This window comes from Centropristis striata, chromosome 5 (genome assembly GCF_030273125.1).
Source record: "Centropristis striata isolate RG_2023a ecotype Rhode Island chromosome 5, C.striata_1.0, whole genome shotgun sequence".
Classification (NCBI taxonomy): Eukaryota; Metazoa; Chordata; class Actinopteri; order Perciformes; family Serranidae; genus Centropristis; species Centropristis striata.
This window is the reverse complement of record NC_081521.1, coordinates 11,183,007-11,327,185: the sequence shown is the minus strand read 5'-3', so window position 1 is coordinate 11,327,185 and position 144,179 is coordinate 11,183,007. Positions and strand designations below refer to the sequence as shown.

Genomic DNA, 144,179 nt, shown 5'->3' with positions numbered 1-144,179 from the left:
GCAAAAGTTCGTAAACCAGAAGGCAGGCAGTCCAGGCGAACAATCCGAAGGGGGGCAGGCAGAGCTCGTAGTCAGGAACAAAGGGTAGAGGTAATTTACCAGGCGGCAGGCAGAACAGGCAGGTTGAAGTCAGGCAGGGTCGGAACCGGGAAGACAGGCAGATGAACGCTGGAAAGTCTCGCATGGCAAAGAACAATCTGGCACTGAGTGAGTGTGAGGCTGGAGAATATATACTGAGCAGGCAGGAGGGGCTGATTGGTGAGTGAGGGCAGGTGTGTGATTAGTGAGTGTGAGCAGGTGTGTGTGATCAGTGAGTGGAAGCAGGTGTGTGATCAGTCAATGGGTGTGGTGAGAGTAGAGCAGTGGAAAATTACTGAGTCCATGGGGAAAGGCTGGAGCAGACTATGACAGATAACAACAAAAATGTGGACTTGGTATTGAAGCCTAAAGTTTGGCATTTTGGCCATCTCCATCTTGGTTTTTTTGCCATGCTGTATTGAGACGGAGGTCATAAACCCAATAGGAAAATGTTTCCTGAGTTAATAAATCATGTGAGAAGCAGGGTCATTTACCTATATACCATCAGATCTCTTCTTGCAACCAGTGTAGCAGCCCCCTCCTGGCCAATAGAAAGAATGCAGGTTCCAATCACATTACGTTACATGTCATTTAGCTGACACTTTTGTCCAAAGCGACTTACAATATGTGCATTCAACCTGATGGTACTAGCCTTGGACCACAGGAATCAAGTAAGTACATAACTTTAAGAGCCAACTGTGATCGCTACAGGAGTGCTATATGTTAAAGAAATAAAGAAGAGAAGAAGAGAAAAGAAGAAGAGCATCACTATTGCATTGGCTTCACTTTTCAGGCTTGGGGACTACAGTTTGGGCCCCATTTTGTTTGGGGGAGGCAGTAAGGCAGTTAAAAGATACTGCAGTCCAAATGCTGGACGCATGGTTTTGAAGCCTAAAGTTTGGCATTTTGGCCATCTCCATTTTGTTTCTTTTTGCCATGCTGTATTGAGACGGAGGTCATAAACCCAATACGAAAATGTTTCCTAAGTTAATAAATCATATGAGAAGTAGGGTCATTTTCCTATTTACCTACATACCATCAGATCTCTTCTTGCAACCGGTGTAGCAGCCCCCTGCTGGCCAATAGAAAGAATGCAGGTTCCAATCACATTACATTACATTACATTACATGTCATTTAGCTGACACTTTTGTCCAAAGCGACTTACAATATGAGCATTCAACCTGATGGTACTAGACTTAGACCACAGGAATCAAGTAAGTACAGAACTTTAAGAGCTAACTGTCATCGCTAAAGGAGTGCTATATGTTAAAGAAGAAAAGAAGAGAAGAAGAGAATCACTATTGGAAACTACAGCTTGGGCCCCATTTTGGTTGAGGGCAGTTAAAAGATACTGCAGTCCAAATGCTGTGGTCTGTGACTGACAAGAGATCATTCCTCAAGTCATAAATCATATTATTCCGCATGTGGGGGCAAATGATATATGCAGCGGAAGCAGAATATCTGTTTGAACGCCTGGAGAAACTGGTAGCCCAGTTTTCTGATAATTAAACCGATGCTAACATCAACAGGTTGAGCGGTGTCTTATCACTGAATACATGGACCAGCAAAACCTCTGGGGATGGAGGCATCTTTTGAGGGCAGGGGGCCTCCATCCAAGCAGAGCTGGAGTTAAGGGCCCTCCTTGGTTCAGCCTGCAGCGCCTATCTACAGACTATGATGCTGCAAGCTGACATATCAACAAACACCACAGCCTCAGCGTTATCATATTGATAACCAGCTCTTGAATCAGTCTTCTTATGCCTCTTCCCTTCACTCTCTACTGCCTCACCCCTTTTTGGATTCACTGATTTAAAAAAAAATGGAAGATATGGAATATATATGGAATATATGGAATAGATATGGAAGTCAATGCTGCTATTAAAGCCATCCCCAGGTCACTGCCTCATCCTCTGCCTCCATCCCAAACACACACAGTCTGCAACACCAACCTTGCTGATAATAAAGACAGAAAAAGAGAAACAGCCCTCTCCTGCCAAGCAATATCCCTCACAAACGAAGATAAAAAGGAAGTGGATGTGACTTCAGTGGATGCTTCTTTTGAATATGTTTCCCTTCAGTAAAGTTTGTCATGTGGATGTCTGCCAAAGAAGAACACGTGCTTCAAATCCTCTCCATTCTTTAATTGCCCTCCATCTTTATTCTAAAAAGTATTAAATTAACACTCTGGGGTGTGGACCCATATAGACACTTTAAAAGTGTTAAGATCAACTCTTACAGTGTTAACTTGCTGATGTTACTGTGTAAATGAAAGTTGATAGAGCTGATAAATATAATTATTCGATTAAACACATTATAATTAACTAGGACATAAATGTATATCATGAATTCATTTCTAAATATTCCTTTCCTTTATTCTTCCTTTTATCTATATTTACAGTAAAATAGTCCACTTTTCATGTCAGAAAAACAGAAACCCTTTTTCAGCTTTGTGAGGGGCATTTTGTGGTGTCTTCTTCTCTTTTTGTTGTTTTTGTTTTTGTTGTTTTCCCAACACAAACCACTGCACACACCAGAGCAGCTGGAGCCAAAAGCTGCTTCTCCTCCATTCTGTAAGTTTTTACTAAGAGCATGATGGGAAAAAATTACATGGTAGGAAAAAATGCTTCTTAAGTGTCCTTGTTCTATTCTGTGTTTTTTTCTTTTATTGTTTTTAATTTATTCTACCTCGGTATTTTTATTCTATTGTATTTAATTGTACTTGGATACCGGACTGCTATGACAACCGAATTTCCCCTCAGGGATCTATCTATCTATCAAAAATATCAAACTCACCACTAACATAAAGCAATTCAAAATATGAATAAAACAGTATTTATCAAAATAAGAAAACATGGTATATTTATATGTATGTAGTATATTTCTATAGATATATGATATGTGTTATTATAATGTATATGCTGTAGAACGAATGTGTATATACAACATATGTATTATGTGTTAGTAGATTTTGTAATGATGTATACATATATGATATGTAGACATTTGTGTAATATGGATTAATATGTGAATAATTTTTGTTTTGTTTTGTTTCTATTTTCATTATGTTTTGTGTTTTCAACTGTATATTTGATACTGTTGGACCCCAGGAAGAATAGCTGTGGCTTTGCTGCAGCTAATGGGGATCTTAATAATAAACTAAACTAAACATCTATCTATCTATCTATCTATCTATCTATCTATCTATCCATCCATCCATCCATCCATCCATCCATCCATCCATCCATCCATCCATCCATCCATCCATCCATCCATCCATCCATCCATCCATCCATCCATCCATCCATCCATCCATCCATCCATCCATCCATCCATCCATCCATCCATCCATCTATCGAAAATAATCCAGTTGTAGTCTTGTAAATAGTGACCCTGCAAGATTCTCAGTTGTGTAAAATCTCAGTGTGGGACTAAAAACTCTAAACACTTGTCTGTACATGTGGGCAGATGTGAGCTGATAGTTTTCCGGGAGTCTTTTCCAAATCTTTTCAAAATATTCTGCACTGTAAAAAAGGTTTGTAGAAATTACGGTAAAACACTGTCAAATTAAATCAGAAATAGGGTGTAAAATTAAAAATTGTATATCACCGTAGTAGACATTTTTTCAAAGTAAATCAAAGAATAGCACAAAACTTTAACTTTTACTGTCATGAACTGTAGGAAACACACAGTTTTGCTGTAAAATATAACATTTTCATGTAAAGTTAATGGAGAAGTACCATGATGTCACAATGACACAATTACCCTAAAAATAACGGGAATATTCAAATTACAGTTTTTGCTTATATTTAAATGTACATTTACAGTAGGAAACCCACTGACTGTATTTTTTACGGTGAAGTTCTGGCAACCACAGCTGCCGGTATTTTACCGTAAATTAAACCGATTATTTTTTACAGTGTTAGGTATAGGTAGCATTAAAAAGGCACAACTATCTTGGGATACTCTTTGACTATTTTTCTTTTTTTTGCTGTTGTTGTTCTTGTGCTAAAAAAAACGGTTCAAATAAACTAATGTACCGCAGCGTTTCACACCTGTTCAGTATAAATGCAATGTGCTCTGACAACATAGAGGATTTTTTATTCTCCACTACATCACATTCACACACGGCCCCTCCCTCTCTCTCTCTCTCTGTAAACATTGACTGAGGAGGACACATTGCATGCACAGAGAAAGGGGTCAGTCAATATCAACTATATTTATTGGAACGACACACCAGCATCTCACAGGCCATTTGGATGCTTGCACAGTGCAGTGAACTTGCCCTTATTCTTTTTTGGTACTTGTTTGTATTACATAGTCAATCATTTTCTTTTGACCAATTTAGTCTGTTGCCAGCAGAGACTTCCATCTGGAAAGTTGACACTGCAAACACGATGAGAGGTGGTGTCTTTTAGCAGCTTGACCGCAGATAATAAACAAATTATGATCTGCTTTTTAGAGTTTTAGAGCTGAAATCCATTTTCTTCCAGCCCCCTTTTTGAACAAACAAGCACTGATGAAAATCACACAGATAAATGACAGTGGTGTTTATTTAGCTGCTTTAATTGGCAGCTTGTTTGCCTTCTGTTAGACTCACCAAAGCTCCTCTGGTATTATAAACCTGCATCCCACTGATAAGTTGTAATTGCTCACATTATTGCTGACATAATGTTGTGGTCGGGCTCTCAATTAGTTTGAATAGATGAAAGTGAAGTCAATTCTGTTGAATCAGTGTTCCAATCAAACACTTGCAGCCTGAAGTCATTCAGCTTAATGCAGTTAATGAAGAAAATAAATGTTGCAAAGTAACTACTAGAAAGTACATTTACTCAAGTACTGTACTTAAGTACATTTTAGGTACTTGTAACTTTACTTTTACTCCACTACCGGCAACCTCCGGGTCTGAGCAGGGAGGGTGTCTTAAGCGGCATTCTACTGAAAATTCCAGCTTTCCAACCAAGTTTGGCTACAAAAACATTTCTGTCCATTCATTTCAATGCACAATGCAAAACTTCCCACTTGATTTATTACCTCAGAAATTTTTTTAGGACAACACTATTGTCTCAATCGCTAGTAAAAGTTCGTCTTCAAGACAATTTGATGTTAATAGTTCAAATAATGGCCCCATTTAGAAGAAAATAGAAGGTAAAGAATCATATGATTTGGGGCGTGGCTACCTTTGATTGACAGATCACTAACAAGGCGAGCCGTCATCAGGAGAAAAGCAGAACAATGTGTATCCATTATATAGATATAAAAAAAGGATGTTTAGCGGTTTAGTCTCATAACTTTGAACCTTTCACTGTATTTTCACTTAATGACAGTTTATTTGAATATTTATTTGAGTTTTGTTCAGTAAAAATGTCTTGTTCAGTGTTTGGTTGGACTAACAGGCACTCCAAGGAGTCGCTGTTCATTTTTTTTGTTTTGTTTTGTTTTTTGCTAGCCAAAACTAACATCCCAGTTATTGTCCAGTTAATGCTAACATGAATTAGCAGCAGCTTCTCAAACACAAGATTCACTTCTGGGCGTCCTGGGTTAGGGTCTGAGGTCTCCTTGAAGCATGTCTTCTCCTCTGTCTCCCTCTTTCTATCTCTCACTATCTAATAAAGCATGAAAAATGCCCCAAAAAAAAAAGATTCACTCCTGGTTTCTGTGACAGGACAAATACTTTTAAACTACTGTTTAAAACCCCCAAAAATCTGCAGAATAAACCAAGCTTTGTCATGGTGGAAATGTCACGCTATGCCATTTGTTTGGAGGGCAAAACAATGGACCTCCAATTCTCATGCTTCTGCATTAAAAAGCCCTGTTGTCTAACCACACAAATCTGATCACTTGAAAATCACAGTGCAGACTGTCAGCCTTAGATCTGATATGAGAAACAAACCAGATTTGCCTTCAGTCTGTGACCATTAAGTGACCATTAATCCATCTTGGTGACCATTAATCCATCTTCATTGGTGTTTTAATAATTTGTGCCCCTGTACAGATCCTCCAGACCCCAAAGTAACACCAGCAGCTGGTTTGTGATAAACTTACAGAACAGAAGACCATCCTATCACATGACCTCAACATTTCTGTTTGCTCTAGACTGGTCTTACCAGGCTAGTGAACAGACATCCTGAAACATTCAGGACAATCCCGACTCCTGAGCAGTCCAGAATCTCAAATTCTGCCCCGAAAATTAACCATTAGCTATAGTAATGGATTACACGAATGAGGTTAAATGACAGCTGTGTGTCCGCTGTGAGACTCGACTTAAGAATTAACCAGGCGGCAATCTCCGTGCCTGAGCATGGAAGCCACCAGGAAGTGCATAAAGCCTGCAATTCACCGACAATTCTAGTAGGGGGCGCTAAGTTTGGCTGCAAAAAAAATCTGCCCATTCATTTCAGTGCTAAATTTGAAAACTTCTCACTTGATTTATTACCTCAGAAACATTTTTCAGGGACAACATTATGGTCTCAATCGCTAGTAAAAAATCTTCTTCAAGACAATTTGATGTCAATAGTTCTAATAATGGCCCCATTTAGAAGAAAATAGAAGATAAAGAATCGTATGATTTGGGGCGTTTCTAGCTTTGATTGACAGGTCACTGACAAGGTGAGCCGTCACCAGGAGAGAAGCAGAGCGTAACGGCAATAAACGTGTCAATAAAGTTATATATAACGTTATATAGATAGAAAAGAGGACGTTTAGCGGTTTGGTCTCATAACTTTGACCCTTTCACACTATATTTTCACTTAATGACAGTTTATTTGAACGTTTTGTTCAATAAAATGTCTTGTTCAGCGTTTGGTTGGACTAACAGACACTCCAAGGAGTCGCTGCTCAGTTTTCTGAGGTAAGAAAGATACATTTTGTTTGTGTTTTTTTGCTAGCCAAAACTAACATCCCAGTTAATGCTCCAGTTAATGCTAACATGAATTAGCAGCGGCTTCTCTCAGTCGGGTTGCCGGTGTAGAGATGCGTGTAGTCAGTGTCGTCAGATCCCTCGCGCTCCGCCACAGTCCAATTATGGTCTGCTCTGCGTATCGGAAACATGATGGCGACGCAAGATGGCGACGAGTGTAACGCTGAACTCGAGGCTTCCAACGGGCCACAAACCAATGGGTGACGTCACGGTGACTACGTCCATTATTTATATACAGTCTATGGAATTAACGTCAGAAATGTGACACAGTAATGTGCCTATATTAAATATGAGCGACAAGCCGAATAAAGACAACTCTAACTTTAAAGAGAGAACCCTTTTAATAATTCATCAGTGACTCTACTACTTTTTTACTCTAATTTTGTGGAAATTCTAATTCTAAATTAGAATAAATTCTAAATAAATTCACTTACAGGTGCATCTCAATACACACCTATGGCCAATGCCCTGCCTAGTCTGCTGCCTCCGCGACCCGGCCCCGGATAATCGGAGGAATGGATGGATAGAAAAGTTTATTTATGTCAGTAATTAAATTCAAAGAGTGGAAATAACACATGACAGATCCATTACACACAGAATGAAACATTTCATGTCTTAATTTATTTAATTTCTTCTAATTATAATGATTATGGCTTACATTTAATGAAGACCTAAAATTCAGTATCTCAAAAAATTGAACATTACAAAAAAAAAAACAATTTTAAAAAGTATGTTTAATATGGAAACGTTGGCTTCTGAAAAGTATGTCCATCTATATGCATCAATACTTGGGGCTATTTGACTTGAACTACTGGAAATCTTTTCCATGATATTCTAATTTATTGAGATGCACCTGTAAGTAAGCTAAAATCCCTGTTTTTAGTTGTTTTAGACACTGACTGGTGTGTTTTCACCAGTTGGATTTTTTCTAAACCTGATGATGGAGATTGCAACCTGCACTGCAGGAGGACTCTGTGGTAAAATTGGGGGCTCTGACCATTCTGCTGTGTTGATTTAAATGGAAATGTCCCTTCTATCCATAATCCCAATTCTATGTGAGCACATTTCCACATGAAAGGCTCAGAATTGGCCTGATATAATTTCTTCAATAAATGCCTAAAGCTTTTGTTATGAAGATATTGGAGTTCCTATAGATCTCTGAATCCTTGCAAGCCTATGCCATATTGTTCCTGTGTAGATCAGGGTTCTTTTGATCCCTCTAAATGAATTTCATATAACAGAATAAGTAACTGATTGGTATTCTGACAGTATTTCAGCAACAATAAAGCCAGTGAGAACAGCAAAAAATAAAAAAATAAGAAAATGTTTTAAAGAAGTGAAACTCGTCATTGTTGTTGCTTTCATGCTGCCACAGCTCAATTCCCTTAGCGAGCCCCTTAAGGCCCCTTAGGACTACCAAGGAAGCTGATTGAGGAAGTGGATAGACACTCCATGTAGGAGATCCTGTTTCTATCTGCTGTAATGGTTTCACAGTTTCCATCAGGCCTTTGATTGCCCCTTTAACCCCCATACACAGTGGTATGTTCACAGAATTGTTCCTTGGACTCTTACCCAACACACATCAACCATGAAATTGAATCCTGCCATCGCATGGTGTGCAGCGATGAAAAGAAACCGCAGGTGATGTTGTGGGACCCGCCAGTTGAATGGGACCACCCACACACTGATGCACTGACATCTTATCAAACCCAAAAAAGATTCAAGGAGATGGTGCTGCGATAACGACATGTCAGGAACACTGACCCTGGATGGAAAGCTAGGTTGTTTGTGGCTTTTTCCTCTCATGGAACTGACATTTTATTTGACATCTTCTCAAAAAAACGGACCTCCTGTGGTGGGGAGCAAACATGTTACTGTTGAGATAGCTAGCTTGCCTCATTTTTGGTCAGACAAAAGAAGAGGGTAAGGGTGTGAATCAATGTTCCGCTGCAGCTCTACAATTAAACAGGATTTTACCCATTTTAAATATCACACTGTTCTTGTTGACAGAAAGGTGTGGGTATCAAAATCATTAAATCATCATAATGTGGTTAATATGACTTTACACAACACAAAAAGATATCCATAAAGATATAAAGATATATAAAGATATCTACAGGTGTATCCCAATAAATTAGAATATGATGTAAAAGTCAATTTCCAGTAGTTGAAGTCAAGTTCTTTTCTTTTCTTTTCCTTCTTTTCTCTTCTTTTCCTCTTTAACATATAGCACTCCTTTAGCGATGACAGTTAGCTCTTAAAGTTATGTACTTACTTCATTCCTGTGGTCTAAGTCTAGTACCATCAGGTTGAATGCACTTATTGTAAGTCGCTTTGGACAAAAGCGTCAGCTAAATGACATGTAATGTAATGTAAAAATAGCCCCAAAAAAGCATTGAGTCATATAGATGACATACTTTTCAGAGGCCAACATTTACATATTAAACATACTTTTTAAAGTTGTTTTTTTTGTAACATAACATTTTTTTGAGACACTGAATTTTAGGTCTTGATTAAATGTAAGCCATAATCATTATGATTCGAAGAAATTAAATAAATTAAGACATAAAATGTTTCATTCTGTGTGTAATGGATCTATAGAATGTGTTATTTCCACTTTTCCAGTTGAATTACTGACATAAATAAACTTTTCTATGATATTCTAATTTATTGAGATGCACCTGTACATTTTTGTTGACAGTGAAATACTTTTGGACCATGGTGGCCAGTGGCTCCCAGTAACGTAACACAGTCATTGGGACAGCCATCAAGAGAAATGTGGGGTTCAGGATCTTAGAACAAGAAAAACAATCTAAATCAGTTCATAGACAGGTGCTTAGGACAGGGATGAGTTGATGAAAAACGTGAAGCATGCTACAGCTGTGTCAGAGCCTCGCATGGGGCGGCTATTGCTCAGTTGGTAGAGTGGTCACACACTGAGCGGAGGGTTGGTGGTTCTATCGCCGACCATGGCAGTCTACATGTCAAAGTTAAACATACACACATACATACATACATACACACACTGACAGTAGCCCCCTGTGGCCCTTTCAGAATTTCCCCAGAGGATTTTTTTTTACTTATCTTTAAGGCCCTTTAACAGTCAAACTTTGGATGGGCATATCTCATGGAATATTTGGCGTAGAAACATTATGGCAAGTCCCCTCTTTACAGACACATCAAAATCTCAAAAGATATTTCTGGGTCAATGTGACTCAAAATGATGAGCAGATGAAATATTGTGAGAGAACAGGTTGTCTATAAAGTCAATCCAGAGACAGGAGGTCACCACATTCACACCCTACACCAAAACCTGCTGCTTCAACTGACGACTTACCGTAGAGCCGCCTAGGAGCCCAGTAGCTAACACTTCAAAGTCACTGAAGAGAGCTAAGAAGCTCCCAGAACCCCAGAGAACTGCAGAACATACACAGGGCCCAGCTACAAGTGACTCTGAAGAAGAAGAAGAAGAAGAAGAAGAAGAAGAAGAAGAAGAAGAAGAAGATGAAGGTAAGGAAAGGTAACAAAAGGAAAGGAAAGGAGAGGAAAGGAAAAAAAACAAGGAAAGGAAAGGAAAGGCAAGGAAAAGAGGAAATGAAACAAGGTGAGGTAAGGAAAGGAAAGGAAACAAGGTAAAGAAATGAAAGAAAAGGAAAGAAGGTAAGTAGATTAAATGAGAGGAAAGAAAACGAAACAATGTAAGGTAAGGAAAGGAAACAAGGTAAAGAAAGGAAAGAAGGAAAGTAGATTAAATGAAAGGAAAGGAAACAAGGTAAGGTAAGGAAAGGAAACAAGGTAAAGAAAGAAAAGGAGAGGTAAGGGAAGGAAAAAGGGAAAGGAAAGGAAAGGAAACAAGGTAAGAAAAGGAAAGGAAGATAGAACAATGAAAGAAGTGAAGAAGTTGTTGTTACTTGTTACTGGCTACGGATACCTGTGGGAAACTGAGGAGGAAATCCTCCCATATCAAAATGATTTTGCACAAAGTGATTTGCCCAACACACCTAAACAGTGTGAGTGAGACTCACCTGAGAGGGGAAATCAACCCGGACCTGAACAAGAAAGAGAAAATGTTATCAATGAGGAACAGGAAATAGACAGTGACAATGAGCACAACATGGATCAGCCTCAATCCTACAACAAGTATTTCAAGTTGTTTACCAGGAGGAAGCTGTTCCAGGACTTGATCCTAGGCATCAAATCCACTGAGACAATCTACCAGAGACAGATGACCTCACTATGTTTTCACTTCCCCTTCCCTGGGTCATCCTGCTCATCAGCTCTGTCACTGTGACTGTGGTTGATATCCAGCTGATACAGTCGACTCTGTGCTTCTCTCATCCCTTCAACCCCATCCACCACACCATTCATTGTTTCTGAACTAATGAGTAAGACTAAGAAACATACACACACACACACACACACACACACGTCATACTTACCTTGAAAAAAAAGGAAACACACACACACACACACACACACACACACACACACACACACACACAAACACGAGTAAGACTAAGAAACACACACACACATGTCATACTTACCTTGAAAGTGGCTTGGGAACACACACACACACACACACACACACACACACAAGTAAAACTAAGAAACATACACACACACACATATCATACTTACCTTGAAAGTGGCTTGGGGAAAAAAAGGGAACATACACACACACACACACACACACACACACAGACACACACACACACTTACCTTTAAGATACTTTATAAGTAACACAGTTCAGTGTGAAATAGTTTACAATGAAAGTTTAACTGCTGTGATTTTTGAGTTATTAAGGTCAAGTGTCAGTGCGTTTACATGCACAGTTTAACAGAGCTATGCTTAAAAATCGATTTTGGTGTCTAATCAGACTTCTGTCCTTGTCCCAGTTTAACTACAACTGAGAAAATCGAATAACTGACAGAACGTGTGTCGTTTCACCGGGTTAATACGGCCCCCTTTCCGGTTGACCTATTACATCATAATAAACAAGTAGAGAAAGGCGGGAAACCGGCAGTTTCGAACAACAAGAACAACAAGGGGGATGGTGATTTTAAGGGGCAGACAAGAACTTCGGATGCGGTTGGAGGGCTAAAACAGTAGCCTGTCTTCAGTTCGACACTTTGTGCCGTTGCTACTGACGATCGGCTACTGCGGCCGGCTTTGTTGGATGTTTTTGTTCCGGGGTCATATGCCAGTGCGGGGGTGAAGCATGCGCAAATGCTTTGTGTTGTCATACATGCCGGCAAAAATCCTATTCCAATCACATTATCTGGGTGTCTTAATCTGAGTTGAAGAACACGTTTACATGCACTTCAGTTGTCCAGTTTATTTATAAAATGTATCATTTATAAATGATGGTTATTGTAAAGTGTTACCTTATTGTTTTATGTCTTTTCTTATCCTGCTGTATCTTATTTTATCTTATTTCTATTTTTATTTCTATTTCCCTGTTTTAATTGACTGTTTTACTGTTTTATGGCTATAACTGTTTTTAATGTTTATGTAAAGCACTTTGAATCACCTTGTGTTGAATTGTGCTATACAAATAAACTGGCATTGCCTTCACTTCCAGCTTGTTCATATTATCTATTATCTATTTTATCTAACAACTGCCTATAATACAGCCCTGATACCAACATAACTATTTGAAATTCTTGCAAGACTGTTGGACAGGTCAGTACTTGATGGGTCAAGGACTGAAGCCCCCCAATGACTCGCAGAAATGTGCTGCCCACCGTCCCCATTGTGGGACTAATAAAGGAATCCTGATCTTTATCTCTAAGAGTGTCCAGCTGACCATTTGTTCAGATTTCATTACTACATACACTACTTCAGCCAAAAGGGCAAATTGCTCCACGCACATTTATTATGTCGGATATGAACAACAACTGGAGTTGCTATCTTGCTAGCAATAACCTCGTAAGCGGCCCGTTAATGATGAGTCATCAAGTTTTCTTTGGGCTGAATCTGCTGCTCAGATGGAGATAAGACATCTGGTTTCGTCTGCACACCGACCACATACACCACCGTCCTCCACCAAAACAACCATTCTTTATGAAACACACTCTAAATGAACCTCATCTCCTGAAGTATATTGGTTCTATGATTAAACTGTCTTAGGTGTCACTTATCAACGCTGTTTTACATCTAATTTTAAATGTATTGTCATGGCTATCCATCTTCTGTCTGGCAAGTCACTTAAAGGAAAGTGTGCTCATAAGCATCTATTTTCAAACACAGTAAACACATCTCCTGCATTGGATAGCTCATAATTGGCATTAATACATTCAAATGGAGTCATTAACAACTCTGTTGCATAACTATTTTTATTTTCAATAAAGATAATGAGGTGGTCCTTATAGCCTGACAGGCTTCTGCACTCTTTGATACTTTGATACTTACTGTTGTGTTCTTATTGTACAGCGATGGCGTCTCTGCTTTTATGGATCACTTTACTCAATATTGTGTCTTTAGGACTCTTTTTGGGGGGTTTATTGTGCTCCCCAGTGCATGAACTGTCCCTTGGATGATTGAGGAGCGACCTGAGGAAAACAAGCCCATTGCACCAAATAAAAGCATGTGAGTGTTACGAGTCCCACAGCAGAAGTTCCCCAGAAACAAAAAGAGTGTGATGAATCTTAAAAACCTGTAAAAACACAGAGGAAATGTCAGCAGGAATGAAGACTCGGACTTCTTAATTCTCTTCCTGAATTTCCTCTGAAGAGTAGCGGAACCCTTTTTTTTTTTTTTAACCCTTTTCATGTCCTTTTTCATTTGAGTCTTTTGAGTAAGTCATTTTGTATCTTTTTTGGTCATTTGAGTCTTTTTTGGTCATTTTGTGTCTGTTGTGTCTTTTTCTAGTTATTTTGTGTCTTTTTTGGTCATTTTGTGTCTGTTGTTGTGTCTTTTTCTAGTTATTTTGGGTCTTTTTTGTCATTTTGTGTCTTTTTTGGTCATTTTGTGTCTGTTGTTGTGTCTTTTTCTAGTTATTTTGTGTCTTTTTTGTCATTTTGTGTCTTTTTTGGTCATTTTGTGTCTGTTGTTGTGTCTTTTTCTAGTTATTTTGTGTCTTTTTTGTCGTTTTGTGTCTTTTTTGGTCATTTTGTGTCTGTTGTTGTGTCTTTTTCTATGTATTTTGTGTCTTTTTTGTCGTTTTGTGTCTTTTTTGGTCATTTTGTGTCTGTTGTTGTGTCTTTTTCTAGTTATTTTGTGTCTTTTTTGTCATTTTGTGTCTTTTTTGTCACTTTGTGTCTTTTTTGGTCATTTTGTGTCTGTTGTTGTGTCTTTTTTAATTATTTTGTGTCTAAATAAAACAGTAAATCTGAGGGAAATGATCTTGCTGCATGGAGAGATAATTTCACTTGACAAGATTTCTTAAATTAAGATTATTAAATCTAGAAATAAGCATGTTGAACACTTAAAATAAGAAATTAACTCTTAAAACAAGATCAATTATCTAACACTTCTAAATATAAGGTTTTTTTTTTTTATCTTGGTAAGAAACAAGCACTGGCGTATCACTCCGGAACAAAAACATCCATATATATTATTATCATATTTATATATTATTAATATATTACTCTCCTCTCATCTGTTCTGCAAAAAACAGACCGTAACAATTGTGTCTTATGATTGAGACAACTGCAAACGGTTGGCACTGCTTCTCACTCATGCATGAGGCAATTATGTCAAGGCCATCGATTAGTCCTCTGGTCCTGATGGCCTCATGCACACCTTCACATCATCCTTCATCCAACTCAGCCTCTTGTTTGCCAAGGCCCCTGAAATCTGCTGTGAGGAAGTAATCCCACCTCCTCCCCCTCCTCCTCCTCCTCCTCAAGACACTTCATCCCCACAGCATCAAGTGAAAAGTCACAGAGATCCTTTGGTGGAGGCAATGTTAAAAGAAGGCGAGAGAGATGAGCCACCTGGAGGCACAAACTGATATATAAAACAATAAATAAATAATTAAGAAGTTGAGCATGATAAATATTTATATATATATATATATATATATATATATATATATAGTAGCAAATAAATAAAAGAGAAGATGTTATAACACTAAGATGCATGAGCAGAAAAATATCTAAAAATGGTTCAGGTAAAAGCCAAATTAAAAAGAAAAATTAAAAAGTCTTAAGTTTGCTCTTAAAAATCGGAAACGTCTCTGAGAGCCTCAGGTCTTCAGGAGGCTGGTCACAAACGTAGACCACAGAGAGAAAACGACGGCTCACGGTGGGTTTTAGTTCTAATTATTAAAAGGCTCCCAGAAGACCTGAGGGTCCTCGAAGTAAATCAGATAAATAGGCTGGACTAAGACCATTAAAAGATTTATAAACCAGTAGAAGAATCTTAAAATTGATTCTGATATGATGCCTGGTGTGCTGCCTTTGGCATGCATTTGTATACAAAATAAAAAGCCCTGGGGTGGGAAATAGCCATCAAGCTTTATTTTCAAACATAATTTTTCACCTCATAACTATTATATATGGAACAACAAGGACGTTCTGCTTAAACACAAAGCCCTCTTTATAGATTACTGGTATCATAATAAAATATATGTAGCTAAATTATTCAACAGGGATGGCCTTCTCTACTCTTATAATACATTTTTATCTGAATAGAATATATATATCCTTTATTTAATGAGGTAAAAAGTCTCGTTGAAATTTAAAAAATCTCTTTTCTAAGAGAGAACTGACCAAGAAAGCAGCATAAAAAGAGACAAGTTACAACATTTAAACACAGTTAACATAAACACTGAAATACAAATATAGCCATCACAACAACAGTGAAGGAGCCTCAGTAGAGACTTATAAGGTTTGTAAGGAGTTTTAAACTGAAACTGAGAGAAGCAGTGTTTCGTCATAATCTTATGTTGCAATAGTCTTCTATGAAAATATGAAATCATGTTAAGTTGAACTCAAGTATGTTAAAACATCTGCATTGAACATCATGGTAAAATGTATGCTTACCTCGTATACTCTTCTATAATCATGTAACTCTTTTTATAATCATGCCTGGTACTACTTAATATATAGTATAATCATGTTAATATACATTATAATCATGTTAGGATGAATGACTTCATGTTATTCTCTGTATAAATACTGTAATGATGTAATTGTGTAATAATTGTTTGATTTAATGTGGACCCCAGGAAGAATAGTCTTCATCTCTATGAAGACTAATGGGGACCCAAAGGATACAATAAACAATAAACAATAAGGAGCAGACCAAGGTTATAATAGTTTTGGATTTTTCATTAGTTTTAGTTTTAATTTTGTTGTGAATTTTTGTTTTCAAATTCAGTTAGTTTTAGTTCGTTTTTAGAGTGAGTTTTCTAGTTTTAGTTTAGTTTTTATTTTTTGAAAATGCTTAGTTTTAGTTTAGTTTTTATTAGTTTTAGTGTTAGTTTTAGTTTTTTTGTAATGGGGTATTTGTTGGGTGCGAGATTCAAAGAGGTCATAATAAATGTTTCCTTTATTTCCTTTGGTTTATCATCTCAGCCTCAATAAGGTTATTAACTCCTACAGTTCTGGGTGTTTTGAATTTTGGTTCTAGTGTAGACATCCCAGTCTCAGTAAACATATTCACCATGTTCAAATAAATACACTGAATTATGAATGAAAAAAGTTGACAAAAACGAAAACTAAGGACATTTTCACTATAATTTTAGTTAGTTTTAGTTAGTTTTGTAACCACAAAATACAGTTTCAGTTAGTTATCGTTTTTTAAAAACTCTAGTTTTTATTTTTATTTCAGTTAACGAAAATGTTTTTTCAATTCTAGTTTTCGTTATTTCGTTAGTTTTCGTTAACTATAATAACCTTGGAGCAGTCACACTGACCAAGGGAAGAGATTTCTTTGTCCTTTAGAATCAATTTGAATTTACCAATTGTGATCAGTTCAGACAGTTTAAAGTCCTTTTGTAAATTGTTCCATGATAAAGGGGCGTAACTAAAAGCTTTCTGACCAACTCAGTTCTCACTCTTGGCTCCAGCATCTGTACAATATTTTGCAAGCGTAGACCATGTTGAGTTTTGTTTTGACACATGTATGTACACAGGTAAGAGGGAAGCAGCCCAAGAATACATTTATAGATAAAAACTAACCAATGAGAGAGCCTGCCAACATATAAAGATGACATTTCAGCCGTGGCATACAGAGTTTTTTTTATTTTTTTATTTAACCTTTATTTAACCAGTAAAGTCTTATTGAAATTAAAAATCTCTTTTACAAAAGAGTCCTGGCCAAGACAGGCAGCAGCACAGTTAGTAACAGACAATCATTTAAAAACAACAGAGAACAGGGTGGTCCGTGGCGTAGTGGGTTACACAGGCGCCCCATGTGCAGAGGCTACAGTCCTCGCTGAGCCGCATGTCCTCCCCTCTGTCACCCCCTTTCTATCTGTCTCACTATCAATAAAGCCTTGAAAAATGGCCCAAAAAATATCTAAAAAAAAAAACAACAACAGAGAACATAAAAATAGAGTCACAGTCAGAACATCATCAAACAAAGCATGTACAGACAGGAGCGCCAGCTTCAACATCATGAAGTAAGGACTTAAACATGTTTAAAGAAACCAGCTCCTTAAGTTTTAGCACATTTTGCAGCTGGTTCCATGAAAAAGGAGCATAACTAAATGCCTTTTTCCCCAGTTCAGTACGGACTCTAGGCACAGTCAGCAAAAACAAGGGTAACTCTTTACTTGAAGGTATCGTCATAATAGTGACATGATACTGTCATAACTGTGACATGACACAGTCATGAACGTGTCATAAACATTATGTCAGTGTCATAAACGTTTATGACTGCTGTCATTAAGTGGCATTCGGTTTTTGTCATGACAACTTGACATTAAATTTGTTTGGGATGTCCTTATTATGACAACTTGAAATTACTCAAAATTACATTACCAGAAAATGCCTTTGTCATGGCAACTTGACATTAACAAAATATGCATCTATTTTTGTGTTTATGTCAAGTTGCCATGACAAAGACATTTTCTGGTAATGTCACTTTGATTAATGTGAAGTTGTCATAATCAAGACAACCCAAAGAATGTCAACTTGTCATGACAAAAACCAAATGACACTTAATGACAGCAGTCATAAACGTTTATGACATTGACATAATGTTTATGACACGTTCATGACTGTGTCATGTCACAGTTATGACAGTATCATGTCACTATTATGACGATACCTTCAAGTAAAGTGTTACCAAAACAAGTCCTCAGAGCGGAGCTGATACTTTCCTGAGTGAATAAACACAGTCCAACTTCTTTAGGCTCTGAATTGGTTTATGCATGAAAAGCAATGTGAATATCCCCGTTTCTCCCGTAGATTTTGCCAAAGTTTTTGGAGCGATCCCATCTGGTGTTTGCATGTTGTTTAGATCTCAACCAAGAGTGGAAACCCAACATTTGTCCCTGCTGTCCCTGTCAGACACCCCAGTGGGTAAAACCTGTTAAACTGGTATTCATGGTAACAACACATGAATCAGAAACCTGTTTAAAAATGATGTCACCACAGCTCCATATGTGCTCTCATACTGGAATAAATACATAGAACACACTAATTGGAAGATCTGGCTATTAGCCAACCCATATTTACCAGCCAATAAAGTGAGAGAAATTTCATTTCAAATAATTCATAAATTTTATCCATCCAATCAACATATTGTTAGAAGATTCACTTGTATATAAAATAAATAGCCCTGGGGGGAACCAGGGGAGGAGAAAAAGACAATTATGGATAAAATGTGATTAATTTTATTTTCTCATCCGTTGAGACCTGTTAGTTAAAAAGTTCCTCAAGAAGCAGATGAGACCAGGATCAATGTTAGTGTACTCTTTAAAATCCTTGCTGAAATGTGTGGTTGGATGCATCACACAGTAGAAAGACAGCGGAGTACCTTCTCTCACAGGCTGCTCCAGCTCCGCTGTCAAAGGGACAGATACAAAAAATCTTTCCTGCCACATGCCATCACACTGTACAATAACAAATAGCCCGCTTCATTACATACCGTCGTTATGCACTTTATGTGTTCTTTATGCACACTGTTCATTGCACCTTATTTGTTTCATAGCACCAACATTTTTATACTGTATATTCATATTTATTCTGCACTGGAATTCTATTCTACTCCTTAATACATACTCCTTCTTTAGACACTTTATTTTTATTTTTACATTACATTTTATTGTATTTTATTGTATTTTTATATTTTATTGCTTGAAGTATGCCTAGGTTGTTATTTTTATTTAATTGTGTTGTTATTGTCTGTGTGTAATGCTGCTGCTACACTGTAATTTCCCAGCTTGGGATAAATAAAGCATATCCATCTATCAATCAATCAATCAATCAATCAATCAATCAATCAATCTATCTATCTATCTATCTATCTATCTATCTATCTATCTATCTATCTATCTATCTATCTATCTATCTATCTATCTATCTATCTATCTATCTAATTAAAAGCAGAAAAGTCAATAAAAAGCAGCCGCACAACGCTCTTTGCACTCTGGAGGTGGATCAAGTTATAAAGAGTACATTTGACTGATCAGCTCTGGACTTTTTAGTGAATTATTTATGAATGATACCTTTTGATTACGTAAAAACATCTCTGAGTTGATAAAGTGGACATGGTGCACACCTTCAGGAGAAAGTAATGTTTGAGTGACATCTGCTGGTGAAGGGTTAGTATTACAGCCAATGGCATTGAAGAGTCTGTTCTACAGTAATTATCTCCACACAGTACTGCCTAGAAAGTCTAACTGCAGTAACGGAAGGGGTCAATTTATCGTTTAACATTCAAAATGAAATACTCACACATATTCATTAAATATGTTAAATCTGGAGCACAGAATTACAGTCTTTACAGCTTTTTGGAAGATAAAAACAGTAAATCTGAGGGAAATGATCTTGCTGCATGGACAGATAATTTCACTTGGCAAGATTTCTTAAATTAAGATTGTTAAATCTAGAAATAAGCATGTTGAACGCTTAAAATCAGAAATTTACTATTCAAATAAGATCAATCATCTAACACTAACACGTTTTTTTTTATCTCGGTAAGAAACAAATAATTTGCAGTGCACTCTGCTCGGGCCAGTTCATCGCTTGCAGCTTTAATTTTCTGATTTTAAGTGTTCAACATGCTTATTTCTAGATTTAATAATCTAAATTTAAGAAATCTTGTCAAGTGTAATTATCTGTCCGTGCAGCAAGATCATTTCCCTCAGATTTAGTGTTTTTATCTTGTTTTTAAACACACCTTTTTTGCAGGTTGGGTTTTTAGAACCTTGCATTCATGAATATAAAACAGTAAGCTAACAGTAACAGTATAATGAGTTTCTTAGATAATATTCATTTTCAAGTCTTTTTTCATACATTGCAAATCCAAATAGTACATTTTTAGGCAAAGCATAAATTTGTCATAAATATTGTCCAAAATGAAATGACAGATGCCCTGCCATAGGCTTCCAGTGCTTCCACAAGTCCAAAACAGGTTAACAGTCTCTGGATTAAAAAAGTGACAGGTCACATCAATGTCCTTCTTAGAGTGCTTTCGTAACATTTCCACTAGAGAGCAGCAGTATGACATCACACAGTAACTGCACTGTAAATGCATCATTCTCAGTGCATTTGGGGAGACATTGCAGACGAATAAAAAAATAAAAAAATAAAAATGTAACTAATAGACATCACCATGAAACAGCCACAGGTGATAACTTACACTGGGACAATTATTTTCAGAAATGTTATGTTTAAATATTTAAATGAGGCTATAACTCATTAAATATGTACATATTTACATTTGGTAAAGGCATTGTTGTTCATTTTGCTGACATAATATAGTGTTTTTAATCACTTTATAAATGCCAACAGCTATAAGAAAATGTTTTTAGTAATAAAAAGCACTTTCATATATGCACAAAGCATTCTTAAAATATACTTAGACAGAACAAATTTATATTGTGAAGGTTTTAAAAGTAAGGATTTCCGGCTCCAAAAAAAGGTAATTGCCTATTTGAATATGCAAATGGGGTATTATTTAATGCTCGCTTCTTGTGAGTTCAGGATAAATCTACATATGCAAATAGAAAAAATATAGTACAGTAAACACCTAAATGTGTACTCAGGAAGTTGTCTTCCCACTACTCTGAAAGAAGACATGTTATTGAGGCAAAATAGCCTCAAATCTCAAAATTAAACAGTATATAAAAAACAATGTATTCACTTTTCATTACTGTTGTGCATTTAATTATGTCCAGCCCACATGGCCTTACAAGACATCAAACCAGCCAGGACCAGTGTGAGGAAGCATCAACTCCCTCACTAGCTGTTGCTGAAACCCTTTTTTTTCCTTTAACAAAAGTACACAGACTTTGGCTACGTTTACACGAGGACGGTCTGAACAGAAGACGCAAAAGTAGCGTTGTGTCTTCACTTTTTATTCCTCATTTAGACGAGCATTTTCGGGAGGAAATCTGCGTGCATACGGTGACGCAAAAGTGTGTGAAATTCGATTGTATGCAGCCAGGCGGCATCACTTAAAGCGATAAGAGCATCTTTGGGCATGCGGAAGTTTTCACGCCACACATTTTCATCAGCTACTCCTTCCACAAAGTTCTCCACCATCACTAGATCTCCCAGGTCTTGTTCACAGACGTCTGGCTCGCCTCCGACGAATTGCTGCATCCAAAATGTGATAGAGGTAATTCCAGATCCTTCTCTGTTCAGTAATACTATCTCTACATATCCTGTACATTTGGTGGAAAGACTCCTGTAAGTTTGTTTGAGCTGCCAGAGCAGCTTGAAGGTCCGACGCATGGAAATAATCCCATGTTTGTTTATTTTCCTGTACTGGAGCATGTATGTGACGTAAACACATACGTGACGTGAGCAGATCAGATCAGAGTTTTGCGTCTTGTCAGTGTAGACGACACGGATTTAACTTTTCCACTTTGGAAGGTGGTTTTCGATTTTTGCGTCTTTAAGCCCCAAAAACGCTGTCACCGTCTAAACGAAAGGCACTTCCGATAAAATATTTTGTCGTTTTTACCCGCGAGCGTCCTCGTGTAAACGGGGCCTCATACACAGTTTTCTTTGTTTCCTTTATTTGGTATAAAACGGTTAGATGATAAATTTAGGAGATACAAATTGTTTATTTTGCATAAAGCTCAGTTTTTGTTAAAGTCATAATCTGTCCTTTGAGTCCTTTGTGGAGGCCATCTTGTGCTGGTACTTAAAGAGGAAGCAGCCTCAGTTTCAGCCCTTTTATGTTGTTTGTGAGTAGGTGGGTACCTGCATCTGATTGGTCAAAGGGTGTGTAATAAAAATGACAATTAATTAAGATGAATATTGAATGATAAAGAAATGTTTCACTTAATTTGAAGGTATGACATTAATGATCATATAATGAAGAAATGAAATGGGGTTTGTTGTTATGAGCAAACTAAGAATAAGTATGTATATTTGTGTTTAACCTGGTCACCTCTGATGTTATAGTGCTGATCTGATAGGCCAGTTTGAACTGGCAAGGCGGGCCCTCATACTACATATATGAGTGACATGACAGAGGCTGATAGAGGGAGAGCGCCGTCTGAATTGTTTGAGCTATGACCAGTTTTTTTTTTTACTCCTATTTTATTTTGTCTTGTTCTAATTTTTTTTTTATACTGAAAATAAAAGTCTGAGTTATTTTTCATCATAACTCCTGGCTATTGTGATGGGGTTTTTTTTTATCCTCCCCAAGTCTCACTATGTTTCCCTGCACCTCACATTGCAACAACCAGAATGCAACATACACAGTTTTAAACACAAAAGAAGACCACAGTATGTCAGGTTGGGGAACTGTGTTTCTGGGACATTAATGAGCAGCTCAGGGGCTCCACAAGGCACTGTTCTGGCTCCACTCCTGTTCACACTGTACACAGCGGACTTCAAATACAACTCTGAGTCCTGCCACATCCAGAAGTACTCGGACGAAACTGCTATTGTGGCGTGTATCAGGAATGGACAGGAATCTGAATATAGGGATCTGATAAAAGTCTTCAGTGACCGGAGTCACAAGAACTATCTCCTACTGAACACCTCAAAGACTAAGGAAATGATCAGAGATGTCTGCAGGTTCTAGCCCCGCTTCAGCCAGTGAATGCCTGTGGGGTGGACATGGAGGTGGTGCCAAGTTCTAAGTATCTACGTAGGTGTTTACCTGGATAATAAGTTGGACTGGTCCCTAAACACAGACGCTCTCTACAAAAAGGGGCAGAGCCGCCTCTTTTTCTTCTTGAAGCTCAGATCTCTGGACATGTGTAGTGCGATGCTGCAGATGTTTTATCAGTCTGTGGTGGTAGTGTGTTGTTTTATGCTGCAGTCTGCTGGGGAGGCAGCGTCACACACAGAGATGAAGGCGGTTGGACAGACTGGTCTAGAGAGCTGGTTCTGTGGTTGGAGCAAGGTTGGACACACTGGAGGAGGTGGTGGAGAGATGACCTGTCAACATGTTCCAGGACATCCTGAAATACCAGATCATCTGCTACACAAAACCTTTATGGAGCAAAAAAACAGCAGTGGACGGCTCCTCTCTCTCTGTTACAGGGCGGAGAGATACAAAAGATCCTTCTCTCCTACAGCCATCAAGTCGAATTCTTATTTATCCCTTGGAGATGAATAAAGTAATTTTGAATCGAATTTGTATTGAAATTGGATAGAAAAAAAGAATTGAAGCATAATCAATAATTAAGATATCACTGAGCAGAACGTAAACTATCTTCATGATTACTATTCTTACTCCACAGTTGGACGAGCCTGCATAGAAACTAAATCCAGAAACATCAGATGAATGCAGTCTGCTGCCTTGGATGGAGCCAGCTCTTTCAAGTGCCCTGATGTCAGCACGGACCCTGGATGTTTCTTGTTCTGCCTCTTGAAAGAAGGAGGGACACAAATAAGCCATTATAGTCCTGAATGAGCCATCCAATTTTGGAGTGAGAAAATATGTTAATTAAAACCTCTTGTTTTGTGTTTGTGGGTGTACTTATGTCATGGCCACCATGATCCCTGAGGCCAGTGGGGAACTGCAACCTGTAAGCCTGTAACATGGTTTTCAAAACCTATGCATCTTGGGAATGGGCTGCTCAGTAGTCCCGGTGCTGCTGTAAAAATCTACCCACTGCTGCTGCCCGCAAGGGTCGGCAAGGTAGCATCTCTGCCGTGGTGAGCTACTGCCCTCGGGTCGGCCTAGCAGCACTTACACTCTTCCAGAAAGGCAAGTGGAGGTAGAACCTCAAAAGGCAGGATTCCAGGTTTACGCTGCAAAAAACAGGTTCCCAACCGTGTGAGCAGTTGGTGCGTCATCCAACCCAACCTTAGCCAGGGCTGTACACAGTGTTTCCCACAGTGGACCTCTCCCAAGGGAAGTTTGATCCATTAATCCCTGAACGGAGTCGTACAAAAGTATGTGTGTAGATATGAAGTTTGTGATTTGATCAATGGTTAAAACCATGATTTCTCAGTCTATACAAACAAAACCAAGACTCTTTTTCCAAACTGATTGGGTTTATGTTTCTTGTACCATCCCATTCCAATTCAAGCTTTTGTAGCAACCATTCACCCATCAATAAAACATTATGCATGTGTGTGTGTCTATATATATATATATATATATATATAAGAAATATAAGATATAGATAGATAGATAGATAGATAGATAGATAGATAGATAGATATACTGTATATAGGCTATATATATTCTGAGGTAATAAAGCAAGATTTCAAGAGAAGTTTTCAAATTTTGCATTGAAATGAATGGACAGATTTTTTTGCCGCCAAACTTAGCGCCCCCTGCTGGAATTGTCAGTAGAATGCAGCTTAAAGCACTTCCTGGTTTGCCTCCCTGCTCAGACCAGGAGGTTGCCACCTGGTTTCAATATGGCCTCCTGGAGGTCTTGTGACAAATTAAAGCATTGCTATTGGTTCTCTATGGTCTTCCCTCTTTTTTTAAGTATTGTCTCACTCAAAAATATGCATTGTAGAAATTTCACAGGCCAAAAATGGGTATGTTGCCTGAGGGCAACAAGGTACCATAAAGGGTTAAGCATTTCTGCAAAAAACAACAACAAAAAAACAAAACTGCACATTGCACCTACACAACTGGACACTGCAATGGTTTGTTAAAGTCCAATACAAATCTTTATTTATTAAAAAAAAAAAAAAAAAAAAAACTTCACTGCGGTGTGTTCCCCTTTAAAATATCCGACGTAACGTGACGCAGATGCTTCCATCCATATACCCTTGCGCCCATCCTCGCGCGGCAGCCATCCAGCGCACCTCCTGCATCCCCCCTGGTCCAGCCCCCCTCTCCTCTCCTCCCCTTCTCCCCGGGTGTGTGAGCCAGGATCACCGCTCCATCCTGCGGAGCTGTTGGCGAAGAACCGCGGGGAAACAATGCAATGGAGCCGTAAGGAATAACAGCGCAGCGGGATCGGGGGCACAGGTAAGAGGCCTGGGCTTGTCATTGAAATCATCAGAGTGGTTGGCCGCGCCAGAGATGTTTTGCGGAGGATGCAACTGGGGAGTAGAGAGTGTGTGCATCATGGCAACACAATAGAAATATGAATGGAGAAGCCGTAGAGGAAATGTGTGATGCTGTGCAGGACTCGAGCTGTTTTCAGCTCTGTGTTTATTTGCTGCAGCTGGTGCGGGATGCTGCGCACTGCGCTCGGGCAGATGTTTGCGCGTCTTGTTATCCTGTGCGCCCATGTTTGCGCGTGGTACTCCCCAGGGCCTTTGGGCGTCAGATCCATGTTGTCCACCGGTGTCAACCTCAAAACACTAGATGTGAAATGGCACTTTTCTCACTGAATAGACTCGTCCCCGCCTGCCCCTCCGGCTCTGCACCGAGAAACAGCTCACTGTGTCCCAAAGTAAGTGACATCCATGTTTTCAGGGAAGTCGTGACAGGTTGGATGGCGCTGCAGTTTGACCTTGCAGCATTTCTGTTTTTCAGGAACGCAGGTCCCACCTGACAGATATCAGAGGCACAGCTCTTTAGTGCATCTCTTTCAAATGTCCCTTCTGAAAAACAATTAGCAACGCTTTATGCAATTTCCAGGAGGCTAAATGGGCACCATTTCTCTTCTGCATCTTCACTATAAAAGCCTGTTCCTTACTGTAACAACACTGCAAGCACTAACAAATGACTAACTATAGTGTTGAGATGAGTTTAGCTGGAGCTTCTGTCACATCATCTGAAATAACCTTGGCACAAAAACACATTCTTTATTCGAAAAGTTACCCAAAAATGCTCAAATAATGTCAGAATTGATGCACTAAGGTGCAGCACATACAAGCAGGCAGTCTTAAATTAATCCATATTAATGCGATTATGAGATTCCAACATGAAAGAGACTCTTTGTGGTTGTGTTATGTTTCTTTTTAGTTGTTTTGTTACTCTTTTTTTAGTTGTTTTGAGTTTTTTCTGGTCATTTTTAGTCTCTTTGTTGGTGTTGGAGTCACTTTGTAGTCATTTTGACCCCTTAGGTCTGTTCAGTAATCCTTCCATACATATGACAATTTTATGTTTTGGGTTTTTTATTTATTTATAAGCCCACATACTGTCTGTACAGTGTCAGGAAGAGCAGAAACACAAAGCTCTGTGTTGTCTCCGTCCTTTGGTACAGGTCATTTTTGTCCTTTGCAGCATGGCCATCTTGTCAACAGCAGGCTCCTCCATCCTGTTCCTCAGCAGTCTCAGCCAATGGCAGCTCTCCCCCTGCTCACGTTACACACAAGTCGCGGACTGACCGTCGCCATGGTGACTTGGCAATCGTTTCCACAGCATGGTGTTTGTAGATGCATTCATGGTCTCTAATTCTGCCTTCTTTTGTCCTGCACTGCAAATTATTTGTTTCTTACCAAGATAAAAGAACTTAGATTCTGAAGTGTTAGATAATTTATCTTGTTTTAAGAGTTCTTATTTTAAGTGATCAAACTTGCATATTTCTAGATTTAACAATCTTAATTTAAGAAATCTTGTCAAGTGAATTATCTGTCTACACAGCAAGATAATTTTCCTCAGATTTAGTGTTTTTATCTTGTTTTTAGACACACCTTTTTGCAGTGTGTGATAATTGTAACCACAAACAGAATTATTGATCTTGAAAAGGAGTTACGCCACAGCAGAGGACTAAAACCTGCAAAAAGTTGTGTCTAAAAAACAAGATAAACACACTAAATCTGAGGGAAATGATCTTGCTGCATGGACAGATAATTTCACTTGACAAGATTTCTTAAATTAAGATTATTAAATCTAGAAATAAGCATGTTGAACGCTTAAAATAAGACATTAACTCTTAAAAAAAGACAAATTATCTAACACTTCTAAATCTATGTTTGTTTTTTTTATCTTGGTAAGAAACAAATATTGTGCAGTGTAATATGTACAGTTCATTTCAGTTCTTTATTTGTGCAAAATCTCCAAAGGCCTCTGCTTGTTGTTCTCTTTGCTTTTGTGTGAAGTGCATGCAGCTCTCCGTCTCCTCTGATATCAGTTGTAGTGCTAATCACCATTTAACTCCATGGCAGCTCTTACTGCAGGGGAGGAAACAGCATCAACATCTAAGTGGTTTTGGCTGGCTGGAGCCTTTCTGTGTGGAGTTTACATTAGAGTTCCAAACCACAGAGAGAGAGACATTCTTTGGTATTACGTTAGAAGACGTGGACACGTTGCAGTTAGACAACAATAAACATAACGGAGCCGCAAGGGTCTAACGAGCTGAGGTTGAGAACTCCCACCTCGACAGATCAATAGAGGAGGAAGGGGGGAGATGAGACTTTTTTTTTTTTTAACTGTGCCAATATGGAAATGTTTTGGATGAAAGAGTTAAGCCTCAAATGCTGCTACTTATTATTCTATTTATTGGTGGTTTGCAAACCAGCTTACAGGTGCATTAATTCTCCCAAAAGGGCTGAAGTCATCTCAGTCTCATTATGTTTCACTTGGAAACGGCTGCGTGTGACACCTTGTGGTACAATTCTTGGCTTGACATCCAACTAGGGCTGGGCGATATGGACCAAGAGTCACATCCCGATATATTTAGGCTGAATATCGATATATGATATATATCCGGATATTTTTATCGCAAAGTGAGAGCAAATGTTCAGTCAAAGTCAAATATTACATGTCACAAGTAGTTTTATTGAAACTCATTTATGTGAGTACCTTTTTTTATTTATTTTTTTAAATCAAAGCTCCATAAAGTGCACATTTAGATTAAAAATATCTTAAATAAAAATAGCCCTTAAAATAAAATAGGCCAAATCTAGCTGTGAGATGGTCGATGGGTGTACCAGACATTTTCAAATGACAATCATATTAATGAGAGAGATTTGCTATCTATCATGGTTCTCAAACTTTTTGGCTAGTTATTCTTTAAAGAAAAGCAGCATGTACTTGTTGTCCCTTGGTTGAATATGTCTGATTTGTGAGTGATGTTCCATTGTTGTACTTTTTTATTTGAAAAGTTTGTCGAGGCCTGAGCAGGTCAAACTATAAAGTATTTTTCAGTTAAAGGAGCTGTGCGTAGGATTTAACAGCATCTCGTGGTGAGTTTGCAGATTGAATACCCCTCCCTTTCCAAGCATGTCACAGAGCTACAGTGGCCCTCAGGTAACATAAAAATGAGATGAGCCCTATCTAGAGCCAGGTGTTTGGTTTGTCTGTTCTAGGCTACTGTACAAACATACCGCTAAAACTACAGAGCAAGCCTTTCCATATGGAGATATGAAGGGCTGTGTCAAGTCTGAAGTTAAAAAGTATTATTTAATCCATTAATTAAAACTGTGGAAGTGTATAAGTGCTTTGAATATTATGACTGAAATCTATAAAGGCCATTCCCATGCTCAATTATGTAACATAAGTTGCTACAGTAATTTTTGTGTTGAAATCATTTGTAACAAAGATTTTGGTGTGAAATTTGACCAGTTTTGACCAAAAAACCATTGATACAGATGGTTAAAAATATGGCATCAAAATGTTGACATTTTAAAGATTTTTTTTGCAAGACTATACAATTCCAAGGCATGAGGAAACTGAATGGGATTAGCATAAAGTAGCCATGTAAAGGGGAGACCTGTGGGTACCCATAGAACCCATATTGGCCTTGCTAAAATGTTGCCCAACTTTGTCAGTGTGTTGTTTTGCCCCGTTCTTGACAAGCTAGCATGACCTGGTTAGTACCAATTCATTGTTTCAGATGATACCACTATGTGAACTAGGCCTTAAAGCTGCAAGCTGAAATATTTTTATATTAATGTTAAAATAAGGGTCACCTGTGACCCTTATTTTGGTTCAGTGTAGGGCTGGGCGATATGGACCAAAAGTCATATCCCGATATATTTAGGCTGAATATCGATATATACAATATATATCCTGATATTTTTTTCACAAAGTGAGAGCAAATGTTCAGTCGAAGTCACAAGTAGTTTTATTAAAACGGTTTATTTAAGTGAACATAAATACTGTATAACAACAGGAGTTCCTTTTTTTAAATCAAAGCTCCATAAAGTGCGTATTTAAATAAAAAATATCTTAAATTAAAATAGCCTATGAAATAAAATAGGCCAATCTTTTTCTGAAATAATATATTTATTATACATGAGAAAGAATAATGAACATTACAAAAGAACTAAATATGACAAACCCTAGTAAGGGCAGCATTTATATATAAAGAAAGAAAAATAAGTTGAAATATATTGATATATGCGATATGGTCTAATTCCATATCACATTTAAATATATATCGATATATGCTTTATATCGATATATCGCCCAGCCTTAGCTCAGTGTTTTGGCTTTAGAGTCTGCAACCTAACTGTTTGTTTCAGACCTACATTGTTTTATCGAGCCCATTTCTGAATGTTGTCAAAAAAGCATGGATAAACACACTGTATACCTTACCAGAACCAAACATTAGACATTAATGCCTAACTGATGAACATAGAAGAGCGTTTAGCAGTTTTTCTCAGGAGTTGCAGGAGACCAAAACAGAGCTTAAAGAGAGTAAATAAATGTTCATGCTGTTCCGTGCCTCCCAAATGTGTAAATGGGAAACTGTTGGCTAACATGTTCACCATATCGTTAGCCTCATAGCATAATTGCCCAAGTCATTTTTTGGCAAAATTGAGATTTCTGACTAACTTTACTCTACTACCACTGCTGCATCTTTCTGCCTCATTGCCTATGTTCTCAGCCTATCAGAACACTTTTAATTTCTGCAACAAGGTATGATGAAGTGATGTAAACGCTAGCAAAACCCTTTTTAGTTTTTAGTGTAAAGAGATTTGTTTTGACTAGAAATACGACATTTTGATAAGATATAAGATAAGTATTCTTGGTAAGATTTTGAGTTTTTGCAGTGAACCTGTTCATATTTTCAGGAAAAGCGTTCAGTGAGCAGAAGTACTCTGTGTTCATTCCAAAAAAAGACCAGTGTGATGTATGCATCGTTTTTTTTCTTGTTTTCCGAAAATGCTCAAATATGACTTAGGCAAATATGCTATGAGGCTAACGATATCATAAGAAGGATATAGTAGGGCTGGGCGATATATCTATATAAAAGATATATCGATATATTTTTAAATGTGATATGGAATTAGACTATATTGCATATATCGATATAGTTAATTTTTTTTCTTTCTTTAAATATAATTGCTGCCCTTACTAGGGTTTGTCATATTTAGTTCTTTTGTAATGTTCATTATTCTTTTCTCATATAAATATATTTCAGAAAAAGATTGGCCTTTTTAATTAAGATATTTTTTTTATTTAAATGTGCACTTTATGGAGCTTTGATTTAAAATTTAAAAAAATTCTCCTGTTGTTATACAGTATTTATGTTCACTTAAATAGAAAAAGTGTCAATAAAACTACTTGTGACATGTCATATTTGGCTTTGACTGAACATTTGCTCTCACTTTGCGATAAAAATATCGGGATATATATCGTATATCGATATTCAGCCTAAATATATCAGAATATGACTTTTGGTCCATATCGCCCAGCCCTAGGATATAGTACTATTTTTAACATAAAGAAAATTATCAAATATTAACTGCTTTCATAGTCTATCATTGCATCTTCATCCTGAATATACAATGAAGAGAGAGTGAAAGGGATTAATGTGTGTAGTCTTCAGTCTCCTCCCACATGGCATTAATGTGATTGTGAATATTGATTTCCTGTTTTTCTCGATGCTCTTTGCTCGTCTTGCCTCTGAAATAGTTCACATAAGCTATTAGCTTGATCACTTAGGCTGCAGTGCTTTGGCATCACTTTAAACGCTGCTGCTTGGCTCACTAATGACAAACCCTTAGTGTAAGATATTCTGAGCATTTGACCTGATTAAAGTAATGCAGGGTGCTTTTTACCCAGAACTCGCAGCCAAATGAGGGCTAAATCTTGTTCCAATCTTGTAAGACCGGCGGGTAAGAAATCTGTGAAAGAAACCCTTTGCTTGGCTTAATGTAAAAAATAAACATGAAAAAGACTAAATCACTGGTTAAAAGTTGACGTTTTAGAAGGATTTGCTGTATCACATTCTCCTTTTCAGCCTGTGTGTTAGGTGTTGTGTTGATTGATGGTCCAGTAAGAGCTGCACTGTATTTTTATTGCTGTGCTCTGCGAGATCTTAGCTAAGCTAGTCTGCATCTGCTGCAGTAGCAGGGTGACTCTGCAGGATTGGCCCGATCTGTGTACACAGTGAAAACCAAAAGTCACTGTTTGTGCCCATTCCTGAGCATCCATCCTGTTTTACTGAGGACAGATTTGAAGAATGTGTGAGTATATCCTTGACTCTTCTCCATCTTTTCACACTATCATTCTTGAAGTACATGCATTTCCACGAAGCAAAAGAGGCGTGAAGGAAACCGTAGACGCTAATTGTGTTTTGCTCCAGTCTGCTCTTGTGGTTTGTTTCCCATAAGACGTGTAGCCACTTTGGTGACTTTAACCTCTGTTAGTTAGATTGATTGTGGTGAAGGCTGTCTGAATGTCAGGGACTCCAAATACCAGCATGCACTGCACATGATCTGCTCTAAAGCAAGCAGTCACAGTTAGTGTGAGGAGTGAGGATGTTTACATGCTTTATGATGCTAAATGTAAGTCAGTGTTTTTGCTTTACAAATGTGCAAACACAACATGCATATTCACTCCTAAACAAAATCTTGCAAAAAGAATAAACAGGTGCAAGAGACATAAAATAGAGTGGGCAATTTATTGAGAACTGAGGTCTGTTTTGGTAAATTTCCCTTGCCATCCATCCCCAATTATCAATGGGTTTATCAAGGGGAACACGCAGGATGGTCCAAAAGAGCGACGTCATTCTCCTGGAGGGAGTCTTTCGTCATCAGCGTTGTGATCTGCAGCGTTGTCCTGTTGAAAGACCCAGTCATCGAGGGCCCTCTGTCAAAAGGGATGCCCACTGCAACATCTTCACATAGCTGGTTTGATGCCCCAGCACAACCTGAAGCTCCATTGTTCCATTGAAAAGAAGCACCCCAGATCATGATGGGGCCTCCTCCACTGTGCTACATAGAGAACACCTCCAGTGGGATCTCCTTGTCATGCCACTAACGTTTGACACCATCAGGACCATCCAGGTTTAAAAAAATTCCCATAACCCTCAGGATCCTATAAGTTATAACGACTGTCTTACTTACTAGCTCCCAAACTTAAGACACATCTGTTTAGACAGGCATTTAGTTGACTTTATGTATCTGGTCAACTAGACGTCCAGGTTTTAACTATGTTTTCCTGTTGTTTTGTGTTTTTCTGTGTTTTCTGTGTTACTTACTGCATCCCACCTTGGCGTGTTGCGAGACATGATTACATGAAAGCCAGATTTTGACTTTTTAAGGCTATGGTCTTAAACTTTTGATCAGATGATGAACAGCCTGTTTGAGTTTAAATGCAATTTTCAATAAATTGCCTACTCTGTTGTTTTTTTTTGTCTCTTGCACCTGTTTATTCTTTTTGCATTTCGAAACACTACGTACAAATTGGTTATGTTCCACCAGCGCAAAATGTGAACACTTGTAATTTTCCCCCCGATCTTAAGATTTTGTTCAGGAGTGAGGAGTGTACGCCAACAGTAAAAATCTCCAAAACATTATGACTGAGTGGGGTACTCAAGCTCCAATCCTACCAGTTGGCTCGTCCTGGCAGTTGTTCCTGTCTTCCTGGCAGGAGACAGTCCTATTCTGAATTATTCTGCTGCTGCTTTGTTTTGAGCATGGGCTCACTAGTTGCTACTTGTGGCTGATGGTTTTTCATGTGTTTAATATGAAACAAAGGAGTCCCTTGTGTCTAGATGTGGACTTCAGGGACCAAACCTGGCACCAGCTAACAAACAAACATGGCCACTAACACAGGCTCCAAAGCTTTTTCATGCATTTGAATGATGTATAGAGACCCCCAAATCCCAAATCAAACACCATTCTTTACTGTATCCCACATCGGACACATCTACAATGACTCACTTTCAGATGTTTTCACTGTCATTTTGAATAAGATCGCCACCACCAGTGTAGGTATAATTGATTTGTACATATTTAACAATCTACATGTGAAATTTAATTTATGTACATAGAGATTTACATGTCTAATTACAAGACAAAAGTTACTCTGATGAGAGAAAGCAGTAAGAACGCCTGGGCGACGATCTTAAAAGTACATCTTTATTTTTACTGTTCTGTATTTTATCGTGAAGGACAGTAGTACGGTCCGGGTGTGTTGATAACGGTGATATTTATCTGGCTTGCCCAGAAAACATCCAGTTTCCCCCGAAAAACTCAGCAGCCTCCATTGTTTTATTGTTTTACAGCGAGGAGATCCAAGTGTCCGATTTGGGAAACAGTTAGCGCACGGCTAATTCACTGGCGTTAGCGTCCTTTAGCCAACTATGGTAAACCCGAGGCTAACGTACAAGGTTAAAACAATATACGGTTTGAAAGATAAGCAGTTAGACACCATTTCATAGAAGTTTCACACCATTTAATTAATCAGGAGCATAACATGGTCATTTATATTAGTAGTTAATGTGAAATTTTGATAGAATCTCAGCCGAACGGTGTCCAATTTGGGATACAGTTATGCTAATTGGTGGGAATGATTGAAGCATCATCTCCAACCACGCTACTTCTAATTCTTGTTTTTACCAGAGGTGGGACCAAGTCATTGTTTTGCATTGTTTTCTCAAGTCTTTGCCCTAAAGTCTCGTGTCTAGACCCAAGTCAAGACCAACAAGTCTCAAGTCAAGTCCCAAGTCGTACAGTTTGAGTTTCGAGTTTTGGATACTGCAATTTGTTTTTTGTTGACCTCTTCGTAGTTTTTATACCTGAACAAAACTATCTTTGGTATCATTTTTGCCAACTGGCGCCGTTTTTTTACAGTTCTTTTTCGTTAGTTGTCCTGCAATTTGCTTTGATGGATGCTGTCTAATCAAAATAACGTGGATGGAATTTGATTGGATGTTGTGCTGACAGACGCATGTCAGACACACACAGCGAGAGACACACACATTTACACAAAGAGAGATAGAACACTCCTTAGTAACAGACTTTCTAATCTCTGGGTTTTGGGGAAAGTATTTTCAAGTCAAAAGGCTCAAGTCCAAGTCGAGTTGCAAGTCTCTTTACATTTTGTCAAGTTGAGTCAAAAGTCATCAAATTCATGACTCAAGTCCAAGTCATGTGACTCATGTCCACACTTCTGGTTTTTACTATTTCAACTTCTTCTGTCACATTCAAACCACCAATGCAGTATAGTGTCAGCTCTTCAATGAACTTAGAATATTCCACATTTTTTTATACATTCACCCCTGTCATCCTTTGACTTTTTTAATTACATTCATATTTATTGCACCCAATCCCACTATCGGTCTCTACTTCAACTTCTTCTGACACATTCCAGCCAGCAGCTGTTCAGCATTCCCACTGCAATTTCCTCGCACACACACACACACACACCATGACCAAAGTAAACAAGATGAAAGAAAATTTCAGTTTTCAATAATTAATCCTTCAACCTCATCTCATTCTTTCACAATTGTCAGTATTTATAGTGCCCACATTAGCATGAATGGTGGCTCATACAGAAGCTGCTGACTGAGCAGTATATCCTGATAAGAGAATGAGTCATCATCATCTCGTCAGACAGAAACACTTTGCCTTGGAGGGATGCAGCACTGCACACAGCATACAGATGTATAATTTAAATCGGATGGAAGCTTCTCAGCTTATGGTCTTTAGAACATTGTGTACAGGAATAGAATACTACCAGTTTACAGTACCATGACCGTTCTCTGACCAGGGGATATCTCTACTACTACTACTAGTTACAGCTTGTTCTCCTGTCAAAAATGTTAATATAAGTTGCATGTACAGGCAGTGAAAAACTAGCTATATCTCAGTATTTCACCATCCGCTTTAATGTGGCGGCCGTCGTCTTGCTGACATAGTAGTGATTGACAGCCAAGTTAAGTTTAAAAGGGCGGATTCCCGCATTCGGTTGGAGGCTAGGTGGATGGGTCGAACAAGCACTTTTTTTTTGGACTTTCACCCAGGAGTGCCGGGTTCAGGTCCTGTGTGAAGGCAAAATTAAAACATTTTTAACTTAAGTTACGTGAATCACGTGTTTTACGTAACTTGCGGCAATCACGTAACCCTTGTAATAGGGCTGGGCGATATAGCATTTTATTTTTGTAAAGACAGGGCTCATTTTAATTACCTAACCTGTTATGAGATATCATTTAAAAACAAATTTCTAATAACCTTAAATTTCTTATGTTTTTCATGTTAAATCTTGACCCAAAAAGTAACTAATAACTAGGGCCGGGACTTTAACGCATTAATTAAGATTAATTAATTACACAAAAATTAATGCGTTAATAAAATTGACGCATTTAATCGCACTTATTTTTGCACCGAGGAATGTTTCTCTGCATTTTTTTTTCTGAAAAAAATTACTTCTCACTGTTCTCAGGTCAAATATTTATATGCGATTAATTTCGATTGATTAAATACAAAGCCCCTAATTAATTAGATTATTTTTTTAAATCGAGTCCTGGCCCTACTAATAACTAAAGCTGTCAGCTAAATGTAGTGGAGTAAAAAGTATTTATTTGCCTCAAAATGTAGTGAAGTACAAGAATAAAGTTACAAAAAAATCGTATACTACTCAATACTCAAGAAAAGTACAAGTGCCTCGAAATTGTACTTAGGTACAGTACTTGAGTAAATGTACTTAGTTACATTCCAACACTGGTATTTGAGCCTACTTCTGATTCCATCTGCAGACGACGTGCGTGGGCAATCGTGTGTGACGTAAGAGTGACGTATTCTGAAAGGGCTCTATAAAAAGTAACATTAAGCACCACATTACTTTGCAGGCCTGCTGATTATTGAAACCACATAACAGCATTCTGAGTGCCATGTTTGAAATTTCTCCTGGCATTTCTGTTTCCATAAAAATGAACAACAATGAATAGTGACAGCAAATGGTCAGCAAGGACAGGTCGCTGATGGACAACTCACCACAGCACCCTGACTCAGCAGAATGTAGATCTCTGCAGGACACAACACTAACACTGAGGCACAGATAGTACACACAGTAGGTAAAGAAAATGATTAAGTGCCTCTCACTGATCAGTGTGCAGAAATGTTGGAAAGCACCGGCAGGGCTTTGGATGAACAACACTCAGAACACAAACACACACATATACACACTCAGAGTTGAACGGGTCGCTTGGATTAACAGCAGTGACTCAGTGTTGAGGCCCCCAGGCTGTCTCACAGTCTGTAAGCCTCTCTTTGCCAGCATTAAGCTGTTAAGACTGGTCTCCCCTATAAAAATGTCAATATAAGTTTGTACACGGAGCAAAATATGACTCATATTTACGCTTTACACTGTCCTCCGCAGCATCTTGCAGACGCAGTAGAAGTGATTGACGGGGAAGAAGGGGAGGTGGATGGGTGGAATAAACGGCAGACTTTCACCCAGGAGAACAGAGTTCATGTCCTGTATGAAAAGAAAAGTAAAAAACTGTCTACGTACCCAGTGTTGCCAACTCCTCAGTAGGGAAAATAGCTATTGGCTGTCCTAAAAGTCACTAAATGATGTCATAACCTAATTTGCATAATTAACCATGTGCATGTATTTGTTATGGACGCTGTAGGAGAGAGGAATAATGTTGTGGGCAAAAACACCCTAAGTACACTGTCATCTGTCACAATTCCAACTCTCTTCCTTAATCCGGCCTCAGGACCGGCTAAAGTGACCCAAAAGAGACACTGACTGTAAACCAGCCAGAGGCAACTTCACACATGTGCAATTTACGTAAACATCCCCTCCGGCTCTGTGACTGCAGCTGGGAGAGACTCCTGCAGGAGGACTGGACCACTTGTGAGTGCTTAGGGATGAGGGAGGGGCTGCCGACAGCACCCGCTGCTCGTTAACAAGAGTAAGAACGAGTCTCCCAAGGTCTCCAATAACACCAGAAAAGTTGCTAGATTTGTCGATCGTCGCTTTTTTGAAAAATAGTCGCTAGGGGGCTCTGAAAAGTCGCTAAATCTAGCGACAAAGTCGCTGAGTTGGCAAACCTGTACGTATCTTACGTGGTCATCCTCGTTACTACTTCACTTCCAGCATTTACGTAGATTTATTTGTTACTTACTGTTTAAACTGTCTTTTATAACCAGGAAGTTTTTTACCCTAAACCTAAGTCAGTGGTTTTGTAGCCTAAATTCCCCCAAACTGCAGCTTTTTTTACAACCGCAAACCGTTCGGGTATGTATAATGTGCTAAATATAGTACACACGTGTATGCCACCGTGATTCGCGAACAATCATGTGTTGTTATGGGTGGTAGTGACAAACGGTCTATTCTGTCATTTAGGTTGGAGATCTTGTTGGCCTGTTAGTCAGTTGGGACTACAAAAAGTATTCATGTCTGGTTTGAGTGAGTCACACTTTCCACACATGCAGTTACACCCCCCTCCCTTCCCCACTCTCTCCCTGCAGTGTGCTCTGTCCGGACGCGGAGAAGAGCTTTAATACCCTTTTGTGTGTCTGCATCAAAGTCTTTTCTCGCATTATGTGTTGTTCAGCCAGAATTTATATCTTCAGTGAACTCTGTCACAGTTTTCTCCTTTTTGTACACAGTATTTGGGTGTACATGCAAAAACACACATGTTCACTTCAACTGTGCAGAACAGTTGTTTTAGATGTGCAGGATTAGTCAAGGTTATATCTTTATACAAAGCAAGGACACACTGTCTTTCATAAGAGAAACTGCAGTGTCTCCTCTGCTGCAGACGCACAGAGGGAGATGAATGTGTGTAGAATCTTGTCTCTGCAGTTCAGTGTGTGTCCAGATTAAATGCTGTCAAGCATCTCTTCCCCATCTACTCCTCGTCCTCCTGTCCGTCTCCACTTTCTCACCTTGACACATGCCACTTCCTCCTTTCAATTCATTGGCTGTCCTCTCCTCTCCTCTCCTCTCCTCCCCTATCTCTGTTCTCTACCTCTGTGTTTCCTCCTCGTCAGCTCAGAAGCTGCTTGCGTGTCTACCTCACTCAGGCCGTCTGTGGTTGGTGCTGGTGTTACATAACAGGCCTAACTTAATAAATCCTGTATGATGTGCTGTGATGTGGTTTCATCTGTAGTGACAGCAGCCAGATCTAGAGAGCATGTGACCTCCCAGGCCTATGTCACACTGCGTAGTGGAGTTTCTATCTATAAATCCAGCCAGGAAGCTGTGTGTGTGTGTGTGTGTGTGTGTTTGTTACTAGACAACCATTCATCTGATCGACGTCACACATAGTGGGTGTGCCATCAACAAAAGTCAGATAAAATAATTCTGTCAATGTTATGTAACACAACTAAGTCAAGTTTGCTTTGTTACATTTAAAATATATGTTTATTTTTCTATTGAATCATATATATATATATATATATATATAATATTATATTATATATATATATATATATATATATATATATATAATAACTTTATTGACACAGTACCGTGGATACACATTGCTTTCTTTCTCTCCTGATGACGGCTCGCCTTGTTAGCGACCTGTCAATCAAAGGTAGCCACGCCCAAAACATGGGATTCTTTATCTTCTATTTTCTTCTAAATGGGGCCAATATTTGAACTATTAACATCAAATTGTCTTGAAGAAGATTTTTTACTAGCGATTGAGACCATAGTGTTGTCCTGAAAAAATTCTGAGGTAATAAATCAAGTGAGACGTTTTCTCATTTTTTATTGAAATGAATGGATCCAAATGCTTTTGCAGCCACCGTCAGCACCCCCTGTTGGAATTTTCGATAGAATGCAGCTTAAGGCACTTCCTGGTTTGCCTCCCTGCTCAGACCAGGAGGTTGCCGCCTGGTGATGTTGTGAGGTAGTGTGGGATCATGGGAGTAGTTGTCTTCACCACCAATGCTGTCATAGCAGTCAGCTTCTCCGCATTAGGATTCTTTCATTATTCAGGAGGTTTTCACCAGAAGCTGAATTAATCACCAGTCTCTTCCTCTTCAAAACAAACTGACAATGTGATTAAAAAAAAAAATTGAAACATAAATTACTGGATAAAGCAGGTCCATGTTCATTAATAACATTTGCTCAGCTTGTTTTTCTGATAACTTAAGATCCAGTCCTATGATGACGCAAATTCACCACCAACCAGACAGCCACAAAGCTGACTCATGTTTAAAGGGGATATAGAAATATAAAATATAACAAAGGTTCACTGTTTAGATTATTGAGGTTGTTATATCACCTTTTTACAGACTGACTAAGCAGATTGATAATTGATCGAAATCAGAAGACATGAAGTAAACAGGATTTGGGGGCATTAGGCCACTTAAATCTGGATTTAACGAAACACACACAAGCTGAAAAAAATGTGTAGCACTCAACCTATCTGACATCTGTGTGTTCATGTGCACATTGATGCATGTGTACGTTTGCCCACGCATATTATGCAGGAGGCCTGAACTTGGGGGTTTGGGAACACAGTGAGCAGGTGGTGCTGTGACCCAGTGTGACATCTGCACTAACAGCACATCACCACCACAGATTCTTGCATTTAAAGTGTTGTCAGCATGGAAAGCACAGTGAGAGTCTGCTGTCTACGTCAGCTGTGATGGATTTGAGCTAGCATTCACTCAGTGACTTATCAGTTCGAGAGTGCAACACACAGCACAGGGACCCTGATCGTCAGGGGGGATTTTGCACATTGGATCCTTCACTTCCCACAACCCAATTGCTCCACTTGCCCAGTTTTTAAAACAGAAAACGTGTTGAAATTTATCAAAGCTCAATATGAGATCACTCAAATGGCTTCATTCAAATAATTCTCTAGTTCTAATTAGTATTATTATTATTATCTAATTACTCTAATTATTCAAGAGCTAACAGACTGAACTAACTGAATTTCCCCTTGGGGATAAATAAAGTTATTTTGAATTTGAATTTTTAATTTTTTTTATTTGAATTTATGCTTTTACATAGCCTTGAAAACAACGTACAATTTTTTCCACAAGATGTAGCTCACACACACATTCCTGTACTTGCTGCTTAGTAAGGACCAAGTGAAATTACTCACAAACTGAGGACCAGCATTTCTAGGCAAATGAAGCTTTTCTGAACAGCAGGTGGCACCATGAAACTATACATTCCTTCAAATTTTGAGAAAAACAAAGTTTCAAGTAAAAGTTTTTAACCATCAGAGTGGGGACCGGTTTGTGTTTTCATTAATCCAAAGTATATTACTGCTACTGTTGATGTTTAAGGTTAATTTTTTATTGTATCACCTAGAATACCTCATATATACCCCTGAGTTTCAAACAAGCGTTGACACTTCTGTTGAATTTCCAGAAAAACTTATTTTAAAATCTCCCAGAGGTTTTACAGACGTTTTAGGCCTCAATGGGTTAAAGAAGTGAGGACCAGCTGAAATGTCCTCACTCTGTTGGTTAAAATCGTGTTCTGGTCCTCACTATGAAGGAAGTACAAGAACACACACGCACACACACATTCACAGACACAAGCAAACTTAGCCCACACACACATTGTTAACCCAGGGTCAAAGTAAGCTTAGGGCGATACAATTCACACTCTTCTTCTCCTGGCAGACAGAGGAGTAGAGTGTGAGCAAGTGACTAATGTTACTTTCTATATTAATTTTTTCATTTTTAGCCCAAGCCAAGTGTTAAGTCAAAACTATGCTAACTCAAGGCTAACCGTGCTCCGGTGAAGGGCCAGTAAGCCCTGGTCTAAAGCTGGTAAGTCTACTCAGGAAGGTGCCAGGATGGAGCCGGTGTGGAAATTTTTTTAACCCCAGGGTAAGAGAGCTGTTAGCCTGCACAGTACACAGTGAACATGACAACACTTCTCATAATCTAAGTCTGTTTTCAGCCAGCAGACTCTAGAATCCACTGAAAGCAGTGATGCTATAAATACTTGAAATAACAGACAGCAGAGGAACTATGCTAGATACATTAAATTAGAACTTATTATTATATTATTATTATTATTACTTGTTATTCCTACAGTCTGACAGTCCAAAAAAATTAGGAACATTAACAAATTAACAAATTAGGACGTCTGTAACTGTCTGTAACTCCTTCACAGATAATGAATTGTAAAATATGTTATAGTTACATTTAGGGCACCCAGTGGAGTATATGGGTACATTTTCTGTTTTAGAACTGACTGTGTGTCAGTGTGTGTTAGAAGTGTGCCATATCGTATTCACGATTATACTGTTTTTGTTTTTTATCAGTAAAAAAAATGCATATCATGATATTGGCAACATTCGTACTTGACGTAGTGGCGTAAGGGTTTCCCATTAATAACCTAGACCGTAGCGGCCCACTAGAGTCTCATGTGCTGCACTAACGTCACATTTCAAGCTACTGAAAGTAAATTTACTCTATTCATAATATAAAGTTATTTTGTGTTGTGTTGCCGTTACTCAGCAGAGTGTCTGTCATCCGTCAGTCAGTCTAAACCCCGCCCCACCTCTCCATCCTCCTCCGAGACCAGGCGGCAATCTCCGTGCCTGAGCATGGAGGCCAACCAGGAAGTTGGTCTCAATCACTAGTAAAAAATGATCTTCAAGACAATTTGATGTCAATAGTTCTAATAATGGCCCCATTTAGAAGAAAATAGAAGATAAAGAATCTTATGATTTGGGGCGGGGCTACAGGTCACTGACAAGGCGAGCTGTCACCAGGAGAGAAGCAGAGCAATGCGTATCCACGGCAACGTGTCAATAAAGTTATATATAACTTAATATAGATAGAAAAGAGGACGTTTACCGATTTTGTCTCATAACTTTGACCCTTTCACTGTATTTTCACTTAATGACAGTTTATTTGAACATTTTGTTCGTTAAATGTCTTGTTCAGTGTTTGGTTGGACTAACAGACACTCCAAGGAGTCGCTGCTCAGTTTTCTGAGGTAAGAAAGATACATTTTGTTTTTGTTTTTTGCCAAAATTAACATCCCAGTTAATGCTCCAGTTAATGCTAACATGAATTAGCAGCGGCTTCTCTCAGTCGGGTTGCCGGTGTAGAGAGGCTGTAGTCAGTGTCGTCAGATCCCTCGCGCTCCGCCACAGTCCAATTATGGTCTGCTCCCCGTATCAGAAACAAGATGGCGACGCAAGATGGCGACGAGTATAATGCTGAACTCGAGGCTTCCAACGGGCCACAAACCAATGGGTGACGTCACGGTGACTACGTCCATTATTTATATACAGTCTATGTCCGAGACATGTGCACGCATTCACACACGCACTGAATATGCAGAGCTGCCATCCCCACTTCTCCGCTTCAAAACAATTCAAGCATGCAGGAGAACGTGGTTACTTGTCTGTATCAGTCCTGTGCATCTGTGTGTCTGAGCACGGCGAACGAAATACTATCAACCTGTCCGGGCCGGTCAGAGGTCCACACGGTCCCGCAAGCTAACATTAGCGAACAATTAAAGTTGTGTTAATCACAGAAAGCTGCTATTACTTCCTATTGCTAAACACATGCAGCTTTCAAAATAAGAGCACAGCGTGTTAACAGAATCCACCACAGAATTTACAAGAAGATAACCTTGAATAAAACATATAAGAACCTTTATTCTCCTTTACAATAATTAATTAAAATAGGCAATGATTAAGATGAAGGGTTCATTTTTATTATTTGCTAATACTCAAGAGACAGAAGTATTTTTTTTTTTTTTGGAAACTGTTGAGATTTGCAATTTACGCTACATTTTAGATTTTTGATTGATTTTTATTTTGTTATACTTTTTTATTTAGTGATAAAGACAAAAAAAATCATGTTCTTTATATTTTTCAGTATTTTGTAATATCGTCAAGAATATCGTTATGGCAAAAATACCCTGAAATATCATGATAATCTTTTATGGCCATATCGCCCACCCCTAGAGTGTGTATATATAGTATAATATAATAGTATAATATATATAAAAATCAGACCCAAGATTTTAAACTTGACTAAAATTGTCTATGGAGCAGCTCCAGACTTTTATATTTTTTTAACAGGATTTGAATGAACATCCTGAAATTTAAGTGCCGCAGCAGTAAGATGAGACTTTATTTCCGTGTCGTGTTACCTGTCCTCTTTCTGACTGTAGTGTCGTAGAATTAATTTGAAGATGTATTAAAATATCTGACATATATCAGTTTAAATATGCATCAAATATGTTTTGATAAACACACAGAAATCTGACCAACAGTCACAGTCTCTTTACAGGAAACTTCTGCTTGATTGAGATATAAACAGCTCGGATTTGGGCAATCCCAAGTGTGCTCTTATATCAAGTGTTTTTCATAACAGGAAATTACAGGACGTTGAACCTTAGTTACTTACTGGGGATTTCCACCGGACGCGTTACAGCAGCAGCACGTCTCCACAGCGTTTTTGCTGCGTCTGTAGATTCACACCGGGCGCGTTACAGCAGCAGCACGTCAGCTTAGCGAGCCGGCCGTATACATGCGAGATAACGAGATCACGCGATAATCCTGACCATACGGGAGACCGCAAGATCCCGTGATAAACTCTAAACTCTATTTATACAGTCTATGGATAAACTGTGTGTATAAAGTAAACAACAACAACAAAAACCAACTTACTTTGCTTCTCTGACGTGAAAGATCTGACCATCTATCCTTATAAAAACAATATGTTATGTCATAAATGATTGTATGATGTTCCACTTCAACAATCAGTCTCTTGTCGTCCGTGTCGCCGATCCTCTGAGACCCTTTGATTGATTGATTGCTGATCTGGTGCCTCAGTCATAACATAATGTTGATGTGAAGTAGTTTTAGGCTGCATGAACTGCGTATTGTGTTTTATTTTGAAAGGGGCGGAAGTGTTTTACGCTGATTCTGAGTCGGACTTCCTGTCTGGTGCGATCTGCTCTGTTGAGATTCACGCGATTTGGCAGCGTCACGCGGAGAAATAGAAGTCCTACCTAATGCTCGCGTAGAGACGCTGACGCGACGCTGCAGTAACGTTACGCTACGCGCCTGGTGGAAATGCTCTCATTGATTAGAATGTTACCTATTTGCAACGTCATACGCGACGCTGACGTGACGCTGCAGTAACGCGCCCGGTGGAAATCAGCCTACAGAAACAATGACACACCAACCTGCAAAGTAAAAAGAGAGAAACTGGGTGTTGTCTCTCAGTGTTGTTCTGACTTTTGGATTCGTCTGACACCTTTGGCATCTGAATCTGTTTTTTGATACTTGCTAAATAAATCCCGCACAAGGCTGCTATTCCAATCGACCTGGTCGTCAGTTGTTTTTCTTTAAAGATTTTCTACATCAGAGAGGACAGAGGAAGTTTTATGGTTGGCACTGAGACGACACAGCATGTCGAGGTGTTAGAGCAGGAAGGTGACTTACAGCGGGGGCCTTGCACTTACACACATACACAAACAGACACTGAAGAGCCCGCTAAGTGTGTGTGTTTGATGTATTATTGATGAATAATCCTCCTCTCTTCCCCTCCATGTGCTTTCCCTTCTATCTCTGTGTGTCAATCTAACGGGCCTCTCTGTTGCCAGGATTTCATTACATCCACCATCATTACCAGGCTGCAGCAGAAACATGTTTGCATTTGGCCTTTCCAGCAACATAATGCCAAATAAGGTCACTGACGGGGATAATGATTAAATGCCACGTGAGAGACAAATGGGAACTCACACACACAGATATCTGTCCTCAGACACACATGCAGATGTAAATGTCAGTTCCCTTTGCTCACTTTCTGCCACTCTCACTGCTGTTTGTGCAGAGATGAGACAGATGAGTGATGATTGGTTGAGTCCCCCACATGGCTCGAAGGCGATTGGCTGCTGAACCCTGATGTCCTGTCTTCGCCAGCTAAGTGTCAGCTTGAGTCAGCAGCACCATGCTGCATGATGAGGCAGTGAGCAAAACTCATCTCTAGTGTGTGTGTGTGTGTGTGTGTGTGTGTGGTTGCCATGTTTACAGGGGGCTCTACATATGTAGACATGACAGAATTGTGGATGTGATATCAGCAGATATCTGATCTATTTTCAGGTCCTCCATCATTCTGTTTAATCATTCTACTGTAAAGCCGAGCATGTTCAGCCTGTTTAATAATGTCTCATTGTTCTCTAATGTTACAGCTAACAGCCCTGATGTTGTTGTTGTTGTTAATGTAAATCACAGAGAGGAGTTCATTCTGCAGGCCGGCTGTACCTTTGATCACAGCCTTGAAGAGGCCTTCCTAACCAAAGTGCTGAAATATCAGCAGCTGAAGCAGACTATCTCTCAGCTAGGCTACAAATGTAAACTTTTAGTTTTTTATATTTGGTAGTATTTTGGTAGCATGTGCACAAGTTGGTTGTGAGGGGCCTTCAGATGGTCAGCCTCTCTGAAAGAAGAGCTAAACAGTTAGTGAAGTACTGCTCAGTATCAACTATTATTGGAAGCTGCTCAGTCTGGAGGAGACAATGGGCCTCATTCACGAACCGTTCTTAAGAACAAATTTGTTCTTAAGTCCTACTTACGAAGTTTTCACGAAGATTGTGGCATTCATCAATTTAAGAACACGGCTGCGAACAATTCAGCGGCTTAAGAACACGCTGATGAATCTGACGTAGGGTCTTCTTAGAAATCTTCTTAAGAAGGACTTAAGAAAGAATCTAAGAAGATTCTTAAGAAGATATTGGTGAATGAGGCCCAATGTTTCTGTATCCTTGAATGATGTCTGCTTTTTATCTAACCCGTAGGTCATCATAGCTGTAACTGTATTCAGCCGCCCAGGCACCAAGAACCCTTATACCTTTTTTTATGTGGGCATGAATAAATATTTCAAACGTGCGTGTGCGTGTGTGTGTGTGTGTGTGTGTGTGTGTGTGTGTGTGTGTGTGTGTGTGTGTGCGTGCGTGCGTGCACGTGGCAGTGGTGGAATGTAACTAAGTACATTTACTCAAGTACTGTACTTAAGTACAATTTTGAGGTACTTGTACTTTACTTGAGTATTTCCATTTTATGTAACTTTATACTTCTACTTCACTTCATTTTTAGGCAAATATTGTACTTTTTACTCCACTACATTTAGCTGCCAGCTTTAGTTACTTTTTAGTTAGAAATGTAACAAATTAATCAATTTGGAGTGATTAGATTTTTTTTTATAACAGTATCTTCAGCAATTAAATGAGCCCTGTCTTTACAAAATAAAACACTGCTTACATAAAAGCATCAATACAAATAATGTAATAATATATTTAAAATATATTAAACAGTCTGAGGTCGTCCATTCTGCATTACGAGTACTTTTACTTTTAATACTTTTAAGCTTTTTTTTTTTTTTCTAATTAAACCTTATAACAGTATATTAAGTAGTTAAAATGAGCCCTATCTTGAGGAAACAAAACACTGCTTACATAAATGCATCAATACAAATAATCTAATAATATATTTTGAATATATAAAACGATCTGAGTGGGTCCATTCTGCATAACGAGTACTTTTACTTTTGATACTCTAAGTACATTTTGATGCTGATACTTTTGTACTTTTACTACATTAAGTTTTGAGTGTAGGACTTTTACTAGTTTTTTTAAACTAACTTTTAATAGTACTTTTACTTAAGTAAAGGATCTGAATACTTCTTACTGGTGTGTGGTCACTCACTGCTCATGTCTGTGTTTCCCTCCAGGCTCTCAGAGTTGAGCTGCAGGACAGAGAGACACAGTGAGGACAGAAGAAGCTAAAGGTTGCGCAAGAGGCTGTCTGGCCCCATGTCTGCCCCTGCTCCAGCCAATCGGAGGTCTGCTTTGGGTTCTCGCCGGTAGGTAGCCAATGAGCACCTGTTACCTGTTTCTTTAATGTCAGTAAGACATCCACAGTTGTAAAGACCAGATCCTGTGTTTATCAAGTGTCTCAGAGTCGGAAAATCTTTCAGGGGGAGATAGCAGGTCAACTATAATTGGAGTTTCAGCTCAGCATGTGTGTCAAGATGTTCCAGTCGTAATTCTGTAATAAAATTTGTAATGAATCAACTCAGTATTTGTAATGAATACTCATGTATTCATTTGATTTGTTAAAGTGTATGAGGGTTTAGAGTTGCTACAGCAACTTTTGGGTTGATTCTGTTTTTTTCACAGATTTGGTGCAATGTTTGACTGTTTGACCACTTGAGAACTGATTAAAAAAAAATATTACACCAAGACTAAGACTAAGACACCGCTGAAAAATTGCATTTTTGGTGATTATGTGGCCAAAGAAATCTGTACTGAAAACTGCTCAGAAACCCCCTTATTTTTCAGTAAATGTAGGAAAGCCATCCATCCTCTGAATGCTCTAGTTTATAGTTGTAAAGTTCCATAAGTCTGTGATTATCCTTTTCCTCCTATTTGTGTGTGTGTGTGTGTGTGTGATTTCTTCATGCACTCTGAACACAAGGTACACATTTGCAGATAAGCAATGCTACATAATATGCTAACACACAATATATGTATGTACCTTGTGTTCAGAGTGCATTGAGAAATTACTCACCTGAAAGAAAAAAATAAAACTTTTAGACCCATTTAGAACGTGTGTGTGTGTGTGTGTGTGTGTGTGTGTGTGTTGTCTGAAAGTTCAGATCCCATTTAAATAAAAGTTGTGATGTAATCAGGTTTACACACCTGTAACTTTGCCCCATTTCACCATTCATTCTTGACCAAATATTCGATGCTAAAAATATGAATAAAACATCCAAAATTAATTGAAAGTAGTGATCATAAAAAGCATGGTAAGGAAGCATCCATGTTATTTTGAAATTAGAATGACAGAACCCCCTATTTCTGATATTAAAAAACATTAGAAAACAGGTCTAATAACTGCTCTCACTGCAAGAACGTCATCACACATGAGTAAAAGTGGGCTCATTGAATCCGCAAGGGTCTCATCTTTCCAGGCTAGAAATAACCTGTGGTGTGTGTGTGTGTGTGTGTGTGTGTGTGTGTGTGTGTGTGTGTGTTGTTCAAAGAGAGGGTTCCATGTTCTCCACAGAGAAATGTGCCACAGTCCACAGAGGCTTTGCAACATCGTTGCTGCACATACAATACTGCACAATAAACAGTACAGTGCTCAAGATGAAGAACTGATACAGGTCTTATAAAACATGCAGCTAAGTGAAGCTTCCTGTTATTCATAATTGTATACACTTTTATCTTCAACCACATTAACGGGTTGCTAGCATTTACTAAAAGCTTGTCATGCAATTGTCTTTTTGGTAAATGACTATTTCCTGTGGACATAAAGCCTCAACATTCGTCATTTTTACTTTGCAGCAGAGTGTTTCATAAAACAGCAACTGAAAGTCTGTGGAAGAAATATCCTATCTTTATTCAGGAGCGTAGATTTTCACTTTGAGAGCATGATTTTATTCCTTTTCAGTGACACAGTTCCTTCTCCTGCTCAGATTTATTCTCCTCATGCTCACATTTTGTGCTCACACTCACACTCTGCTTGAACTCAAAAATCACATGCTTGTGCTCACATTTCTTCTTCTTGGACACAAACATTTCGCTCGCACTCGTGGCTGTGGCTGTTCAGTTGGTAGAGTGGTCACCCACTGACCGGATGGTCGGTGGTTCGATCCCCGACCATGGCAGCCTACATGTCGAAGTATTCTTGAGCAAGATACTGAACCCCAAATTGCTCCCAATGTTGCGTTCATCGCTGTGTGAATGAATTCCCAATGATGGCAGGTTTGATTTGATTTGATAAATCTTTATTGTCCCCGAGGGGCAATTTGTTCTGCATTCAGTAGTTAAAAATGTCACGCAACAAACAAATAATCATAATAAATACAAAACACAGAACATAAAAACATTAAAGCATAAAAGCATATGGCAAAGACAGAGCTAAAGACAAAGCTACTACCCTAGTTTGTTTAGGAAGCCAACAGCTGAGGAACAAATGATTTTAGATATGTTTGTTTTGGCCCTCTTCCTGTAAGAATATCTCCTTCCTAGTGGCAGGAGTCGAAACTCTGCATGTAGAGGATGTAGGAGGTTTGACAGTATGGCCTTTGCCTTCCTAGTGGCTCTGACTTGGTAAATATTGCCAATGTGTTCCAGGTCAAGGCCAATGATCTTTTGACATAACATAATAATTTTTCCAAGCCTTTTCTTATTGATCAGACTGAGGTTACCGAACCAACAGATCATTCCAAATGTTAAAATTGACTCGATAAAATCGATCTGTCGACATGGCACCATTTAGGGTAGCCTCTGCCACCAGTATGAATGTGTGTGTGAACGGGTGAATGAGATCAGTCTGTAGTGTGAAGTGCTTTGAGAGGTCGTAAAGTGACTAGAAAAGCGCTATATAAGTGCAGGTCCATTTACCAATTACCAAATATGTCCATATATATATATATATATATATATATATATATAAGTCCACGCGCTCAAATCTAAAGTCTGCGCTCTCAAAACTTTTGTGCTCCACTCAGAACCAGCTCGTCCTCTCAGGTTGAGGTAACTGCTCAGACTGAAGATGTCCCTCCCTGAGCTTATAGTGTGTTTCACCGGCCAATAGGGAGACAGCTAGAGTGTGAACCAATCAAATGATGGATGCCATGTCTTGGGAGCGTTCCTTCGCCCATTTTGAGCTCTGTAGGGGCGGGAAGTATATCATCTGCTTGTAAAACTGCTACTCTCTTAAAATGCACCAATTTACCATAATAGCCAGCAATGTGAGCAGGAGGAGAATAAATCTGGACACAAGGCGGAGCTGTTTCACTGAAAAGGAATAAAATCATGCCCTCATACTGATAATCTACGCTCTTGGATAAATATAGGATATTTCTTCCATAAAAGTCAATGTAAGAAGCTTCATAAATGACTCTCACTCTCAGTAGAAGTGTTTACAGCCGTAGGTTAACTTTGACTATGATTCTGATTCTGAGACGCTTGATAAAAACAAGACCCAGATGTTTCCTCCAGCACCACAGGCCCAGGTGGAGCTGCACTGTTGCTGAAAGTGTGTTCCCACATCCTACTTATTCATGTTTTCTCTTTCTTTCATCAGCCTTTGTTGAGTGTCTGTTATGTTGCTTCTCCTCTGATTAACAAACTAAACCACTGTGTCTAAAGTATACTGCGTGTGCTCAGAATATGTGTGTGTTGCATAATTATTTCTAAACTAAACACCTTGTCAGCACAGATTTCCTCCAAATAAAAACTCTTTTAAGAACCCGTAACCAACTCAGTACCACTTTTTAAAAATGGGATTTTTTAAAGGGTTTATTTGTTGTAGCCAATTTACCCTTCACTAGGATATTACAGAACTGTTATTTCAAAAATTTGCTGTAATTTCATTTGGAATATCTCTGACGAACAAAATCAGAAACGCCATATTAATCGTGTACAATTGACAGAGCAACAGTTACAGAATGATGCGGGACTTAGCTTAGGGTCAATTGCTTGATTAATACTTACATAATTTACTCAAGCTTCGTAGATCAACATTCGTAGAACAAATGTTGGGTTGTGAGGTTGTGAAAAATCTCTCTGGCTGGTGTTTATCCCTCCTAGCAGGAAACTTGCTGTGTTTTTAACTTTTTAGTTCATCAGGTAGACTGCTCCAATGGACAGTCTGACCTTTTGGCTTATTAGAACATGAGAGCCTCCTAACCCTTAATTAAAAACTTGACTAATTGTTCCACTCTTAAACATGCAATTTGCAAGGTTTGGCCAGACTTTAGTTTAAAACTTTATTGCTATATAAGTGCAGTCCATTTACGTCTATGTATTGTGTTGCAGAGATATCTACTAAAATTAGCATGCTAACAGCTAGCACTGGCCCGTCCTGTCTTATAGTACCACTTGTGCCTCAAGAGGCAGTAGTGAGTCCCTGTTGTGTCTAGTCTGCCCTCAGAGAGGAGGAAGAAGTAGACGCAGCTACTGTTAGCTTTAAACAGTTAGCAGCTTTAGTTTGCAAAACACTACTTGACTTAGACCAGGGATGGGCAACTTAAATGCTGGAGGGGGCCACAATTTTTCATCGACACTACCACAGGGCCACATATAGGAGCATGCACTTAACCAGATATGATGAAACTGCAATTTTAAATATGTTTACAGTGCAGTAACTTAACATATTTCATGCTCAAATGCATGTATAACAGTATAGGAATACAAAAGGTTTGAAGCAAATAAAAAATAACCACTTACTGTGATTTCTTTTTTTTTTCAGTGCAAGAACAGCAGACCAACATTAATGCAAGAAGTAATTTTGTGCATTTTTATACAGCACTTTTAAGATTTCATGCTCAAATACATGTTGTACTGAGGGCCACTTCAAGTCAGGGATGGGCCTCCAGTTGCCCATCCCTGACCTAGACCAACGGCAGGCAGAGAGGTGTCACAGGCAGCTGTGCTACATGAAGCTAAAGCAAAGCAGGCGAGCCAGGATCCAGACTAAGTTAAGAGCAGCTTGCATAGACCTGATTCAGCATCTTTCTTGCCAACATCCACTCCCTTATTAACAAGCTGGATAACATGAGACTACAGATTTCTAGCTGCCATATGGATAGCAGTGATACTGTGATGTGAGAGACCAGGCATAGCGTAGTGACTTGGCTTCGCCATGGAGCTAGCAAGTCCCCACACCCAACTCTGCGTTGCATCTGCCTGTGACTCCTCTCTGCCAGGCTGTTGCTTTTTGGGACTCAATTCGGATGCAGGTCTTAATCTTAGTTTGGAAAGTTTGCTATAAAGATTTTAGGACATTGCAGGCTTAATGTGTCTAACTGTACACATTGACGTGTGTCATCGCTGCATTTAGTAAATCATGCATTATTTGCACAAGGTGAAAAACTGCTCTCTACTGACTCAGCTAGAGTGATATTCCACCACCTGACAAGCCAAAAGTTCTTTTATTCACATTCTTTTTTTGAATTTCAACATAAAAGCCCTCTATAAAAAGGTGCCATATTAGAACGTGGTACCCTCAACTCTAACTCAATTCTCTCCTTTTTCCTCCCGCTCTGTTTTTGTCATGGATGTGTCACCGTTTTACCCATATTTGTTTTTGTACTTTTTCATTTAGCTCTAATGATCCCGATGGAGGAGCTGTGGTAATGTTGACACAAAGATGGACTAGATGCAGTCATCCAACTCCTACATACTGACCAGTGAAACAGCTAGTTTACTGCAACCTGTACACACTTTATTGAGTATATTGACCTGGTTTCTCTTACAGTTACTGGAATTCAATGGCCTGTTTACTGGACACAGGTTAAAGGATGAGACATGTTATTGAGATTCCATCGTCTACAGGGGCCTTTGATGACTTTTCCTACATCCATTAAGCCTCACACTAACTGTTTCCACTTTGCAGTTCAAATGCTGAATGTATGTCTTACACCTTCTATATACAATATGATTATTACGCATTGATTTACTCCTGTGGGGCAGGATCACCACCTAAGTATGGGTCAATCATACTGCAGATTGCCAGAAGTCAACTTCAAGTAACTGTGTCAAGTGATTTTAACATTTTCTATTCAGTATTCTCATCCATATGTTGCAACCTATATATTAATGTGTGGCTCACAGAGAGACAAAGGCCCTCCGAAGTGGCCGCCAAGACATCTGCTCATGTTTGCAGTGGTTTTATAGGTATAATATGTAGCTACGGACGGTTCAATCTGTAGCTGTGGTCTCCTCCTCTCTCGTCTCTTCTCCTCAGATTCAACCCTCTGAAGGCGTTGCAGCCCAAACGCCGCTTGCAGCAAATACTGGCGTCCTCGCCCGTCCCGGTGCCCAAGGCGGCGTCAGGGTCAGGGACGGGGACAGCTGCACCAGTGGCTACGGCGCCGGTGGCCATTCCTGTGCCCGCGCCTCCTGCGTGAGACTCACTTCAGTTACAGTCTCAGAGAGCATGCTCCGTAGCTGTAGCTGTAGCTCCGGCATGCATTGTAGCCACTAAAACAAGCACACAGGCAACACCTAAGCTTCCTGTCTCACTTTGGCACAGTTTTAATGAACATGAAAACACTGAGATCACAACTGGAGCTCTCAGTGTTTATATTTAGCATGGAAGAGGCAATCAACAACAGAACAGACTTCATCATCTCTGATTCTATTGAGTCCTGGCAGGAATTAAAAAAAACAAGGGAGACCCTGATGTAAAGGTGTGCACTTCCACACACCACCTACGTGTAGATTTATAGAGTTTCTCGATACAACCCTGATTCCAAAGAGTTGGGAAGCTGTCTAAAATGTAAATAAAACAGAGTGACATCATTTACTAATTCTGTTTTACATACAGTCATGAAAAAATTATGAGTCCACCCTTGTTTTCTTCAATTTCTTGTTCATTTTAATGCTTGGTGCAACTAAAGGTACACATATAATGATAACAACAAAAATAGCTGATAAGAGTTTAATTTAAGAGCTGAGCATTTTCCATGGTAATGATTTTGGTTTTTATCAAGAAAACCATGGAAAATGGCTAGATATCAGTTGTACCAGTCATTAAAATGAACAAGAAATTGAAGAAAACAATGGTCTAATAATGTTTTCCATGACTGTAAATTAAATTGAAAAATGTACAAAGGCAATATATTTAATGTTCAAATTGATATACTTTATTGTTTATTGACAATATACACTCAACCTGAATTTGACACCTGCAACACAATTTTTAAAAACTGGGACGGCGGCATGTTTACCACTGTGTTACACCACCTTTTCTCTTTATAACACTCAGTAAGTGCTTAAGAACTGAGGACACTAAAATTTAAAAGTAAAATTCTTCTGTAGGGTGTCCAATGTTTTATTTTTTCTTTATTATGCGCCACATATACTACTGGTCAAAAGTTTTAGAACACCCCAATTTTTCAGTTTTTTATTGAAATTCAAGCAGTTCAAGTCAAATGAACAGCTTGAAAGGGTACAAAGGTAAGTGGTGAACTGCCAGAGGTAAATAAAAAAAGGTAAGCTTAACCAAAACTGAAAAATAATGTACATTTCAGAATTATACAAGTAGGCCTTTTTCAGGGAACAAGAAATGGGTTAACAACTTAACTCTATGGAGTCTTGGGCTATTTTGTCCATTTTTGAATTCTTTTCATGTCTTTGTAAGTCATTTTGTGTCTTTTTTTAGTCATTTTGTGTCTTTTGGTGTCTTTTTTTGGTCATTTTGTGTCTTTTTTTGGTCATTTTGTGTCTTTTTTTAGTCCTTTAGTCCAACATAAAATGTGATTTTGAATCTTTTTTTTACTTTCAAAACACTATCATGCTCAATCAAGAATTTTAAATGTTGCAAATGTGCATTAATTTCAGAGTACACTGAGACATTAAACTGCATAATTTTCAATTAAACTCTGGAAAAGTTGGTGTGTTCTAAAACTTTTGACCAGTAGTGTATTTAGGGGAGGACAGGCCTGGACTGCTGTTGTAACACTTGCAGCATGTGGCTTGAGATTACCTTGCCATTGTCTACATATATGTTGCTCCAAAACCTGTGAGTACCTTTCAGCATTAATTGTGCCTTCACAGATGTGATGTCATGGGCACTAACACACCCCCATACAATCACAGATGATGGCTTTTCAACTTTGCACTGGTAAAAATCTGGATGGTCCTTTTCCTCTTTAGCCCAGAGGACACGATGTCCATGAATTCCCTAAAACAATTTAAAATGTAGACTCGTCAGACCACAGCGCACTTTTTCACTTTGGCTCAGTCCATCTCAGATGAGCTCAGGCTCAGAGAAGTTGGCAGCGTTTCTGGTCATTGTTGATTTCTGGCTTTCACTTTGCATGGTAGAGTCTAAACTTGCATATGTAGACACAGAGATGAGCTGTGAGCTGTGATGAGCTGTACTGATTATGTTTTTTTAAAGTGTTCCTGAGCTCATGTAGTAATGTCCTTCATACAATCATGCCAGTTTTTAATGCAGTGTTGCCTCAGGGAAATCAAGGACATCCAATGTTGTTTTTTAGCCTTGCAGAGATTTCTATTCATTTTTTAATGATGTTATGGATTTTAGATGGTGAAATCGTTACAGCCTTTAACCCATAAGAACCCAGACCCGGTAATCCTTAAATGAAATTTATGGGGGATATACAACAGACCAAGTGAACCACATAGAACACCTTTATGTTGTTTTAAAAAAAAAATACTACCCCTAAATGTCAAAGATCTGTAATGTGACATAAATGTTACATTGGGCGTTTATGGAATCTATGTTTATGATATTTCTTATTTTTGAATGAAAAAACTAGACACATTTTCTGCTTACAAAAACACAAATTTGCCTTTTTCTTTGCATCTCCACAACATATATGACACTTGTGACATTAATAGTTATTAGATTTGTTTTAAGTAACAAAATAATAATAAATCAATAATAAATAAATATAAATAACACTGCCTCATTTGATGGCTTCTCAACAGGCTACTGTAGCTGTAGAACACTTAAAAACACACTTATGTACTTGAGAAAACATACATGAACATTACTAAAACTAGAACATTTAAAATGTTTGTGACACCCGTGTCACCGTGGGTTCTTATGGGTTTTTTACCATGGTAATAATACCATCCTACTTGTGCACAACTAAGACTTTAATACCCAATCATGATACTATCACCTGTTACCAATTAACCTATTTACCTGTGGAATGTTCCAGTTTTTTTTATTGTTCCACAATGTTCCCAGTTTTTCGTGGCCCTGTCCCAACTTTTCTGATATGCGTTGCTGGCATCAAATTCAGAAAAAGCATATATTTGTAAAAAACAAACAAACAATGAAGTTCAAAAGGTAAAATACTAGATATATTGTCCTTGTAAAGTTTTCAATTTAATACATGTCAAAAAGGATTAGCAAGAGATTGCATCATCGTCATAGAATTGTAGAATTTGTGAAACTGTTTAGCCGATGTTTCATGTGATTTTTCGTAGCATAAAGTTGTGTTTAGGTGCTACATGCGACTTATAACACTTGTCATTGTGTTGCGGAAGCACACAAGTGATCACTGCTTACACAGCCACTAAATCAGCAGCACTATATTTGTTATGAACTATGAACACTATGATTAGTGTTCATAACTGACGTTCAACAGCACTGCCTGGAATGACAATGTGGGTCTCTGTCTCTACCGGTAACAAATCACAACCTAAAGGATTATTACTGTACTCCACCCACTGACACCAACACTCTTCACACTCCTACAGTCTAAACCACAACTGCCTCCACCAGACTGGCACCTGGTCCAGGTTCCATCCCAACAGATGGACTGGATAGACTGTCAGAAACTCTTCCAGTCCAGGCTCACTGCTTCAGCTGCTTCCCTCCGCCTGTTTCTGTTCTGTCTTGGCTTTTGTCATATATTGATCTTCAAAGAACTTATGAGCAGTCAATATCTGGCCTCCTCCCTAATTGTATCACACAGGACACGTTTACTCAGCACAAGTCTTGCCAGAAGCTTTGGAAAGTTGGGGATTTGGTTGGGTTGAAGTATGAATTACACACCACTGTGTAAGTGTGTCAGTGTAGCTAATATGTGTTTTGTTGAACAGCTGCAAACAGTCTCCAGTGAATTATGAAACATGCCTCGTTTTCCTATTTGTTTGGAATTATGCTTCCAGGAGGTTATTGTTGCTCTAACACTAATATACAACCTCAGACATGAAGTGACACAATAAACTTTTTTTCTGAACAGTGGCTAAATACGGAAGCCCTGAGTGGCAAGTCAGCAAAAACAATTCTGGTGATGTGTTTTATAAGTCTGATATAAATAGTTTTCTTGTCCTGTGTTTCAGTCTTAAAAACAGATGAAATAATATTCCTTAATATATATTTTTTAATCTGTTAAAACAGGTGAAAAACACTACTTCATGTTCCAAAAGGGACTAAAAGCATTTATATGTGTTCTTTCAGGTGATTTCTTCATGCACTATGAACACAAGGTGCATATTTGCAGATAAGCAAAGATTACAATACATTTCCAGGGAAAAGAAAGACATGAGGGTAATGCTACATAATATGCTAACACAGAATATACATATGTACCTTGTGTTCAGAGTGCATTGAGAAATTACTCACCTGAAAGAAAAAAATAATGCTTTTAGTCCCATTTATAACATGGGAGAGTTGTGCCTCTTGTGGCTGAAATTAGTATAATAGAAACAAAAATCATGCTAAAACAAAACAAAAAAAATTCCCACCTGTTTCACAGATGTAAATTAACATTAGGAAATGTATGAATAGTAGTGATGTGCCAGTGAAGCCTCATGAATCATTGTCATTATTTTCTGAGCCACTAGATGGAGCTATTGGTTTAAAGAAAAAGGCTTAAGCAATGGGAATTGAGTGTGTTTTCAGGCCAGAGATTGTGACTTAGACTCTCTTTGTTTAAAAAAGAAAGGGCTTGAGTGATGTTTGAGTGTGCTTTCAGCCTTGTTTTGAACATAGAACGCCACCTAGTGGGCTCAGAAAATAATGACAGTGGTTCATGAGGCTTCGTTGGCACATCACTAATAAATACTATACCAGTAAAGGCTTTTCTCACTTTTTTTTTAAAGTAACAATACGATCAAACTTCAAAAACAGATTCCCAGAATTTTTTCTCACTTGCTTCTTAGGGCTTCCATTATACAGTAGTGTCAAGATAAGATACTGGTCACACCAGACCATGTTACCAATAGAGTATGGACCATGTTGTAGCAACTGACTGTACTGAATTGAACAACAGCGCATTTATTGCTTATGAAGATTGCTTACGTTTTTGTAAGAGTAATATATAATGTTATAAGATGTTATTTTGTCTATGTTCCTATACATCAATACTGCATTCATATTTACGATTCGAGAGAAACTTATTTTCTTCTGGATTACAGTTGCACTTTTAAACACATGCTTAACATTGTGAAATGGTTCCTAGTTTCACCAAACTAGGAACCATACGTTACGTAAACAAGTCCTTGTTGACTTGTTGAAGTCCCAGTTGAAGTATCTCTGACTCAACCACAATACTTCAAATACAAATGTAATCTCGGAGAAAATACCTCCCATACAAACATAATGGACAATGGTGTTTCATTGTATCGGAACATACCTTTTCTGTGATCAGGCTGACAAAAGTTACAAAGTCTCACTTGAAAAGATTATTGATGAGTGGTGAAAATGTTCCAGCAGGTTGAAGTTTAATTCTGAAGACACTGAGTTGGGTGAAACACAGTGTCCATGATTTGGATTTCAGTACGGTGGCATGGAGTTATCGGGTCCTGTGTGAAAACCCCTCATGGCTGTTGGCTCGATTGGTCCTGCTTGTCCCCTCCTCCCTCTGTGGAGGGCAGTGATTGGGCAACAGTTGTGGTCTTTAAAGGAACAAGTAATTTTATTATGTGTCATGCAATATTAATGATTATAAAACATTCAAATATTTATTATCAATAATGAATGTCCTGACAGAAGTTGCCCATCACAGATTACCCTTCCTACCACTGATGAACCAAACTGTGGTGCTTAACAGCTTTATTTTCTTTAGCTGGATGGTAGCAGTGGTTAAAGGTGAAAATATGTGTGTATGTCCTGTTTAACATTATTATAAGATGATATATATGTGGTTCTTCATGGTCTCTCAGGTGGTTTTTGCAAATGTGTCCATTGCCGGACATCAATCAGCTTAAGGAATACTCAGGAAATGCATTTATTTGGTCTCTTGCCAAGAGTGAGATGAGAAGATCAATACAGGGGATGGGCATGTTAAGTCATTTACATTCTCACATTTCCAGTACTCACAAAATATATATATATATATATATAATATAATATAATAATAGGATCCAAAATAAGATTTTGATGATATTGCTGTGTAGCATGGGATCATGTTGCTTCATTGTTAAACAACCACCATTGGCAGTGAAAATTTGACATGATGCAGAAAAAATGTTCTTTGATGAGTTAAAGTTACAGTACAGTTACCTTGCTAGCTTAGCATTAGATGAGTGGACTACCCATGCTGCTACTGTACCTACTGCTAGGTAGGTGGTAGGCTACTGCTAACATTATGTAGCAAATTCAGTTGTACAGGAACCCAGTTCTGTTATTTATCGTGAAATTGATTTCAACATATAAAAAATAACTTTATGAGAGTATCAAACGTGATTGCAATGCTATATTGTTCCCGTATGCATTACCTTGGTGGCTAGCATCAGCCACTTGTCATCGCAGCACGTAGTAAGATATAGACAAAGCAAAAAACATGTGATCACATTGAATAATGAATACTGACAGCCAAATCAAGTACTCAAGTAGCATACTAATGCTTAATTCCAATAAATTGGCTACCACTCTTATTTTGATTGAATGTTAAACATGAAGCTACTGTCAGTGAGCTACTTAGCTTAGCCTAGCACAAAGCCTTAGAGAAATAGCTACGTAACCACCACCACCACTGTGTAACTTTACTAGAGGTTAAACAGTTATCCATGATATTCATACACATAACAATGTTTTAGCTGTAATATGCTATCTAATCTATGCTGTACATCTTCTCTCACTCTCAGCAAAAAATTGTTGTTTCAAATTCTGAATTATAATCTGGCCGCATATAGATGATGATGTGTATATTTTGGGCTGAGGAGGGAGCAGAGAGCTAGTTATTTTCATCATTGGTTATTCTACAGAAGAAGAATGACGCCTTTCTTATGAATAAATAGTCCAATGTGTTAGATTGGTCTCTCATTTCACAGCTGGCTATATCTGACACTAATTTGACAACAGAACAATCCTGTGTGTGTTTAATAGTCAATCCAGATATTACAAAGTAAATACAACCATTCATGATAGGAGAGAGGTTACATTTCTGTTGAGTTATGTCTTTGATGAAGCAGTAGATCTGCTGAGTGTAGAGACGTTTGTGTAAACTCTTGTTTGGAGTGAAATGCTCTGGATGATGAGGCTCTTATGAAAAAAATGCCAATACTGTTTCCACTGTTCCCCTGCTTCTCTAATCATTTGAGTCTCAGAACATTTTGTCTTTTGAATTGTGTTTCAGGATGCAGAGCTTGTGTTCAGTGCCAGTAAAGGGCTTAGATGTTTCATTTGGGAAGCCAAAGAGAGCAGCCTAAACGATCAAAGCACAGCACATCGGTGTTTCCTTTTGCAAAGCTTTTAGAGAGCCACCTCTCCTGGGCACATTCAGTGTTTGAGTGCTTGTTGATATTCACCTGCCTGCATCTCAGGCTGTCAATCAATTAGGTGAATCCTAAGACATGCTATACACTGTAAAAAAAAATGTCTGTAGATTTTATGGTGAAAAACTGCTAAACCATGACAGTAAAAGACAGTAAAATGATAAATGGGTTAATTCAGTTTCAGTAACAATGAAACACCATAAATGTATAAATCAACCAAAACAGTATTTTTTACAGTTTTTTTGTTTTTTGAAAAATACATTACTCCACTGTAAAATACACTGGCACCGTGTTTGTAACAAAAATATAATGTAATATATAAACAAGCTATCACTGTAATTTTTGCATATATTTTTTGTAAAAATACTTTTTCTCACTGTTAAATCTACTAAACACCATATATCTAACAAAAATATATTGTAATATTTAATGGTAAAATCTTTAATTTATGCAGCATTTATAAATTATTTTATTGTCAATTATATGTTATATGAACAGCGTTTCTTTTGATGGAAAAACTTTTTATTTTTTACAGTAAAATATGGAATAAAATGGCAATCTTAAACATGAAATCAACAGTGCTATAATATAATTTTACCGTAATATTACATATGTACAAAAAGTTGCACCGTATTTATTATAGTTCTGGCAACCACAGCTACCATTTTTTACCGTTAAAAAAACAACAGTTTCTTTTTTTACAGTGTATGCCACACAGCTCTGTCTCACCTCAATAGTGTGCATACATTTGTAGCATGCACATTGTATCAGTGGTGTGCTCCTCTCCTGTCCTCTGTGATGTAACACCCTGTTGTCTTTGCCTGGTCAGGTTTGACTACTGCAGGTTCATAGAGCTAGACTACGTTCCTATGGAGACAGGCTATATGGTCTCAATGCGTCCGACTAAAGGCTATGCATCGACCAAGTCGCCGACCAAAGGATACGCTTCTACGAAGTCTCCAGATCGCCACAGCCGTTCAACAAACTCTCCCTCGACCCCACGTTCTCGGTCTGTTCTGAATCAGTGATGACTTTCTGAAGCATGGGAATGATGCTGTGAATGTTTCATGATGTTACAATAAGGAAAACATCTGACTGAACTGTTTCCACAGCATCATGTCTAGTCTGACAAGTTATTCCCTTCTTTTCTCTTTGTTCTTATTTATTTTTTTCATACTCTTCAGTTAAAGTTATCCTCATTTTATCCCGTTCATAACCTAATTATGTTCCAAACACAAAAAATACATTGAAATGGTTGATTGAAATTCACCCATAATCCTTGGTTATCAAAATGATTTGATTAAAACACTTTATTGTGTGTTTTTTCCCCTGTACATTCCAGTGGATGGAAAACATTTTTATCAGTTATTTTGTGAATATTAACATACTTTAAAATACATTGCATGTATATTTTTGAATACTTTAACAGAATTTTAACATTTTAAATTAAATTATCTTTAGAAAACAATCTGTTCAAAGTCTCCTGAGATGTATATCCTGTGTACATAATCTGTATGCATTATATTGTATTGTTAGGAAATCAAGAAGAACAGGGAGAATAAACCATAACAGTATTCCCCTATTTATTTCAATATTCCCCATTTCCCTTCCTAATAAATAAATAAATAAATAAATCATTGTAATTAAATAGCACAATTCAAGCTTAAGAACAAAGTGCTTTCCAGATTTAAAGCATCAATACAGGTGCAAGTGCAAAAATAAAGGAAATATGTTCCTATATAAATAATAATTCCTAAGCTTCTCTTAGGCAGGCATAATTTATGGAAAACAAAATAACCGTATAAAAAAACAAATAAAATGCAACTATAAGAAATCTCATATAATATAGATAATGAACTCATATGAAGCCGATAAAATGCCAATAAAATAACAAAGTCTTGAATTCAAAACAGAAAGAAGTGCAAAAAATATAGAATTGCAAATAAAATACTAAAATGATAAGCACAATGAAAATATGTAATGGGGCTTTACTGTCCAATCCAATCCACTTTATTTATATAGCACAATTTTAGCAAACACAAGGTTTCCAAAGTGCTGCACAACAATAAATAGATAACACAATACAAAGAGATGAAGTAGACAATAGAACAGTAAAATACAATGAGATAAAATAAATTAAAATAAAATAAATTAAATTAAATGTACTGCCCGCACAAAATAATACATGCATGTATACAAATAAAAAAACATGGCCATTCAAAGCTTTAAAAGCAAATAGAATGATTTTGAAATGAATCCTAAAATGAACGGGCAGCCAGTGCAGTGAAGCTAAAACAGGTGAAATGTGCAGCAAAGACGTGCAGCAGCATTTTGTACCAGTTGAAGGCGGACTATGGAGGACCCACTAACCCCCATATAAAGTGCATTGCAGTAATCCAGTCTAGTGGTCTCTGCTCTACTACTAACTATTACTGTAGTCTACTTTAGATAATGTGGAAAACCATAGGTATCTAATAATCAAGTTTTTGTATTTGTGCAGAGTCGGGTGACCGTGTCATGGCTCTAGAAATCCTAGAAGAGTTAAGTCCATTGGAATAGACAGGGGATCTGAACGGGTTATTTTATTGAGGAATGCTTCTTGCAGTTATATCATTGATTGTCAAATTTCTTTGGACAGAGCACATTCTCTTTTTACAAATTGTTACATCACTGTCAATGCTGAAACGAGTGTGTGTCCTTACATTTAAGGTGAAAAATTTGTCTGTTATAAGTGACTCTGGCATACGTTTTTCTAAGTGTGTGTATATTTGTGCATTTCGGTGTTGTATTGGCATGTTAGTGGTTTGACATTTGCTCCATTTGTGTCACGATGGTTTTACTCAACAGCTCACAGAAATCAGTGTCACCTTGTTGTTTGGCTTGTGGTTTCATGTTACCAGGAACATGTTAACATGTCTCCTCTTTCTTTGGACCAGGCGGACACCAGCCGCGCCCAGCAATAGAGATCCCCATGGCAACGCCTCCCTCAGCAGCAGCAGCAACTCAGGCTCTTGTAAAGGCAGCGACTGCAGCCCCACCAAAGGGTAAGACAAGACTATAGTCATGTGTCTATTAGGGGAAAGAGTCGCCGCTGGGAAAGTCTCAGGCCACGTCCTCTCAAATGGACCCTCACTCAGTGTGTCTCCATTACAAAAAGGCCTCAGAGGGATTTACGAGACTCCGGAGGTGACGTATGGTTTTCGATCGTCGCACAATCGCTTAAGTTTTGACTGTGACTTCACAATGGCGGACGGATTAAACACGGGAGACGCAACTGTGGACAACGTCCACCGCTGATCATAAACAAACCAGCATGGCTAATTGTGCACAGCGTAGCCGCTGATCATAAACAAATCAGCATCGCTAACTGTGCACACTGTGCCGTTATTGGAGACTTTTGGAGACTCGTTCTTAATCTTCTTAACAAGCAGCATGTGCTGCTACCAATAGATATCCATTTATCTATGATAGGCCAATGTCGGACAACTGATATACCAGTCATACAAGACATAACAGCAAAAATAATAAAACATGTCACTGAAGTGATATTAGCTCTACAAAACTTTCCTTTTCTTATGTCCTAGGCGTCATCAGAAGTACACATCATGTACGGACAACCATGGAATCCGGCCCCCTCCACCAGAGCAGTACCTCACACCCCTACAGCAGAAAGAGGTGTGCATCCGACACCTGCGCGCCAGGCTAAAGGAAACCATCAACACTCTACAAGACAGGTGAGGTACTCAAATAGAAAAGAGTTTTTCAATACTGGGCCAAAAAATCTGTTCATATATTGTCTTCACTCAGCCCTACCATAAACCCGTTTTTATCTTTTTTAGGGGGGGCAGTAGGTGTTAAGGGGGAGATAGCAGGTCAACAGTAGATGACCCACAAAGCAGAGAGAAAGAATAATTTGAGATGCTGTTTCAGTCAAGATTTTTCAGTCATTAATCTGTGAAGAAAAATAAGTGTTCAAATGATAAAAGTTTAGTGTATAAGGGCTTACAACATTATGATGGAAGAATTTGTCCATTCCAATGTTGTCTCATAACTAGCAGCAAGTTTTTGGCTGATATTTGTTACAAAGGTGTGGTGTAACGTTTTCTGACCAGTCAATACAATTTTTTCCCCAAAAACCCCTCCAAAATACCACATTAAGACACAAATACCTTGCAGAACACTATAGAAAAATCTATGTTGTGATGTGGCATCGTGTAAGAATTGCATTTTTCAGTGATTGTTGTGGAAACTGATGGGAAACCACCTTATTGACAATATACAAAATACATCCTCTGAATGCTCTAGGTTTGTGATTGTAAAGTTTCACGGGGCTCTGATTATCCTGGAGGTCACAAAAGGTCATTTTATACAGTAAGGTAAAAATTTAGGAAATGGTCTCACAACGAAATGGCTGCTATGGGACTAACATCGTCACACAATAACACAGTTGGGTTCTTCGAATCTTCGGGTCTCGAGTGTCCGGTTTCCAGTCATACCTAATTTATGTGATTCCAAGACTGTTAAGGGACCCCAGTATGCAGAAATATATAGGTGAAAATAACACATTTGTATTGCATGTTTTTTGCTTCCAACTGCATGAGATCTGCATAAAGTGGGCATGCCTGTCAAGGGGAGACTTGTGGTTAGCTATCAAACTCATTTTAATTCAGATATCTTGATGACAGAGGTCAAGGGATACCTTTGAAAATGGCCATGCAACTTTTTCCCTCACCAAAAGTTTGCGTTTCACTGTTGCTTTCCAGTCAGTGTTGAAAGTTGACATTTTCCAGTTCAAATTTCCAAACTCAGACCTCAAAGTAGTGATGTGCCAGTGAAGCCTCATGAATCATTGTCATAATTTTCTGAGCCCACTAGATGGAGCTACTGGTTTAAGCAATGGGAATTGAGTGTGTTTTCAGCTCTTTGTTGAACAGAGATCGCCATCTAGTGGGCTCAGAAAATAATGACAAATGGTTCATGAGGCTTCACTGACACATCACTACCTCAAAGCGTTTCAGGTGACCAAACATAAACAGAAAATCATGGTTGACCGTGACAAACTGATGTTTTTTGGTTAGGTTTCACTATATAATAATTTGTTTCATTTGAATTAAACATGGGCAAATATACTTTGCACTGCCTTTTAGTTGGTTTATCATTTATAATGTTCGCTTCCAGGGGTGCTGCTGTTGTTGTGTGAAGTCACATTCTTCATGAAGTCAGGCTAGATGGATTTGCCCAAGTTCACATGCAGGAACTAAGACGTTGAGTGCCATTCCATTGTACTTTTTCTAGTGGGTTGGAAATGTTTGTGTTCCAAGTTAGCATTAGCCCTGTTCCTGACAAGATATCATGACATGGTTGGTACTAGTGTTGGGACAACAAAGTGAGTGTGTTTACAGCTCTTTGTTGAACAAAGAGCGCCATCTCTTAGGCTCTGTAAATAAAGCAAATGCTTCACGAGGCAATGGATTCCTTAGTTTTTCTAGTTTCAATTATCAATCACTGCAGCATTAAAACCCATTATAGCCTCTGAAAGACAGAAAGTTTGTCAAGGATGCTTGAATTTGAGAAGAAGTGGTTAAGTACCAGATTCTACCCCTTACCCTAAGCCATAATATCTTCATCCGCCTAACTATCTTGTTCTTTCTTTTTCCCCCCTTTTCATTATTACCTTCTTAGGGACACAGAGATAGATGAGCTGAGAGGCCAGCTTTACAGGATGCAGGAGGACTGGGTGGAGGAGGAATGTCACCGCGTGGAGGCACAGCTGGCCTTGAAGGAGGCACGGCAGGAGATCCAGCAGCTCAAACAGGCCGTGGACACAGTTCGCGGCAGGCTCAGTGATGCTGGGGGGCTCAGTGGGGACATAGGGGTCCAGAAGTACTTTCAGGACATCAATGCTCAGAACCACAAGCTTGAGAACCTTTTGCTCAGCATGGAGCTAGCCCAGGCTGGATTAGCCAAGGAGGGGGAAGCCATGCCAGGCTATCGAACCCGTGTTGGAGGTTCGGCACCAGCATCGGTATCAGGTGAAAGTCCAGGAGGACTGCCCAAACTGGCAGTAGGAGGGAGGGGGTCTTGCTCCTGTGATGGTTCCCCGGCCCGTTCTCTAACAAGGAGCTCCACCTATACTAAGCTGAGCGATCAGGCGCTTGCGGATAGGAATGGCAATGGCCCAGACTTTCCTTGTCTGTCAGGTGATGGCACCCAGGACAGCGGCTTTGTGTGCTGTGGGGAGAGCAGTGTCCCCAGTCGGGCCGACCTGTTGCTGGAGGCCGCCTTCCTCTCAGAGGAAACAGCATCTTTACTTAACTCCTACGCACAGACCTTTTCTCAATCTCTACCCCATTCTCTGCCCAATTCCCTGGCCCATTCTTTGCCCAACTCCCTTCCCCGTTCATTGCCCAACACCCTGCCCCGTTCTTTGCCCAACTCTCTGCCGCACAATTACTCCCATACTTTACCTCATTCTTTCCCTCACAATTTGTCCCACTCTATGCCCCACACTATGCCACATTCCTCCACCTATGAGAAGCTGTGCACAGGCGAGCATCTGGCGCCCCTTCGTTGCGGCCTGGGTGGAGTGGGCTGTATGAGCCATCCCTGCCTGTCCCACCACCACCTCTACCTGCACCCCTTGCGGGAGACAGGCATTCAGACCGAAAGTTGCCCCATTCCTGCAACGGCAGGTTACCCCTCTGATCTGGATACCATTGCAGAGCAACGCACTTTCCGCTCCCAAGCCTGTAGCCCCACCTCCACCTGGATGTCTGATGAGGGGGATGAGGAGCTGGATTCCATCACCACCACAACTTCAGTAACAACAGCAACAATGATGAGCACGGCTACAGAGCCGATCCCGGCCTCCAAAACACCACCAGTCCCTACATTACCACGGTCTGCTACTGTGGCATGTTCCATGGAAAGTCCTCTGTGTGCTGCGAAAGAGGGAGTGGAGGAGGAGGAAAAGCAGGAGAAAGAGAAAAGGGAGAAGGAAGCTGATGCAACAGAACAGCAGGAGGAAACAACTGTTATCAGAGTGCCAGAGGAAGAGCTGCAGACACAAATGGGCTCAGTAGAAGAGAATGAGGTGAAAGTTCAGTGTGTAGTGGAGGAAACATTCCCAGTAAAACTGTGTGATTTGTCAGAGACATCAGCAGGGACACAGGGTGAGCTTGGAGGATGCTGTGGTGAAGTCAGAGAGGATGTGACAACATTGGAAAACCCCTGCATGGAAAACAGACAGCAAGAAGTTTGTCTATCGGCAGGACCAACACAGGTAGAGACAGCAGATCTGAGTCCAAGTCACCCAGGATTATCTCCAGACATAGAACAGCCTCACACCTCCCAGCCAAGGAGATCTACTTCCCATGAGGAGATAGCTGGTGTCACTGTAGTGGAGTTGCATGAGGATGATGATGAAGATGAAACTAAAGAACAAGGTGCCACAGGGGGAGAAACAGAGGAGGGAGACTCATCTGACGATGGGACAATTCAGAAAAGCTACTGGAGTCGTCACTTCCTGGTTGATCTGCTGGCAGTGGCCATCCCTGTAGTGCCAACAGTGGCGTGGCTCTGCCGCAGCCCAGTCCGCGGCGGACAGCCCATGTATCATATAGGGTCACTGCTGCGAGGCTGTTGCACTGTAGCCCTGCACTCACTGCGCAGGGGAGGTGGGTTGAGGCATTACCCCGCAGGCGGGGGAGACTTGGGCGGATCGCAGATTTAAGATCTCTTAAGCACCTCTGTGGTCTTAACTGTGACCTCTCCTGTATGGATCCGGCTCCTTAGCTTGTTGGAAGATACCTGTAGCGCGAGGAGACGAAGGGAAAAAACTTCCTGTCCAGCATTCCTCATCAAGGTTAATAGCTGAGGGAAGCATCAGGAAAAGGAAATGTGCATTTATGAATTAGATCTCTGACTGGTTAAGTCTGTTCTGTCTGGTCCTGCTCCTAATTGTCTCTCACCCACTGGTCCTTGCTGTTGCTACCAAGATGTCTGCTAACATTACTGACTTGTGCAAAACTGAATGAGCTGATTGAAATGAATGATCTATGCTTGGATGTTTAACGCTGATTGTTTTTTTTTTAAATGCAGGGAAATGTGTAAGGTTCATTGATCTGTCAACCTGCAAGGCTGTAATATGGTAGTCTGTATGTTCAAGAGTGTGTCCATGTATAACCAAATGGACTGTTGTCTGCAGTGGGTAAGCTACACTCTGCCCACTGACCAGTGAAGAAGGGGAAATCCACCCTAATTCAGACTTCACACATATTCTTTCACAAATTTTTTGTCGTTGACATCGTCAAGACTGAAACCACAGTTTATCTACCATCAAGAGACAACAGTGTAGACACAGAACTCAGGTTGATTCAAAGGGTAGAACACACCGAGACACACCCTGTCAAGGCTGCAAAGAACCATAGATATATAGGCAGATCAAATGGTTTTTTTTTAGAAAAAAGGGTCTTATGTTCCCCGTTTTTCTGAAGAAAGGGTCCTATGTTCCCCACAATCTATCAATCTTTACAGTAGACTCTCAGCATGGCCAGCAGGCCTACTGTCACATGGCCCACCTTAGCTCAAGCAGCCCAAAATTTGCACAGCAGCTACTTTCTGGTTCCTTTGCAGTTCATTTTTTTGCTTTTTAAATCTAGGATTACTCACGTTTGTATATTCCCACCCCTAATCATATTGTCTTGCATTGAGGCTTAGCTTTTTCCTTTTAGGGTTAGGTTAGGGTTAGGTTATTTGCATATGCGCGTCAAATAGGCCCACATAGGCCTATTTGCCATGGAATTTGGCAGTAATGGTGGAAAAAGTAAACATAGCAAAAACAGTTTACTGCTTCTTCCACTGTTCTTGTTTATGCCAGGCAGATGCAGTGGAGATTCAGGCAGATTTTAACACATAACACGTTGCAGAAATCTTCCCGACAAAGGAAACTTAAAATGTGTTCAAATCTGCCTTAATCCATGCTGCGTCTGCCTGACTGGATCTGTCTAGTTTTTCATATAGCATTAGCATCATGGCTAACGCTAGCAGCCTTGCTGCTGTTCAAAGGAAGAAACAACCATACGATTCCCAAGAAGTTAGCCATAGCCATAGCTGTAGTGCTATGATAAAGGCAAAGTAAAACAGCTAGTGATAGTAACATGTAGGAAGGTTTTTTTACTTACTGATCTAGATGAGTCGAAAGAAATAACAGTTTTCATCCCTCTCCGTCTTCCCCTTCTTTGCATACTCCATCAGCAGGGCTCTTTTACTTTTGCCAGTTAAAATTTCCATCCAGAGTTCCTCTGGTTGTTCCACTGTCTGCCATTTCTGCTACCTGGGGGATAGCTATTGTCGACTACTTTGTTGACTTTCTATTGGAGAAATGCCCTCTAGTAAGCAATGATGCAGTGTATATGTCAAGGGCTTTTATGGTCGAAAGTAAGAAAGGAAGGAAGTTGAAGATGATGTTGGCAATATTTGCGGCAATAAATACTTTGCCTCGTTGGTTTAGACTCTGGAACCTTTGTCTTATTATTGCATTACCTGCTAACAGTATGTATAGACTCAACTCCTAACCCTCACTACCAATAGCTACCAGGTGCCGTAAATGAAGCCTTGATTTTTCTGGGGGATCATACCTGGTAGATACTGAAAACCAAAATGTATATATATAAATGTATTCTATAACCATTCATTTGTGACAGATCCATGATTTTGAGCTGTGTTTAGTTTGTGCACAATTTCCTGTATGGCTACCGTCATTATCAATTATAAACTGTAGCTCACATGAAGCTGGAGCCAGCAGCTGATTGACAGGCGCCTTTTATTGGAAGAGTGTAGTGAGCCAAAGGGTGTGTGGACCTGAATGAAGGAGTTCAGGTAGGCAGGAGACATTCACATTGCTGTTTTGAAGGCAAGAGTTAATACGGGTGGCAAATGGAAGTCAGTGCATTTGCTCATATCTCTGAGTCTGTACAGAGAAATGAGCAGTGACATATGCTCTTTTGAGTTGAAATTAAACTGAACTGATCTGCAGATTAGACAGGATAAAAAACCCCAATCCCAGTCAATAATGTTGGATATAGACCTCTATTTTGTATCTATAACTGCCATAGCAATCAGTTGAAGATTGTCATATTTGCAAAAGAAACTCTATAAGCAACAATCACATGATTTTGCTTCTAAATTCCACTTTCCCAGGGGATGCAAACATCTATATCTCATGCTATTTTATTACAATTCTAAACAAACCAGTCAAAATCTCAGTTCTAATGTCAAGAGGTTGTTAGGGATTTGTCACCTCTCATTGAAAATGAATGCAAGCTGATGGATGTCGGTGTGTTTCTACCCTGAGAATATATGATTATATCTCCAAAAATTATAGAAAGCTGATACAGATGCACAAGCTCAAATAAATCCACAAACATGGTCCCAAGTCATTTATTCTGCAGATTTATTCGACTGAGCAGGAAATGCCACTTATTATACGACTCTAAGCAAACCTCATAATGTGTTTTCCTTTAATCCTCTCCATGCACAGCGTCCCTCTGGGGTTTGACTGTGCAGTTACAGCCGTGGTTGACATATTTTCTACTCCTTCACTGTTTCTCTCCACCATTAAAGGAATAGTTTATATTTTGGGGAATATGCTTATTTGCTTTCTTGCTGCGAGTAAGAAGATCAGAACAATACCAATTTTGTATCTACAATAAATATGAATCTACAACCAGCAGGCAGTCAGCTTATGTAGCTTAGCATAAAGACTGAGGAGAAACAGTAAAACAGCCTGGCTCCGTCCCATCCACATACCACCTCTAAAGGTCCGTTCAAACTCTTTATCTTAAGCTACGTTTACATGATGACGGTCTGAACAGAAGGCGCAAAAGTGGTGTTGCGTCTTCACTTTTTATTCCGCGTTTAGACAAGCGTTTTCAGGAGGAAATCTGCTGCATACCGTGATGCAAAAGTGTGTGGAATGTGATTGGGTATGCATGCCAGGCGGCATCACTTAAAGCGATAAGAGCATCTTTGGGCATGTGGAAGTTTTCACGCCACGCATTTTCATCAGCTACTCCTTCCACTTTGGAGGGTGGTTTCAGATTTTTGCGTTTTTAAGCCCCAAAAACGACGTCACCGTCTAAACAAAAGGCACTTCCGATAAAATATTTTGTCGTTATTACCCGCAAGCGTCCTCATGAAAACGGGGCCTTAATCTCTATACAACCAAAGTGTAGCAACAAGTTGTAGTTTTATGGCGAGTTAACATACTGGAGTTTCTTCTTCCCTTGACCACACCTCTTAGCCATTTTGTTTGTGTTGTTACCCCTTTTCATATCTTCCTATCACAGTCTTTGTTCTTGGGTTTCAGGTAGTGATGCCCAAATGCAGCTTCATGAATCACGATGAGCTGTATTTCTTAACCCAACTAGATGGCAAACACGGTTGAAAGAAAAAGGCTCAAGAAATGGCAAATGAGTGTATTTTCTACCCTTTGTTGAACAGAGATCATTATCTTCAAAGAATAAAGAAAAGGGTTCATGAAGCTTCATATGGCCATCACTAGTTTCAGGCTATAGGGCTGTTTCCACTACCGCCCAATATCTGGAATGAGGCGGGTCTCTACACGACAACAACACGCGCCATTTGTAAAAGCGGGTGAAGCAGTGTCGCCAACTTAGCGACTTTGTTGCTATATTTAGGGACCCCCTTAGCGACTATTTTTCAAGAAACTAACTGGAGACAAATCCAGTGACTTTTTCTGGTCTTATTAGAGACACCTTCTTACTCTTACTCTAGAGTAAGAACGAGTCGAAGCAGCACAGTCCTCCTTTAGCAGTCTCTCCCAGGCTAACAGTTAGCTCTGTAGCAGTACAGTGTGTATGTGCTGCTGCAGCAGGAGGTGTACACTAGCGATCTCTGTTTGTTTACAACAAGCACCGGACACTCTGTGCACAGTTACAGATGCCGGTTAATTTACGATCACTAAGTTTATGATCAGCGGAGATGCTGTGCATAATTAGCCATGCTGGTTTGTTTATGACCAGCAGTAGATGTTGTGCACAGTTAGCGACGGCGGCCACAGTTGCGTCTCCCGTGTTTAATCTGTCGCGTATGACGAAAACGGTCGAAAACCATACGTCACCTCCGGAGTCTCTAAATCCCTCTGGGGGCCTTTTGTTGTCATGGAGACACAAACAGAGTGAGCTGACTTTTGAAAGGGTGTGGCCTGAGACTTTCCCGGTGGCCACTTTTCCCCCCTAGTGGAAACACGGCTTATGAGAGAGACAATAAGAATAACATGGACATTATGTTTTAAGGTGGATTTTTTCCTGTACTCGTGGTTGGTTGCTACCACTGAAGCTTGCAATCGAAGAAAACTCTGCTGAAATATTGAATTGTTGACAATAATTGAACTCAATTTGGTCGCTTTCATTTAACATAACACACATAGGAAATCTTGAATTCATCAAATCTAATAGGGAAGTCAAACACTTGTTTGTAGGTACTCACTGGCTCAGTTTGACACTTTGATGTAGTGTAGTCAGTCCGTGCTCTGTGCTGTATATTTCTGCTAACTTAATGCTCTTGTGGTGTAGTTTAACTGTCACTCTGGTAGTGTGTATTTCAAGTCCGCTGTACAAGAGTTAGTCAGTCACTGCGAATAAATCAACTTTATTTGTGTAATAGATCATTCTGCAAAGCATTTCTAGACATGGAGTACTACATGTAGTCAACATTCAAATGTAAATCAATAAGATATCTGGGTTGTAATCGCATTTAGGATCAGGGTGTTTACTTTGTGTGAATGTGTCTTTTGAGAGGACTTTGATGAAAGTGACACCTCATGGCAATTTCTTCTGTTTGCTGATCTTGTGCAGATGTTTAATTTCATGTGTTATAGGGGGCAAATAAGCAGCCTGCAACTTAAAATCCAAATTCATCTGATTGTCAGAGACTCCTGAGCCAAACGAGGATGGAGAAACACCCTGACACAACCAGCAAAAACAGTGACACCAATTAAAATTGTTTAGTTCTTCGGTGAAGAAATAAGCAGCATGAATATTTTTCTTTTTCCTATTTGGTTGACATATTTTGCACTATTGTTCACTTTAAGAATTTTAAGCAATTACTTGAAGTCAAGATTGTACGTTTATCCAAAGTGTTGTATGTACACTGAGTTTTAACTGATTGTTGTGCAGTTTCAATTCAGTTTGGCATAGTGCTGATAATATAAAGGGCAAAAATGAAACAGGTGAAGTGGAACTAAGATAATTTCAGAAATTTCAGGTAGATCCTTAAAATATCACATCTTTATTTCTGTGAATACTGTAAAGCAGTCGCCTTTCATCCATGATTAGAGCTATTGATCTCAGCTTTTTACATTTGACCACAATGTGTATCGACAGGTGATACACAAATAATGGACAGTTAAGTCTAAATGCTGTTGTGAAACACATACTGGTAGAGAATGAGAAGCGTTTTGTGGTCAAATGATTTGATTAGTGACAATCATGACAATTGTCTGTGTTTGGTTTTCACTTCATCCTGACATCTGCACTGATTGTGTTCCCGTCTCCTGGCTGTAAGTGGATTAGGAGGCTGTAACTTTATGTTTTACAAAAAGCCATATAATCCTGTGAGGGAGCAGGTTTGAGAATGTGGGAGGTGGCCTCCTCCTCGCCGCCATACTGATGTTATGTGAAACAAAATCTCTGATGATGAAAGTCTGTGCATGATAACTACCTTGTATTAGCATTGTACTTTGACTTCAGTCGCTGCTGCCATCAATAAACAGTGAAGAAAAAGGAAAGGCTAGATCAGGTGAACCTGTGATGCTGTATGAACAGGTTCAGGAGTTCAGACTTAATGTGAGTAGCAACAATCATTTCATCCCCCTTATTTATTTATTTATTTTATTTTTTTACCTCTATGCACAGTAGTGTACACTAGCTGCTTATGTGGTCATGTATGCTGCTCTACAAAGTCTAACTGCAGTAACTACACTAAGGGTAAAACAGAGAAAAACTGCTTTAAAGTTTTTAAACGTGTTTTAACTGGCCAGCCAAATGGGTTATACACTGAAAAAAGAAAATAGTTGAACCAACTTAATTGAATTGTTTCATTTGGTAACACCTAAATGAATTAAGTTATTTCAAATTAATTTAAAATCAATTGTGTTAATCTAACTTGTTAAATTAATTTGAAATAACTTAATTCATTTAGGTGTTACCAAATGAAACAATTCAATTAAGTTGGTTCTTTTTTCAGGGTAGGTAAGTTAGTGATATGACACTTATTTCAACATGTATTGATGATGTTATTTTTATGCTCAAAAATCATGATGATTTATTTGACCTTTGACCCCAAAAATGTAGTTATTGCACTCTGGTTTTGCATTGCTATAAAAGGATCTACATTGTAAAAAATGTCTGTAGATTTTACGGTGAAAAACTTCTAAACCATGACAGTAAAAGACGTAAAATGATAAATGGGTTAATTCAGTTTCAACAATGAAACACCCTTAATGTATATATCAGCCAAAACTTTGATATTTTGATATTGATATTTAATGGTAAAATGTTTAATTCATGCAGCATTTATATTTTTTGTCAATCATTTGGCAGAACAGCGTTTCTTTTGATGGAAAAGCTTTTTATTTTTTACAGTAAAATATGGAATAAAATGGCAACTTAAACGTGAAATCAACAGTGCTAATATCATTAATCCGTAATATTAGAAAATGTTGCACCATATTTAGTTCTGGCAACCACAGCTGCTGTTTTTTTTTTAACCATAAAAACAACAGTTCTTTTTTTACATTGCAATAATAATGCATAAACAGAGTGCAGTAACTACAATGTTGTTGTCTTCCTTCAGCTTTTATATTTTGTTTTCAGTGAATAAACATATTCAAATTGATTTGTTATAAGTGTATTTAAAAGAGTTTAACAACTCTATTCTATTTTAGACGTAATATTATAAAGTAATGTTATATTTTAGTCTTAATGTCATTTTATCTCACTTTTTTTGCTTAATGATTATCTAGATAATAATTTCCCTATCAAATAAACTTAGAATAAAAATAAACTCAATCATTTTTAAATTATTATTGTCTTCACTATTCAACACAATGAAGAAATACAAGACTACACTGTATCACAGTGGAACAGACCGAACCCAAAACTTACTAAACTGCTTTGGTTTTGAGTTGGATTTTGGAATTAATGCAATTTTTACATCATGATTTCTCTGAAATAAAGCAAAACCGAAATCTAAAAATTTGTCACAGGATAAAACAGACATCAGGGAGTTCATTTTTAGTTATAACTCAATTTTGACCAACAGTGTAGTTACTGCAGTTAGATTTTGTAGGGCAGTTTGTGTCTGATGAGTTTATTACTAAACTGTAGTGCATTGTTATTATTGTACACAGTTACCCATAAAGTTGGAATCATTTTGTTTTCAGACACAATTCTGTTAATTGTGGTTTCATTTAATTTGATAAGTTTGGAAGAGATTGATTAATAAAGTTTTATAAGAAGATATAAACTGTATCTATTAAGGATAAATCACATTGTCACAATCATTTCATGGAAAGAGGTAAAAAATATTTTATTCCAACTTTATGGGCGACCTTGTATTTATTTTATTCTATGTGCTTTCGATCTTATGCAGACAAGTTGTCCACAATACATAAATGCATAAAAATATGTGTTAATACAAACAATTTGGTCATGTTACCATGTTTTAATGTTGTTTATAATCACAATCTCTTATATGTGATTTGGGCAAACTGTTGACACACATCTAAAAGTTAAACAAACTAAACTAAACACAAAGACATGAAGACCTTTTTTGCGACTATGGCCTTCCATAAAACACACATTATACATTTTAATGTTGTCTTAAGATGAAAGCTATAAAATGTTATTTGATCAAATGACCTTCCATATTTTTTGTTGTGTTAACACGTTGAAATAGAGCGTGCACATTTTGCGCACAAGAAAATAATTAAGACAATAACACAAATGAATTCTCTTGTGCACGCCAAAGTTTACTATGGTAAAAACCTGGGTCCCTCAACAAAAAGGTTGGGAATCACTGCCATAGAGGGTTAAACATTAGTGGAGTAAAATGTGCAATATTTGCCTCAAAAAGTAGTGGAGTAGAAGGATAAAGTGACATAAAATTGAAATACTCAAGTAAAGTACAAGTACCTCAAAATGATACTTAAGTACAGTACTTGAGTAAATGTACTTAGTTACTTTCCACCACTGTCAATTGGTAACATTATGGCTTCCATGTTTAGGATTCTCATCCTTGTTATAAATCATTTAGTTCCAGAAGAAACTTTATTTTAACTAAACTTAAAACCTTATTGATTTATTTAAAGTTTAATCTGACTCTCCTTGATTAATCTTTACCATACAGCACTTAATCAAAACCCATTCAAGATGACTGCATTGTAAGGAGGCAGGTATCTTGAAGGTTCCCACGCTGTCTGAAGAGCCTTGTTGGACCTCACAATGACCCTATTTCCTATTTCTGTCCCATAATACACCTGAACTTCCTGCTGTAGTGGTGGTTGTGCCAGTGAACACTATGTGAGGGGAGGGGGGGGTGACTAACTTATTATATACTACGTATATCGTTAAACACATATGATGCTGAATATTTCTTGGGGATGACAGGAGGAGGTGGGGGGTGTTTGACTTTTATTTTTATTTATTTTTTGGTCAATATTTGAATGTGTATTGTCATTCTATGCTTTATTTCTTGTCTGATTGTCTGAATGTGTGTTCCATAGCCTATGTAATGATAATAAATGTATACAGAGGTTATAACATCCTACTATTGAGGGCATTCAATGCCTTGTATAGGAATTTAGCTGACGTCATTGATATCTACAGAAAACTTAATGTAAATTTTAATGGCAATAGTAGTGTGTACAGTTAAAGACATCACTGGGCTACTTCTCCATTCACTCTCCCACCACACTGTAAAAAGAAAGCCCCAAAGCCCCTATATTAAACAGCATGGAGGAAATGTTCCTGTTGTCTTCATCTGTGTGTTTGTCTCAATTATGTATCTCTGGGTGTTTTTGTTGTTTGATCATTTTGACCTTAACCTCCTTAGACCCAAGCTTTTGTTTGGCATGTGTTAGTTTCTCCTAGATATTTTGGATCAGTAGGATCTGATCAGTACAAAAACCAAGCATTGTCTTTGAACAGGAAGTAGTTTTTGGAAAAAAAAAAAAAGGGTTAATTTTACTGTATAACACAATTAATTTCCCAGTGTATAAAACTGTTTATTTCCTTACATTTACACCCTCTTACTTAAAGAACGATAGTAAAAGTCTATTCGTTCTCAAATGAGTACTTCCTGATTACCAGTGTCGTAGCTTGTTGCTATTGCTAAAAATAGTCAAACTTGCACAGAATATCAAACTACAAACATTATAAAGCACAAATAAACAAGTTTTAACCATAAAATCTGATCAGCTTTTGTATCTGGTCCACTTTTTTTGGGTGGTAAAGCTGCTGATTGACTTTACCAAGATGCTGCCATCTGATTTTTACACTGATTGGTGCTTTTTCTAAAGTGTGAAATACTAAGGACAACAGGTCATAGTTAAGCAGAATTAAGTATTAAGGTCCAGAAAACCTAAAATGAAATGTCCACATATGAGGACGCAGGGTCACAGGAGGTTAAAATGTTTGTTATATTTTCCTAAAACACACTGATACTAAATAATGCATGTTAGTACGGTAAGTGGGCAGCATTTATATAGCCCTTTCCTAGTCTTAAGATTTAATTACTTTTATTAATCCCACAATGGGGGAATTCAATCTCTGCATGTAACCCATCACTTTTACACACAAGCTAACACACCATGCAAGGAGCAGTGGGCTGCATATACCTGTACATCTAAAAAAAAAAAATTAGAATATCATGAAAAAGTTCAATATTTTTTGTCAATTACTTCAGAAAGTGAAACTCGTACATTATATAGATTCATTACACACAGAGAGAAATATTTGAAGCCTGTTTTTCTTGTAATTTTGATGATTCTGACTTATAGATAATGAAAACACTAAACTCAGTGTCTCAGAAAATTAGGATATTACATAAGATTAATTTGAAAAAAGGATATTTTAAACACAGATGTCAGTCTTCTGAAAAGTCTGTTCATTTCTATGCATCAATACTTGGTTGGGCTCCTTTTGAATCATGAATTAGTGCATTAATACTTGGTGGCATGGAGGAGATCAGCCCACAGCACCATGTTGCTTTTATAGCAGCCTTCAGCTCATCTGGTGTCTCTTGACAACAGCCCATAGACTCCTATGGGCTTCAGGTCAGCCCAGTTATGTGGCCAGTCCAGCCCAGTAACACCATGGTCACTGAAGCAGCTTTTGGTACCTTTACCAGTGTGGGCAGGTGCCAAGTCCTGCTGGAGAATGAAAGCAGCATCTCCTGGGAGCTTGTGGAAGATTCATTACACATAGAATGAAATATTTCAAGCCTGTTTTTCTTGTAATTTTGATGATTCTGGCTTAGAGATAATGAAAACACAAACTCAGTGTGTCAGTATAAAAGTAGAATATAGCTGGTGAGTGTAATGTGCTGGTCCTGGGTCAGTGGTGGTTTGGGGCCATGTCCTCTGCTGCTGTTGCTCCACTGTGTTTTCTGAAGTCCACAGTCAACATAGCAGCCATCTAGCAGGACATTTTAGAGTCTTCATGCTTCCACAAGCTCCCAGGAGATGCTGCTTTCATTCTCCAGCAGGACTTGGCACCTGCCCACACTGGTAAAGGTACCAAAAGCTGCTTCAGTGACCATGGTGTTACTGGGCTGAGCCTGTGGCGGGGGATACAGACCATTACGGACTACAGGCCCCCACAGCAGACCCCTGACAACACCACTCCCCTGCTGAATGAGTTAAATGTCTTCCTCGGCCGCTTTGAGGCAAACAACAGCACACCAGCACAGAAGACTCCATCTACTCCTAACGACCATGTCCTGACACCGTCCTCGGAGAGCCTTCAGCAGGATTAATGCACAAAAAGCTCCAGGTCCTGACATCATACCCGGTCGGGCACTGAGAAACTCTGCCGGGGAGCTCACAGATGTCTTCACAGACATATTCAACATCTCCCTGAGACAGGCCGTTGTCCCAACTTGCTTCAAAACCGCCACCATCATTCCGGTACTGAAGAAGTCATCTCCCTCCTCCATCAACGACTACCGCCCGGTTGCACTTACTCCATCCTGATGAAGTGCTTCGAGCGGCTCGTCATGCACCACATGAAGTCCTCTCACCCACCCTGGACCCTTACCAGTTTACATATCGGATAACCGATCAACCGATGATGCAATCTCCACGGCTCTCCATTCAGTCCTCACACATCTAGATAATAAAGATTCATATGTTAGAATGCTGTTCATAGACTTTAGTCCAGCATTCAACACCATCATCTCTCAGCAGCTCATCCACAAACTGGACCAGCTCGGGCTCAACACCTCGTTGTGCAACTGGCTACTGGACTTCCTGACAGGAGACCACAGGCAGTACGGGTGGGCAGCAAGACAACCAGCAGCATCATTCTGAACACTGGGGCACCCCAAGGATGCGTGCTGAGCCCCCTACTCTTCACCCTGCTGACCTCTGACTGCACGCCAACACACAGCTCCAACCTTTTCATCAAGTTTGCGGACGACACGACCGTAGTGGGTCTCATCAGCAACAGAGACGAGACAAACTACAGGAGTGAGGTGAGCAGCCTGGCCAGGTGGTGAGTGCCAACAATCTGCTTCTGAACGTGGAGAAGACAAAGGAGATTGTTGTAGACTTCAGGAGAGAGCACACCCAGCATGCTTCTCTGAACATCAACGGTGAAGCTGTGGAGAGGCTGAGCAGCACCAAGTTCCTGCACTGTAAAAAAAGATAAATAATAGCTACTCAATAAAATTGAGGCAACAGATTGCACGCAATATTATTATTATACAAGTTGAGTTAATAACAACTTAGCAGGAAGTGCCTGTCAATTAAAAACAGACTAATTCTATTGTGTTGGATTCATTCAAAATTCTCTTGATTTACAATTACATACACATAAAGATTATATTTAATGTGGTCAAAATAAGTAGATTCTATCTTAAACATTTTTATATTAAAGTTATTTAAACAACTGCCTCGAAATCAAGGACACATTTATATCTAATACATTTTCGCAAATATATTAAGTAAAATGAAATGACTCCCTGAGTGCCCCCTCCCCCCCTGCACACACTAACCCAGGACACTAAAAACTGAACTGTACTTCCGACACTAAGACACTTTACAACCATTTGCACTATTCAGCCTGTATATTTTGCCTTTTATATGTTTAGTCTGCATATTTTTTAGCTTGTTTATTGTTTTTATTCTGTATATAGCTGTGTATGTGTATATTTGTTTTAAACTAGGGTTCTGAGAGAAAAGTCATTTCAGTTCTCTGTATGTGTACATGTGTAGCAGAACTGACAATAAAGTGACTTTTGACTTTTTTTGAAGTATTGTCAGAAGTCTTTGTGGAATGTTTTGCTGGTGAACCTTTTCTGTTTGGAGACCACCGAGATCTCCAGTGTGAAGATAAAAGTCCTGAGTTGAAGACAAACACCACCAAGCAAATCTGAACCGAAAGACTGTTTATTTGTTTTACAATATTATCTTGGTTACATTCGTATATAAACTTTTAGATTTTTCTAGCATTTTCTTACAGAATGACAGTGATGTTTATCAGATTGCATACCTAGAAAATTAAAGGAATACATGCATCCAAACATGAACAGCATTAAAAGGAGCAACTTTATATAACAAGTAGAAATTCACAACTGTGAGCTCTGCTCAGTCTCATTGTGCTCATCAGTCAAGGAAGGAATATCGTTAGCGAGGGACGTCCCCTAGCAACACGTAGCAGAGGAGACGAGTTCATTGGCTGATGTGGAATTGAAATGCTTTCAATTTGAGCAGATTTTCAGCATCAAATTTTTTTGCAGTTTCTTATGAGTAACATACAAGTTTGTTTTCATGAGTTCTCTCATTAACATGAGGCACCACAAACACAATAATAAAAAACTTAACTGTTGAAATGGACACAGGAAAGACAACCTCTTAAAAGGTAGTGGAAAGTGCACTTAGTGGGTCCGCCCAGCACACACCCTGTCCACACAAACAACAACAACCCCCTTTGAAAATGAAGGTTCAAACATCTTCCTAACTGTCTGATCACGTCAATGATTTTGCCTATTTGGGCCTTTCACCGGTGTTTGTGGACAGGGCTAAGTTCCAGCTTCATGGGGCAACAAACACCTACTGCTGCCTCTTTCCCTACACTTTCCCCTGGAATGTGCACACAGTGTTCCCAGTACCTTCAGATTCAACCCATCAGAGCCTCATCATGACATTTCTCCACAGAAACAGGAAATGTGGAACAATGATACCTCGCCGTCTCTTGGAGACGCCGGAAACTGCAAACTTGATTAAATGTTAGAGATGTGTGGTATCTACATAAAGAAAAATAACTAACTCGATGCCATAATTATTTTACCACTATATGGTATGAAGTAAAAACAACCTTTTCTAAAAGTTTTACTGGCCGGGTAAAAATGACACTTGAATCTAGAATCAGGTCAGCAAACTTAATTCAGCTTGGATTATTAACACATTAGGGGCCGAGTGCAGGGACTGGGAGCACAGCCGTATTCTACATGGCAGGGCTCTGATGACTGACCTTCAGCTGTTACAGCATTTTGACAAGATGAAACGTCAATGGTTCATCTCCACAATGAGGAGGAAGCTCTGGACTCATGAAACGTGTGCATGGCTTTAAAAAGAAAAAACATTTTGTACTGTCCTTGATCTCAAATACAAAACAAGAAGAAGAAACATGTAATACTTAGACTACGAGGTTAACGTATAAAAGGTACTAGACATTTCAACAGAGATGCGGGAAATGTAGAAAAGGTAAAGACTATACTCGACAGCTGGAGAATAGAAAAAAAGGCATTTTAAGATGATGTTAGAGATGAGAAATTGCGACGGAGATGATTGTGATGCAGGAGGTGGTTTGGTATGAAGACAGAAAGACAGAGAGAGAGAGAGAGAGAGAGAGAGCGACAAAGATACGAGTGAGGAGAAAAGAGAAAGATAAAGACAGGTAGAGAGAGAGAGAGAGAGAGAGAGACATCTCTGTATTATAGACATCCTGACAGTTTTCAATCCTCCTGCTGGTCTTCACACCTCTGGGACAGAGTGATCCATGGCTGAACGCAGGAGACCAGTCGACATCCTGGAAAAAAAATCAATCAAATCCATAACTTCACCTGTAAATTGCATCACGCAAAATCAATCTTCACACTTGTTATTTCAGGTCGCTGAAACCGTTTAATTTGGTTTGTCTGGGTTGCGGCTGAGTGTATATGGTGAATAGTATCTTGATATATTTAGGCTTTGTACAATATATACATCTCAATGTTTTTATTTTCTCTAAAATAGCTGATAACTGTGCAACTGTCTGGGGATTTCACTCTTCAAGATAGGCTCTGTGTCTCTGAGGACACGCCTCACTGGAAACATCGGGCCTCATTCACGAACCCTTAAGAACAAATTTGTTCTTAAGTCCTACTTATGAAGATTTTACAAAGATTGTGACATTCATGAATTTTTTTTCTTAAGCACATTTCAGTGCTGACATGTTGGCATGGTTGTGTTGTCTTGTGTTAAGTTAAGTTCAATAAAATACATTACAGTGAAATTTCCGTCATATTTATGTATTTATTTTTAATTTAATTTTTTCTTATTTTTCATGTTAATTAAATTAAATGTGCCAACGCTTTAACATGAATCAAGTAAATTAGAAATCATGCCGCTCTATTTACGAGGAGATGGCATTCATCAATTTAAGAACGCGTCTGTGAACAATTCAGCAGCTTAAGAACACGTTGATGGGTCTTCTTAGAAATCTTCTTAAGAAGGACTTAAGAAAGAATCTAAGAAGATTCTTAAGAAGATATTGGTGAATGAGGCCCAATGTTCTTCCACCAGCAGCCTCCAAAAAACAAACTAGATATACAGAGATTCACTTTAGAGATTCATCCTATCATCTGTCCGGTGCCACCAGCCAGCTAAGGCAAGGCAAGGCAGGTTTATTTGTACAATTTGTTTATTTGTCGTAAGCGGGCGGCCGAGTTCGAATCTGACTCGGAGCTCTTTTCCCGCATGTCTCCCCCTTCACTCCGTCTCTATCAGTAAAGCCCAAATGGCCAAAAAAAATGGACCTGAAGACCACAGGAGGGATCTTGTAGATTTTATTTCAGGCATCTTATTTTGACAGTCTTCTTGTAATTTCTGTGGTTGATTCTGTTAAGCAGCAGTGTGTTTGGACCTCTGACGGCCCGGACAGGTTGATAGTATTTAGTTCGGCGTGGACTGATAGAGACCGCGCAGATGTCTCGAAGGGGGGCGGAGAGGTGGGCGGGGTTTAGACTGACTGACGGACACTGCTGAGCAACGGCAACACAACGCAAAATAACTTTATGTAATGAATCGTGTAAAAATACTTTCAGGAGCTTAAAATGTGACGTTAGAGTCTGGTGGGCCCCCTGGGTCATTAATGGGAAACTCTGCATTGTTGCATTTAAGGTCTTATCCACTTGATGTTCTCACTACCAAAGACAGCATCATGAGTGACGTTTCTGTGCCATCGCTTGATGATTAATAAGCTAACAACACTGAATTCAGTGAAATGTTGAAGTCCTACCTCTTAATCATGTGTTCATAGATGAACTTGGGCATGATGGTGATGGTCATGGCGGTCGGGGAGGTGGTCAGAATGTCCTTGATCTGAGAATCCTGGACACAGGAAACAGTAACATGTGAGGACCTCATATGCATAATAAAATGCCTTCATAATGTAGGATTCTGAAACACATTGAGAGCTTCATCACAGGGCAGGAGTTAACTACTTGCCTACCGGTGGACTAGAAGCAGACTACTGTGAGGCTATACGAGCTAAACACCTTTTCACTTCACGTCACATGTGTACACGTGGAGCTGGTAAATTTTGCACTTACTTAAAAATGCCATCGCCACTTAAAAAAGCCAGCGCAATGCAAAATACAAATTAGTCCATGTTTTCTTTCCACAGTAAAAGATCAATGATGCTCATGTTTTTTACAGCATTTTCAATACTTCATGAAATGAGCATTCAGTAAACAATAGTGTTGGGACAACAAAGCCTCGTGAAGCATTTGCTTTATTTTTTCACCCCACTAGATGGCGGTCTTGGCTTAAAAAAGCTTCAGCAATGGTGACTGAGTGTGTTTTCAGCCCTTTGTTGACCAAAGAGCGCCTTCTAGTGGGCTCCATAAATAAAGCAAATGCTTCATGATGCTTTGTTGTCCCAACACTAGTAAACAGTGAATCAATCAAAGGCCAGACGATTTGATGAGAAGACTCAGATAGAGAAACGGGTATCTGACCTTGAGTCCAATAACGTTTTGTCCGTTAATTTCACAGATGAAATGCTCAGTCAGCAGGCCGTTGCGGGCAGCAGAGCCGTCCTTGACCAGGGAGGTGATTTTACCGGACTTGTAGATGAAGCCCACGTGGCCGGAGCTGTCTTTGTGCATGGTGACGGTGCGCTGGAATGGCCTACACACACACACACACACACACACACACACACATAAAGAAAAAAAGGGTTAGTAATCCACTAGTGCAGGAGTTCTCAACCTTTTTGAGTCACGACCCCCAATTTAACATGCATGTTGTCCGCGACCCCCACTCACTAAACAGAATCTCATATGCACAGTTCAGATCATACAAACTGAGTTGATACGACGAATTTTGGACAAATAATGAAGCAGACAACAACTTAAACATCTCTCTGTCTTTGCATTTACATATTTATTTTATATTTTATTGTTATTTTTAATCTAAGTCCTTTGCTATAAGTTTAAAGGTCCATTCTGACCTCCTGAGTGTGTAACAGTCAGCTTCAAGCCAGAGACTCCTTGGAAAGTAACAACTTGGTACTTTGGGATTTGTCAGAAAAGACAAAATTACGCAAAAAAGAATCAAATTGACCACAAAGTGACACAAAATGGTCAAAAATTGACCAAAAAGACACAAAATGTCCAAAAAAAGACACAAAATGGCCCAAAAAAGAAACAAAATTACCAAAAAAACACAAAATGACCAAAAAAGACACAAATTGACCACAAAATGATCCAAAATGACCAGAAAAGACACAAAACGACAAAAAAAGACACAAAATGACCAAAAAAGACACAAAATGACCAAAGAAATACACAAAATGACCAAAATGAGCTGACTTCCAAAATGATTTGGCGACCCCCAGAAATCATCTCGCGACCCCAATTGGGGTCAGGACCCCAATGTTGAGAATGGCTGCACTAGTGTACAGCTACACTGAACAAAAATATAAACGCCCCATGTCAAATTTTAGAGGGTTTTTTTAACATTAGGGTTATGCAATATATGAAGCGAATCAAAATTTATTTTGTCAATGACTAATCTTCAGATCACCGTCCATTAGATCTTGATATTAGCTTCTACAAAGGAGTGACAATCCTTTGAACACGTGGGGGGTCAGGTTGATAAACTGAATGTTCAATATCTTATGTGTCACCATCTGCATTTCTCAGAGCAACACATCTCCTTCATGGAGTTGATCAGGTTTCTGTCGTGGCCTGTAGAATATTATTCCTTTCTTCCCGGAGGACCACACGGAGCTGGAGCACATTATCCAGAACAGGAACACGGTTGCGGACACGTTGATCCAGAACATCCCAAAGATGCTCTATGAGCCACATGTCCGGAGAATACGAACTCTTAAATGGCCTATCGTCCCATAATTAACACCCAACATCCAGTAGCCAATGGTACGTTCCCGCATGACCGGAGACATCTGAGGCATGATGACTTATGATCAAATTTGACATTTTGGGATGGCCTTTATTGTCCCCAGTATAAGGAGTGTCTGCTCATTCTGTCTGATCACCGTCTGGAGATGCCACACCCATCTACTGAGTGAAATCACTGCATCACTGATCAAATGCTCACTGACAGGGAGATGGATAAAAAATGTTACACAAATCAAGAGAACTAATCCTATTGTACAAGTAAAAGTTAGCATATGTTCACTTAGAGTTGTTAACTCCATGTGGCATCAATATTTTACATGGGATGTTTATATTTTTGTTCAGTATATATTAAAAAGAACATTATCCTAAAACTCTTTCATTGCAAATGACAACATACTAGACCAAGGATGGGCAACTTAAATGCTGGAGGGGGCCACAGTTCTTTATGTTCACTACCACAGGGCCACATATAGGACCGTGCACTTAACCAGATATGATGAAACTGCAATTTTAAATATGTTAACAGTGCAGTAACTTAACATATTTCATGCTCAAATGCATGTATAACAGTATACATGGGAATACAAAAGGTTTGAAGCAAATAAAAAATAACCACTTACTGTGATTTTTTTTTTTTTCAGTGCAGACTAACATTAATTCCAAGAAGTAATTTTGTGCATTTTTTCACTGCACTTTTAAGATTTCATGCTCAAATGCATGTAGTTGTACTGAGGGCCACTTCAAGTGAGAGTGAGGGCCATATGCGGCCCCCAGGCCTCCAGTTGCCCATCCCTGTACTAGTTTATCTGCAAATTTAACATCATGATCAAGAAAACATAAAAAGTAAAACAATAAATACATTTCTTTTTCAAAAAACTTTCTGATCATGTTCTTTAAGTTTTTTCCCCACAAAGTTTTGAGCAGCAAAGCGCAAATGACGGAGCAGCCAGCAGAGGGAGCCAAAGCTTTCAGATTGTGATGAGATACTATTGAGCAGCAGAGCAGATATTAGAGTCTGCTGACATGTAAACATTTCTCTGTAACATGGGGACAGGTGAACACAGCGCCTGTAACCAGAGTAGCTCTACACATCAAAGCCTCAGAGTGCTGAGAAGACTCACCTGTCCCTGACCACGAGCTCGATGCGGGTCTCGGCCGCAGCCTTCAGGGCCTTGTGGGACTTGTCTACGCTCCAGCCGGCGCAGTTCTGCCCGTTGATCTGAAGCACCTGGTCTCCAAAACGCAGCCCGGCCAGGGCCGCGGGGGAGTTAGCCTGCACCAGCTGGACAAACACTCCCTGAGAGAGGACACAGGAAACACATCAAACATTCACAATGAGTCCAAGGAATAGATGAAGAGACAAGAGACTGAAGAAAGACGCTGATAGTGGAGAGAAAACAAAGGAGCAACTCAAGAGGAAGGAAGGACACAGAGAAGAAGAGGAGACATGAGCTTCATAAAGACAGAAAAAAATGTCTGAAACGCTGAAAGACATTAAAACAAACAGAAGCCTTAGATATAAAAGTTTCTGTTAAAATAATAAGTTACACTTACGGGTGGGCGATATGGTCATAAAAGAATATCACAATATTTCAGGGTATTTTTGAGATAACTATATTCTTGACGATATTACAAAATACTGAAAAATATATAGCAAATATGATAATCTTTTTTATATAAGCTCAAATTTGGTGCCTCTCACACATTCTAATGCCACTATTCCATCATATACACTGATCTCAACGTGCATATTTTAATTAATTATTGTAAAGGAGAATAAAAGTTTTTGTATGTTTTATTTAAGGCATCTTATTTTGACAGTCTTCTTGTAAATTATGTGGTGGATTTAACACAATGTGCTCTTATTTTGAAAGCTGCATGTGTTTAGCGACAGGAAGTAATAGCAGCTTTTTGTGATTAACACAACTTTAATTGTTAGCTAATGTTAGCTCGCGGCTAACAAACGGCATAATGCAACAGTGTGTTTGGACCTCTAACAACCCGGACAGGTTGATAGGATTTAGTTCAGCTCGCGCACACACAGAGATGATGTGGGGACGGGACTGAAACAGACAGGTAGGTATGTTTCTCTGCCATGCTTGAATTGTTTTGAAGCGGAGAAGTGGGGAGGGCTCTCGGCTGAGCAGAGACACAACGCCAAATAACTTTATATTATGAATAATGTAAATATACTTTCAGTAGCTTGAAATGTGACGTTAGCACAGCACATGGTCTAGGTAATTAATGGAAACCCTTACGCCACTACATCAAGTCGGAATGCTGCCAATATCATGATATGATATGATACATGATTTTTTTAATAAAAAAATTATACCGGTATAATCGTGAACGATTCAATATGGCACACCCCTAGTTACACTGTTTTACTTGATGTCCCTGCAGTATAATAAAATGACCTGATTCGAGTGATGTCCTTCACTTTAAGGATTCAGCACCCCGTAAAGTGTGCTGAGTCATTTCAGCACCATCGACAACCAATAAACTCAATCTTCTTTTTCTGCCAATTCATTTCAATCATTTCAAAGGCTGCCAACTGTATTAGTGCACCACAACACATCCTGAATAATTCACTACGTTCAAGGACCTGCTACCACTCCCCAGCTGGCCAAGTATCACAATTCACCTGGTTTGTTTTTTTCTCCCAGAACATGAGTTCTTCATTGCTCTTCGCACTTCAATAAACATCAGCCAGTCCCTGTTTAGTTGCTGACCTTATCCTGTAAAATGACTGTACTGTTATATTTCTTGGCCTTGGCTATAACATGGATCATATGATTTTAGTCATGACCAGATTTACAGTAGTTAATGTGTAACGTGTAGGTAATGTGTTCCATAGTTTGTCATGTGGTACCATGACACTCCCCTGTGCATAAAACAGGCTACAAACAGCTTTGTAAGAGGAACATTCAAATACTTTTCAAGCACTTTTCTAGCTACCTATGTTCATTTGTGCATACATATGAGACGGTGGAATAGTTTAATTTAAAATATTTAAAGATTTTATGGTTACATGAGCACAGTGGTTAGCACTGTAACCTCACAGCTAGAGGGTTCTGGGGTTGTGGCCCTTCTGTGTGAATGATACTTCTACTGAAAACTGTTCTGTTTCATTTTTGTCTATTTAACCAAACAGTATTTAAATTAAGTTAAATCTCAGCTGTTTATGTTTGGGTAACATTTGCTTTAATATAGGCTCATTTAGGCCTGTCACTGTAACAAAGTTTTTAGGACGATATATTTTCCCAGAAACTATGACGATACACGATAGTGTTGTTGATGTTGTTGTTTTTTTAAGCCGCTGATATAAAGATATTAGAGCATTAGAATTCAAGCACATCCTTTTTTAGAGCAATTAACTTTTAATTATGAAGAATATTGAACACTGGCATTGAAATGCTGAAATGGGTGGGGTTTTTTTGTTTTTTTTAAGGTCCTGCCTATCAAAAGTCTGCAGCATTTCTCTAAATGCTGGTTTCTCCACAGTGTTGAATGGCTGCATCTCCTTCTCTATAAAGCCAGTAATGCTATCTGGGAGCGTGCGCCATTTTGTGCTGTCACATTTATATTTGCATTTTTTGGCAAAGATATCCTTAATTGCCAGTTGTGGGTTAGTGGAGGGCTCCATGTCCCGCCGTGTTTCTGTTCCCAGCTGTAGAAATCGGATGGACGATTGTGTTTTAAATGGACTTTGAGGTTTGTTGTGTTGCCACTTTTTTGCGACTATATACATACAAATTTGACATAACGGCTCGTTGATGTTAGCGAGCTCTCCGCATTCATCTGGCTGGAATCCAGAATGTTCCCACACCGCCACTGTGGCATCAGGCTGGAACTGATTCCATTTATAACACTCAACTTTCTGTAATTGTACAACTACGGCCGTCGGAAAAACTTTGCTTAGAGTAAGTTAATTCTTTCTTTCTCTCTGCTTCACCTGCTTCAACGCTGTCCACACCGTCTGTCTGTGTGTGCGTGTGTGTGTGTGTGTGTGTGTGTGTGTGTGAGGCTGAGCCCCGCCTCCCCACCAGTTGACTGACAGCAGAGGGAAAGAAGCAGCGCGACTGAATGTTGATGGCTTATGTAAACAAACACGCATGTAAACGACAATTTATCGAGTCCGGAAAAACTATCGTGTCCATTCATGTTTATCAAACGATAAGTCGATATATTGATTATCGTGACAGGCCTAGGCTCATTTACACAACACTTTGGAAATGAATGTGTGATCTTAGTCTGTTATCTAGTTATTAAGCTGACATACAACTGCATCGTATCTTAATTACGGTACTCCAGTGGCGGTTTTACACAGGGGCCTCCAGGGGCCCCTGCCCCTGTGAAGAAGCCCTTGGCCCCTGCTGTGGCCCCTGTGTCAAATTAATAATAAAACGATCAATTTATAACGATCAACGACGGAACAATTCTTAACTATTTTTTGTTCAAACAATATCTCATTGTACACATAAGGAACCCAGAATGTGAACATTGTATAATAGTTTAATTGTGCAATAAAAGCTTGTGTAAATAAAAAATAAAAAAGATCATTCTCACTGTATTGTACTTTCAAAATAAAATAAAAAGTAATTGGTCACAAAAATGACAAATGTCAAAAATAACTTATTGTTGGTGAGTCTCATTGTTTCAATCAATGTATTTGTATCTTCCAAATATACTTAAATGAGATGTTTAAATCAGCTAAAATAAAGGTTTTTGAATGCTTAAATATCATCTTTGCCTTTTTTAAATTTGCCCCTCTGATTAAACACTGGCCCCTCCTTGGCCCCCACAGCAAAACTGGTCTAGAACCGCCACTGCGGTACTCAGAATATATGGTGACAAAAATATGGAAGCCATATTGTCCTTTCCGGAAATCAAAAGCTGAACCACTTTTAAGAATGAGTTTTAAGCCTTGGTATTAGTTGCTCATCAGTATTGGTCAGACCCTTAGTGATGGTGGCTTGGGGTCATGATACTGAAGCAGATTTTGAGCCAGATGGGAGAGAAAAGCGAGTCAAAGGGGTGTTAGTGACAGTCAGTGAGGCCTGAATAATGAATGTGAGAACAGGTGTCTGCCAGGGAGTTTGTGGTGCTGACTCACGTTGTCGATGGCCCTGAGCCGGAGTCCCACCTTCCCGTCCTGGTCCTTACAGAGGATAATCTCACGCAGCCCTGGGCGGATCTCGGCCCTCCTGACGCCAACGTCCGCCCCCGTCACCGGCCGCACCATCCCCCCGATACCTGAGCTGGAGGGCACGGCCACTTGCTGAGGAGTTGGGAGGGAGCCAGACAGCAAAGGAGGTGAAAAAGTGAAGGAGGTGGGTTGAGAGGGAACAAGAGGGACATTGAGTGGGGGAGACAGAGGAGAGAGGAAGAAATGATTAAAGAGGCATGTTACATTCAAATTCAGCTTGAGATAAAAAGGAATCCTGCATCAAATACAGGCACGTGGGAGGATTCAATTTCATCTCCTCCTCCACCAGTGAATGAGATCAGGAATGCTTCAGGCGCTGCTTCTGAAAACTTCCCCGTTAATATGCTCCGCACGAACAATGATGGAATTAAAAACAATGATTAAAAATAATGGTAGGGGTGAAGATATCAGCAAACGGCAGAGAACACAGATGGTTAAATGCCAGCTGACAAGCTAGGGTGCTGTGAGAGCCATGACATCTGCAGATTATACACACACACACACACACACACACACACACAGACACAGAAATGGAGGGGAGTGAAGAGCTCACACCCTCCCACACTCTTCTCGCGGCCTGCAGTGAGTCACTCAGTACTGTGGATCTCTAGGAACAGAAAAGTGTTGTGCTCTGATAGAGCTACAGCTCGTGGCTTCTTTCATCTACTAGAAACAGGTTTTTAGTCAAGTGAAAGGCTATAAAACAGGTGTCTTCATTTTCTGCAATACTTTGAAATATTTCCCCCATTTTTTAATTTACTAAAAAAAAAAAATGTTTTTATTTTTTATTTTAAGAGTACAGTCACAATATTAGAAGTCCCCAAGGATGGCCTCAGCCCCCTGGTGGACCTCGAAGGTACTGCAGGTGGGCAGCACAAGATCATTTACTATAAATAAAATGTGTTTTTGAATTTTTTTGGACATTTGTTGAACATTAATTTTTTGTTTTACAATTTTTCTGTCTGTTTTCTTTATGTTGATAATAGGAAAATATATTTATCATACAGTCTAAATCAACCAGGATATGGGCTCACATTTCACTATTTGTACTTAATTCTTGACATTTGTTGCTGTTGCTTTGTACAATGTTAAATTATTAAAAAAAAAAAAAAAGTGAAATATTACTATTTTACCCTTGTGTGTTGATCAGAGTTGACATTTAAAGGTTTGAGTGGGATGCAGACAATTTTCAGAGTTCAAATCATAAAAACATTTTTGGACAAATGAAGATATCAGTTTGAACTCTGTTTGCCAGTGTTGGAGGACTACTTTTATTAGGGGGAACAAAGTTGTAAGACCCCTTTTGTGGCTATAGAGGGAGCTGTGTGAAGTCTAATAAGTCAGTGTTGTAGGGCAGCCACCGTAGTTGGCCTAAATGGTGTTATTATAGTTCAAACCACTGCATCAGGCTCTGTTTATCTGCATGTACTGGCCGTGCTGTAGTCACACAAAGCCTGTTGAAAGAGAATTAGTTAGCAGTAATGCAGCAGCTGTGAATGTAGCTGTGCAGTGTGTGTACAGTTTAGGGTTTTTCATTAATTGGATTTTTTTGTAGGGAAAATTCATGATTTGGATTAACCCATTTAGGCCTAAAACGCCAGGAAAACCTCTGGGCGATTTTGAAAGAACCCCCTAAAACCTGAAGTTTTTTCTGGAAATTCAACAGAAGATGTTTCAGCCTCTGTAGCAGATAGAAATGAAATTCAAAAAGTATTTGAGAGCTTATACCTTATGCTTATATATGGCTTTCATGAGAAGTTGAGTTTATTTTCCAAACGTTCAATAAAGTTTTTTTTTTTTTTAATCAACAAACTCAGCAAATGTTACATTTGACTGAATAAAAATCCTATGCATAATACTAATACATGCCCATTAGCAAGATGCAAACATGATATGACCATTGGAAGAAATAGACATAGTTCTCATTAGCCTACTGTAATAATAAAAAAAAAACCAATAATAATAATAATAATAAATAATAACAATATATTTTATCTATATTGCACTTTTCAGGATACTCAACGACGCATAAAGTAATATAAGACATAAACAGTCATGATTTCTCATATCATCATCACAATCAATTATTATTATTATTAATAATAATATATTATTAATAATATTATTATTATCTCCAGATGGCCACAAATCTGTCTGTTCTTCGGTGAAAATATGTCGTCTAAAAACATATTCCTCATCCATAAATCCCGGTCGATTGGTTCCGAGGGTTCAAAGTCCGGATCAGCAATTAAATGATCGGTGCTGTTTTCATCAAGATCTCTTCCGTCACTTACTTCTAATCTCCCTCCGCTATAGTCGTCTTCCACCATGATTTCAAAGTTCTGGAAAAGTCCCATGATGCATTGCGACACTCCCACATGTATTCTGATGCATTTCTTTGGTCAAGAGACTGAAAATAGGTGGAAAAAAACTACAAATACTACAAAACTACGTATCTGCTTTCCTGGCTTTAATGGTAGAAAAACGCAACAGCGCTCCCAGTTTTAATGGTAGAAATGCGGTAATGCTTTCCCGCCTTAAATGGGTTAAACAACTAATCGATAGAGAAATAGATAGAAAAATAGTGGCAGTGTTGGTTGGGGCTGAAGATGGACACGCGTTCCAAAGTACTTACATTGTCAGCCACAGGCAATAAGGCCAGGTTCCTCTGGACTTCATCACTGTTAAGGGCCAGACCCATGTAGTCTCCCAGCTCCTCCAGGTTCGGATACAAGCCTGGGAAAGGAGGAGGAGGACGGGTGAAAAAAGGGAGCCGAAGATAGATGGAGGGAGGCGGAGCAGGTGGGAAAGGAGGAGAGTGAGAGACAGGTGGTTGGTTGGGTAGAGACCAGAGGAGAGAGAGAGAAAAAGATCAAAAGTTACATAATGAATAAACACATATGGTTATACATATGCATGTCCTGTTTAAACCCCTAACCACTTCCTATCGGGAGTTTCTATTAATATTTTCTCTAAACTAGTGCAGTGCTTTATGAAAACATGCCTGTTCAGAATGGGCCGACTGACTGGCCTCTGGTATTATATCATCCAAACAGCTTCATACTCAACTAGGGCCTGCCCAGTATGGGATTTTTGAGACTGAAAAGTTCACTGATTACTGATGTGGCAGCCAATATAGGGAATTTTTGTGCTATAATGAAATTATCCCACTATCATGTGGATTGTGCACCTATGCCAAGTAGGGTTGTCAAAAGTATCGATAATCAAAAAAGTATTGATATTAAAATGTATCCGAATACGAAACTCATTTTCAAACGAATCAATCCAACAACTTATTAAACAGCTAAACTATACAACCTCAAAATATTGTTCGACTTTACATTGTTTATTGTATTTATTTATTTTTTGCACTACCTCAGACCTGAAGCTTGTTGTCATAGTTGCAGTTTCTTTTTGCACAATTGTTTTTTAATATAAATATTTAACCTGTGATTCTGTTCATTTTTGCATGTTGCATTTTTCTTGTTATTAAAAATATTTCTGTTAAATTTTGGGGTCTTTGTTTTTATCTTGTGGTATCGAAAATGGTATCCAGTTGAAAATTTTAGTATCGTGACAACCCTAATGCCAAGGCACTCAGAAAGCTGCTTTCTTACAACAACAAACAACTTTATTAAAGCATATTTGCATACAATGTATTACAACTAGAGATGGGGGATATCTTCTACGATAATGTTGGTTTGAGGATATGCAATTTTACTTTATTGAGTATTTATAATATCTCAAAAATAGAAAATGTTTACCCATTTAATGTCTGAAACATTGTGTCCATCCATAGATGTCCTGGTATGCAAGAAGAATTTTAACAGCTTTTCTTTTTGGTTAATAAATCACATTTCAAAAGGATATCGTCAGATTTTCTTTATCAGAATTTTTCTTTAAATAATCAAGATTTTTTTTTTTGCCCATATCGCCCACCCCTAATTACAACTACATCACCATGTTAGGATAATTATTCATACACATTTCTGCCCATCGGCCGTCAATTTTCAGCCATCTGTAGATGTAGCATTTTGCAGCGCTCTGCTGGACAACCTATGTAGTGACATTTGAATGACCACCATGCATTGTACATATTATTTTATAGATTTATTTTATTTATTTTTTAATGTTTTAATGTTTTAATTGTGTTTAAATTGTGTTTTAAATGTGTATTAATTGTCTTATGTTCCCTTATCTTTCTTCTTATCTTCTGTAAACTTTACTTACTTTACTTACTTACTTTACATCATTTATAAATTACCCCAAGCATCATTTTCTGCATTATATTTTTGTAAAAAGATTTTCATCGGTGCATATCGGACATATAACATAACATATACACCTATACTAGAAATGCTACATGTCAATTTTTAACAGCTAACAATTTGGCACTAGGATATTTCTGCAAACAAAAGCATTTATTCTAAACGTTACATCACCGATGCTTGAAGTGTTTGTCACATCTCCAGTCTCTCTTTCATATTTTTGTACCCAGCATGCCCTTTTGGCAGTGTAACAGCAGCACTGAAGTAGGGTAACCAGATCCAAACAAACCAAATGTGGGACAAATATGTTCGAGTGCACATAACCAATGTTGAGAGGTAGTCAAGAAAGTATTTTATATAATGTTGAAAGACTAACTTTCATTGCTAAGGGCAAACAGGAAGACTTTGTTCAGCTTTGGGAACCAATGATCATGAAAGCTGGAATAATAGGCTTTACCTGAGAGGCGACTGTGAACAATGTAGGGGAACAGTTTTATTTTTATTTTATTTTAATCCTGTCTGATATTGGTGCAAGTCGTGTATGTGTATTTATGCAATATAAGTATTTCCAGTCCCAAACTGTTAAGTTGTTATTGAATGTTTAATTGATGGGACATTGTATTATGAGAAAAAGACAACACATACATTACTAGTCAAAAGTTTTAGAACACCCCAATTTTTCCAGTTTTTTATTGAAATTCAAGCAGTTCAAGTCAAATGAACAGCTTGAAAGGGTACAAAGGTAAGTGGTGAACTGCCAGAGGTAAATAAAAAAAGGTAAGGTTAACCAAAACTGAAAGATAATGTACATTTCAGAATTATACAAGTAGGCCTTTTTTCAGGGAACAAGAAATGGGTTAACAACTTAACTCTATGGAGTCTTGGGCTATTTTGTCCATTTTTGAATTCTTTTCATGTCTTTGTAAGTCATTTTGTGTCTTTTTTTGGTCATTTTGTGTCTTTTTTTAGTCCTTTAGTCCAACATAAAATGTGATTTTGAATCTTTTTTTACTTTCAAAACACTATCATGCTCAATAAAGAATTTTAAATGTTGCAAATGTGCATTAATTTCAGAGAACACTGAGACATTAAACTGCATCATTTTCAATTAAATTCTGGAAAAGTTGGTGTGTTCTAAAACTTTTGACCAGTAGTGTATATTGGGGAAAAAAATTCTATATAATGTCTATCAAACTTTGATATCTACTATGTCTATGTCTACTATGGACGCTGCTTTTTACAACCACATGACAATTTGTTTTTGCAATCTCAGAGTCTTGACCTGTGCAAGCATACTATCACAGTCTGCTGACCTGTGAGATTGGGAAAGCTGCAGAGTTTGATAGAGTGGTATTTTTCACAAAAACTCTCTGAGAATTGTTTTTCATCGGTTACACCCAATTCATTTATTTCAAAATGTGGGACATTGTTTCAATATGTGAGTAGGACGCGTGGTCGCCCTACACCGCAGACAAGCCATTGAGTCTTAATCTGAATTCACAGGTGTACAAGCGTTGCTGTTATAATAGGTGCATGTAGAGTGCCTTTTTTTGCTGATGTCATTCTTTCCAACACTTTATATTTTATTCATGCTGTCCATCACTGTGCTTGAGCTACGTTGAGCCATCCACTGGAGGAATGCAGATAATGAGCACTCTGTGTTGCAGTGTAGTCAAATTTTCCTGGCATCAGTTTTGTGCTATGACAGAAAGGCTTTATGTTAGATATGATCTGTGTTTGTCAATTCAACTATAAATAATACAAAGATATATAAACAAACACACACAGCTTTAATGCAAATTACTAATGTGCGTGTGAGTCCTGAGGCCCTCAGCTGGCCAGGTAGCAACCTCTTATTTTTTCTTCAAGTAAACTATAAAGCTAGGTAAGTGATACTTGAGTCCCACAATAACAACAGAATGCTTCCTTACTCACATCCGCAATTCCAACTCCCTCCACACCTTTAAAAATCAACTCAAAATCCACCTTTTCAAAATAGCTTACAAGACGTGAACTCGAATTCCTCATCTCTGTTTAGTTCTGTTTTCTTCTGCATTTTGTGTTTGTGTGTGTGTAATTTCTGTTATGTTAAGTGACTTTGAGTACCTTTAAAAGCACTATAAAATTGAATGCATTATTATTATTATTATTATTATTGTTTTTTGTTTCAAGTCTCTCTCCACTGTCTTCTCCTGTCTACTTCCCTGCTTGGGAAGTGTGAGCGTACCTGTCTGTCCTTCTTTGTGCCTGTCTGCATGACTGCATCACTTTTTTTGGCAACAAGAGCCTGCCGTTGCCCTTGCTGCAGAGCAATTGCAATTATCCTGGCAAAGGTGAAAGAAAGGACGTGTAAGGAAGGTGGTCAGAGGTAGGAAAACAAGCAAATCAGCCAGTGGCTGCAAAAGGGGCAGACGTGAATACGCACGCTGGCCAGTTCAGAATTTCCTACCAATTAACACAGTTTGTAGGTGCAGAGAAAAAGTGCCAAGAAGAAAGGCAGTATATGAAAAGTGTTCCGCATATGGGTAAGGTAGGGCTGGGCGATATATCGACACGAGTAATTGCTTTAACATGGAAAAACATTGGTAAACCAAGCATATCACAGTGGTTTAAGGAATTATCTTTATGTTTGCCCCTGTTTACCCTTTTTTGAATGGATCCTCAAGGACTTTTGTTCTTAAACGATGCTACCTTTGGCCGCCATGTTCTTGTATGTTGGCTTGTTTTGTATTTTTCTTGTGACCTATGTGTCAACTTTGTAAAACAAAACTCAATAAATATATTGTTGAAAAAAAAAAAATATATCGATATATTTTTAAATGCGATATGGAATTAGACCATATCGCACATATCCATATAGTTCAATTTTGAGCTGTGATCCTTGATCCAGGCAAGCTGCTTTATGTACTAATGCTGCCCGTACTAGGGTTAGTCATATCTTTTGTAATGTTCGTTATTCTTTTCTCATTTAAAGGCATTTATTTCAGAAAAAGATTGGCCTATTTTATTTCATAGGCTATTTTTATTTGAGATATTTTTTTATTTAAAAGGTGCACTTTATTAAACTTTGATTTGAAAAAAAGGTACTCCTGCTATACAGTGTTTATGTTCACTTAAATAAATGGCTTCAATAAAACTACTTGTGACATGTCATATTTGGCTTTGACTTCGACTGAACATTTGCTCTCACTTAGTGATAAAAATATCAGGATATATATCGTGTATAGATATTCAGTCTAAATATATCGGGATATGACTTTTGGTCCATATTGCCCAGCCCTAGGGTAAGGCTGCTTTTCCATCATATTCCACCAGCAACAAGAAAACATCACCTCTATATTTTGTCTTTTATCTGCATGTCTTCGTCAGAAGTGGGAATGTGTCACATTGTTTCCTTTAGGGCTTGTGACCTGAATGAGACTGTGAATGATTGTCTGTCTGTATTGCCCCTTTCAGACAGCCATTACAAGACACGATATTTACGTCTCTGTGATGATTCACCTTCAGTCTGAACGTCCCAGAGGAATAATGGGGGGACCGAGTGATCCCGGCTCTGTACCGCCTTCTGAGGTAGTAACAGAGGCGTTAAATTGGTGAGACAGATAATGTGTGACGTACGTTTTTTGTGCGACCTAGCGTATCATCAGAAACACACCTCTCACTTGAATCTGACAGTAATCGAATCATTTTCAGCAAAATGCAGAACAACTTTGCTCGAGTATGTAGAATCTCTACAGCAAGAAACAGCACAATGTGAAGATCTTCTGTTTTGAATGTTGCTGCTGTCACTTATTGTACACACATTGTGCTAAATGCCAGCAGAGCTCGTTACGGCACTTTTGCACTTTACACTTTTGCGTAAACGCAGCACGAAAAGGGCTCATGTGTCTTGGTTTACCTTGCCTCTCTCCAATGTCAGCTGGGACTGCCTCCAGCCTTGACTCAAGTTCACATAAGCAGTTAAGGGAAATGAATAACAAAAACAAAACAAAAAATGTCTAATTTAGTTTGATAGTTTTATCCAATAGTTTAATATGATAAATTAGCAGATGAAATCAACAGATGCCTGCATGTAAAGCTGACTCATTATCACTTACTCTGCCAGAGTTAATATTAAACCAAATATCTTGTAAACATTCAGATCAACTACACAGTCTATACAAGACATAGCAGATCCTCGGCCTGTCACCATAACACATTTTGTAGGACGATATATTTTCACAGAAACTATCACGATAAACTATATTATTGTTGTATTATGTTGTTTTAGTTTTATAACTATATTAGACCGGAATAAGTACATCCTTTTCCACAACAATTATTTTTTTAATCTTGAGAATATTAAACACTGGAATTGAAATGTGGAAAAGAAATATTAAAATAGCCTAGATAAATAAAACATAAATAAGTAAACTACAACCAAAACAAGTAAAATATTTTATGAATATATTTTATAATATTTTAATATTGTTTTATTATTAAAATATGATATAAAAAGCTGGAACGGCTGCTTGTTTTTTTCCAGCAATTCTTACTGCCTGTCAGACATTTGCAGCATTACTTTAAACACAACACAAAAAAGCACAAAAAGTCACACATGTAAACGACAATATATTGTTTCCAGAAAAAAACGACTGTGTCTATTTTTATATATTGAAGGATAAGTCGATATAGTAATTATCGTGACAGGCCTAGCAGATCCTTCCCCAACCCTGAGTCAGTTGAACACAGATTTAACATGGAATATTCAAGGGACAAATAAGAATGCAAACAATACTAATAACTCTCATGTCACCCATAGATCAACCAACAAGAGCTACATACAGTGCCATGAAGTAGCTCACTGATTCTAAGGGGTTGAGTAGATGGACAATGCCATTGTTCAATGCCAATGACTGACAGTCAGTGACCACTGAGCCCATCGTTGTGATGTAAAAGTCCCTTGTCTCAGTCAGAAGTCCGAACGATTGTGCTACTAAAACACATAAAGTTGTCAGTTTATGGTTCAGGTTCGGTGATGAATGCATATTTTTGCAGATTGGCTACTCGTCAATAGAAAATAAAGAAAGACCAGGACAGTAGGTGAGTATAGGCTGTGAATGGGCTCAAATGTGCATAAACGAATAAAATAGTAATCAACATACAACATACATGTATATAAAATGTATGGAAGAACAATATCATCATCTATTGAGACGTTTTACCATGGACATCATAATATGCAATAGGGATGGGCGATATATCAATATAAAAGATATATCGATATATATTTTTAAATGTGATATGGAATTAGACCATATCGCATATATCGATATAGTTCTTTCTTTCTTCTTTCTTTCTTTATATACAAATGCTGCCCTTACTAGGGTTCTGTACTGTTCGTTATTCTTTTCTCGTATAAATATATTTATTTCAGAAAAAGATTGGCCTACTTTATTTCATAGGCTATTTTTTTAAAGATTTTTTTTATTTAAATTTGCACTTTATGGAGCTTTGATTATTGTTGTTATATTTAATGTGCACTTTAAAAAACGGTTACAATAAAACTACTTGTGACATGTCATATTTGGCTTTGACTTTGACTGACCATTTGCTCTTACTTTATGATAAAAACATCGGTATATATATCGTATATCGATATTCAGCCTAAATGTATCAGGATATGACTTTTGGTACATACCGCCCAGCCCTAATATGCAGACGGGGTAGACATTGCCCAACCCTATTTTCAATAATAATTTTTCTTTTTGTTTCAACAACAGTGACTGTGCACTTATTGCACCAGGTGGAGTCAAGTCTAAAGTCAACATGACTTGATTAAGTCACTTCAACCACTTACACACTCCACCCGAGCACTCACAAATCAGCCACTGCGCAGGTACAGGTGATGGCTGTGGTCATGATACAGAAAACACCCACACGTTGTTGGCCAAACAGAAAAAGCTCGAATGACAGAGATCATGATTCATCCTGTACTCCTCCACCAGGCTAATTATAAAAAAACAGTAAATGTGTTTCATTATTTCAGAAAACATTTTCTTTCATTTATGTATTTGTGCTCTCCTGTATTATCACCATCTCTTCCACTCACCTCTCCCACACAAGCATGCTCTACACCTACCCACATATGCAAATCCATGATGCTCTTTTATTCAATCCAATATTATCTCACTTTACTTGTTCTTGCAGCTAATCGCAAAACCCCACGTTTACACTGAGAGAGAGACATATTGCCACAGCCGTATGTTACTTAGATTTACTTTAACTATTTGTTCAGTCTTCAGTTGGACTAAAAGGCCCTAACAAGTCAGCTGTTTGTCTAAAATGATTGCTCCTTGCAAACTAAGCCAGGAAGCTAACACTAGTGTTGGTTTATAGCGTCATCTGTCCCTAAATGCCTTAAATTCAGAACCAAATGTTCAAAAACTGCCTTCCACAAACCAATGAGATACACTGTATTGATTATTTTTTAGGGCCGGGACTCGATTAAAAAAATGTATCTAATTAATTAGAGGTTTTGTAATTAATTCATTGAAATGAATCACATTTTAATCGCACATAAATATTTGACCTGAGAACAGTGAGAAGTCATTTTTTTCACATGGATTTTTAGTATACCATTGAATAATGACTGAATACATAAGCTAAAGCAACAAAAATATTGTTTATTTTTGTTCAAGTCCAACAGACCAGTGCAATGTTTGCCATTAAGTGTAGCAATAGCATATTTATAAATATAGTACATTTCATAAATTCAGGTAGCCTATAGGTAGGTAGACCTTCTGTAAACTAGAATACTTTGGTTTTTTAAGTAAAACACAATCCACGCTAGCTACCACACTAGCCGCTAGCTGCTATATGTTTTGAATTGAGGTGATACTTGAGGCTCGATGTGCTGCGGTGATATGTGAATTCCTTGTTGCATAGCAACACAACCATGCTCTTATCGACGCTTCCATCCGTTGGTTTTTAGTAACTAAATGTCCCATCATCCACGGGGCCAACCAAAGGTCTCATCAGCTTCTTCCTTCATGTTCACTGTGGTTTGTTGTTGTCTGAACTCATCAACGCTAGTTGGTGCTCTAGTATAATCGGTCCGCCTGAAACTCATCCAGTGAGAAACGTTCCGCGGTGCAAAAATAAGTGCGATTAAAATGCGTCAATTCTCTTAACGCGTTCATTTTTGTGTAGTTAATTAATCTTAATTAACGCGTTAAAGTCCCGGCCCTATTATTTTTATACGGTCCATGCTTGTGCTATATGTGGGGGTTAGACTCTGCTCTACTCTAAACGCTGCATCACCTGATTTGGTGTGAATGCAGCCTTACACCCCTGGTCTCTCCGCCTCCCTCCCTCCTTTTCAAAAGCAACTCCTCCTCCTCTCTCTGTCTCCCATCATGCCCTGTCCCAGCACAACTGCCAGAGCCAGTCTCCATGGTGACTCACAGCTGAGGTAAAAACAAAAGACCAAAAGCCCATAGGACTTTGCATCCAAACAGAGAAAAGGGAAACTGAATGAGTGGGAGAATGGTGAAGGGGGAGAAGTGAGTGAAAATAAGTAGAAGAGTTGAGTTCTGTAATCTCTAAAAAGGGCCCCTTGCCCATCTTTTAGCCACTTTTAATCTTTTGTGGATGCCTCCTTTTTTCTCTCTTTTCTTCCACCTCAGCCTGGCTTACTGCGCAGTTCATGTCTACTTTCACAGAAACATTTCCCCCAAGCAAAATACAACGAGAGGGAAAGAAATAATGAGTCGCAAACACAGAGGGAAAGAGAGAAATCATAGCCGGTGTGGGGGGCCCATTTACTCCTGTTATTGTCCAAAAACTCTATAACTCCTCCTCCCATCACAGGCCTCCCACTCCACTTGTCTTTATCCATCCCTAATACTACGGAGCTGTTCTTCTCCAAAGAATAGCACAGGCTCACAACCACAGACCCCCCACATACAGACATGAACAAATATCCAGCATGAGAAAGCATACAAAAGAGACAGAATGACAAGGGAAAAAAGAAATGCAGATACAGGTGAAGGTATGACGCCTTAGGGAAAAAGGGTTTTTTTTTTGGCTGATTTTCTGTCAGTAATACAGGAGTGAAGTACTCTGTAAAAACTTCAAGAGTATTTGTGAGACTCACTTGATCCTGGCATCCCAGCAGTGACAGGCTGAGGCTGGTAGGTTCCCTCGGTGATGGCTGGCATGGGGGTGGCAGTCTGGGCATACTGGGCCTGGGCCTAGAAAGGAATCAGGTGTACGGTCAACTGGAAGTGCACTTGGACTTAAAATGGTAAATATTGGATGAAAGGCGACACAAATGAGAAAGAGAGTCGAAATTATTGCAGTAGAGTTAATCTAGATAAGAAATGCACGTTTTTCAAGACGTGCATTTCTTATAAAATAACATTCACTCTTAATTAGGGCTGCAACTAATGATTATTTTCATTCTTGATTAATCTTTCGATTATTTAAACGATTAATCGATTAGTTGTTTGGTCAATAAAATGTATAAAAATATCAATCAGTGTTTCCCAAACCACAAGATGACGTCCTCAAATCTCTTGTTTTGTCCAAAAACCAAAGAGATATTCAGTTTATTGTCATAAAGGAACAAAGAAACCAGAAATATTCACATTGAAGAAGCTGAAATTAGAGAATTTGGACTTATCGGACTTATTTAAAAAAACAATTATTCCATTATCAAAATAGTTGACGATTAATTTAATAATCGATTATTGTTCGATTAATCGAATAATTGTTCTATTCTTAAACCCTGAATGAATCATTTTAAGCTAGTGTGAGTTAAGTGTACCTCAGTACACTTCAAAATTAAGTACTCTGTGTGGTTGTGCAATACAACTTTGACCTTAATCAGATGAAGTGATTGCAGATTACTTTTTCTTGTACCAGGGCCATAAAAGATATCTTTGATGGCAAGCAAATTTCAAAAGGGTACTGCATGATTAAGTAATCAGAGACTTTCTATTGACTTCAAATGACCCATCACTACGCCACGTAAAGTGTTGATTTTATGATTTTATGACTTTTTGTTTTTATTTGTATACATGCATATCTTATTTTATTTACTGCGGGCAGTACATTTTACATTTAATTTATTTTATTTTATCCTATTTTTAATTGATTTTATCTAATTGTATTTTACTGTTCTATTGTTTTGTACATCTCTTTGTATTGTGTTATCTATTTATTGTTGTGCAGCACTTTGAAAACCTTGTGTTTGCTAAAATTCTGCTATATAAATAAAGTGGATTGGATTGGATTCACTAAGCCCAACCTAAATCTGCCCGTGGCCTGTCAAGCTTTCAGGGTTTTGTTTTATGCTAGCGCTCACATGTAACATTAACCCTGAAATTGCAAGAAAAAAAGCCAAATCTGGTTATCTGATCCAACGGGATCTGTTCCCCCTGTTCACTTACAGAGGGTCATTGCCTTTTCCTCCTTATTAGCTAGGCGCTTAATTTTATTCAAGTGGAAGGCTGCCACTCCTCCATCATATCACCACTGGATAAGGGACGTTATGCAGAACCTTAAGATGGAAAACATCAGATGTACCCTCAACGGTTCCACTGACAGATTCCACAAAACCTGGGACCCTCTAATAACTTATGTGAACAATTTACCTGGCCTGGAACTGGAATTCTGAATGATTACACCTGCCCTTGAACAATCCTGTAACATGAAGTATTAGGTGCACTTGTTGTTGTTTCGTTTTGTTTTTGTTTGTTTTTGTTTTTCTCCTCTTGTCTTTTCCTGTCTGTTGTCTATTACGAGTTTGTCACGCTGATTTTGAGCTTGATCTGTCTCTGTTTGTTTTCAGGATTGTTTTTTTTTTTTGGTGATTGTTTGTAAAACAGAGAATATGATTGTTCTGTATGATAATTGAAAAATCACAAATAAAGTGTTAAAAAAAAAAAAAAGCCAAATCTGTGAACATATGGAACCTGCAAGTCTGGCAGCAGTGTTAAAGCTGCTGACAGCATTGGGAATAAGGAGTTTGCTTTGTCTTCATCCCGTTGATCAGCACATCTGGAGCATGCTATTGTTGATAAAGCTGACAGGTTCTGACTGACTTGCACACTCGTTCAGTAGTTTGTTGTGCTAACCTCCGCTGTCGCTACAAGCGTACAGCTAAAAGTTTCAGACCCTGAAGGGAGTCGTGACTAAATGTTTGCTTAAAACAACAAGTATTGACTTAACCTGCTGTGTAAGAACATTACTTGTCTCTTGTCTTTGTCTGTCCTTCATATGTATAGTTAAAAGGGAGGTTATCGCTGACACTTCTCATCTCTTCATTCACAATACTGTGCCAGCAGAATTATACTGTGAATGCAGCTCTCAAAAGCTATATAGTCCCCTTTGTGTACAGCCTTGTGATATCTATGCACTGTTATTCCAGAAATGTGCTATTATTTCATTAGAAATATCTCTCACTAACATTGTTGAAAACACCATATTACCATGCCAGTAAACAGTTACCAAGGGGAACAGGACTTAGTGAAGGGTCAGTTAATTTGGGGGACTTAAAAGATAAAGACAGTATGGTTAAAACTAGAGACCAAGGCATCCTTTTGGTTTTTAATATTGATCAACTCCAAATCCTACATTTCCCATAATGCTACTGGATTTTTATTAGATTCCTCTGCCTCCCAAATGATCACTAAACCCCACATCACCAGCAGGCTTTCTATTTAAAGCTCCGGGTGCTGTGCCTCATTAATACTAGTAACTCTCAAAAACTTCATAATTTTGAGTAATCCTTGATTTTGCTGCATTTGCTATATAACTCTGAAAATTATATTTGCTTTTTGCAAAACATACAACATTGAGCCTGTGTTCAGTAAGCAACATTGCTTACTGAACACAGGCTCAAGAAGAAAAAGCTCTTTTTGTAATCATGCCAATGGCATAAATTGCAAAATATATGTGCTTACACTACTAAACACTACAGAGCTAATAATTAGGGCCGGGACTTTAACGCGTTAATTAAAATGAATTAATTACACAAAAATTAACACGTTAAAAAAATTACGCACTTATTTTTGCACCGCGGAACGTTTCTCACTGGATGAGTTTCAGGCGGACCGATTATACTGGAGCACCAACTAGCGTTCATGAGTTCAAACAACAACAAACCACAGTGAACATGAAGGAAGAAGCTGATGAGACTGCTCTAAATACGCTATTGCTACACTTAATGGCAAAAATTGCACTGGTCTGTTGGACTTGAACAAAAATAAACAATACTTTTGTTGCTTAAGCTTATGTATCCAGTCATTATTCAATGGTATACTAAAAATCCATGTGAAAAAAATTACTTCTCACGGTTCTCAGGTCAAATATTTATATGCGATTAAAATGGGATTAATTAATCACAAAGCCTCTAATTAATTAGATTCATTTTTTAATCGAGTCCAGGCCCTACTAATATGAATCTGAATCGATTTCGACTAACGCACTCACCTTGATCACCTTGTCGACCTTAAGGTCCTCGAGGGATGGATACAGGGACATCCTGAAAAAAAACACAAACAGCTGTGAGTGCAGTGATCTAAATATTTTCTGTCATTTACAGGAGGGGATGTTAACCCCTTAGTGTCCAGTCTGCAAATTGCTAATAGGCTAACAGTTAGCTCTGTAGCAGTACAGTGTGTATGTGCTGCTGCTGCAGGAGGTGTTCACTTAACGATCTCTGTTTGTTTACAACAAGCACAGTTAGCGATGCCGGTTAATTCAGATCATTATGTTTATGATCAGCGGAGACGCAGTGCATAATTAGCCATGCTGGTTTCTTTATGATCAGCAGCACACGTTGTGCACAGTTGAGTCTCTCGCGTTTAATCCGTCGCACATGTGACGTCACGGTCGAAACTGATGCTAAATCATTACGTGACGGTCGAAAACCATATGTCACCTCCGGAGTCTCTAAATCCCTCTGGGGCCTTTTTGTAATGGAGACACGCTGAGTGAGTGGACATTTGAGATGGTGTGGCCTGAGACTTGCCTGAGACTAGATGATTATTTGATCAAATAGATATGTTCATTTTCAACCAGACTGGTAGGTCTTCAAGTGCTGCATCAGGGAATCCTGAGTTGAAAATGTTTGGAATCAATGTTCATGGGAGAGTGAGGATTAGCTGCCATGTACATTGCTCAAACAAATCAAGGTAAAGCTTTCATCTCATGTCAGATCTTGATCAAAACATTATTTACAGTGAGTCATCTAGTGATATTCTCAACAGCTTTAAATGATTCCTTGACCCAGAAAATGTAGATTTTGACACCAAGATTGACCTTCTAAGTGGCTTGGAAGATTTATTGTTTCTCATAGACTTTATATGGCTGCCATCTCCGATCTGCAATTTTGATGAAGTGGCTCCTACCAAAAATTGATACCTATGGTGATAGAGAGCATGTGGAAAGATTTTGGTGCTTTTGTCCGGCGTGTCCCCTTTCTTCTCAAATCTGGTCCTAAGCCGCCTGGCTAAAAGGAAACACGGCTTATGTGGAGGACCTCCAGTAAGAAAGGAAGGACAGTGCAGTAGCTGTATGAGTTAACAAGAAGCCAGCTCAGCCTCGCCAGACTACTGGCTGGAGAACCTCATATTACCTAAATGTCATCCATTACTTTTACACTCCATTAAGCCATACTCTACATTAACATTAAATCAAATGACTGTGGTTTGAAAGGGATGTTGTTGTTGATTGCTATGAGAAGCAAAACCAACTCTGTAGCCATATGCAGCTTTCAGCAACATCCTGTTGAAATAGATAACATAGATCACATAAGTGATATGCAGAAAGTAGCACAAACCACAGCTATCACACCTGAAAATGCTTGGCATGTATTAACAAGGCAGCAATTTAGTTCAAGCTAAATTACAAAACCTGCCTGCATTGCAAATACAGTATACCAGCAAGCAGACAGAAATGTCAATAAGCATTGATAAGTTAATGTGCGTGTTGATTTTGGCTTTGCTCTATTTCTGTAAATGACAGATATGTGGACCACAGTACCAGGAAGACAGAGGGTACCGAGGGAGAAGTAATGACATCTTTCTATTGTATTCAACATTGTACATCTGCAAAGCTTTCTGTTGAAGGTCAAACAATGGAATTACACTGAAAAACACAATGGCCTGTACATATCGGTGACTTGTGATACTGACAGGCTGCTAATAATACATGAGTAAACATGGGTGGAGCGGAAAAAAACAGAGAATAAAAGCAAAAACAATGGTTATTAGCCCTCAGGGTTTCTGATAATATAACCATTATTAAGATAACAATAATGGTGGTCTACTTCTACCAAACTAGACTCTGAAGTACTCAGAGTAACTCATTACCACGGCCCTTAAACATAACAGCAGCCTGAAGGGGAGAGAGGAAATGAAAGTTAACAGTCAGTCAGCTGACTGATTACGCAAACAGTAGAGCAGAGCATGCTGAGACACGCAGAAGGGCGATGACAGGTAACAAACACAAGTGTGTTTGAGACATCTGTTTCTGTAAATCTAATTAATTCGCCTTGATATACACTAATGCTCACACTTACATACACTGATTACATCTAACGTTAAATGCTGCTGGTCTAAGGTACACTGCAAAAAAGCCAACTTGTATTTTTTGGCCTAAAACAGTGATTTAAGTTGGTAAAACTTGAAAATATAAACTATTGACATTTAGGGCAATAATGTCAGTTAGCACAACAAAGGAAGACAGTTGTCTGCTCAAAAACAAGTCTGTGAGTTGTTGTTACTTATATCTTTAAGTTGGGGTTCAGAACAAGGGACAATAGTTCTGCTAACTCTTATTTCTTTGTTGTGAAATGCGGGGAAACGTTGAAATTCTGTCATCAGCGAAAGCTAGCGGCTAACTGATGCTAGCGGCCTACTGATGCTAGCGGCTAACTGATGCTGGCGGCGCTGCTTGTTACAGCTACAAGAGTAGTCATTAGCGTATCAATGTTAACTCAAAATTGTGGTCGCAATATTACCTGACATTTCATAGCAGCATTACAATCGTGCCAATTCAGCACATTGCAGAAGTTAGCAGAAGTAAGTATTAAAAGTTATTATAACTTATAATGTAAAATTATAAGTTAGTACAACTTAGAGTTGAGTTGACAAAAATCTGAATTCAGAGTTGAGCAAACTCAAAAACAAAACTTAAAATATTAAGTTTAACTGTCCAACTTAAAATTTTGTCGAAGTTTGTTGCCTTGAAATTTTGAGTTCACCCAACTTTTCTTTTTTTGCAGTGTACATAACCTATAATGTAAATAGCAACATCACCATTAGGGAAATAAGCCTTATGGCTTTATTGTGTTATCCCTGACTATTTTTTTTTATATATATAACGTATGGCACAGGTTGCCGTTTCATATTTTTATATCAAGAATGGTCAAATAAAATCAAAATCAAAAAAATCAATCACCAGTTTGACTGTTTTTTTCATCAGGCTCTTTACCATTTACATTATTAATTAATATTCTCTTATTTTTTCTTACTGTTTGGTCTATGAAATTTTCAAAAAGTTGAAGACTTGTGATCAGCACCGATTTTCATCTTCAGTTTATTACTGTAGGTGACAAAGGAAACCAGATAATATTCACATTAAAGAAGCTGGAATCCTTACATTTTTTACACTAAGCTCTGGGTTTGTCTGTTTTTTACCAAAATATGATCTGTTTTTTTTTTTTCTTTTTAACAATAATATTCCTTCCATATTCCGATATTCCATGTCTTGATTACCCCAACCCCCTTATTGTTGTTCTTATCTCCTCCAAATGACTCAGAGATCTGGCCAACAGTTCCAAGTGTTTGTACTCTGTACTTTTCAACCTTGATTAATGACAAATAAAAGTGTATTCAAGGTGGATTGGTCATACACAATCCATCCGATAAGGTCAGACTTGGCTCAGATTCAAGTCCAAGTCAATGTTTTAGATTCCCTACAAAAAAGGCAAAAATGCAAAGAAATCAATCTTATATCACTTCAGTCTTCCCAGTCACAGAGGCATTACTGTTTTTTTGACCAATTCTCCTCACCATACTGTAACAACTGTGTGTCACAATCACAAGACATGTGAACACATCTCTTACTCAACAAAAATAACAGGGAACAAAAGGAGGAGGATGACAGTAAAATATCAAAAAACAAGAGAATAGAGTTCCTGAAATAAGAAAATCATTCTGACCATAATCAGATTACTGCCACTCTCTCAGCTACTCCAGCCACTACTCTACTCTGTTATCCTCAGTCCTCACAGACAAGTGCAGCATTGTGTTGGTGGACACAGCAGGGCATTTTAATACCTTCTAGTGTTTATTTTGCAGCTGTGTTTGTTTGCTCGCTTTATATTCTTCCCTCATTCGGAGTAGCTGGCCCGAGGTATAAGTGAATAAGCCTGGAAAAAATGAGTTCGGGCAGCAATGACATAATCTAATCCTTGAGTCACTTCTGCCACTGCAGTTCAAATGAAGTGGACAAGTGACATTCTGTGAAATGGAAAGGGAAATTTCCTACATTTGTATGAAACCCTAATATAAAAAAGTTGTGACTCTCTATAAATCAATAAAACAGAATGCTGTTGTTTGCTCTTATGCTTCCTCTTTAGCCCAGAGGACAAAACGTCCATGATTTCCAAAAACGATTTGAAGGGTGAACTCGTCAGACCAAGGCACAATTTACCAGGCCCAGGGAAGTCTGCAATGTTTACCGTCATTGTTGACACATGGCTTTTGCTTTACATGGCAGAGTCTCAACTTGCATTTCTAGATGAAGCTATAAACTGTGTTTACCAACAACGGCTTTCCAAAGTTTTCCCAAGCCCATGTAGTGATGTCCTTTACACAATTGTGTTGGTTTTTAATACCGACTGAGTGATCAATGGTCACACGCATCCAATGTTGGTTGTCTACTTTACCCTTTACATGCAAAAATGTATCTGAATTCTCTTAATCTTTTCATGATGTTAGGACTATACATGATGAAATTGTTGCAATTGTTCAATGACAAATGTTGTTCTTAAACTGTTGGATTATTTGCCCACACAGTTTTTCACAAAGTGGTCAACCGCTCCCCATCCTTGCTTGTAAATGGTCCAAACAGGTGTTTTTGATCGTTCCACAACTTTAAGTATTTTGTTCCTCCTGTCCCAACTTTTTCAAAATGTGTTGCTTGCATCAAATTCAGAATAACTGTACATTTACAAAAACCCACAAAGTTGATAAAGTACAGCATTAAATATATTGTCTTTGTAAAGTTTTCAATTAAATATATGTCAAAAAGGTTTAGCACATTTTAGCATGGTTTTATTTACATTTTACACAGTGTCTCAACTCTTCTGGTAAGAGCAACAGGAGTTAAAAGTTTGGCCTATATTAGAGGTACACCGATATATCGGGCCGATATTTCATTATTTACTTGTATCGGCATCGGCCGATATGTGCGTGCGTTCGCCGATCAATTAGCCCATTTCACTGAGCCAACAGCAGGCAAGGCTCGGTGCAACATCTGCCATTCTCTGGTGAGCTGCTGCTGATACCGGAAAAAAGAAAAACACATCAAATATGTGGATCATGTAAGGCGCCACCACCTCAAGGCCTAGAACAACATACACATTGTTTGCTATCCAACTGTTAATATGTTTTGTTTGTTTTGTTAATAAATGTTTCTTTTTTTGATTAAATTGAGACTTGTGTAACATTTGATATCATTGTGTCATTTTTATCATGTAAATGGAGGGAGAAAAGGCAATATCGGCTTCAAGAATCAGCCCAAAAAAGTCAGCAGCACATATCGGGGATCGGTTAAGACTGATGTCAAAATAATCGGTATCGGCCTTTAAAAAAACCTGTATCGGTCGACCACTAGTCTGTATATTATTGTTTTACTGAGAGCAGTAAATGACCGTTGTGCTCATTGCTACTCAGCCTGAAAGTTTATAGTAAAACAAAGCAAAAGCTCTGGTGGAAACTGGAGAGGAAAGAGAGTGCAAACTCCAGTAAGCCTGAACGAATTGGTTAGATAGAAGAATGTGGTCTTCTTGGCAGCTTATTCCGGTCTATTGACATGGCTGGGAAAGAGACAGAGGGAGTGGGAGGGGGGACTGACACAGTAAAACGAAACAGAGGTCTGGACTGCTTTGAGCTGACCTACACCCTTTCTACTGGGCCACATTGTGTCGTATGAGTTCAGACGTCAGGGACACATCACATACCGTTATCCTTCATAAACAGGGACCAGGAGCTAACTTAGCTAACTGTACTAACACTAGAACAACACAGGCTCAGAGATAATACGCAGGGCTTAGCTCATCGTTACCCTGTTAAAATAATCGCCTAACTAATTTTTTCAAGTTTTGCAGGAAACACAAAAAACTTAACCAAAAGTGTAACATATGACATTTATTGATCATTTCACTCAAAAAGGATGTAACAAAGGATGGCTATTGCCATAGTAATAACACTGTCTGTAAATTATGTGACTTAAGAGAAATAAATGACTTAGGCAATTTTTTGAACATGCCTTTGTGACTTAAGCAAATTTTGGTAACACTTTATTTTGAAGGGGTCTACATAAGAGTCACACACGCCTGTCAGAAACATGACATGACAAGTATCATGGGCATTAATGTTACTTCCAAGTGTCATTAATGTTCATGACACATCCCATGTCATGTTTATGACATGCTCATGTCACTCTTATGTAGACACCTTCAAAATAAAGTGCTACCAATATTTGTGTCAACAATAAAACACTGATAAACTAAACTGATTTCTAAAAGACCTCCCTCTAGCTCTTCTTTGCTGGGTTCTTATCTGATGCCTATGAATGTGGCAAATTGTCAAAGAAGTGATGATCTTAAAGGGGTAAAATCACATGATCTGATCAACTGAGGATGGAGGCGATTTTACCATCAGGAGGAGATGATTTAGGCAAAAAAAACCCAATTTGGACATAAAATGACTTAGGCGGTTATTCTAACAGTGTGACGTCATATTAGTTTCATTATACTAATACACATTAGGCGTTTCCTTCATATTATCATATTGAGGCAAACGTCGGTATATAATTTTCAGAGAGGAACTACTGGTTTGTCTCTAGTTTATGACAGTGTGTTATGAAATGTTTGAAATCAACGTAAGCTAACGTTATGGTGCCTCAATGCACAGTCATTAAAATGTAACCAACCGCTGTTTACTGGTTTCCGAGGGCAGAACTAGTAGCTAGTTAGTCAGAATAATAGCAGGTTGAGAGTATGATGTAGATAAAGCAGAGCGTTTAGCGGAGTCTCCAAGCGGACCGTCTTTGTTCCGACATAAACAGCAGGAAGCACAGAGCTAGCCGTTAGCTTGTTAGGTAAACCAACCCTGGATGTAACAGTTCCCGCTAGGGAGGGTTCGGTCTAGCGGTTTGATAGAGACAGGCTCACCTTTAAAGTCTTGGTTGTAAAAGCGGCAGAAACACTTCCAGACAGCAGCGAACTCCTGTTTTCTCGGTTTTCTTCTCTCTCGTCGCTCTCTGGATCTCCGTCTTGCTGAAGGGGAATTCTGGAAAGTGATGTCACTGCTGGCTTCCTGGTCGTCCACACCACGTCAATCAATGTTGACGTTGTAAGCCCCGCCCCCTACCGGTCACATGAACTTTGACTCACCATGATTATTATTTTACACCTGAGAAACACATATCTACGGTGAAACAGACCTTGTGACAATCACCATGATGACCTGTGGTGCAAGGTTTTAATAGTAGTATAATATTTTGGAATTTTTATTAGTCTTAGTTTTAATTTCGTTGTGAAATTTTGTTTTCAAATTCAGTTAGTTTTAGTTAGTTTTTAGAGTGAGTTTGCTAGTTTTAGTTTAGTTTTTATTTTTTGAAAATGCCTAGTTTTAGTTTAGTTTTTATTAGTTTTAGTGTTAGTTTTAGTTTTTTGTAATGGGCTATGTGTTGGGTGCGAGATTCAAAGAGGTTACAATAAATGTTGCCTTTATTAACTTTGTCTGATCCATCTCAGCTCCAATAAGTTTATTGAGTCATAAAACCAGATAGATGAAATAGATTTCATATCAACCAAAAAGGTTTACATATGAAAAAAGTTGACAAAGACGAAAACTAAGGACATTTTCTCTATAATTTTAGCTAGTTTTTGTTAGTTTTGTAACCACAAAACACAGTTTCAATTCGTTGTCTTTTTTTTTGACTCTGTTTTTTATTTTTATTTCACTTAACGAAAATGTTTATTCAATTCTAGTTTTCATTATTTCGTTAGTTTTCGTTAACTGTAATAACCATTGGACCATACATTTCGTAAACACCGTATGTTTTTTGTCAGGCAGTCAGAAAAACTTCTTGAAGCAAATGTTTGTGGTTCTATCAAAAAATCAAATATCAAAAATTTGGTATGGGCTTACAGTCACTCCTCTTCATACACTGATATACATTTCTTATTTGATCTACTTTAAAAGAACTTTGCAACTTTTTATCAAGTGAAATTTTGCCTTTATTTCCTTTGGTTTATCCATCTCAGCCCTAATAAGGTTATTAACTCTCACAGTTCCAGGTGTTTTGAATTTTGGTGTAGACATCCCAGTCTCAGTGAACATGCAGGAACACATGGTAAATATGTTCACTAACAGAATCCTCTTTCTTATAGAAACACTGGATCATGTATGAAAAAAGTTGACAAAGACGAAAATGAAGGACATTTTCATATAATTGTTGTTAGTTTTGTAACCACACAAAACAGTTTCAGTTAGTTATCTTTTTTTTTTTTAACTCTGGTTTTTATTTTTATTTCAGACAATGAAAATGTTTATTAATTCTAGTTTTTCGTTATTTCGTAAGTTTTCGTTAACTATAATAACCTTGCTGTGGTGTTGTGGTATTCAGGGTGGACAGTATATGTACATTTACTTCTGTACTTTACTTTACTATACATTTTCTAGGAAACTTAGAACCTTACTTACTTACTTAGAAACTGTGGTGGAAGAAGTATTGAGATATTTTACTTAAGTAAAAGTACTAATATAACACTGTAAAATTACTCCACTACAAGTAAAAATCCTGCGTTCGAAACTTACTTAAGTAAAAATACGAATGTATCAGCATTATAATGTACTTAAAGTATCAAAAGTAAAAGCACTTGTATATATCTGGCTTGTTCCCCTTTTTTTCCAGTAAGTCGCTTTGGATAAAAGCGTCTGCTAAATGATTCAATGTAAATGTAAATGTTATGCAGAATGGAGCCACTCAGATGGTTTTATCTGTTCTAAATATATTACTACTTTATTAATATTGTTGATGCATTATGTAAGCAGCATTTTCCTGCTGTGTATAGGGTTAATTTGAACTATATCATATACTTTTATGTGGTTTAATGTATAAACATGCATAATCACTTGATCTGAATCATTGAATCATTAATCATGTTTTTATGTTAAATTTTGACCTGAAAAGTAATTAAAGCTGTCAGCGAAATGTAGTGGAGTAAAAAGTACAGTATTTGCCTTTAAATTTGCAATGAAGTAGAAGTATAAAGTTACAAATGTGGAAATATTCAAGTAAAGTAAAAGTACCTAAAAATTGCAGTGCTTTGAGTAAATGTACTTTAAAATCAAATCAAAATTACTTTATTTATCCCCGAGGGGAAATTCAGTTAGTCTGGTAACTCTGTAAGAATCAGACTGGCTGAAGAGGGGCTTGAACCTGCGGAAATCTCTGATCATTTCCTTAGTCTTTGAGGTGTTCAGTAGGAGATAGTTCTTGTGACTCCAGTCACTGAAGGCTTTTATCAGATCCCTATATTCAGATTCCTGTCCATTCCTGATACACGCCACAATATCAGTGTTGTCGGAGTACTTCTGGATGTGGCAGGACTCAGAGTTGTATTTGAAGTCCGCTGTGTACAGTGTGAACAGGAGTGGAGCCAGAACAGTGCCTTGTGGAGCCCCTGAGCTGCTCATTAATGTCCCAGAAACACAGTTCCCCAACCTGACATACTGTGGTCTTCCTGTCAGGTAATCTGTGATCCAGGAGATAAAGGAAATTTATGGCCATTAATCAATTCATTCATTTATTGATTTGTTGATTGATTTAAGTGTCCACTATATAGTACCCAACCCAAGATGATTACATGGAAAACTGCAACATCCACAAAAATCTCCTCATTGAAAGTTGTTACATCATTATTGTTTGACTACATTTAGCCCATGTTAAATTGTTCCTGAAAAAAAATGCAAGTCATAACCATAACACACTGTAGAACCATCCCCAAACATAGTATAACTGTGCTGTTAAAAGCTACATACTGCTGCTGTATAAATTCAATTCTATCCAACCATGGAATCATTATATTTGAAAAAGTTAAAAAATCAAAATCAGGACACAGTTTCCTCTTATTAATGACATACGTAGCTCCATGGGAGGGCACTGACTCAGAGTTTCCAAATATCAGATGACACCATTATTTCCATAAATCATGTACAGGAACTTTCCAATGTGGCTCATTTAGATTTTTAAACCATTTGATCCCATTATCCCTTTGAACTAGAATCTCAGGATTTAGAAATATTAGTTAGAAAAACAAGTAATTGTTGAGTTTTAATTTTAACGGTGCACTCCAGTGATTCAGTATTAAAGTTCAGGGACTCACAAGAGACAGATTAACTTATATGGAGTTTTGGGCTATTTTGTCCATTTTTGAATCCTTTTCATCCTGCCGGTATTTTTTTTTTCAGCACAACCTCACCTATATGAGGTATATATAGATATATATAATTGATTTTTTATTCTGACTTACTGGATCAACATTTGAAACCAAAAAGAAACAAAGATAAACCAACATAAATGTGATCTTGTGATTGTGTGTGTGATCCTGTCATCCAACTCTGGTTTTTATTCTAGTGTCACTCTATTTTATTTGTGTCTTGTGTGTTTAGCGGAACAATTTTGGTCATTTTGTTGTGTCTTTTTTTTAGTTATTTTGTGTCTTTTTTGGTCATTTTGTGTCTTTTTTTTTGTCATTTTGTGTCCTTTTTTGTCATTTTGTGTCTTCTTCTGTGTTTTTTTTGGTCATTTTGTGTCTTCTTCTGTGTTTCTTTTGGTCATTTTGTGTCTTTTTAGTCATTTTGTGTCTTTTTTTAGTCATTGTGTGTCTTTTTTAGTCTTTTTCTGTCCTTTTTTGGTCATTTTGTGTCTTTTGTTGTGTCTTTTTTCCAGTTATTTTGTGTCTTTTGTTGTGTCTTTTTTTTCAGTCATTTTGTGTCTTTTTTTAGTCATTTTGTACCAGGCATAAGAACCCAGACCCATTTATCCTTGAAAGAAAATTATGGGGGATATACCACAGACCAAGTGGACCACATATGTATATATATATATATATATACTTGCACTAATGTACAGTTACATCTGCATTTATTCATTTATTAGGGCCACGGGGCAATCGCACTGAGCACGTGCAAAAAGGCAATTATTATTCCGGAATAATAATAAACGGACCAATTACAATAGCACTTTCAGTGTTAAATCCAATAAAGGGCACCCTATTAACGGATTAGAATTGTTAAATGGGATAAAAACTTAGTCTTGCAACAAAAAATATGATTTTTTAAATGAGCTACTTTTTCCCATTTCTGTTTCCAGTCACACCCACATTATGGAGAAGTCACTTCTTGTCACAGTCACATGACCACCACACCAGGGTGTTGAGTATGTGTCGCTTAGGGATTTAATGAGTTAATGTGAAGCATAAAGCTGAATATGGGAGATTATAGAAGATTTAAAGTGTTTGTTACACCCCTGTCACCATGGGTTCTTATAGGTTAAAATAAGCGTCATATTCGAGAAAACAAGGTTGGTCTAATATTTTTTTCCATGACTGTATGTTAACTAATTAATTAATTATTTTATTTTCAATTTGACATTATCTGTGCTTTCTGGTTCTGTTTTGTTGTATCAACAAGCACACGCACACATAAACACACAGACAAAAAAGGCCAAGTGGAGAGCACTTCTTTTATTTTAAATATGTCATCATTGGTTTAGTCTGCATACAGTAACGTATCAGCAAATAACTACACAGTACAGAGGTGGACTGCTGCCGCACCAGTTGCAGCTTGGCCAATATGTAACATCGACAGCCACGGTCAATATCTGACAGCCAGGCCAGCATATTCCTTCATTAAACTCCATTTAAAACTTTTTTATTTGAGATACAAAACCACTAGGATGCCTGTGTGTCAGCTTCTTTTTCTACCACAACACAGACTTCAGTTTGGCAGTGTGGTACTTTACTGACACTGGCAAAAAAAGAAAAAAAAAAGAAAAAGAAAAACATTATCATAGGTTATACATTAGCTTTGTTTGATCTCAGATATATAAAGTTGGCATCTGAAAAATACATGATTGAAGTTGTTACACAAAATAATGGGGGAGGTCACAATTTGATTGATTCCTCAACCCCCTTTTGTAAATTTCAAGCATTTCCCTTTTTTTCTAAGAAAAACAATACCAATCCAATTGATGTGCGTCAACGCAAATCCTGTCTATGCACTGTTTGACCTGTGTATGGCTTTAAATGGGGTTTAAAGACTTGGCGAGATGAGAAGGCAATTATTAACGCAAAATGGATGCAAAGCTTTCAACATGTACATACTAGGGTTTCCATCGGACCTAGAACATGCAGACAGGGTAAGGTAGGAACCATGTGTCTGGTGAGAATATTGAGGCACACGTCAGAACTGTAACTGAGATTGGTTCTCCTTTGCGCCAATTACCCCTCTGTAGCTCACACTTGGGTTAACAATTTACATGAAAAAATAAAAACCAAACAAACACAGTGGTACTATATATAAATGGGCATTTTATGTAGCAAACTCACTTCCTGTGTTGCACCATTAAGGCCTCCCATGACTTGACGTTTCACTACAGGTAGCCACTAAATTCTACACTAAGCCTTATCACTCTTTTCATTTGTTCTGATTCTCAGCTGGATAGGGATACAAATGTGTGCTTTTCATTTTCTTCTATATACTTTTTTTGAAATATAACAAGCACCAGCTCTTGAACGTTATAATACTAGTACGCATTGACTCATAAGAGATGTATGTCGCTGCTAGTGGTTCATTGGTATTTTGTACTTCTCAGCGTAACCATGCACAACCAACACTTCAAAAAACACAAAGAAAAGTAAAGCGCAATTCAAAAGAATTCAAGATTAAGAACATGGAGGTTTGTAAGGTTATGGCCCATGGTTTTTTTTAGGAGGAAGAATATGATGGAAAAATATAATTCACTCAGTCACAGAGACAAAATAACACAAACTGTCATAGTTTGATGAAAGAAGAAGTGGAACTATAGACTCAAGCCTCTTATAGAATCAAGTGCAGACTCTCCTAGCTTCTCTCCAGGTCACCCAGGTAGGAAGTCACCTGTGAAGACAACAAGAAGCAAAAATTCAGGGTTAAATAACAGCATGGCCCAGATGTTCCTCAGTACAAAGGGTTTAATCACACAGCTAATGCAGTGACTTTCTGGGAGTTTGGTCCATTCCTCACTTTACTCAAGAAAACTGAAACAAGTGGGCTGGTACCAGAAATGATCTGTGTCCTGTAGGAACCACTGGCCAGAGTGCAATCTAACAAAATACTAAACTAAGTAGTACAGTAAGTAGGGGGTCAGACCATTTCCAGTAAAATCATTTTGGAAGTCAGCTCTGTCTCCACTATGTTAAAGTGTTCATGTGTTTTAGTCTTTTTGGTAATTTTGTGTCTTTTTTTGTAATTTTGTGTCTTTTTTTTTTGTAATTTTGTGTCTTTTTTTGGTGATTTTGTTTCCTTTTTGTGTCAATTTGTGTCTTTTTTTGTCATTTTGTGTCTTTTTTTTTTGTAATTTTGTGTCTTTTTTTGGTGATTTTGTTTCCTTTTTGTGTCAATTTGTGTCTTTTTTTGTCATTTTGTGTCTTTTTTTGTCATTTTGTGTCTTTTAATAGTCATTTTGTGTCTTCTTTATCATTTTGTGGTCAATTTGTGCCTTTTTTGGTAATTTTTTGTCTTTTTTAAGTCATTTTTTTTGTTTTTTTGGTCATTTTGTGTCTTTTTTTGGTCATTTTGTATCTTTTTTTAGTCATGTTGTGTCTTTTTTGGTAATTTTGTGTCTTTTTTTAATCATTTTGTGGTCAATTTGTGCCTTTTTTGTCATTTTTTGTTAATTTGTGTCTTTTTTGGTAATTTGTGTCTTTTTTTGGTCATCACAACCCGCTGAGCATTCTATCCAATCAGCAACCAGGCTATTTTCAAGGGAGAAAAATAAATAATAAACAACCACTAGGGATGGCTCATATTCAAATTAGGGGCATTTCGGCAAGTGAGATGCGACTCATTCCGGGTATTGAACTGTAGTGGAAACACGGCTAATGATCCAAAATCCAATGCAAAAATCCCATAGGTGATGCTACCTCTGGGTTGGCCTGCAAAAATATGCCATTTGGTTCGCTCTCTATTCGTAAGTCAAATGGTCAGGTAGATATTCTTTTCTTAACTCTTTTAGTTGGGGATCTTGAGGGACTTGAGGGTCGGTGAAAATTTCTGCTCCCTCTGCCCCACTGATCAGAGCTGCTAGGTATCGACCCGCGCTCAGCTCCCAGTGCGTGCCCAGGTTACATGACAAATTCAAATTAACTTGTGCCTGCCTTAAAGCCGACCAGTCTGGAGATAAAATTAGCTCCCATTCACTTTTTATCACACAAAGCATGCTGGAATATCTGGTAACGTGGACCAAAGTCAAAGTCAAAGTCAAATTTATTTATAAAGCGAATTTACAGACGGCTGAGCCGCACCAAAGTGCATCACATAAAAGTGCAAAAAGTGCAATAAAATACAGAATTGACAAAGGTAACAAAAAACAAAAACAAAACAAAATTAAATTTAAAATAAATTAAACTAAACTTAATAAGTAGGTGAGTTTAGACAAGTTGGTCGCATACAGTGGACACCATTAGCCTGGTCCGCAACACCATGTATCCCAGCATGCTTTGAATAGCAAATTAGTCTTTTTACATACATAATGAATGGGAGCCAAATTTGTCCCCAGTCTGGTCGTGACAGTCGGAACCAAGTAGAACGGACAAAAGTTCATAATGTATGCATATTTTATTGAGTGGTAATCATGCACTGCATACAGCAGTGTGTTCTAATCATAACATGTAGGCTGCACATCATCCCTTTAAATTCTGTAGAATAAAAACCTGCACGCACGGTGAATTCTCACACTGCACTGTCCGAGCCAAAGGACTACATGCCTTCATGTAAGTTTAAATTATACTAATGGAGAGAATATATTAAATTTTTTTCTCTAATATTTCAGTGAACCAGCAGATAGTAGGTTAAAGAAAAGTGCACAATTTGTTCACACTTTCTGGCTGTGACCATGTGGAATGTAGCTTGATTGAGCTAATTGAAAAGTTTTCTGTATCTATTTCCATTTACTCTTTATTGTAAAGCATTTCTTTTAGTAAAGTAAAATAAAAAAAATACTTGGAATAAGTGATTTTAAACAAAGGACTCCTAATTACTGAGGTTCAACAAAAATGTAAATGAAGAGAAATGATTGGGATTCTATTGGTATTTGGCAAATTAACAGATTACGCCTGTTTGTGATGATATGTTAAAATGTTTGTTTCTAACTGCATATGTCATGGAAATACAGCCTGAGCAAGTATCCGCTATTCCCCGGGCAACATGGAAATCATTTGTGTTGCCTGAGTGCTAAACAAGCCTCAGTCAGTATGTCAACACTAATCCATTGTTCATACTGTCAGGGAAGAAATGAACGATGCCTCTGCTCCTCCACTCATCTCAAACGGGCTGGACTATGGTTTTAATAGTAATGGAAATTACTGGAACACATTATTCAGAGTGGTGCACCTTGCATGCCTACTGTTTTCACACCATTATAATATAAAATATTAGATTTTCACAGTTTCAGTTTCTAATTCATAATAAAAAAATTCTTGAGACGTCCAACACATGTGTTATTTCCCCCACAATGGGCTCTGGTTATTAGGACTTTATCTGCTTTCATGTCGTCTCTATGAACAGATGTTTGCATATGTTTACAGAATCTGTATAGCCTGGAAACTAAACAAATCTGACGAACACATTTGTACTTGTTCTGGAAGTTGAGGATGACGTCCAGCACAACTCACGAACCTCAACAGTCAAACAAGGAAGAACCAGGCGGCAACCTCCAGGTCTGAGCAGGGAGGCAAACCAGGAAGTGCCTTAAGCTGCATTCCACCGAAAACTTCCAGCAGGGGGCGCTAAGTTTGGCTGCAGAAGGATTTTGGTCCATTCATTTCAATGCAAAATGAGAAAACTTCTTACTTGATTTATTACCTCAGAAATTTTTTTTAGGACAACACTATGGTCTCAATCACTAGTAAAAAAATCATCTTCAAGACAATTTGATGTTAATAGTTCAAATAATGGCCCCATTTAGAAGAAAATAGAAGATAAAGAATCGTATGATTTGGGGCGGGGCTACCTTTGATTGACAGGTCACTAACAAGACTAGCCGTGATCAAAATAGAAGCAGAACAATGCGTATCCACGGCAACGTGTCAATGAAGTTATGTATTAATATAATTAATATAAAGGATGTTTAGCGGTTTGGTCTCATAATTTTGACCCTTTCACTGTATTTTCACTTAATGACAGTTTATTTGAACGTTTTGTTAATTAATAATGTCTTGTTCAGCATTTGGTTAGACTAACAGACACTCCAAGGAGTCGCTGCTCAGTTTTCTGAGGTCAGTAACAAACATTTTGTTTTTGTTTTTTGCTAGCCAAAACTAACATCCCAGTTAATGCTCCAGTTAATGCTAACATGAATTAGCAGCAGCTTCTCTCAGTCAGGTTGAGGTGTAGAGAGGCTGTAGTCAGTGATCAGATCCCTCTCCTCCTCCACAGTCCAGATATGGTCTGCTCCACGTATCGGAAACAAGATGGCGACGAGTGTAACGCTGAACTCGATGTTTCCAACGGGCCACAAACCAACGGGTGACGTCACGGTCACTACGTCCATTATTTATATACAGACTATGGGCAGCACTGATCAAATATGAATCAAGATTATTTCACCACATTGCCTCAAATGTTTTCAGAAACACATTTTTGTGACCTGTAATTTCAGAAAGATTGCGACCAGGCCGCCATGTTTGTTCCTGAAAACAGACCAAGCCCCGCCTCAACCTGCATGTGTCACTTAACTCTATGTCACACGCTTCATCACTCCGATTGGTTGTTGGTCTATTCAGAGGAATTAATGTCTGAAGCAGTTGAGTGGTCAACGTTTGAATGACTGCAGCAGTTGTGTCCTGAAGGCAGCAATGTTTAGGCTGTCTGGTTTTGGCTGTCTTTTGTTGTTTTAGTACACTACATCTGTTGTTCATGTAAGCTTCTCATGGTTTATAAGATAGAACAAATTGTTTGATCTGCAGAGAACAACAATGCTGGGTTCTTCTCTCCATACTGCATGTAGTAAAGGCTTTTGATTCATCACACCAGGTGTGAATTTCTACACAGAACTCTCAATATGTTAGAAGAGGAAACAGTCATACACAGTCCTATAACAGTAGCATGTTATGCTGGGCTTACACTAAAATATTTCCCTAAAAACTCTAAACACTTGTCTTTAGATGTGAGAAGGTGTGAGCTGATAGTCTTCCAGGAGTCTTTTCCAAATCTTTTCAAAGTCTTCTGATGTAGAGGTAGCATTAGCTCATGTTAGTTGCAGATTACTTACACAGAACAAAATCAGGCTGTGAATTTGTTTCATTCCAAACCCAGCAGCTCGACGTCAAAGATGAGGGTGGCGTTAGGAGGAATGATTCCCGGGTGGCCTTTGTTTCCGTAAGCGAAGTCAGGTGAGCAGGTCAGCTTGGCCCTTTGACCAACACTCATCTGGAGGTGTGAGGAGACAAACAAACAAACAGAGAAGAGAAGAGAAACAGAAGTCAGGGCTCATGTGGGAGAGCTAGTCTGCAGCAAGGTTATAATAGTTTTGGGTTTTTGAACCTGGTCTCACAGGAATCCGTGGAATAGCCACGGAATCACTCAAATTTCTGTGAAACTGACACGGATTTCGCTACAATGCAAGTTAATGACAGTCATATCCCGTGGCTATTCCATGGATTTTTTTCCTATTGGTTTGTTCCAAGTCACGTGACTTTCAAGGTCCCAGCGGTCAGAACAAAAAACATGGCGGACAGTTCTCTCATTTTTATTGAAAAAATCAATGTTTTGACTTAGTTTCTGCATAAAAATGGATTTTGATCACATTTCTAGCGAGAAATATGTGTTTTATTTTATAAATATTCACTCAGTGAATGTACATAATCACTTTGTATGTTGGAATAGCCACGGGATATGACTGTCATTAACTTGCATTGTAGCGAAATCCGTGTCAGTTTCATGGAAATTTGAGTGATTCTGTGGCTATTCCATGGATTTTGCTTAACTCAAAATCCGTGGCTATTTCACGGATTCCTGTGAGACCATGTTGGGATTTTACATTAGTTTTAGTTATAATTTCGTTGTCAATTTTTGTTTTCAAATTCAGTTCGTTTTAGTGAGTTTTAAGAGTGAGTTTGCTAGTTTTAATTAGTTTTTAATTTTTTGGAAAATGCTTAGTTTCAGTTTAGTTTTTATTAGTTTTAGTGTTAGTTTTTTTGTAATGGGGTATTTGTCACAATAAATGTTGTCTTTATTTCCTTTGTCTGATCCATCTCAGCCCCAATAAGGTTATTAAGAGGGTCCAGCAATGGTTGGCTTGTATTGCCTCGTTCAAAATCAAACGATTTACAGCGTTCTTTTATCTACAGATCAATGTCTCTCTGGAATGATCTGCCTCAGTATCTCTGCTGTATCTACAGTCAATCAGTTTTTAAAAGGAAACTTAAAGTCTATCTAAGACAGAAATTTGTCTGGTGGGTGTGTTGTGGGAATGACCTGTCTTGAATAACTCAGCTGTATTTAGTTTTTGGGTAGGTTTAGTATTTTTATTATATTGTCAACTATTGTGTGGGTTTGTCTATTTTATATTGTATGTACTTGTTTTGTTTTTAGTTGATATTTTTGTTTTTGTAGAGTTCTTAATTGTGATGGTATTGTATGTTGTATGTGTTACGGACCCCAGGAAGACTAGCTGATTGCTATGGCATCAGCTAATGGGGATCCTTAATAAAATGAAATGAAATGAAATGAAATTAATGAAATGAAAGTCATAAAACCAGAGAGATGAAATAGGTTTCATATCAACCAAAAAGGTTTAAGTATGAAAAAAGTTAACAAACACAAAAAACGAAGGACATTTTCACTGCAAGTTTAGTTAGTTTTGTAACCACAAAATACAGTTTCAGTTAGTCATCGTTTTTTAAAAAAACTCTCATTTTTATTTCAGTGAACGAAAATGTTTTTTCAACTCTCGTTCTCTGAAAACTCTAGTTTTTGTTATTTCTTTAGTTTTCGTTAATTATAATAACCTTGGTCTGCAGCACAAAATACAGTTACGTAGATCCTGATGCAGTCTCTGCAGCTGAAGTTGGATAATAAACCACAAGGGAGAGTGAAAGTAGAGATGAAAACATCTCTCCTACTAATGATGCTTCATTATTTCTGAATCTAATCTTCCACACTGTATTGCAAAATATTTGATGTTGCAATCATCAAAAGCTTTTTAAACAGATAACTTATTGAGATATAAAAGACTGATGTTCTCATCCACAACCACAGCACACACACAGGAGCCGTACACAGGCAGCACCATTTACTAACCCTCATGTGAAGCTGCAGGGCTGAGTGTGTGAGATAAAGAGCTGTGTCCGTGCTGTATTGACCCACTGTTTACTGTGTTAATGGAAACCTTGGTGGGACTAAACCCAATAATGGAACCATGTCAATAAATTAATGAATTTCAGCAGATGAACTAACGACATTATCAGCAGCACAATGGTCCTTCTTTCATGCAATCAGAATGAGTTCTGTCTCGGCATCATTTCTTAGACTCTGTCTGTTCCAATGCTATTATACAATACACTGCACAGGGCTTCAAACTCACTTTTTATATTGATTAGACTTGTGTGTAACTTTTTCATTTAGGTCAGGGTTCAACATTAACCATAACCTGATGGCCCATGCAGACAAACAGTGTTGGGGGTAACGCCTTACAAAGTAATGTGTTAGAGCAGGGATTCCCAAAGTGTGGTGCGTGGACCCCCAGGGGTGCATGAGCTGCCACTAGGAGGTACACAAGATGAAAAATGTAATGTCGGTCTGATAATTACACAACTACATTTTTCCCCACACAATAAAGAAATTAAATAAACATTTCCTTTGTAAATGTAACAACAATGTAAACAAATGCAGGTTATTCAAAATGCACTTCATCTTAAAATGAAGCGTAGAAGAATCTTTATCTTCTTCCATTTTTCCAGCCTGTGTTATGATGACGGGTTGTGTTAGCTACGCTCATTTAAACTTGCTGCAATTTTTGTTCAACGCAGCTAAAAATATTATAACATTTTTCCCAACTTATGTGCTTTCTGCCTCTGATCCTGAGCCTGTCATCATCCTCTTTGCTCTTAAAAGTGGAAGCTTGTGCATAACTTTGTTGCATTATATTGAAACTGTGTTTCAGATTAATTCAAATGTGAGACCGCATTGTTGTGATGGTGATTATTTAATTATATTTGTGTGTTCTGGTCATTTGAGCATGATTAAACATGCCGCCTTTAATATGGTTATAAAAAAGCTAATGGCATTTTGTTTTTTTGAAGGTGTGGGGGATTGGGGGTGTGTCAACCCAATTGGGACATAGAAGGGGGTGCACGGCTAAAAAAGTTTGGGAACCGCTGTGTTAGAGGATAAGTTTCCTTCAGACAGTCACTAACTAACTGCAGTAACTAGCAAAGGGTAAAACTGAGAAAAACTGCTTTAAAGTTTATTTAAAATTTTGTAAACTGGCCAGCCAAATGGGTTTTAGTTAGGTTAGTGATATGACACTTATTTCAACATGTATTGATGATGTCATTTTAATGCTAAAAAATTATGATTATTTGATTTTGATTTGATTTTTAATCTGTGTAGTTCTGTAATGGTAACATCCAATCACAACACTAATCAGTTTAAATGAAACATTATTTGATTATTTGACCTTTGACCCCAAAATTGTAGTTACTGCACTCTGGTTTTGCTGTAAAAGGTTCTAATAGTAATGATAAACAGAGTGCAGTAACTACACTGTAAACAATTGTCTTGTAAATTAACAGTAAAATACTGGCAGCAGTATGTATGGTACTGTGATAAAACCACATACTGAATTACAGTACAATCCTGCATTTCATTGATTTTTACAGTAGACTAAAACAGTAAAGTGCTGAAGCTAGTTGTAATAGTGTTGCAGTATACAATGCAGTCATTTTTTGTAAATAGAGCATATTACTGTCTGAAAGCCAATTACTACGAATTAAGCGCTGTCTTCACTGCAACCTCAGTAATTTTAGAATTATCAGAATGCATTGCTTTCTACAGTATAATACCTTTTTAATGGAAAACAGTATGTTATTGTCACAATTTGGCTGTTTTCTTACAGCAATCGGTTACAGTGTACAATGTTGTTGTCTTCTTTCAGCTTTTATAGTTTGTTTTCCATGAATAAACATCTTCAAATGGAATGTGTTGTGTGTGTAGAAGTGTATTTAAAAGTGTTTAACAACTCTTTTTTAAAAGATTTGTGTATTTCAGACTTAATATTATAAAGTAATGTTATATTTTAGTCTTAATATAATTTTATCTCACTTTTTTACTTAATCACTATCTAGATAATAATTTCCCTATCAAATAAACGTATACTTTCTGTTATTCTTGTCTTTACTATTCAACGCAATGATGAAATACAAGGCTACACTGTATCAGACGCGGTAAGTGAACTTACTGCTACTTGGTTACTACTTTGGTTTTATGTTTAAATGTTTAGTTAGTCTTAGAAGTAACTTTACTCCAACACTGTTGAGAAAAAGTGACTCTGTGGCCACATGTCCCCTGCAGGTGGCCACCATGTTTTGTCAGGTCTGGTTTGAAATTGAGACCTGGACAGAGTGACCCTTTAGCTCAACGGCACCATCTGTTGTTAGCATGTTCCCGTGATAATGTTGATGTCCATTTGGTTTGGAATTAGCTTTAGCCTAGCCCTTAGCAAGGCCGGATTAACCATATGGGCAACTGGGCAATTGACCTATGGCTAAGCCCCGCCCCCTCCACTCACTCGGACAAACTGTCAACATTCGGTGACAGGCGCTATGGCAGCTGTGACAGTCAGAGAAATTTCACAGGAGGCAATTAATCACTTTTGGAGACAGAAAAATGAAATATCATCTCAAAGTCACCAAAAGGGCCTTCATTAACAGGTTAGAGGTTTTCACTCGTCTTTTCACCCCACTGACACCGCTCATTCCGGTGCTTGTTGTAAACAAACAGAGATCGCTAAGTGAACACCTCCTGCAGCAGCAGAACATACACACTGTACTGCTACAGAGCTAACTGTAGCTAACTGCCGCTAACAGGTCGGCCGGCTCGTTAACAAGAGGCTCTTGTTAACGAGCCGGCCGACCTCGTTAGCGTTCGTTAAGACGGAGTCGCTGGATTTGATATTGATATATATTGATTTCTTACGGCACACTTGTGTGCCGCGGAACAGCGGTTGGGAATCACTGCCATAGGAAACTGGGTTACTGCTCCCATATTATTGGGCTATACCTTGTGTCAGAGTTGCATGTACCCCATGCACACCGTTTGACCATTTTAAACTTAAAATCTCAACAAAAAACACATAAAAATGATTGAAAACGGACTAACTCCAATGCATTTCAATGGATGTGGAAGCAGAGAATCTCCGAGTGTATTGAGTTAGCTATGCGCACTGTGATTGGCTCATCGCGTTTGGGGGTGTGGCTTAGCCATAGGTCAATTGCCCAGGGGCCCACGACCTCTAAAGGGCCCGGGGCCGTGTGGGCACAAGCAAAATATCTGGTTATCTCTCGCTGATATGTTCAACTGTCCATCGGAGCCGTTGCTCAACAATGTTTCTGTTTAAAATGAGCAGAGGACCAAAATGCTACTTGATTCTAGATTCTTGACTTGTGTTTGTGTCTTGTATCAATTCAATACATTTGTGCTGCTGGGAATAGGTGTTGTTAAATAAATATTGGATGCTTATTTTTTTGTGAAATTGAGGACACTTCCTTCCCTATTTTTCTATCTTTTTGTACGGTCTTCCAAATAAAATTTATTATTATTATTATTATCTATGTCAGTAGTTCTCAACCTTTTGAGTCGCGACCCCCAATTTAACATGCATGTTGTCCGCGACCCCCGTTCACTGAACAGAATCTCACACGCACAGTTCAGATCACCCAAAAAAGAAACAAAATTACCAAAAAAAGGAAACAAAATGACCAAAAAAGACACAAATTGACCACAAAATGATCAAAAAAGACATAAAATGACCGAAAAAAGCCAGAAAATGACCAGAAAAGACACAAAATGACCAAAAAACACACAAAATGACAAAAAAAAACACACACACAAAATGACCAAGAAAAAGACATGAAATGACCAAAAAGACTAAAACACATTAACACATGAACACTTTACCACAGTGGAGACAGAGCTGACTTCCAAAATGATTTGGCGACCCCCAGAAATCATCTCGCGACCCCAATTGGGGTCCCGACCCCAAGGTTGAGAAAAGCTGATCTATGTAGTGGGTCAATTTTGCCAGATTATACTGATGCTGATGTGTTTTGTTTTCATAAAATCATATGTGAGTGAGTGGCATCTGTACATGAAAATGCTCTTGATGACAGTAAGTTATTGATGTACTGAGTAAATTAACTGTATATTACTGTAATTTATTCTGTATTTTGCCAGATTATGGTGATTCTAGGGTCGTGATGATGGGGCCCTTGAATATTGTTGCCCAGGGAACAGCAAAGTGTTAATCAGGCCCTGGCCCTTAGCCCTCCTCTCTCCCCCATCCTTGTTTAGTCTTGACGCGGCGGGTTAGCAGGACCTGTCAGTGCTGCAGTACTCCAGATTGGTCTTGGTCCACTTTTTGAAGGTCTCATTCAGTCTCAGACAAAGAGGACGTGGCTTTTTATTTGAAGACTGGCCAAGACCACAACTGCAGGCATATCACTACATTTCCTGAACACTGTCTGATTGATTTGCATATTTACATCAATGTTGACTCATATGAGCTCCGACATAAAGGCCACAGGCCTCTGTACCGTTCTCCAGCTAGATAGAGAACTCAGGATGTGACAGCAGAGGATGGAGACGCAGTAATGCGCCTCGTTTCAATGAAAAAATACGTATTAAAGAGACTTGCTTGGCCGTATGCCAGAGGTGTGGACTCAAGTCACGTGACTTGGACTCGAGTCATGGAATTGATGACTTTTGACTCGACTTGACAAAAAGTAAAGAGACTTGCAACTCGACTTGGACTAATAACTTGTGACTTGACTTGGATTTGAGCCTTATGACTTGAAAAGACTTGCTACTTTCCCCAAAAGCCTTAAAGAGAGATTTAAAAAGTCTGTTACTAAGGAGCGCTCTATCTGTCGCTGTGTGTGTGTGTGTGTGTGTGTGTGTGTGTGTGTCTGTCTGTCTGTGTGTGTGTGTGTGTGTGTGTGTGTGTGTGTGTGTCTGTCTGTATGTCTGTCTGTCTGTTTGTGTCTGTGTGTGTCTGTGTGTGTCTGTGTATGTCAAATCAAATTGCAGGACAACCAATGAAGAAGAACTGTCAAAAAACAGCGCCAGTTGGCAAAAATGATACCAAAGATAGTTTCGTTTACGTATAATAACTATAAAGTGGTCAACAAAAAATGAATTGTATGCAAAACATGCGAGTCAAAGATTATAGACGGAGACGCAACAACTGCCAACTTCATCTGACATTTGAAGCTGCACAAAGAACCGTAAGGTTTTGAATGAACGCTAACGCTAGCTAACATGTAGATTCTTCCTTGACACAACCCTGTTCATTGTTATGTTCGTGTATCCCCCCCTTCTCTCACACACACACACACACACACACACACACACACACACACACACAATATGAGATGAGACAGGACAGAAACTGCTGTAGAACTAGTTATAGTGCACTATGCTCTTGTTATGCACTTGTTTTTTTTCCCAAACAGTTTGAAGAATGTTCTTGCAAAACAAAGTTTTGATAAATAAATACAGATTTTAAAAGCATACATGATCTGTGTAAATAGTATTACTCTGTTGTTAAAAGGACTCAAAAGGACTCAAAACTCAAACTGTAGGACTTGGGACTTAACTTTAGACTTGTTGGTGTTGACTTGGGACTTGGGGGCAAAGACTTGAGACTTACTTGTGACTTGCAAAACAATAACTTGGTCCCACCTCTGCCATATGCACACGTCAAGTTACATTGAGAGTGCTATTTATATCCAATATTTATGTTTTTAGCTGGTCTAAGCCCAGTGCTTGTGTATTTTGAGTGCTCCTCTCTCTGGCCCGCTCAATCACTCTATCTTTCCCACGCTGGGAAGAAGAAAAATACACATCAAGCCCCTTTCCATGCAAGTTGAATCACTTTAAAGATGATTATTTCAGTGTTACATTTTTTTTTTTTTTACCATAATACCACCTTTTGTAATAAATTGTAATCCTTTATTCATCCATAATAAATGCGACACAAAAGTGCCAAAAACTATTTTCTCAAATGGCCACTTGAAGCTTGGCTCCCATAGACCCCTATGTTAAAATCCCCAATTTTACAACATAAATTAACATGTATACAGCGTTGTACAAAAACAGCTTTTGCCTCTACGGCTAATCTAGCCTTTCATGACAACTGTGAGGGGGATGAATTTTTAATGTAACTCAGCCGTTTAAATTATATTAAGGCTTAAAGTTATGCATAATTAAAGGTATGGCTGCTTTGGGTGACAGGTAGCTGCTGTCACAGGTGGCGTGCCTCAGTTATCGCTTATTATCTGACTTTAACACGCAAAATATTGATGAAGCAGTACAAAAAATACACACATAGCATGAAGCTTGTACCAGGAGTTGTTACCTCACATTTTTTAATTTGAACACCTAAGATGTAAAATGTTATATATTCCATGATGCATTAAAATAATAGTTTAATTTGTAATGATAAGTCCCAGACACTGTATCTTTGCGTCCCAGGTGTTATTTTTTATTAAGGCATCCTTAATTCCGAGCGCTGCTTGACAGATTAAATGGTCGTACTCCGTAGCCCTGACTGGTCTCCAGCAATTCACAACGGCAACATAAAAAAACTGACTTCAATGAAAGTGCATATTTTCTAAGTGCAGTATGTGTTCAGCTTAGGGCTGGGCGATATATCGATATAAAAGATATATTGGTATATTTTAAATGTGATATGGAATTAGACCATATCGCAGATATTGATATAGTTCAATTTTTGCTTCTTTCTTTATATATAAATGCTGCCCTTACTAGGGTTTGTCATATTTAGTTATTTTGTAATGTTCGTTTTTAGGGATGATGCCGATCAAAATCAGATCAAAGGTTAAAATCACCGATCCGATCGCATTATACGTACATGTGCTTTACAAGTGTTTGTTATGGTGTGATATACATTCCTGATCCAAAGGTGGCGGTAGTGCGCCGAAATGCTGCCGCTTTAAAACGAAGAAGAAGAAGAGTTGCGTTGTGGTCACGCAGCCTGCATGAACCTACACACACCCACAACATGGCATATGGCATATGGAACTTTTTTTTTTTCAAAGTAAGTGAGTCCGATGTCACACACGCTAGCTGCAATTTATGCAAGCGTTTAGACATTTAGAGAAATGTTAGTGTGAGAGTGAGCAATAATAATATGTTACACTGTACTCTAGTTCAATGTGCAATAATGCCACCAATGGTCAGACTGGCATTTTGAGTTTGTTTAGCCTGTTAAATAGGCTCAATTTGTATTTGAATTGTATTTGATACAATATATGCAACAATACAGCCATTAAATGGATAGTATCAATGAATAAATGAGTGAACTTTCAACATGAAGCTCTTGCCTGGTCTTGACTGCCCTATAGAGGCCATGTTGGCATATTGTTTTCCACAGAGCCACTGCTGCTATGAAGGAATATTAAAGTTACTGCTATGCAATAAATAAAGGTCAATCTAGGTAATCTAGTAATTAAATGATTACAAGGTTAACATAAATGAAAGACTATAGGCCTGTATATGAGTGGATGAATTGATGGGGGGAAAACAAGAGTAAAATATAAATATTACTATCGTCCAACGTGATTGATCGGTTCTGATCGGTAATCGGATTAGGTGATCGATGATCGGTATTGTTCCCAAAAAACCTGATCGGACCATCTCTATTCGTTGTTCTTTTCTCATATAAATATATTTATTTCAGAAAAAGATTGGGCTATTTTATTTCATAGGCTTTTTTAATTTAATATATCTTTTTATTTAAATGTGCACTTTATTGAATATTTTCACTTTAACGGGTTCAATAAAACTACTTGTGATACGTCATATTTGACTTTGACTGAACATTTGCTCTCACTTTGCGATAAAAATATCAAGATATATGTCGTACACTGAAAAAAGAACCAACTTAATTGAATTGTTTCATTTGGTAACACCTAAATGAATTAAGTTCTTTCAAATTAATTTAAAATCAATTGTGTTAATCTAATTTATTAAATTAATTTGAAAGAACTTAATTCATTTAGGTGTTACCAAATGAAACAATTCAATTAAGTTGGTTCAACTTCTTTCTTTTTTCAGTGTATATCGATATTCAGCCTAAATATATCGGGATATGACTTTTGGTCCATATCGCCCAGCCCTATGTCAGCTCCCCAGCCTACCTGCACTACGCCTTCTTCCCAGCCTCGGATCACTTCCTGCTTCCCGATCTTGAACCTGAAAGGCTTGTCCCTATCACGAGATGAGTCAAACTTGCGTCCGTCTGTCAGGGAGCCTGCAAACAAGGAGACAGAGAGGCACAGAGTCAGAAATAAAGACACAGCTGTCAATGCACGACCGTTTCATGTGGGTAAAAAAAATCCAGCTCTTAAGTACCTCTGAACATGCAAATGACATGATGTATCACTAATAGAATTCCTGCTGCAGAAACATGTGCAGACTAGATAATGATGGAAAACTACTGGCTCTCTGTGTAGCAACATCCAGAATGAAGAAACTGTATTTATAACATTTCATAAAAAACATTGGAAACAAATACATCTTCCAAGCTTGTCTGACATCCATCTTCCCTGCTGTGTGTATATTGAGAACGCAAATGAAGGGATTCCAAGGATCTCAGAAATAGCCGCTGCAGCTGTCTGCGGGGTGGGTTTCAGAGTGACAGTCAGGAAAATGCAAGCATCAAACTGCAGAATAGCAGCCCTCCAAGACTATTTACGCCAGTGCTATTACTGTTATTAGCAGCAGCCAGGCAGCGAGTGTATGTGTGTGATGATTTGGTGTGATGCGAATGTGTGTGTGTGTGTGTGTGTGTGTGTGTGTGGTGTGGGAGAAGGTGCAACATTGCTTATGTTGTCAGGCACATCAGGGGGCGGCTGGCAAGATGCAGCCTGTAATCGAGGCAGTGGAGTGGGTGTCCTGTCCTCTTGTGGACATTGAGATAGCAGCCTAATGGAATTATCTATAAGAGCTGAAAGGTCCTACCCAAGTATCAAAGCCCATATACTGCATTTCACATTTAGCCATGAAACAACACTACTGACGGACCATTTCCTGCAGCCAGAGCCTCTACAAAACCCCAGAAAATTCAAGTTTTGATCCTCACTTGGACATTTAAAAGGCTTGTGTAATGGAATATCCTGTTTCATGTCGCATTTCAAGGCTGCTTTGTAGGCTGACAGGAAGAGAGACTGCCCAGAGAGGAAATCCTGTAGTTTGTGCGATATGAAAAAACAATGACGATGCAGACTCACGCCAAAAAAGAAATGAAAAAAACTTCACTTTGAGAAGCCCAAATCAGGTCTTGTTACATAATGTTGAAGCAAAGAGGCTTGTGTTACAGAGAGAGTTATGTCTGTCTTACCAGGCAGGAGGACTGAGACCAGCTTTGCCAAACTAAGAATAGGTGCAGACAAATTTATAGTCTCGCATGGTAGGAAGCAAAAACCCACTGACATCCCATTTCGCACTTGGTGACGATATGTAGGCCTGTCACGATAATAACTATATCGACTTATTGTTCAATATATAAAAATTGAGACAATGGTTTTTTTCATATATCAATATATTGACGTTTACATGTGTGACTTTTTGTGTGTTTTTTGTGTTTAAAGTAAAGCTGCGATTGTTGGACAGGCAGTACGAATTGCCGGAAAAAAAACCCCAACTATATTTCCCAAGCAGCCATTCCAGCTGTTTATGTGTTATTTTAATTATAAAATAATATAATAAATAATGTTTATCTGAGTGTAATTTATTGTTAACAGTCTGAAAGTCTATTTTTTTTCCTTTTGGTTGTAGTTTATTTATTTATGTTTAATTTATCTAGGATATTTTAATATTTCTTTTCCACATTTCAATTCCAATGTTTGATATTCTTGAGATTAAAAAATGAATTGCCATGGAAAAGGATGTACTTATTATGCTTTAATATTGTTGTAAAAATAAAAGGACATCGATACAACGATACTATCGTTTATCGTGATACTTTCTGGGAAAATATATCGTCCTAAAAAATGTGTTAACGTGACAGGCCTAACACTATGTTTTTCTGTTGGTAAGGACACCAGAAATTTAGTAGTTGATACTAGTAGCTAGCCTGGGTATACTCATACTGCCTTGCGCACTCAATTTCCTTTTTTAGCCCCGTTTTAGGGATCCAATCACAGAACGGGGAGGGACGGCAAGACAATGACGCGTACTACTCGGCAGATGGAAGCTTGTAGTTTTGTAGTTTTCTTACAGATCTAACATGGCTGCAATAGTTTAGAGCGAAAGTTGATTTTAAAAGAAGAACAACATTTTGACTTTAAACTTCTGTTTCACCACCAAAAAGGATGTTTTAGCCTTGCTTCCGACAGGATTTGGCAAAAGACTAATCTACCAACTAGCGCCGCTACCGCTCACTGCTGTAACGCTGGTGATCTGGCTACGAGCCGGGGGACAGCGGAGCCCCCAGAGACCCCCAGCAGCTCGTCTATTGACCATATAATCAGTGGATGTGTGGCTTAATGACATGAGGAGAAATAAGGCGTAAAAAGAAATAATCTTGCAGAAAGCGAGAACTGGAGAAGCAACGCAGCAAGCAACACTTGCACACACACACACACCAACACTGCCAGTAGACTGTGAGCTGAAACTATAGAGCAGCCAGAGTCAGAACATGCTGCAGAAGCAGAATTGAGCATTTTAGTCTCAAAGTAGAGATGGGCTAGTCTGGCTATGTAAACATCAATTTCTGTCGCTCTACATACGTCATCTGGTATAACTGATACGATTGGCTAAGAGCTACGTACAGACGCTTATGATAGACAATCATAGCGCCCAATAAACGATTCTGGAGGATCGTAAACCACACCTCCTCTACGGAGAAATGAACGGCTGGTTTCCAGACTAATCTCATTTGTGATTAGTCTGGCGTTAGCCAGGCTAACTAGTAGCAGTAAAATTCCATGATTCTCTATTCTCAGTCGGAGGCAATAAATCATGATATAATGGTATTATTCCTGACCACCAGAGACGTTACACATTACCTGGATAACAACAAACTCTGTCAGTCATCCAGAATTCATAGAACCTTAGTTACAGCTATGACTCTTGCTTTACTGTTGGAGTTTGTCGTGGGGCTGCACGATTATGGCCAAAATGATAATCATGATTGTTTTGATCAATATTGTGATCACGATTATTCATCACAATTATTCATCATGTTAGGGAAAACATCTGTATTTTTATCGCACTACTTTTAAACAAACAATAGGAACAGTTTTTAGTGTCTGGTGCTTGTTGTAAACAAACAGAGATCACTAAGTGCATGCACACTGTACTGCTACAGAGCTAACTGTTAGTCTATTAGAAATTTGCGGACTGGACGCTAAGAGGTTAACATCCCCTCCTGCTCCAGCTGCAGCTGGGACAGACTGCTGCAGGAGGACTTTGCCGCTTCGACTTACGCTTAACGAGCCGCCAGCCCCCGCGGCTCATTAAGAAGGGTAAGAACGAGTCTCCAATAGTCTCCAATAACACCAGGAAAAGTCGCTAGATTTGTCTCCAGTCGCTTTTTTGAAAAATAGTCGCTAAGGGGGTCTGAAAAGTCGCTAAATATAGCAACAAATTTGCTAAGTTGGCAACACAGCTTCGCCTGTTTTTACAAATGGCGCGTTGTTGTGGCGTCGAGTACTACGTCACATCCTGCTTAGCACACTATCCAATCAGCAACCAGGCTTTTTTCAGGGGAGAAAAAAAGACCCTGCCCCCTGGTGGTTGGTGGACTACTGGTGTAGAAAGTGCTTGATTAGATATGCAGGAGAGCCCGAATTTAAAAATGGAAATATCGCTGACAATCAGGTTAATTTAATCGTGGCGGCCAAAATCGTGATAACGATTAAAATTTGATCAATTGTGCAGCCCGATAGTCTGAAAATACATACTGGAGTCCAGAGACTGCTGTTGTGCTTCTTATCAAATAATTACATATTATAGTATGGAAACACTGTGCATAAGGAATGGTTAGGTTTTGCACAACAACCCCTTGGTTAGGGTTAGAGAAAGATCACTTCTTTGTACTATTGGAGGAACGGAACCGTTGAAGAAACGGCATGGCACCATCAGCTTGGTCTCTGGGAAACTGTAACAGGCTTTTTCTTTATTTACTGACATATAGACCAAAAGATTAATTGGTAGATGAATCAGTAATAAAATATTAATCATTAGCAGACTGTAAATTGGCCCTATAATTGTATCCTGGTAATGCAAAGAATTAAAACTGAGCTGATACAGGAGTAAATAAGTGATGCCAGTAGGAGGTATAATGGAGAATACTTGAAATATTTAGAGTCACTCAAACATTCTGCGTCTCTAGAGAAAATATTACAGGAATAATACAGTGAGTCTGCCATTATTGCAGTCGCCCAGACGGTTATAATCCGCTCAACTAAACGCCACCAACCCCCCCTAGAAACTCCAACAAAGAAGGAAAAGCTGTGGAAATCAGACGGGATTTAAACCCGCTGTCTGGTCTGTCTGTCTGTCTGGGCCTGTGAGTGAACCCTGCGGCGGAATCCGTCTGCGTTTCCCCTTCTTTTCTTGTTAATTCTCCAGACAAGACAAATTACCACATTATCCAGTGATCTTGATGAGACTGTAATGGACCGCTCGGCCCAAACTAGAGCGCGCATGATTTTACGCAGTGATGAATCCAGTGCGCTGTCCCCGGGACACAGCCACTGCTCCTGCTGTGAACATTATCGCATCCGAGTATGTTGTGTGCTTCCACGGAGTGAAAATGTAGTGAAGGGGTTAAATTTTCATGCAGCCCAGTCGGTGACTGACAGTCATGCCTCTTTGCCCTACTGAAGAATCACTGCCTAGAAGGTTTGAGGATAAAAAATGTCTGCTGTGCATAGTTTATCGCGCTCCACAGCCTTTAAAAAAGTGCTATCGCTATAATATTTTCTTTTGGGGATTTACAGTGTGTGCTGTGATACTTAGAGGATTACCATGCTTGGCTATTTTTCATACGGGTGTAGTAGACAGTTGCCCACAGCCGTCACTCCACTTGCACGGCCTTCATAACCAACTGGAGCAGCCAAATGTGCAGAATGTGTCCATGCATGCAGAGTAAGTTTCTTATTTAAAACTCACCAACATAATGCACCACGCACGTCTGTCCTTTTTTGGGGAAAGTCCTTCCTGTGGAGAAACCAAAGAGGTGCTTAATATAACAGGCATACTACGCAATTGAGGCGGTGTTTCTGCGGCTCTGTTAGATATATGCAAACAAATAATATGCACTTAGTAATAAGCACAAACACGTTTATCTCCGTGCAGCCGCTTTACCGTCGCCCGGGGTTATGGTCTCGATTTCGACTCCCATTTTTGGCGCTGTGTTGTGGAGCTGTCCCTGCACCGGCAACACTCTTCCTTCCCGCAGTCAGTCTGTCTGCTCCTCCGGCGGATGTTCTCAGCTGTCTGTCTCGCTCTCCGGCTCTCTGCAGGGAGACCAGCGTCAAGAACCTGGATTATACAACACCACTTCCGCCCCCGACCTACAAAATAAAACCCACACAGAGGGATCTCAGACTATGACACTAGCCCCCTGGCGGCCATAGTGGAGGATCACAATAACAAGGAGCATCTTCTATAGCAGTGGTTACCAACCTTTTTCTTGAGGGACCCACAATTTATACCATTGTAAACTTTGGCGACCCCCTCATTGCCCATTGCTTCTATGAAGCCGAACTCAAAGTGACTTTCATGGTACCCTCTCTTCTTTTTTTGAGGAATTCAGCATTTTCGTCTCCCTGACGCTTCGGCATTTTTCCATTAGCTCTGTGTTTCTGTTGTTAGGTGAGGTTCCGCTAGGTGAGGTTACCACTAAATGAGGTTACCGCTAGGTGAGGTTACCTCTACCGAATTTCCCTCCGGGAAGGAATAAAGTAATCTATCTATCTATCTATCTATCTATCTATCTATCTATAGGTAAGGTTACCGCTAGGTGAGGTTACCTCTAGGTGAGGTTACCTCTAGGTGAGGTTACCACTAGGTGAGGTTACCACTAGGTGAGGTTACCTCTAGGTGAGGTTACCACTAGGTGAGGTTACCTCTAGGTGAGGTTACCACTAGGTGAGGTTACCTCTAGGTGAGGTTACCGCTAGGCGAGGTTACCTGTGTATACTGCAATAGGGATGTTACACATGTCCTTATTCTCGCGATATAGCCTTTATTTTTAAACTTTTCTATAGTGATTTTTCTATTTAAATAAATTAATAAATGTTTAATGTAGCCCTAATTAAATGCTGACTCATCTATATTTAACACATGAGATTTATTACATCCCTTAAAATCAAGAGGGCTTCGCGACCCCCTGTGAATCTTTGGTGCCCCCCTGGGTGGGTCGGGCCCCCACCTGTTGGGAATTACTGTTCTATAAAACCATCAAACACTGACTGGGGTACATATGGAAGAGGATTAGGGCCAGAAAGGAGGGGGAAAAAAGAGGATATTTTTTTTGACAATAAAGTTGAAATACAATGTAGAGAAATAAGTCGAAATGTCGAGAATAAAGTAATTTTTATGAGTTTAGTAGGCCGCAAGCTAGATCCCTATTTTCCTCAATAAATCTAATATATTCACCAGGCGGCAACCTCCTGGTCTGATCAGGGAGGCAAACCAGGAAGTGCCTTAAGCTGCATTCTACCAAAAATTCCAACAGGGGGCGCTGAGTTTGGCTGCAAAAAAAATCTGTCCATTCATTTCAATGCAAAATTTGAAAACTTCTCACTTGATGTATTACCTCAGAAATTACACACTATGGTCTCAATCGCTAGTATAAAAATCTTCTTCAAGACAATTTCATGTTAATAGTGTAAATAATGGCCCCATATAGAAGAAAATAGAAGATAAAGAATCATATGATTTGGGGCGTGGCTACCTTTGATTGACAGATCACTAACAAGGCAAGCCGTCATCAGGAGAGAAGCAGAGCAATGCGTATCCATGGCAACATGCCAATAAAGTTATATATAACGTTATATAGATATAGATAAAAAAGGACGTTTGGCAGTTTGGGCTCATAACTTTGACCCTTTCACTGTATTTTCACTTAATTTCACGTCTTTTAACTAGTTTTTTTTAACGTTTTGTTCAGTAAAAATGTCTTGTTCAGTGTTTGGTTGGACTAACAGACACCCCAAGGAGTCGCTGTTCAGTTTTCTGAGGTCAGTAACATACATTTTGTTTTTGTTTTTTGCCAAAACTAACATCTCAGTTAATGCTCCAGTTAATGCTAACATGAATTAGCAGCAGCTTCTCTCAGTCAGGTTGAGGTGTAGAGAGGCTGTAGTCAGTGATCAGATCCCTCTCCTCCTCCACAGTCCAGATATGGTCTGCTCCCCGTATCGGAAACAAGATGGCGACACAAGATGGCAACGAGTGTAAGTATGATATTCACATAAATTAGATAAAAGTACCAAGACAATAATTATAGTAACTTACTACCAAGGATAGCTCATTTATGTGTAGGGGATTTAAGTTCTACTACACCCTTAAATATTGTGCTTATTGCCAATTTTATGACATTGATTAAAATCAGGCTGTAGTTGCAGTAACTGTTGGTATAGAAAACAATGTTCATCTGATGACTTATTGACACGGGAACAACCAATCTGTGAATATCCTTACAACTTTACCAAACTCAAAAGTTGACCTTATTGTCTTCATTTTGACTTTTTTCTCAAGCTGCATAATGAAAAAAAAAGTCCTCCTCTCATTATTTTCCTCTCATGCCTGGCCCCAATCCTCTTCCGTAGATACTACACTGTCTGTATTGAAAGTTTGAGCTCAGGATGTAGGCGATCATACTGAAATGAGTTTACATAATCTAATCTAGTGTTTGTCAAAGTGAGGTCCAGGGACCCTCAGGGGTCTGTGGTACTCTGCCAGGGGGTCCCTCAAAGGTTTTCAGATGAAATGTATGAAAAATGATATATTAATCTAAAGTCTGTATTCACTTAGAGTGAAACACTTTCTCTTGACATGCGTGTGTATGTTCTGAAATGTTTATTGGAAGTGGAAAAAAATATGCTACATCAAATTATTCCAGGGGACACATAGTTGATTACAACACTGAACAAAAATGATGTCAGTATAAGATTTAAAGGACAGAAAACTTTTCAAGTGGATGTTTTCTTCTGACTGGAAATGACACTGAAGATCCAGTGAAGTAATTACAGTAAGTCTAATGTTTTTGTTTTTTTAGAAACAAACAGCACAGTGAGTCACTTATTGTGTGGTGTAGACAACACAGTTCTGGAGAAGCAGAAACCAAAGGAGGAGAGGAAACAATTAGTCAGCAATAAAGAAAATGTGTTTTTTTGTATTTACAGTATGTGTAGTGAATCAGCTACATAACAGCTTGGGGGCAGAATCTGGCACACAAAAGGATGCCGGGTGGCACACAGACCATTGTCTCATTCACAATTTCTAATTCATTTGGTAGAGATCCTCACAAAAAATGATAATTTAAATATTTTTTTCAATGAAAATAATAATGCAGGAATGATTATTCCCCCCAATATCATGAATCATCACAGACAGAATTTCTGTCTTGTCTTCATTTAATTGAAAGAAAGTTTGAGCCAACCAGTCTTTTATGTCTAAGAAACAGTTTCATCTTTGTTACATCAATCTGATCTTTGCAGTTGAGGGGTAAGATGTTATCACAATGGATAATTCTTCCTAATGGGAGAATGTAGCGACAGAATAGAAGTGGACCCAAAACGCGACCTTGTGGAGCCCCATGTTAAATATTTGCAGGTGTGGATGAGTTGCGAATGGAGACCGGGAACTATCTGTTTGAAACTAACATCGTACTGATCAATAACACCACCAGGGGTCGATTGAGTAACTTTATTATGTACCATTTATGGTATATTATTATGCCACTGCTGCTGAATGCAGCCCAGAGACAGTAGTTACCAACGTTAGCTAGCTAAGCAGTTTTAATTTGGCCGACATTACTTGTGGTTTCACCATTTTAGAAGCATAACATGGTGAAACAACTCCCAGACATTATTGTCAAAAATGACATTTCACCTAAAATTAACAGTAGGAAACTGTAAATTTGCATTTATTCAT

At 38.5% G+C, this 144,179-nt stretch overlaps 3 protein-coding genes across 5 annotated transcripts; 1 reads left to right on the top strand and 2 right to left on the bottom strand.

Annotated features, from left to right (window-relative positions):
• The first annotated feature begins 47,251 nt into the window (after positions 1-47,251).
• Positions 47,252-69,073, top strand: snphb (syntaphilin b). 3 transcript variants are annotated; one of them, XM_059332846.1, is made up of 5 exons: positions 47,252-47,447; positions 61,634-61,813; positions 63,741-63,848; positions 64,389-64,538; positions 66,487-69,073. In XM_059332846.1, the coding sequence occupies exons 1-5, from the start codon at positions 47,398-47,400 to the stop codon at positions 68,534-68,536; spliced, it is 2,538 nt and encodes an 845-aa protein (XP_059188829.1). In that variant the 5' UTR covers positions 47,252-47,397; the 3' UTR covers positions 68,537-69,073. The 3 variants fall into 3 exon arrangements, with proteins under 3 accessions (XP_059188829.1, XP_059188831.1, XP_059188830.1); XM_059332848.1 differs by lacking the exon at positions 47,252-47,447 and adding an exon at positions 58,569-59,176; XM_059332847.1 differs by lacking the exon at positions 47,252-47,447 and adding an exon at positions 58,569-60,868.
• A 12,405-nt stretch (positions 69,074-81,478) lies between these two features.
• Positions 81,479-114,804, bottom strand: sdcbp2 (syndecan binding protein (syntenin) 2). The gene is made up of 9 exons (XM_059332687.1): positions 114,668-114,804; positions 107,692-107,743; positions 104,351-104,447; positions 94,581-94,681; positions 91,853-92,017; positions 87,858-88,033; positions 85,330-85,501; positions 84,609-84,700; positions 81,479-83,138 (listed from the first exon to the last, which is right to left on the bottom strand). The coding sequence occupies exons 2-9, from the start codon at positions 107,740-107,742 to the stop codon at positions 83,084-83,086; spliced, it is 909 nt and encodes a 302-aa protein (XP_059188670.1). The 5' UTR covers position 107,743; positions 114,668-114,804; the 3' UTR covers positions 81,479-83,083.
• Positions 114,805-119,231: 4,427 nt separating this feature from the next.
• On the bottom strand, positions 119,232-140,516 carry fkbp1ab (FKBP prolyl isomerase 1Ab). The gene is made up of 5 exons (XM_059332692.1): positions 140,382-140,516; positions 140,187-140,234; positions 135,206-135,318; positions 125,038-125,195; positions 119,232-120,665 (listed from the first exon to the last, which is right to left on the bottom strand). The coding sequence occupies exons 1-4, from the start codon at positions 140,416-140,418 to the stop codon at positions 125,067-125,069; spliced, it is 327 nt and encodes a 108-aa protein (XP_059188675.1). The 5' UTR covers positions 140,419-140,516; the 3' UTR covers positions 119,232-120,665; positions 125,038-125,066.
• Between the last annotated feature and the right edge of the window lie 3,663 nt (positions 140,517-144,179).

Excerpts from the sequence above, each read along its gene's own strand:
- sdcbp2 (XM_059332687.1), bottom strand. The coding sequence starts at position 107,742 with ATGTCCCTGTATCCATCCCTCGAGGACCTTAAGGTCGACAAGGTGATC. Across the intron at positions 104,448-107,691 it reads AGGTCGACAAGGTGATCAAG|GCCCAGGCCCAGTATGCCCA; the intron begins GTGAGTGCGTTA and ends ATTCCTTTCTAG. Across the intron at positions 94,682-104,350 it reads TGCTGGGATGCCAGGATCAA|GCTTGTATCCGAACCTGGAG; the intron begins GTGAGTCTCACA and ends CTCCTTTCCCAG.
- fkbp1ab (XM_059332692.1), bottom strand. The coding sequence starts at position 140,418 with ATGGGAGTCGAAATCGAGACCATAACCCCGGGCGACG. Across the intron at positions 140,235-140,381 it reads GACCATAACCCCGGGCGACG|GAAGGACTTTCCCCAAAAAA; the intron begins GTAAAGCGGCTG and ends GTTTCTCCACAG. Across the intron at positions 125,196-135,205 it reads GGGAAGAAGGCGTAGTGCAG|ATGAGTGTTGGTCAAAGGGC; the intron begins GTAGGCTGGGGA and ends TCACACCTCCAG.
- snphb (XM_059332846.1), top strand. The coding sequence starts at position 47,398 with ATGTCTGCCCCTGCTCCAGCCAATCGGAGGTCTGCTTTGGGTTCTCGC. Across the intron at positions 47,448-61,633 it reads TCTGCTTTGGGTTCTCGCCG|GTTTGACTACTGCAGGTTCA; the intron begins GTAGGTAGCCAA and ends TTGCCTGGTCAG. Across the intron at positions 64,539-66,486 it reads ATCAACACTCTACAAGACAG|GGACACAGAGATAGATGAGC; the intron begins GTGAGGTACTCA and ends TTACCTTCTTAG.